Source organism: Diceros bicornis, chromosome 22 (genome assembly GCF_020826845.1).
Source record: "Diceros bicornis minor isolate mBicDic1 chromosome 22, mDicBic1.mat.cur, whole genome shotgun sequence".
In the NCBI taxonomy this organism is placed as follows: Eukaryota; Metazoa; Chordata; class Mammalia; order Perissodactyla; family Rhinocerotidae; genus Diceros; species Diceros bicornis.
Genome location: NC_080761.1, coordinates 10,434,056 through 10,578,234, shown reverse-complemented (window position 1 = coordinate 10,578,234; position 144,179 = coordinate 10,434,056). Strand labels below are relative to the sequence as shown.

Sequence of the window (144,179 nt, the reverse complement as noted above, 5' to 3'; positions counted from 1 at the left end):
ATCCTGTAGTTTTGGACAAATCATTGCTGTTGTTATTTAATTTCTCATCCTGTGTGGTCTTCGTAAAGTAACTAAAAATGAAATTGCATTTATATCTTAAAATAGGTCAGCTCCTTCTGAGGATAATGTTCAAGTTTCGTATATCCTCCACCAAAGCAGTCAGTCTTTTAAATATGTTTTATCTTTCTTTTTTAGAAACATAACAGTTTGTTGCCAGCTTAACCTGCATCCATTCCCCCCCCACCCCCCCACCCCCCCCACCCCCCCCCCCCCCCGCCTCTTAGCATGTGCTGCTCTCCCTCCATTCCTTTTCGCTACTTCATATATAAAAATCCCTTGTGGCTGCTCCACTGCTCCCTACTGAATTTCCAGCCTCCTTTCTCTGCCTGGCCCCAACTGTGCCTAAATAACCTTTTCAAGCCTTTCCTTATCATTCTGATAAAGCAAGTTCCAGTGGACCCTGCCCCAGCTAAATCAACTTCTGACTTCTGTCAGCAAGCTTTTCAATATTTATCTGTGTTATTCTATTTTTCTTATTCCCAGCTTGAACCCATCTGTTACTGTTTTGCTGCTTCTAGCTCTTTCTCCTTCTTTCTCAACATTCACCAGTGTCCTGTTTTCTGTCTACTAAATTATCTCCCACTATTTCAGGAAATCTCACTTTAAGACATTAACATTTTTCACTGTTAACTTTTAATACAAATATTTTACAACTCTTAACTCCCTACTCCAACTTACTTAGTTTTTATGATTATTATCTCCTTTATTACATAGTTATTATCTTACTTATTCATTTGCATCCAGTGACTATGTTCTTTTTTAATGTGTATTATCAGGTTGAGTCCATAAACCAACAATTCCCCAAACAGTATTTTGCTACAATAAAAATAGGAACACCAATTAATACAACAGACTAGAGAGTACCAACATAAGGCAATTACATGTATGCAAAACTGTGTATGTGTATGTTTAAAGAGGTTAAGGAAGGATTGTTTAATATAAGGTATTATAGAAACAGAATAACATTTCAGTAAAATAATTAAGGTGACTTCCTGCTTTTATCATGTTCCACAAGCAGTCCATATGGAATAAAGACTGAAATATAAAAATCTATCAAATTGTAATAAAAATTGACAAAAATTAGAACATTTATTCAACATACAGAAGAAAGATAATTTCATTTTTGAAGAAATGAAACAAATTGTAAAGGGATGATTGATAACTTCAAGATTATGCATATTTAAAATTGCTATACCATTAAAAAATCCCAAAGGGGCTGATATGTACAATAGTTTCAAAAATTCATACTTATAGAGAAGGCATCCAAATTTTAGAGGGTAAATGAAGGAGAGGACATGAATGCATTTCACTGACTGTAAGCTCTGTGAGGACGGGGATGTTCCCTTATATTTCACACATTACAGGGATGTAATAAATATTGAATGAATAAATGATTAAGGGGGAACAAATAGAAAGAAAACATCTAAAACCTCATCATTGCAAACATAAATATGTGAAATAAACAACTCTGGACAGCTAAAATAGTTTTTAAAATTATGTCATAAGTATCTGCAATATTGTCATAGAACTGTACATATTCCTCATAAAGCCTCTATAAATTGGTTATGTTTTAGAGGGAAATATGATAATTTGTAATAAGAGCTTATCATCCCCCATGCAGAAATTTTATCTTAACGAAGTAGCCAAGGTTAAATACTTCATAAGTGCATATTAAGTAGATATAAATATTTAATATAGCCATATTCATATATATATTTCCAAATTGAAGGTGTTCAATCTAACTTTACCATAATTAATATTAGGGGAATGGTTATATGCATTTTCACTTCGCACAAGGGTATGTTATGAAACCATGCAAATAATATTAATTCTAAAGATGCAGGGAGACTAAGTAAAAACAGAATGCGTATTATTATTATATTATGATTGCACTATAAAAATTATATAAGCACATAGAAGACAGTATGCATGCCTGCAGAAATAAAAGCAATTTATGAGAGTGGTGGACTTATGGTCTTACTATTATTATTTTTATATATTTTTCATAATATAGCTCTAATTAAAATATATAAAGTGGTCTCTACTTTTATGTTATATTTATTACCTATAATTATATATAATATGTATATTTACAATATATAATTTTATATATAATAATATTAAATTATATATTATTTTATATATAAGTTATATGTATGTATAATTTACATTCTCATGGGCCTAGTAAAGCTGTTAGTAGCCCAGGGAAACTGTAATAATTACTTATTGACCGATGGACTCTCCACTGACATTGACATGCTCACTAATGAGCAGAGTGCAGGATATCCAGTTTCATAAGGGTTGAGGGAAGGCTTGGAAGAAATGTTCTTGAAGCACTGTCTACCTTAACATGCCTGTGAAGACAAAGCAGGTGATGTTTCCTGGATGCAGAGAACAAGGCTTGGAGGCATTCAGGGTGTGTTTGCATGGACAACAGATGGACCATTTTTGAGTTGATTGACAGGTGGCTATTCATTACGAGATAATTTGCAACATTGAAATATTAATTGTACTTTTTTTGTGTCTTGGACTTATAGGTGGCTTTTAAAGGAATAACTGGTTTGTTGAGATATGATTTACAAACCACAAAATTCCCACTTTTAAAGTGTACAATTTAGTGGGTTTTAGTATATTCAATAAGTTGTACAACCATCACCACTATCTAATTTTAGAACACTTTCATTACTACAAAAAGACATCCTGTACCCATTAGCAGTCAATCCCATTTCCACCCCCGCCCCAGACTCTAGCAATCGCTAATCTACTTTCTGTCTACATGGATTTCTCTATACAGGACGTTTCATGTCATACAATATGTGTCTTTTGTGTCTGGCTTCTTTCAGTTAGTATAATATTTTCAGGGTTCATCCGTGTCATAGCATGTATCAGTACTTCATTCTTATTTTATGACTGAATAATTTCATTGTATGTATATACCACATTTTGTTTATCCATTCATCAGTTGATACATATTTGGGTTGTTTCCACTTTTTTACTGTTATGAACAATGCTGCTATGTACAAGTTTTTGTGTGGATATATGTTGTTTTCAGTTCTCTTGGCTGTATACCCAGGAGTGGAATTGCTGGGTCATATGGTAACTCTGTATTGAACATTTTGAGGAACTGCCAGACTGTTTTCCAAAGCAGCTACACCATTTTACAATCTCATTGCAGGTGGATTTTATTTTCTTCTTTCATTTACTTATTCTTCTATAATGGATGTATATTACTTTAATAATTAGGAAAAAAAAGGAGTAATTTAAAAAAAAATCTGTGTGTAATCTGTTGGCCCGGACATTTTGCAAGGGGCTTTTAATACATTTGGGTCCCATCTTTGTCCTTAAACTGAACAGAGGCCCTGTCTCATATGCCATGTATAAAAGCTGTTGTGATCAAAGAGGAACAAAGTCTTTGTTGGAGGAAAGAATCTACTCCCAATTAGTCTGGTCAAAATGATAGACCTGTTGGGAAGAGGTGCAAACTATGTGTTCTTCATAGGATTTCTCTGTGTAAGTTGAGCTCCTATCCTGTGTGTTCTCTGTTACGCTTACCTGTGAAGGTCCAGTAAAACCACCTCTGCTGATCGGGTGACCGAGAATAGGGAGGGGGAAAAGAGGGATGAGAAAGCCTGTGTGTGATGGAAGAACCCCATTTCAGTACATTCTGGATATAAGCTGTATCTAAGCATACATCTATATCTATATGTCTATCTCTATACCCATATCTATATCTATATCTGTTAAAGTTGGCTATCAGAATTTTGACTAGTACAGAGTCCTGAAGTAATTTGCTTAAGTCAGTTATAGGATCTATATATAAAATAATGTTTTTCAGTTGCATGAGAGAACCTAAAACAAGGTAAGCATTGATTTCTTGTCTGTCACAATTATCATGTGTGATGAAATGATGGAGCTCAATTTATCCGACTTTTAGGGCTCAGTAACAGTGCCACACTGAACCATACTGGAGCTTGAGGTAAAAGGAAAAGCAGTAATATTGATCCTGTTTTTATTGAAAGTTTTGACATTTTGTTCATCATAGATTTTGTTTGCATTAATTTCGATTTTTAAAAACTATTGCACTGAATATTATATATCTGGATAACTGAGATTTTGGACACCTCCTTAAATGTTATGCCCAAGGGGGGAGCCTCACTGGCCTCACCTTAGTCCCAGCTCTGACTTTGTATTTAAAGTTCCTTAGTTAAAATGGCTGGAAAAACAAGTGATGATTTATTCGTGGAGAAACTGAGTCATGGATCAGATCACTTGATGTCGTGCGTTGATAGTCATGTAGTGACTAACTGGGACTCAGAAGAACAACTCCGCACTCCTGTTCTTTTATCACATCAGAGTGATACTCCCCTGTTCTATATTTACTGAGGTTTGATCCCTTTGCCTTAATTCCCATTTCACACATTTGATTAGAAAAATGAGCTATTTCTCACTTTTTCAATGTTGTTCTCTAATTTTTTAACAGTTACAAAGTGGGGAAAAATTTCCCGAGAATCACTAGCAGCTTAATCCTCATTCCTGGCCCTTCAGAATTTTCTGGACAGGAGAAGCACTCTGTTTTAAAGCTTTGTAGGGAAGTGATATTACAATGGAGTGGAATTTTCTGTATAAATCCTACATTCATCATAGAGATTAGGGACAAAAATCTAAGTGAGATGGTCAGAAGAGCCAGAGGGTTATGCAAATTTCAGTGCATCGAAATGTTTGTCATACCCATTGGAAGAACAGCACATCCTGGAGCTATTATTGGCACAGCAAATAGTGAGTGACATTCAGAGTTTATGCTGTTTGCTCTCTGATAGTGCTGGCATGAGTTTACGTCACACACGGGAGTTACCAAGAGCTGACTCTTTCTGAGCTGGCCAATAACCATTTGTTTGTTCTTCAATTTATTATCACAGTAAAGTAAAATCTTCATTTTCTGTAGTTCAGATCACCAGGGAAAAGGGAAACCTACACATGAAAAGACAGTATCATTTTATCCCAGCGTTTCCTCAAGTTATCCCTCGAAAGTAGCTATGACAATGGTTTCTTGGGGAAATAAATTGGGAAATACTGTATTCTAAATGTGTTTCTTAGAGATACACATGCTCATTAGCATATGAAGTCTCTGAGAAATACTAAAGGGGAAAACAAAAACATACAGAGTTTGGTTTAACCCCAGTTTTGCCCAAATTTTGGTATGGAACCTCTTCAACTTGTGAAACAAGTTGCCCCAAAACTTAGGCACTTAAAACAACAATAATTTTTATTATCTCATGGTTTTTGTGGATCAGAAATTTGGGGAGGACTCACCTGGGTGGTTCTGGTTTGGGGTCTTGCATGCAGCATAGTCAGGTGGTGGCTGGTGCTGGAACAGCAGGTGGCAGGAGCAGCTGGAGACTGGCTGGACATCTCTCTTCATGTCACCTTAGGGCTTCTTGTGGTCTCTCCATGTAGGCTAGATTGGGCTTCCTCATAGTATGGCTACCACAGGGCAGTAGGACTTATACATGGTAGGTCAGATGAAGGTATTTCAACTCACAAGGTGACAAATGCAGTGACTTTTATGACATAACCTTGGAAATCATGCAGCATGACTTTCACCGCATTCTGTTACTTACAAGTGAGTACAAGATCACGAGATCAGGGGAATTCAATCCCACATCTTGAGGAAATCGCAAAGTTCCATAAGACCATGTAGACAGGAGATATTTTGCTACCATCTTTGGAAAATACATTCTACTACAGAACGCTCTTTTCTCCATGGAATCTGTTCAATGTTGGTTCCACAAAACATACTTCATGAATGTTGCTTTAGGCAATTATCACCAGAGCTGCTTCTAAGTAAAAAGACAGACTGGTCAAAAAAGATCTGTCTAATAGGGCACATGTGTATAGTGATGGATGGCAATTAGTCTTTGGGTGGTGAACATGATGTAATATATACAGAAATCAAAATACAATGATGTACACCTGAAATTTATATAACGTTACAAACCAATATTACCTCAATTTAAAAAAAAAGATCTGTCTTCACAAATTCTGGGGAGGTCCAGATATGCAATTCACAAAGAGATTATTTGGCATGACTATACTAAAAGGTACTGTTATTTTAAATCCTATAGCCCAGGGTGTACCCACTTAGATGTTTAGTTTTTAAGGCTCAGGGAGGGTTAGTGCTCTAACCTTCTACATCAGTGCCAATGATTGAATCAGGTTGTGTGGAATCTCTTGGCATTTATGTGTCTAGACTGGAGTGGGTTCAGAAGTGATCCACTGCAATCCAGAATGACCCTGGAAAGTCTTCTCTGTGTTAAATGGGTCCTTATCAAACTGAATGGCATCCTGGCAGTGTAGCGAAGTTTTGAGGGACATATCAATAAGCTACTGGTGTTTCCTAAACCTCCCAATACTCGAATTCTTGTCCCAGGGTCTACTTCTGGGGTAACCCAAACTAAGACATCCCATTGTGAGGAATAAAAAAGTACTTGCATACATGAAATACTGTATATAGCATGCCATGAATGCTAATAGTGTGGAGAAAATGAGCTTATTTTTGCATACATGGTTGGGGGCGGGAAAGATTGTGAGATGGGCTGTTAGCGAAAAGGAAGGGCCTTGTTGGACTGATAGGCAATAATTTACCCAAAAGATCTACCTTGAGGACAGTGTCACCCAGCAAGAGGTGACTCCCAAAACACTGTGTACTAGATTTTCAACATTTGAAAGCTGAGGGATTAAATGAAAGCTAACTCATCACACAGAAACCATGACCTCAGGAATGGAGAGCTTGTTGATAAGTCTCTCAAAACTTGGCTACACTGCCTCCTAGGTATTTTTTCCTACCCCATGTGTTCTCCATATACGCTTATTTCCAGGCTAAGCCTGCCTAGGGAGGAGCCACACATTCTGAAAGTAATGAACAAGCTTCGGTTTAATATTTCACTCTTGTGTGAATTATGGGCTTAAACAAGAAGAGGACACTCTTCTCTTAGAAATAAATACTCTAGGATAGTAACAAAATATCTGAATTTAAAACAATAGCTGTTAAATTTTAATTGACTTTAAATCAAGGCACGTAAAATTTATTCCCACACTAGCGATGAATTTTTACTGATTTTTTCACAAAGCCATCTTCTCCAAACACACTACATATTTGAAAGTCATCCAATAGAAGTTAAGAGTATATAGACTGTGACATGGAGCATAACTGGATTTTTCTCTTTGTTTTTGTTTAAAGGTAACTGACCTACACAGGGATAAAACTCATTGATCTGAACTCTTTTCTCTGAATATCCATGTATATGCAACACACTCTTTGCTGAAATAGTGATTAAGAAATTAGTAGGGTATGGGTTTAAAAGAACAAAATAATATGGAATAAAAACTATTACAATGAAGCTCTCCTTATTTTTAAAGAGTTTCAGAATTGCTAAGATGCTTCCTAATGAAACATTATGTCTTTATGTAAATTACAGAGTAGGAGAAGTGGAGATGTTGGCTATAATTCCATTAATTTTTGCAAAAAATCTCCTTTGTGGTAGTAGGCACTCCATTCCTTGAGTTTCAGATCAATGAATAGGAGCAAATATCAACTCATCTAAGAAATATCATGAGAAATATTGTCCACAACCAAACCACAAACAGCTTTGGTTCCTGTTGACATGCACAAAAAGTTAGGGAAATATCTCTAAATTAGCTTTGTGAGTCAGCAGCTACTGCAGGCTGCGGGGCATGCAATGGTAGACTTGCCAGGTTTCCCACATCCTTGCTGTAGTATCCTGTTTCAGGGCTGCTCGCAGACAAAGGGTTGCCTGTGAAAGTGGCCCCACACCCGGATCAGGACACCACTGGGACTAACCCCCACTTTGGTGCCTCAGAACTGAAGCTCTCTTTCTCTATCCAGTCTCTCCTTTCATTTTTGTTCCCGTTCTTTCTTCCTCCCCTCTCACTGCCAGCACATACACACGCTTTGGTTCACGCTGCTGAACTGTTCTACGCTGGGTCTCAATCTCTCAACCTCTATTCTTTTTCTTTCTCTCTCAGCCTTTTTCTTTTTTTTCTCTTTTTTCCCCATTTTGCTTTCCCAGCTTGTCCTAACAGAAGGATAGATAAACTCTCAGCGAGGGGCTCTCAACCTGGGGCCCCTGGATAAAATTCAAGGGGTTTGTGACCTTGGGAAAAAAATCATCTGTTTATTTTCACTTCTTCCCTGCAGAAATTTAGCATCTCCTTCTACTATGACTATTGGCAACTAACCTTCTAGTGTGAGCAATACCTGTGACTTGGTCACCAATAGAAAGCAGACTTATTTTCATTTCACATTAAAGTTGTTGCAGAATCTCAAAATGTAGTTTATGTCTATGTCTTCAAAACTAGAGTAGTTACTGGATGAGGAGCTAGATCATAATATAATAGATCATATTATAAACTGTATTAATAAAGAAGCAAATATGTTACTATAGCACAAAAATTTTTAAATTTTGATGTTTACTTCAATATAATTGGTTTCCTTTGCAATCCTACATATTGTATTTTATTCATTTATAAACATTATTCTGACATGAGTCCATAGTCTTCACAAGTCTGCCAAAGGAGTCCAGGGCACAAATAGGGCTAAAAGTCTTCTATACACAAATAGGCAGGGCTGGGGATCCATGGCCTGCGTCTGTGGTGGCCCAGACTAGCCCCAGTTATCATTAAGGGAAGAAAAAGCATGATATATAAAAAAATTAATTTTGATAATCTTTAATTCGAATAATGTTGCACATTGTACTTTTGGTGCTGATGGTGAACAGGGAATGTCTGACAGTGTTGGTCATTTGAGTTCCAGAAGGCTGAGGGCTGCCGTCCAGGGCAGTAGGCAGCAGTCAGGAGTCCTCCTGGGGAAAGAGCGAAGCTGAAGGTGTAATGCCCCAACTTGAGCCTCTCGTGCTGTTGTAGCAGAAATGGGAGTGGGAAATCAGAAGCATCTGAGGCGTGGGAAGCTACTTCAAGGTCATTATGATTTCAGATAATTCAGCTTTAATTTAGGCTCTCAAAATTTTCAGGTTCTACTGGTAGAAAATTCCTGCTGTCTAGGATAATAAACTTCTAGCTTAGAAGGATTGACGTCTGTTCTTTTTTATATCAAGTGGGAGTAGCTCCTGTTATGTATGTGAGGGGTCAATAAAAGCAAATGTGGACTGGGGTCTCAGGAAGGCCTCCATTATGGAGAATGACGTCCAAAACTGCCTAGATTCTAAGGGTTCCATGAATCCAGTTCAGCTCAGTAAAAAATAATAGAGTGACATATCCAATGGGTAATATCCTCTGGCTATTTATTTCAAATGAATAACCTTTTAATAAAAAAGAGCACTTATATCCAAATATCTGTTTTAGAATTCTTAGTTTTCAAAAATTGGTTTTGCCGAAGGTGAACAAACCAGCATTTCCCACTGCAGCCACTCTCTGTTGGCAATGCTGTCCTAAAGTGCTCTCGGCTACGGTGTGAAGCTCCCATGTGGACTGAGGGCCAGACCAGACCTAGGTCTTGGCTGGATTTTCCTATGATTTTTTAATGAAAAGTTTAAAACATACTTAAAAATTGAAAGAATTGTACAGTTAACGGCTATACTTACCACCTTGCTTTATGATTAGGTGACACTATATTCACTTTATCACAAATCTATTGATGGTGCTCAGGGCAAGCTACCCCAGGAAGCACCACTCTGGTATGTGGATTATTTCGAGCTGAAGACAATAAGGACTCAGAGAACTCAGGAAGAACATTTGAGTTTCCCCTCCCAAACTGCCTAAAGAATTTAAAACAAAAGATCTGTTTCAGGAAGGAGTTATTATCATGACGGCTATAAAGATAATGTAGGATAGAGGTTACAATAGAAAAGGCATCAACAAGCCCATCTTATCGGAAGTTCTGTCTCTCTGGTCACATGCTCTGGATGGCCCTCCGAGGAGTTACCAGACAATCATTTACAAGGGAAGTCTCCATTTGTAAAGGTATCTCCCTCTCTGTATTGGGAAGAGGGGGGATGACCTCATTTCTAGAGACTTATCAATGTGGAAGGTGAGGCCTTAAAACTGCATAATAAACCTTACTCTTGTTTACAGTGCTTTAGTGATGATCTCCTGTAACTGACACCCCCACCCCCAACATCCTCCTTGTCTTTGGTTGGACATGGTATTTAAGACGAGAATTTCTGCTATTGTGTTGAGAAACGCAGTGTCCCTGCTTTCTCCCATGTATACATGTTAGTAAACTTGGTATTATTTTCTCCTGCTAACCTATCTTGTTAATTATTTGGCCAGCCATAAGAACCTTAAGGAAAAGGGCAGAGGGAGATTCTCCCTCTTCCCCTGACACTATCCATTCCTCTACCTGTCCATCAACACATCCTTTTTTTTTTTTTTAATTAATTTCAAAGTGAGTTATAGACATCTGGTATATTTCACATCTGAACACTTCAGCATGCATATCATTACAGTCCCTTTTTTTCCTTTTTGAGGTAAAATTTAAATATAATAAAGTGCACGTATTATAAGTGTACACTTTATGGAGTTTTGCCAAATGTGTACAACCTGGATAACCCACTCCTATCCAGGTATAGAACGATATCACCACCCCAGAAAGTTGCCTCATGCCCCTTCCCACTCAATCCGCACACTGCCATCCCCCAGAGCTAATCACTGTTCTGAGTTTTTCCGCTATAAATTAGTTTTGCCTTGCTGGCAAATAACATTTTTTAGTCTACAAAATTAATACATATTTATTAAAGAACATTTTAGAACAGCAAAAAGGAACATAATAGAGATTATAAAATACATAAAACATTTTGTAGTCATCATTTTCACTTAAGTGTTTTCTCAATTAATTAAAAGCTCTTCATAAAAATAACTTTGAATGTCTACACAATCGTTGGCTGTGTGGATGATGAGTTACTTCTCTCCCCGGGGGTAATCCCCAGCCGTCAGAGGAAGGTGTGGTGGATTCAGTAAACAGGCCTGAAGGAAGATGGGCTGGCAGAAACAGAAACATACTAGTTGTAATTGCTCTAGACAAGTTCTTCTTCCTCCTTTGCGGAGCTGTTTACACTTCAACTGTTGTTGGCTACTAGGTTGATTGATCTCACTCCCTAACCCTCTCTCTTAGCTACTAAAATCTCCTTCTGATCATGCCCTCTTCTCAAGGGATTCTGAAGCATTTCGAATGAATGCTTTGTTCATCACCCAGCAGCTGAATGTGACAAGTTGCAGTGGTCCTGGGCTCACAGGAGACAAGGTCCTGCTCCTTGCAGGGGCCCTTTGCAACAGACTGACAGCAGTGGACATAAGTTGGTCTGGCGCCACAGATGTGGGCGTGGTGGCTCTCATACCAGGAGCTTCAAGGTAACGCACCAAAAATTACCCTGCCATTCCCCCAATTAATTCATTGATAATAAAATTTTTTAAATAACACTTCTTGTTCTTATAAACCACTGTTCTAAGTGTTATAGCTGTGTTGTTTTAATCCCCAGAACATCTCTGAGAGGTAAGTATTCTTATTATTTTGCTGAAGAGAGAACTTAGGCACAGTGAGCTAGGTCACTTGCCTAACTTCACACATCTAGTAAGTAGTAGAGTCCGTACTGGAACCTAGACAGTGGGGTTGCAGAGTCTGAGTGGCCTCTGCCTTTTATCTGTTTCCTGCAGAAAAAGAACAATGAGGATGTTTTTTCGGGATTTAATGTTTGGCTCTAATTATGTGATTTCTGAAGCGTCAGCCCTGTTAGTCTCAGTTGAGAACCGGGAGAGCCAGGTCTCTAGATGGAGCAGAGTCCAGAGCAGGGATCGGAACACTTTATCTCTCAAGTGCCTGGTAGTTCATATTGTAGACTTCACAGTCTGTCATAGCGGCTCAACTCTGCCTTGGTAGCAGCCAGAGACGATATGTAAATAGATGGTCATAGTCATGTTCCAGTAAAACTTTGTTCACAAAATCAGGTGGCAGGCCACATTTGACCCATGAGCCGTAGTTTTCTGACCCCTACTCTGGAGAAGTGCTTAAAATGTTATGGGTAATAATTTCTTTGAGAATCAGATGAAAGTGATGGATTCCCTACCCGTAATGAGCCACGTAAACACATGGAAAAAGCTTTTGCATATATTGATATGTATATCATTATATATAAATATGTATGTATATTATGCATATCAACTGATATACATATGTGTGTGCTAATTGATATGATATACTTACATATATTGATATATTGCCTTGAAAATTTATTTTCTTCAGAAAAATTAGAACATAATATTTACAAATTTATCTCATAAATATTTTTCATGCAAAAATTAATTTCATTCCCAAGAAATGGAAATAATTCCAAATTGTTTGATTAAAGTATAGAGCAAAAATTAAATCTGTCCCAAAGCAACTCTAATATAAAGGCGGCTCCTGAATATAAATATCATCTTTAACATCCTAATGGTTGTGACTTTTTGTTCTGATGGTAGCAGAAACTGAGAGCTGAGAGCCGTGACTTACAGAGGTGCGTAAATGGAATCAGAATTCTAGTAGGTCTCTTTATCAGACATATATAAAGGAATTCTGGATTTCTCAGAAGCTCTTAAATTGAATTGATATTGTTTCACTTCCTTTGTTCCTAAAGCAATGAGGTCACCCTGGCAAGGTTTTCATCACTGGTACTGTTTATGACAGCAAAAAATGGCTTATAGATTAACATTTCAATATTAAGTGTTGCCTGAGTTGAAGAAACTTATAAATGAGTTCTGCAATGTTTCTGATTATCTGCAGAGCTCTGCTTACAGAAGCACTTCCTCTAGTGATAGAAAGTTGGCATAGTCCTTGTATCAGTCAGAAAAAACTAGATTATGTTGTTGTAACAACCTCCAAATCTCAGTCAGTAGATTGGAACAATAAAGGTTTATTACTTGCTCATGTCTGTCTGGGGTGGGTTGGAGGCTGAACTCTAGCTTCATCGTGCTCACTCCAAGGCCAAGTTAATATAGAAGGCACAGTCTGGAACACTGGCAACTGTCACGGAAGGAGGGAAGAGCATGTGGAGAAGCCTGCGCTGGATCGTAAAGCAGCTGATTACCTTTCATGGTCAGAGCTACAAGCTCCATTGAATGGGGAATTCAACCCTATCACACTTTTGGAAGGAAAGAGAAAACCAGACATTTGTGAACAGCCATCCTGATATCACAGTGACCTTCTCTAATCTCTTTTTCCTAGAGTAGAATTGTGGCCAAAGTAGTTTCAGTTTTCCACCAGCCTCTCTAACCACCCAGTTCCTAGCTCTGATGAAGTTTATGATAACTCTGCCAGCAGTAGGCAAGACTTTCAGATTTTTTAATAGAATCTTTGATGTCAATTTATGTCGGATATAGAAGGCAATGAGTCATTACAGCTTTCCCATCCAAAGCAGCAAAAGCATGTGTGTGGTCAAGCATCCCAAATGTACTTTCTGCATGTGGGGTCCATAGGAACTGTTTGGGAAATACATTTAATATCATTTTGAAGATATCAGTGTCTTTACCTGGTAAGGAAGGTGAAAGTGAAACAGGGATCCATCATTGAGGGTGTCTATGCGTATATAACAGATGAAAACCAGGAAGTGGCTGCGCTGAGAGATAGCAATAATTTCATCCAGTTGCCTGTGTAAGGAAGATGGCGCAACTGCCCACTCCTCCAGGCCTGCTTCAGAATGGCAGGTGGCGTGACTGATAGGGAGGGAAGTCTTCATTGTCAGGGCTGTTGCTTCAGTTTTCTTCCCTTGTTCTGAGCCATAATGCAGGATAACCATTTCTATGACATGTGACTTTGTCAAGGGTCCTCCACTCATGCTTCTCAATGTGAAAAGTTTCCTTATGGGATGATTTGAGATAAGGACTTTATATTACATCAAGTAAAGTTCCAGCCTTTTAAAACTGAGCCTTGTTTTCACAAAGAATCCATACTGCTGATATAATTTGGTGTCAGGTAAGATGTTCTCTCAGCTTTTCTGATTTTGTGCATCCAATGGGAGGGAATGTGTCATATAGAAAGCACAGTCGCTTTTATGTCCCACTATATTTGGTGATAAATCTAATGGTAAATTCGATAAAATTCGATAAAATCGAATGCTATGTAAGACTCACTATATTTCATTTCTGGGTCAATTTCTAGCTGAAGCTTGGCCTGGTCATGAGCATAGAGAATCTCTATAATGACCATGATGTCATTGTATGTTTTCCTTTATCTCTGTAGGAACCTGTTCTTGGCTTAATAACATGGTGGTGATGAAGGAAACTATACTTTAAATGACCATACCCAGGAGCATTCCATATCCCTTACACAACCATATTCCTTGGAGACAACAAAGCCTCGATAAAATAATTTGAAATGGGGGCTGACCTGGGGGCGTGGTGGTGAAGTTCGTGCAACCGCTTCAGCGGCCCAGGTTTTGCAGGTTCGGATCCCTAGTGCAGACCTATGCACCGCTTATCAAGCCATGCTCTGGCGGGCATCCCACATGTAAAGTAGAGGATGATGGGCACAGATGTTAGCCCAGGGCCAGTCTTCCTCAGCAAAAAGAGGAGGATTGGCAACAGATGTTAGCTCAAGGCTAGTCTTCCTCACTAAAAAAAAAAATTAATAATAAAAATAATTTGAAATGAAAATACATTTGCTACAAAGACAAAATCAAAGCAACAGAAAAGAAATCCGAGAAATAAAGATATATATTTGTGCCTGATTCATTGAGCCCCCCCCAAAGTTCATAAATCAAAATTAAAGTACATCATTTACCAAAACAAAATTCCTCTTTAAATATTTTCGAGGCTATTTGAATGACTAACAACTGCAAGCTTTTGGTACAAAATCCTTCTTTTTAAGTAAAGACGTTATTGTGATGTAATTGTTTTGTTTTTTTCTCGTAAACTTTCATCCTTCAAGGACTCTCCATTAATGCATGTCAGATTACAGACAAAGCCATTAAAGCTTTAGTTAAAAAGCATGGAAACAGGTAATAATGATAAATTTCTCATTTGTGTGTACCTTACATTTATGTATCACCTGTCAGCTTGCAGAGTGCAATCTGTTGTCTTATTTGTATTACATTATTTGGTGTTTTCATCAAGTACTCATTGAGGTAGGCGTTATCCACATTTGTCCATTGAGTGAACAGAGGCCCAGAGACACTAAGTGATCTGCTAACTGGCACACAGTAAGTACAGAAGCTAGATGTACAGTTTCAAGTGTGGAGTCCTTTGTGTTATAGCACAACTCAAGGAAATGTCTTGAAGATGTTTTCCCTCTCTCCTCCTGTTCAGAACCTCAGAGCTAATCACCAATAACTAGAGACTTTCCCATCATGATTTGATTTCCACTGTCTTGGGCTGAAAGAGTTAGTACCATGTATTTACCCCAGCATTCTGGAAAGATCATCAAATGACCATATTTTCAGTAGCTACCATTCTCCCACACTTTGGGGAAGGAATTACCCACCCATCTAGGAAGATGAACAGTAGCAGGTGGCACCTGCACAGAGGTGCTCCAGAATTATAGGATTCCAAAGGGACTGATGAGGTGTGACTTCTGTAACCAGAGGGCTCACCAAGCCTAGGGTGTGAGGAGTCCTCTGATGAGGTGGCATTAGAGACCTGTGTCTGGTCTCTCAGGGCAGCAGCTACACTCCCACACCCTGCAGAAGACATTGAAAAGAGTCTTCCTGGACAGCAGTGTGGGCCTCTTCCATATTTCTGAGGTGAAGTGATTCAGAGGGTGACAGGTTTTTATTCCTCTAATTTGAGTCTGCTTCTGATTTGTGCACATTCCAAAGGAGTCTGGTGAGTCTTACCCCGTGTGGAAACCAAGCTGCATTAGGTTCTATGCATAAACCACTCCTGGACAAGAAGAACTTTTATCTCGGTCACTCCCTGTAGAGAGAGGCTGCTGCTTTCTCTCCAACTTTTTGTTTGTTTTTTAAATAAAATTACCCAATGTTACCTGCCTGGGAAAGTCTAAATGAATAGTACATCAGGTGTGATCATATGTTAAAAACATGGCAGATGATGGCTCCAATGTGAATTGGGAGTTTGATATATTCTCAAGAATCTTTTTGAGACATGCTCACTCTGATCAATTCTCTTCCTTATAATTTTATAAATCATGAAGCATAGGAATCAGTTTGTATTGTGTTTTTGGAAAGAGTAACTGAGAGACTAGATATTTGCTGAAGATTGTGGTTGTTTCTGGTGCCTTAGACTTTCTACTTTATAAGGAGAAAAATATTCCAATAAACTGATCCAGATAATTGGTCAACTTGTTATGAGGAGGAAGTATTATTAGAGGGATGTTAATTTGTTTACAGAATATCTATCCTTTTACCTTTTGGCGTATTACTCAATTTTTTCTCAAACCTTTACTTCTCTTTGAAACCTTCTTTGAATAGTAGAAAAAAAAAAACATGGGAATCTTATATATCTGTTCGTTAGTTATGAGACTTTGGGAAAGTTATATACTTTCTGAGCCCCAGTTACGTTATTTATAAAGTGTGAGTCATAATGATTATCAGGAATAGTGGTTGTGAAAGTTAAGAGATAATGTATATAAAACTTTTAGTGACTAGGATTTAGTATATGCTCAATAAATGCTACCTTAATTGTTTTATTGATTATCCTCCTCTCTGAATGCCTGTAGCATATACTCTTTATTGCCCAGTGTTTCTGTAACGATAACCATGTCTCCTTACACAACTTTTTTTTTTTTTTTGCTGAGGAAGATTGGCCCTGAGCTAACGTCTGTGCCCATCTTCCTCTATTTTATGTGGGATGCCTGCCACAGCATGGCTTGATGAGCAGTGCGTAGGTCCACACCTGGGATCCGAACCTGCGAACCCCAGGCCACCCAACCAGAGCACGTGAATTTAACCACTACGCCACTGGGCTGGCCCCTCCTTAGACAACTTTTAAAGCAAGAATACCTTTGCATTTGCAGGATCTGGCACAATGCAGAAAATAATTTGGGGAAACACCATGATTCCTCCCAAGGTCAACAGCCTGTAAATTGTGTAATAGTTTGTTTGGTAGAAAAACACCAAGGAGCGTGGACCCTGTGATAAAAAAAAGGCTGTAGCTGGCCAATAAAAACCTCATCAAATTGAATTCTGCTTGGCAAAGTATACAAGTAAATTAAGAAAGCCAACATTTCTTAAATAAATTGGCAGCAGCCTGTGGTTTCTCTGAATTATTTCAAGTCTTTTGAATCCTAGTCCTTGGACAATTTTGACATAAGTCAGCAATAAATGGAAAGATAAAACTAGAAATGAAATCTTGGCAGGGAATTCCAAAATGGTCCCTGTTGCCACAGTTTCAAGTCTCACCTTCACTTCCTTCAGAATATTGATATCAATCCTTTGGTTTAGAAAAGGTCCAGTACATTTTTCTTGTTTCTTTGTTAAAACCGTTACTACTTGGGTATACTTTCTGCTAATTGCTTTTAATGCATAGGTTTGGTATTTTTTTAATAGTTGTAGCTTTTTTGTCTTCAACATTTTAGCAAAGATTTTCCTATGTTATTGAAAACTTGCCATTAGTATCATTTTAACATTTGCAGAACTTATTAGCCATCTCAAATTTTGAACAGTTAGAAGATTTCCAATATTTTAAAGTAAATGCTGCCCCAGTGATACATCCTTTTGCATGTAGATTCCTGCCTTTAACAGCTATGTATTTAGGCTAGACTCTCCAAAGTGGGATTTCTGGGTCTAACCACATGAAAACACCTTAAAATCTTGATTCACATTTCCAGATGTTCTCAAGGATTGAACTAATTTATACTCCATCAGCAGTGGAAGAGAATGCCTGTTCCTCATTGCCCTGCCAGTCACTGTTCTTTGGTGGTAGGGTAGGGAGTTGAGGGGTGGGCAGAAAGTGAACTTCACTGATTTGATAGGGAAAAAAAGATGTTATGCTGTTGCACAATTGCTTTAATCCTCTTCTCTTTGATTACTTGGTTCCATCTTTATCCATACGTTAGCTATTTGTATTTCTTCAATTGTAAGGTTTCTGTTAAAGCTGTGTTGAGGACATAGTGGTTTTTGTAAGAAATCTCATTTAGTACTTTTTTTTTTTGCTGGGGAAGATTCGATCTGAGCTAACATCTGTTGCCAATCTTCCTCTTTTTGTATGTGAGCCACCGCCACAGCGTGGCCACTGACAGACGAGTGGTGTAAGTCTGCACCTGGGAACTGAACCCGGGCCACCAAAGTGGAGCACACCAAACTTGAACCACTAGGCCATTGGGGCTGGCCCCATTTGTTACTTTTAAGATAACACAGTTGTTTTCTATCTAGATATCGGATTATTTATCTATATTTTATTTTACTTCTTAAATATTTGTTGAAAATTGACTCTAAATCTATAAGGATTTTTTTTGTGTGTGTGGGGAAGATCATCCCTGAGCTAACATCCGTGCTAATTCTCCTCTTTTTGCTGAGGAAGACCAGCTCTGAACTAACATCTATTGCCAATCCTCCTCCTTTTTTTTTTTTTTTCCCCAAATCCCCAGTAGATAGTTGTATGTCATAGTTGCCCATCTTCCTAGCTGATGTATGTGGGACGCAGCCTCAGCACGGCTGGAGAAATGGTGCCTCGGTGTGCACCTGGGATCCGAACCCAGGCCGCCAGTAGCAGAGTGCGCGCACTTAACCGCCAAGCCACGGGGCCGGTCCCTATAAGGATTTTTAAAGACAGTGCTTATTTTAAAATATAAAAACAGTGTATTTAAAAAAAATTAGAACATACATAATTAGATAAAGAAGAAAATGTAAATTGCCCTTAATTCTACTACCCAGTGATGAGCATGTTTACATCGTATGTATTTCCTATCAGTCTTTTTTCTGTGTGGAAAAATTTTTTTAAAACAAAACCTTGATCACAAGAATAGAGTTTTCTAGCATTTATTTTCCTTAACTACACTGAAAGGATATTCTCAATTCCTTAAATATCCTCTGAAAGCATAACTTTTAATGGTTCCATAAAACAAATGTATAAATTTACTAACAGATGTTTGGATAGTTTTTAAATGTTTGTTATTATGTATAATATGATGCAAAATCTTAGGACAGAGTCTTAGAAGTGGAATTACTGGATCAAAGGGCATGAATGTAAATACTGCAAAATAGCTTTCAGGAAAGTGGTAGCCGTATGCATTACAGCAGAATGTAAAAGTGTAATCTAACCTTGTTTTGCTAGCATTGAGCATTATTATAATTTTAAATAAAATATTTGCTGCTTTGATAGATTTGAGTTACACATGATTTTGTTTTTCTGCTCTGATAGCAAAGTTGAACATTTGTTAGAACATTTATTTATCGTAAGTTTATCGATTATTTGCCTCTATTCTTCTGTGGAATATATGTTCGTACTTTTTCCACACAAATATTTCAGAGGTTTTATTTCTTTTAAGAGCTCTCAATATAAAGGATATTAACCTTCTATCACAGCTATTGCAAGTATTTTTCCAGTTTGCCATTTACAGTTAAAAAGCTTTATCTTCAGAATTATAAAAACTTCAGAATTATAAAAACTAAATAGTTTTAATCTCCTTCATATTTTCTTGCATTGTTTTTAGTTTAAAAAGTCTTTCAAAATTTCAAAAATTCTCTTTGAAATTTTCTTATTAAATTTTTTTTTTAAACTTTAAGTTATTTTGGAAGAATTGATACCTTGTCAGCATTTGTAAACATTTGCGTTTTGCATATCGTCTTCAGATCTTTTTCTCCTTCATTAACTCTTCCATGGCATGTGATTTGCCATTTAATCCATCAAGTTTTAAATTTTAATTATTACATTCTCATTCTTAGAGGTTTTCTTTTTTTTTCAAATCTGCCTCATCAAGTTTGATAGTTTCTTGTTATTTACGAACACTTTCAATACTCCATGTTATTTCTTTAGTGATATTATGTATTATTATTTTGTATTCTGCATCCAGAAATTCTAATACCTGCAGGCTTTGTGCATCTGACTTTGCTACTTGTTTCTAGCAGTTCTTGTTCATGTTTCCTCTTGTGATTTGTCATTCTTAAATGTCAGCTCATGTTCAAGTTCCCTTGGGAACACCTGGGGTGAACGTACTTTTCTCCGGTAAGGATTTGCTTTTTCTCTTTCCTGGTTTCTGGAACACTGCTAACCCAGAATCATTTAAAAGAAATGATTCTGAACTTAGGGCTTTTCAGACCAAACAGGTGGTATAAATTTAGGCCACAAAGCAGTGTGAGGGCCAATTTATGATTATAAATACTCAGGGGAGATGAGCAATTTCTGTGGTCAGAGCACATTTTATTGTTTCACTGAAGGTGGAGATGTTTAGGTCCTGGCTCTATGGGCACATTTCTCTTCTGACTCCCCCCTTCTACACACCCTAGGCTTTATATCCTGTCTTCTGTGATGTCTTTAAAATATAAGGCTTGAGACAAATACCCCCACCTTCATTCTAAATCAAGGTGCTAGACTACCCATATAGGACATATTGAGAGAGTGTAATATTAGTTTGGCAGGATTGGCAAACACCTACCCTCAGCCTTTATGAGAAGTGGAGGTTGAACAGTAGGGAGAAGGGATTTTTTTGGAATAAGTTATTGGTATACTCTGATGGGGGAGGGAAGTGCCCCTTGACCTCAAGTCAAGTGGGAAGGGGTGGTGAGAACCACCATGTCCCCTGTGGTTTAGGAGCCATAGGGGCTAATGTCTGCTTTGTATTCTTTTGAGTCCATTGCGGCTCCTAAATATGGTTGTTCTAATAGTCATCATCTGTCCACATTGAGATGGCCACTTTGCATGGGCTGATGTATGTCAATTGCTCTGAGGCCTTAATAGTGCTAACGACTAGAAATGAATGCAACATTTAATTTTCTTTAAAAATGTAATTGTGTGAGCAATAAAATGCTTTTCTGATAAACTTATAAGAATTCAATGCCAGCATGGATTTGTGGATTCTTATCAAATTGATATAAAGAATAGCAAATATGGACAGAAATATGTTCCTTCCACTTTGGAAGTTGATTCATTGGAATTAGAGAGATTTAGCCTCTTGATGAACCCATAAAACCTTTTTACTGTTGGGAAAAAAGCATTCAATCTCCTTGAGACGAGAAAGTAAAACACTGCATGTGGGAAGAAAGTTAAGGTGGGCTAAAGCTTGCACAGTGGTAGAAATGAGAATTTTTGATTAACAAATTGTCAGCATGGGGTACATTCCTTTAATTTTTGGCAATTTGAAGTCCTAGCATTAATCAGCATTTGTAGAATGCCGCCCACTGTTCATACAGAAGCGAGGAAGGCAGTAATGAAAAATTGTAGAACTAGCATTAGATCAGAGATGATGCTGACTGGCGTGTCTTTATTTCGTGTGAAGACTTTTTCTTATTATTCAGGAATTGGTCAAAACATGCCATGTCTCCATAAAATGACTCCTGTGAGTTCTTTCTTTCAGGACAATAAATGGTGCTAAGAAGCTGGCAAGCCTCCCACAACTAGACCTTTGATAGATGTTGTGTGAGCGCATTAATATGAAATCAGAATTACAGAAACAGAGGGAGTATTCCCCACTCATAATTGTCTTTTTCTGCAATGCAAAATAAATCAAACTATCACGTTGCTCCCAGGAAGCCTAAACCGTTTATAAAATAATGACTTTTGTGTTTATAAATTGGTTTAATTTATTCATTTCTTTATTGCTTATTGGGTTCCTACAATGTGCAAGGTGCTGTAGGGACTAAGTAGATGCACAGGTGAGGCCCTGCTGTAAATTGCTCACAGTATCCACACACGCTCCACTGTCTGGTCCACGTGTTTTTACTTCCTCTACATTCTTGGTCTATATTCTTCCTCTATATTCTTGGTCTCCCGAAAAAATGTGCCAATATTCTTCTTATGTGATTGTGACACTGCTCACCCCTCTGTCTGTAAGCTATTGCTTTGTGCTTTTTTCTAGTACTGAGGCTAGGGACTGCCTGTTCATCACTTCTGGTGTTCTTGGTCTATCTCGGTACCAAACTATATACATTTTCAGAAAGACTTCTCAAGACTTCTCAAGTAGTATATAGACTGTCACCTAGAGGGAAAACAAAATTAATTGATGCAGGACTGAATATTGTAATCTGGGCAACTTTGTTATTGGCTATAACCATGAGTAGTTCCATGGAGCAAACAAGAATGTGAAATGGAAGTTCAATTATTTGTGGTTCAAAGAAAAGAGAGCCAACCTGTGGATTGTTCTTAGTAGAGTGGTTTAATAATTTCTGATGAAAACTTCAAACAGGGGGTCTTAAGTTAGAATTGATGACTGTGCTTCAGAGGACATATGAACTTCCTGAAATTATAAATAACATTTTATATTTAAGAAGTTGTGTGTTTTCTTAAGGAGATAATCAATAGCTTTCACTGGATTCTCTAAAACAATCATGAATCCCGAAAAAATTATGAACTGTTGGTCTAGGTCAGGATTTGGCTAATTTTTTCTAAAAAGTGCCAGATAGTAAATATTTTAGGCTTTGAAGAATATACAGTCTCTGTAAACAAAGGGATGTGACTGTGTTCCAATACAACTTTATTTACAAAAACAAGATGGCCCATGGGCCATAGTTTTCTGGCCTCTGGCTTAGGCTATGATTTGGTAACTCAGAGCTTTCAAAATACTGTGCTGAAGTACATCCAATTTTTCCCTTTTATAAAAACCATGTTTAATATATGATTTTCATTTACTGAATTTTGTTTCTTCTTTCTTATTGAAGTATAATCTACATGGGGTAAAATGAACAAATCTTAAGTGTACAACTCAATGAATTTTGGCATATGTATATACCCACATAACCACTACCCACATCTAGATATAGAATATTTCTCTCACTCCAGAAAATTCCCTCATATTTCTCTGTAGTCATAATCTTCTCCCTCTCCCTGGAAGTAACCACTCTTCTCTCCTCTATCTCCATAGTTTAGTTTTACCTTTTCTTGAACTTTATTTAAATGAGAGTATAGTGCTGTGTGTATTTTTTTGTGTGTTTGGCTTCTTTCACTCAACATAATGTTTTTGAGATTCATCTGTGTTTTTTAACATACACAGATTTTTGACATAGATATCCTGGTTCATTTACATTACTATTCCTGAAGACTCTACTTGCTTGAATAACAAGAATTTGTTGATCCTTTTGGTGTTTGTAATGTTAGACTAGGGGCCACAAGAAGATGCAGGAGAATTTGTGTTTCCACCCTCCTACCCCTTAGAATGAAACCACAAACACAGAAATTGCAATTCAGGAACGCTTAGACACAAATAATGTCAACAAATTGAAGCATGAGCTCGCAGTACTCTTTCTCATTGGAGAATTTAAAGGTTTAAATGTATTCTTGACAAGTGAGGGCTCCTGTTTCTCTTTACCTTCATATCAGTAGAAACTAATTTGGTTCTATGCTACCATTGGCCCATAGAATTGTGAGGAAGTTTCTGATGTCCTTTGGTCCAGTGCTTCTCAGACTTTTATGTATATATGAATCACCCAGGGGTCTTGTTAAAATGCAGATTATGATTTAGTTGGTCTGGGAGTGGCCTGAGAATCTGCACATCTGGCAAGTTCCCACATAGTGCTGATGTTACCCTCATGTTTCACAAGATTTGAGTAGCAGGGCTCGTGTCTAGTAATCATTATTGATGTGGTGCAGACCAGAGACGATGCTATCCAAGGGCAGTGACGGTGAAAACTCAGAGAGAAGTTAGATATTTATGAATTAAAATGGGTAGAAGTTGCTGAGAAACTGGAATAGAACATGAGGGACAGAAGATACCAGATGATTCCTAGGGGTCTGCCTTAAGAAATTAGATAAATCCGAATTGCTACCCAGCTCTGGATTGCTTCTAGCTCTGAGTCTTTTGCAGCCATGAGAACTTAAGAATTTTGGTTTCTGCTGGAGTAACATATGTTTTCCAGCATATCTATGTCTAAACTTTAAAGTTCTGAACACTCTTTGTTTTCCTCTGTTGGCTTTATTGTGGATTTTTTCTCTTTCTTTTTTTGTTTTCATGAGGAAGATTGGCCCTGAGCTAACATCTATTGCCAATCTTCCTCTTTTTTTTTTTTTTTTGCTTGAGGAAGATTGTCCCTGAGCTAATATCTGTGCAATCTTCCTCTATTTTGTATATGGGACGCTGCCACAACATGGCTTGATGAGTGGTATGTAGGTCCACGCCTGGGATCTGAACCTGTGAACTCCAGGTCACCAAAGCAGAGCGTGCAAACTTAACCACTAGGTCACCGGGCCAGCCCAATTGTGGATTTTTTCTCAAGAAAGGCCTGCACTCTCTGTATCACAATATTTACCTAGTTTGTTCTCGTGATGCTACCTAACCACCTCTGCTTTTATGTAATAAATATTGACATAACATATGCTTTTAGATTGTTAACACATTATGATCTTCACATGGACTCACATCCATCACATCTTCCACTGCTGTCTTTGTTAAGTAAGTATTACTTCATCACGGGCACATTTTTAGACCCTCCTACAACCGGAAGATATTTTTACAAAAACATCTGATTTTGATTTCAGTCTCTTGCTTCAGCTTACCTACAATCATCTCTAGGAACTATTGTTCACCACAGCTCATGTTCATGCATGTGTTATGTCTCCACTGAGCCCCAGACGTACACATGTTATTACGTAGGGACTTTAAACATTTACACAGTGATTCTGCTTACTCATCCTATATCTTATAACAAGCACAGCCTAAAGGAAGAGTAGCCAGCTCTTTTGCCTCTGAAACCCTTCCTCCCCTATCTCCATAATTCCAAAGCCCTCTTTTCAGATGCTTACATAAAAAACATTTCCATTACAAAGTCTTTCTTAGTTTTATCTTTTAAAAAATTGTGTGTATTTGAAAAATCTCGTGCATAGAGAATGATATTTGTAACATACAGACAATTTGAAAGATAATTGTAAAGCATAAAGACTAATTGGAAATCCCTAGTGTATGTACCACCTATCTTAAGAGACAGAATATCGTCTGTTGCATATGAACCCTCTGCACACATCACCCTGCCGCTAGAATAGACCATCAATGGCCTGACCTTTGTGAGAACCTTTCTCCTACTTTTATTTAGAGTTTTTTCCACGTATGTATGCATCCTTAAAAATTAGCTTAATTTTGCTTCTCTTAAAATTTTATATAACCGGAATCATTCTGTATATATTATTTTGTGATCTGCTTCTTTTGTTTAACATTGTTTATGAGATGCACTGATGTTAAAGCACATAGTTATGGTGCATTCATTTTAATCAATATATAGTATCCTATCGCATCGATCTATCACACTTTTTGTATTTATCAAGTCTATTATCGATGGGCATTTAGGTTGGCCAATTTTGGCTTATTACAAATAATGCTTCTATGAACAGATAGAAAAAACTTGGAAGTGAACGTTATTTGGGGAGGCAAGATTTGAGCATTTACTTTGCTATACTGAGTTAGAAGTGCTTTGGGATATATAAGTGGAAATGTTGAGTAGGTATTAGGATATAGGATTCTGGAGCTCAGAGCAGGATCTGCCTAGAGATGTAAGTCTGACAAGCTATGGCCATGGTTGACATCCAGAGAGAGATTATAGTGTAAAGGGAGAACCCTTAGCCTTGAGAAACTCCAATAGTCAATGATCAGATAGAGGAAGCTGAGTTTGCAAAAGAGACTGAGAAGGAATAACCAAAGAGATAAGTGGAAAACCAGAAAAAGAATGTGCGTTGTTTTTTTTTTTAAGAAATAAAAAGAATAGAATGTTTTAAAAAATAAGCAGTGGTTAACAGTGTCCAGTTCTGTTTAAAGTACACAAAATGACGATTGAAATATGTCTGTTGGATTTATCTACTAGCAATCATTAGTGACCTGCATGAGAGTTGTTTTGGGGGAGTGACAGAGTGAAAAACCACATTGGCATGAAATGATGAGTGAATGGGAAATAAGAAAATAGAGATAGAAAGTAGAGATTTTGTTTAGAAGGGCAAGAAAGAGAGATAAAGTGATGACTGGAAAGGAATATGAAGTTAAAAGAACCTTTTGGTTTTCCTTGATGAGACTTGAACATGTTCAATTTCAGTGGGAAAGATCCATTTGAGACAGAATGATTGGATATATAGGATGGCAAAAGTATAGGTGATGGTTTATGGTTCTGGAATAGGCTGGAGTTGACGGGATCCAAAGATTAGGAATTGGCTTTTGAAAGGATGAGAGATGCTCAACCAATGTAAGAAGAGTGGAGAAAGATGAAAAAAATATGTGGAAGGATATGGTAGTGGAGTGTTGAGCATGAAGTAGGTCATTGGCTTTGAGGAATGGGGAAGCTGGAGCTATAAGGACATGTCTAAAGAAGAGTGACATAGATTTGAAATAGTAGTTTTAGAGAGTGTCATGCGTTGGCCAGACAAATGTATCAGGATGCTGATCATTTGTTTAAAATGTAAGTATATTGTATGACTTGCTGCAGTGCAAGGCCAGAGAACATAGAGAGTGTTTATGTGGATTTCTGATTATGACAGAAAAGTGAGACAAGGCTTTGGAATACTGGCTAGATTATCAATGAAATGGTGGATCATGGAATTTAAGCAAGAAGAGAATAAAGTGAATCTTTTGTGTTTATACAGATACTTTCATGACATACTGTCTGTAGTCAACATTCAGTTGCTCAAAACTTCTTACTGCTGTCAGGTGTTATGCACTACATCCAACATAACTGTATTAACCACATTTCATATGTAAATAAATGTGGGACATTTGGCCCTTGGGAGAAAAAAAAGAGAATAAAGTGGAGAAATTAGAAAGCTGATGGTAGGAGTAAAAGTAAAGAAGACAGTTATTTGGAGTCCCTGATGAGGCGGAAGAATGGTCACAGCGGGAGCAGTTAGAAAAGTTATAAGCTGGAAGGAAAAGAAATTGGAGTCTAAATGAGGGATGCCCTAGTTAGTAATTTCAGGGTATGACAAAGTCCAAGGCCATGCTAATGGAGTGGGTGGCTGATGGGGTGCAGAGGAAGGTCGTAAGTGATGAGGAGGTCAAGAACCTAGGTAGGTCATCCATTTGCCTACTGAAGTCACCCAGGAAATTGGCAGGACTTGTGGTGGACAGGAAGACTGTGATCACATGCTCAAGTCTTTCATAAATGGTGGTGACTGAGGGATAAGTGAAGTTGATATGTAACTACAAGGGCGGTAAATGACAGCTAAGAGGAAGGGGGGAGGCTGTCATGCATGATGTGAGGGGAAGTGATAATTGTTGGCAAGAGATGATGGGGAGCACAGAGGACAAAAACTTTCTGTTCTGATTTTGAGCTACATGGCAGTGAGAGAATGAACAGTCTCTACTTGTGAGAGATGTGAGAAAGTATTTATATTGGGGGTCTCCCTTAAGGAAAGGTAGGAGGATTAAGGAAAGAAACAAATAAATTCATAAAGGATTTAGTGAATGGAGCAATATTTCCCTAGAGCTCAGCTCAGGGGTTTAGATGGGGTAGGGAAGGGATGGGCTGGGTCAAGGGCCCAGAAGTACCAAGCAGAAGGGATGAGAGTGGAGGAGAGAATGGTCGGCCAGAGCCTCATACTTTGGGTATTGCTGGTGAAAATGCCTGGTGGGTTTTCAGTTAATCTCTTTTAGGAGAGTGGGCACTGGGCCTCACGTCCAGACAACTTCTCTTAGCTGATGATAGCCCCAGCGCTGCAATTTTGGCCTTGGTGTTCTTCTAGGCTGCAGCCCTGCAGTCAAGGCATGGGATGGATGGTGTAAAACCCTTATTGTTATTCAGCCTATAACCAAAATTCCTGGCTATGAGTATTTGCAGCTTTTATATCCTAGCATCATACTCACTTGCCATAAGTTGGCTGGGATCTATAACAATGCAATCATACACTTTCATACGTTTACAGGCTTTAGAATAGTTTACAAGGTACTTTCAAGCACATGATCCCGTTTAATACCATGCATTTTTCTTTTATAAACACAAAGCTTTTCTCTGATGGATTATTTGCAATTCTGGGAAAACTCAGGCTGAGAAAGGAGAATTTTATTTTGGGTTAATAATTTCAGTTAGGTTAATTGGCTTATGGAGTGGGGGCAAGAAGCACATGGAGGGCGATTAAGATTTGAAAAATAAGCATGGGGAGTGAGAGGCAAGGTATACCCCTTATCAATTTTCAGTGACCCTGAATGGGTGAAGTTGAAACTAATTTTAGCAGATGGGTCTTCATGTTGTTTGATGATGGCTTCCCTCCACTCTTTATTTTTTCATTTTTCACATAGTGTTCCTCCAGGCAGGCATCTATATTCTCTCATTTAGCTTTGTGACTCTTCGAAATTGGAGGGAAGTGGCAGATATTGTGAAAATGTGACTGGTACTGTAAAGCTCTGGTTGGCCTTGGAAGTAGCCAAAAGAGGTAGAAAGAGCATAAAGTCTTGAAACTTAGCCTCTTATAGATGCTCAAGCTTGAGTAAGATACATAGCAGATCCTGAAGCCCATTTTCCTCTCTGTTAACAATGAACATTATGAAACCCATTTACCTGGAACAAAATAGACATTCAGTGAATGTGAGGCTTTCATTTCTTTCTCTTAGCGGAACTGCTGTTTACACTTGGCACTAACATGAAGTTTGAAAGTGTAGGAAGGGTGTAAAGAGGTCTTTTGTCCAAGGCAAACTAGGGCAAGTGTTAAATAATGTGACATGTTTTATTTTACACTTTCTGGATATCCTGATGCTAGTTTGAGCAGTTAAATGTTTTTAGAGAGTGGGTAATATTTTCCTATAATTGTAGGCTATATTAAAGTACACAAAATTAAATGAGGGGTTTGAAAGTTGATGCAGTCTACCAAGAATTTAATCATTTGGGTAATGCAGAATTATTCGGTCAGACAACGGAAAGAACTTTTCAGGATTCATCATTGAAGTATTCTTTTTATGGGAAGAAACAGGAGATAATTTTTTGTAGTTTGAATGGACTGATACCACCGGGTATATTTGTGTAGATTCATCCTCTCTCCTTCCCTCTAGCAGACGCGTTAATTGTCAGGTGCTCTGGTGTTGTATATGGTATTTTGATTAAAGGGTCTCTTAACATGGCTCATCTTTTATTGCACAGACGGACTCAGTGCTTTTTGCAGTCTCTTTCAGCGGCTTTACAGATACCATGAAAAGAAGACTCAGAGAACTGATACTTTTTTTAATTTCCTCTGTTGATTGGCTTATAGTTACGGTTCATGGATTTTTTTTTAAAGGATTCTTATTTCTTCAAACAAAAATAATGAATTTGGGGAAAGTTTTCTCAAGCAAAAAGTTGGTCACTTAATGGAAAGTTTAAGGAAATGCTTATGTGAATCCAACACCTAGAATGTGCCTAAAGAAAAATCCATTCAGTCCAATAAGATCAATATATTTTCCTTTCTTTTTTGTTGATAAGTCTTAGAGGAATTTTCACACCAAGATTTCTGAGTGGTATTTCGAGGATTCTTTCATCAACTTGGCACAGATAGAAATGTCATCTTGACCTTGTTTCTGAAGGATGTTTTAACCTCACTAATTAAGCAACCTCCACTGCTATTCAGTCAAGCTCTCTTGAGAGTGAAGGGCCTTTGATTAGGGAAATTCCCTAATTGGATAGGACCTCTCATCATAAAACAGTCATAACATGTTGATTATAATTTTACCATTAGGAATTCCATTGCTTAACATAAATGGATTGTAATAAGAATTTGATTAACCTAAGTCAGTTTTCGCCTGGAGATATTTGGAACCATTGAAAAGATCAAGTCACCTTAGCAATCCAGGACTCGAAGGACAGAGGATGGGCTTTTGATTCATGATAGAAAAAATAAATATTGCACAGCAGAGTTTGGGTTTTTTTTAGAATAGCAATCTTCTACTGATTGCTAAAGTCTAATACTTCTTTTCTCTATGTTTCTCAACTTGCATTTAAAATTTTTATTAGGGGCCGGCCCCGCGGCATAGCAGTTAAGTGTGCGCTCTCCGCTGCTGGCGGCCTGGGTTTGGATCCTGGATGCGCACCAAGGCACAGCTTGTCAGGCCACGCTGTGGCGGCATCCCATATAAAGTGGAGGAAGATGCGCACAGAGATGTTAGCCCAGGGCCAATCTTCCTCAGCAAAAAGAGGAGGATTGGCATGGATGTTAGCTCAGGGCTGATCTTCCTCACCAAAAAAATAAATAAATAAAAATTTTTATTATGAAAATGTGCACAAATACACAAAAGAATTATATAAAGAATTCCCATGTACCCATCATCCAGCTTCAAAAATTACCAGTATTTTGTCAATCTTGTATCATCAATCCCCTCTACTTTTTGTTTGTTTGCTGGGATGATTTAAAGAAATCCAAGATATATTATTTCATCCATAAATACTGTGGTATTTGCCTCTGTTAATCTATTTTCATGTTGTTAAAATAACTATAAATGCTAAAACTTACAGAGTGCTTTATAATTTTAAAGTGCCCTACCTCATTTGGTTATCATAAAAATTTGATGTATATTATTATCACTATTGAGTACATTAAAAAAAGCCCAGAGGTTTTGAGTGGTTAAATGAACTTCTCAGGGGTTATTGAATAGTGACAATGGCTTTCAGACATTTGTCTCCTACAAATATTTAACTCAGTTTCGCACTCTGTAGCATATATGACCATATCAAGTAAAAAGCTATTCCTTAGGGATTTGACTTCAACTGCTGTGAGCAGAGGCTTCCTTCTTTTGATAGTGTCTTACCTGGGGACCAACTACAGAAAGTTGAGGCTAACCAGAGGAAAATGGCCACTCGAGATGTGTATTAAGTATATCTCTTTATTCTGATGTTTTGATATCTGGGGCCTTGCTGACCCTGGAGACACTGTCCCTCCCAAGGCTCCATTTCCTAGAAATAGTTAGGGATTTACCTGCAAGTGAGACTTTCATATGCAAACCAACCAATCCACAGCCCATACCCCTGAACTACCTCCTTTACCTAGCTCTTACACTCCAGGCCTCTCTCTACCTGTCCTTATAACTGCAGGGCTAAGTACCAGACAACAAGGGAAACCCCCATGCCCTAGAGCCCTCCAAAATTATTCAAACTGGCCAATCCTAAGCCTGCTTACTCTGCCTCACCCATTCCTTCCTTTGGAAACCACAACAAAGGCTCTTGTCTACATTTTCCCCTCACTCCCTCTGCCTCTTGACTGACACTAGTGCTTCCCCCAGTGGCCCCTTGTGGTGTGGTGTGCCCTTTCTCTTGGGAACTGTGAGTGTAACAAACTCTTTTCAATGGTAGTCATCTCCTAATCTGTTGGCCTCACCATTCCTGGATAATAATAAAACCTACATTTTAAAACAAGGTGGTAAAAGCTGAGTAAAATCTCTTGGGACTAATATCAAGGCCTTGCTGCTGGAAGATCTGACAAACTTAGTAGGAAGCAGGTGAAGGTCCAAGGTCAGATAATCAGGTTGGAGATCAAACTCTGTAAAAGAATAGGAATAGGGGACAGGCAGTGAGGTCGACAGCACATGAAAGACATCATAACTGAATGGCAGTAGGCAATCATTCAGTTATCTTGCTGGCTTCCTGAGGTGGGCTGAATTCCAGGGGGAATTATACTTTTTCTTAGGTATGAATAGCATCTCAAATACATTCCCCCAGGACTATAGGAAGGCAGCATTCCTTTGCACCCTGATGTTGATGCCTCTGCAGTATTTCTTCCCTTAGGTCCATCATTCCTGCTGGTCCTGCATGACCCATCCAATCTTGCAGTAGTCAACAGTGAAAGAACACAGTTAGGTGCCACATAATGAAGTTTTGGTCAACAACAGACTGCATATATGGCAGTGGTCCCATAAGATTAGTACTGTATAGCCTAGCTGTGTAGTAGGCTATACCATCAAGGTTGTGATGTTTCATAACAATGAAATTGCCCAATGACGCATTTCTCAGAACATATCCCTGTCATGAAGCAACGCATGACTGTATATCTGAGGCTCTCAGTACTTGACTCTATCTCAAGTGTTTCCTCTTCTCTGACTCTCGCGTGCTCAGGCTAACTCTTGCATTTCCAGCTCAGTTTCCACCTCCGGTAGAATTTTAGATCAGACACCACAGAGCTGTCCAAGTCCAATATCCTCACTTTACAGATGAGGAAACTGAGCTTCAGAGAGGTAAAAGACTGGTGCTAAGAACATAGGCTGCAAAAAGGTGATGGCCTTTTGACACTAAAGTACAGATTCCCTTACTTCGCTGATAATTTTCAGTAAAATCTGACTTCTAGTCAATATAGATCATATCTCACAATAACAAGTTCCAGTGGACTATGAATTACTTGGCTGTAGCACAATTAATATAGTAAACATTTATTTAGATAACTGGGAAATTAATTATTTCCTTATGAAAAAATGTTCTTATGATGGTTTATATCATATTTCATTATAATTTGAACATTGTAATATGCTAGATTTTTCTTTCAGACTTTTGCTAACATATGCAGAAATACACTCACAAACACACAACCACACAACATAAACACACCTCACACCCAAATACTCACTCTCCTATTGCCTTTAAAAAAAAAATTCTTGAGCCAGCCCTGATGGCCTAGTGGTTAAAGTTTGGCGCTCTCACCACTTCGGTGGCCCAGGTTCGTTTCCCGGTCACGGAACCACACTACCAGTCTGTCAGTTGCCATGCTGTGGCAGTAGCTCACGTAGAAGAACTAGAAGGACTTACAGGGCTGGCCCCATGGCTTAGCGGTTAAGTGCGTGCGCTCCGCTGCTGGTGGCCCGGGTTCGGATCCCAGGTGCGCACCGACGCACCGCTTCTCCAGCCATGCTGAGGCCGCGTCCCACATACAGCAACTAGAAGAATGTGCAGCTATGACATATAACTATCTACTGGGGCTTTGGGGGGAAAACAAATAAATAAATAAAATCTTTAAAAAAAAAAAAGGACTTACAACTAGGATATACAACCATGCACTGGGGCTTTGGGGAGGAAAAGAAAAAAAGAGGAAGATTGGCAACAGATGTTAGCTCAGGGAGAATCTTTCCCTGAAAAAAAGAAAAATTCTGTAGCTCAAATTAACCTATATAAATGGATGGGGCAATAAATTAATAGGCTATATGTTAAAACACTTCACAATAACTCATTAATTTTAATATGAATTGATTTTAAATAATGTCCTAAAAGTATACTATCAGTTTAAAGAGGTATTTTATTATTTTGTACTGGTTCTGAGAAATATATGATTAAAGCTTCATTATTTAGTAATGAACTCAATTATCCAAGATGTAATCATGGACCCAGGACTCACATGCCTCTGTTAACTACTAAAGTGACCTGGACATGATTAGGAAGATTCCTGAGGTCAGTGATTCTCAAACTAGAGCCATGAGAATCACCTGGAGGGCTTGTTAAACCGGATTGTTGGCCCCACCCACAGAGGCTCTGATAAATTAGGTCTGGGGTGGGCCCCACGGATTTGTATTTCTAACAAGTGTCTGCTGATTCAGGAACCTCATTTGGAGAGCTGCTGCCTTAGTTAATCGTTTACCTGAAAGTCATACGAAAAAACGAGCTGGGGGGAGTTTCCTGATTCCTTCAAAGCCAACTCATGGGCTTGCAACCTTATACCAAGAAGACAATGTTATGACCTACTCTCTTCCCTCTGCCCTTACTGTGACTGAAATTTTGCAAGTGGAGGCTTCTAAAACCCATGCAAGCAGTAACCCAAATCAGACAAATAGGTGAAAAATACACCAATAGCACCAGCTACTAGAATAGATACACTAATTCCTGTAAGCCTTAATGCTTTAAAGCAATCAGACTGATTTTATATGTCCTGTAATTTGAGAATGAGGGACGGTTCCACATTCTTGTGCACTATCAATTTGTAAGAAATGTGAACATATTTTTGATAAATCTCCACGAGCTCTGAGCATTGCTATCCTGTAATTTGGGTGTCACTAGCACAAACTAAGGTACTGCTGCTTCTGCTGTAAGCTGCCTTTATCCATATATGCTATTGCTATTTTAGTGTATTGGTATTGTCGATCTTCATTATTTATGGATTCCATATTTGTAAATTAGCCTACTTACTAAAATTTATTTGTAACCCCAAAATCAATACTTGTGGTGATTTCCTGGTCACTGGTGGACATATGCAGAGTGGTGACAAATTTGAGTAGCCCAAGGTGCGTGTTCTCAGCTGAGATCCTACAGGAAGTGGCTCTGCCTTCGTGTTTCAGCTCTCATGCTGTAAAGCAGTGTCCTTTTCACAGTCTATTTAGTGCCATGTTTTTCACATTTTTGTGCTTTTTGTTAGTGATTTTGCTGTAAATGGGCCCCAAGCATAGTACTGAAGTGCTGTCTAGTGTTCCTAAGGGCAAGAAGGCTGAGAAATGCTTCAGGGAGAAAATCTGTGTGTCAGACTAACTTTGTTTAGGCATGAGTTACAGTGCTGTTGGCCATGAGTTCAATGTTAATGAATCAATAATATATATTAAATAAGGTGCTTTTAAACAGAAACAGATAAAACAAGGTTATGTATTGTTCAGTCAATAAAAATATTATAACCAGAGGCCCCCAGGAACCTAACCCTGCATTTCCCCTGGGAGCAATGATTGAGTACTTGCTAATCCAGTTTTTTCAGCAGCTTTATAGAACATAACTATCATGAATAAGGAGAATCAACATGGCTTGGATTTGCTGAGGATACCATGCTTTGTGAATTTTATTCATCCGTTGATTAAATTTACCAACTCATTTCATGTTATCAGCACTATATAGTCACTTCTCAAATATGACATTAAAATACAGACTTTCCACATAAATAAGTAAAAATGTGACTCAGGTGACTTTAGGGATCTGCTCATGTGCAATGGATCAGGGAGCACAGTATAATATTTTACTGATTTTTTTACCTTCCCTTGTCTCCACAAAATGGAAGTATTTGGCTGCTTCGCTCTTACCACCAGGAGCGTAGGTTCCCTGGGCCTGCAATGTCCACACCCACGGATCCTGAACATCGGGAGAGTCCCCAAGCTTTCCAAGGCCTGCCTGGTCAGAAGCCTGGAGAACTTAGGAGTGGTAATTGCGCTTAATGTTGCTGGCCTCAATATGGTGAGACTTCCTGGGCTCAGACTGACTGTCATTGGTGTCTATATTCCTACATTTTCAGAACATAAAACTAATAATGCTTCCCTGGCTTTCTTACTTCATCATAAGTAATGCTGTGAAATGTGTGTTTAAGGGGAGAAAGAATCCCATATTTGCTGTGTGATATAAAGAGTTTGAACATTGGATTATGACTACTCAAAAGAAGAAATATTTGAAACTGGAGGAGCAAATATGATTTCCCTAAGGAAACATTGCTATTTTGTTATGGAGTAGGTAATAGTCTAAAAGTTGACCCGTGACTGGATCTTTTGCCACTTTTGTAACTGAACTAGTACTTAACAGTAATTCAATCAAACTATTGAACAAATAAGAGATAATGAAAATAGCTATCATTTATTGAGCCCCTCCCGTGGTCCAGAAACCGTAGAAGACACTTGTTACACACACTATTTCATTAGCTTCCCATCTTTCCTGTGTGAGAAGTGGCAGTATCCCGATTTTACAGGTAGAGTCATTGAGGTTTCAGGAGTTGAAAGAGATATGGTACAGGTCACAAAGCTGTAAGCCTGGATCCAGGTTTGCTGATTTCCCCCCACTGTATCCCACTGGCTCCCATCTATGTGGAAGGAGAAGGGAGTCTGACTTCTCCCTCCAGATATGACTAGCCAAAGGTGATGTGACAATGGGTCATAGGCTGATTTTCACACACTGAGTGTTGATTTCAATTCTGTGAACTTGGGGTGGACAGTACTTCTGGCTGAGAATGGATTGTCATCATGCCTTTTGATACTGGTTGATTGGAAGCCAGTGAAAGGATGTTCTGATGTGAGCAGTTGAATTAAAATTTTTATGTGCTCAGTTTTCTCTTTTGCCAGCTTCATCTTGGGCTCTGAAGTGTTCTTGCCTTGAACACTGCCCTGAATAAAGTAATGAGAGAAAAACAATACTACATTTCTTTTTTTCTTTTTCTAATCAAAATGTCGTGTCCTTGAAAGGAATTCTCCATTAAAAGTTGACAGTCTGCTCTCAGCTTGCTTAATGATGTATTTATATATGTTTGGGGAAGTCTTTCACAAACTCAAAATTTTGGGAAGAAATAAGCTCTCATTCTTAGTCTCTTATTACGGAAAACACCAAGCTCACATAGCAACAATAGCTTAATCTTACTCAATTTCTAGTCATTCACATCTAATTAATGAAGAGCTCCTAATTTAGCCTTATGTATGCCATGTTAGATTCCTTGATATCCTAAATAAGATGATGGATGGTATACAAGGGCAGAGCCTATTGCTCAAATTATGTGAATCTGGTTTAATAAATGCTGTGTCACTATAATATTTGAGGTTCTTTAGTTAGTCTAAGGACAATATGGGATAAGCACTTCCATGCCTCTCTGATTTATATATTCCAATGGGTATTCTGTAGATTCTGGCACTAAAACAGACACGCAAGATCACAGACTTGGAGCTCAGCCCCAAAAGGTCTTTGGGGCTCTAGCTATTGATCATGAAGCAAAGCACAGCTCCTGGCACGTGGTCAGTGCTCTGTAAATTTGAGTTAACTTAATGCCTGGGGTGAGACCAGGCTATATCACAGTACATGATGTGTCAGTTGAAATTTTGTGAATCAAATCTCATTTTGCATGCATAGTGAGGGTTTGTTATATTTAGGAACTTTGCCTGGAATTATTTGTATAATGAGTAGCTACTTCCTAATTTGCCTACTCTCTAAGTTTGACTTTCTCTTACATAGGGTTTCCTTGAAGTGTGGATCACCTGTGTGTATGAGGAAATAACTTAGCAAAACATGGTATCCTGGACAGGATGTTTCCTGTGATTTTCCATGTTTTTGTGTCCTGGAATGTCAAAGATCCTTTATGATCTCTGAATGTCATGCTTTGCAGTAAGTTCTTAAGAGAGTCACCATGGAAGAAGGGCATTCTCTCTTTGCTCTTGAGACTAGCATTGTGGCCCAGATGGAGTCCAAGGTTTGCAAACTGGGCTTTTGTACTCATTGCTTATATAAGGAGCATAATTGTATATGGGCACTTAAATCAGACTATAATGAGTCAAGGGAGTAGATATTACAGCATAACTATAATATATCATAGATGGTTAGACAGACAGATGATAGAACACAGACAGATAATATAGATATTAGTAAAGACATAGAGATGGATAGTAGGGGTGGGTGAAGGATGTACAGGACTTGATTTGCCCTTCTTTGTGGGTGTGAATATCCACGTGTATATGAAAGGCTAGGGCTTCTAAGATCTTGCTCTAACATAAATAGTGAGGGGGAAAATCTGAGTCTGTGTTGAGTGCTTAGCACCATCCTAGTTGTAATTAGGTGCTTATTAGTGATTTTTTATAATGATGATATTAGGGAGATAAATAAAATCTTCCTATTAATAGAGTACTACATAGTCATTAACATGATGGTTAAGAATAAACACACAATGAGCAGTGGTTAAAATAAGCAGAAAAATCACATAAAATCTTGGGGTTAATCATATATTTGATTTGATTTTCCTAAGTTTATTAGGCTCCAGCTTGGTACATTTTGATCCTCTATAACACTTCAATTTCTCAGAGTTTCATAATTCATTTTATTCTAATAATAATTTAAAACTGAACCTACTTGGTCTAAACTTGTTCATTTTCGAATCTTATAACTAATTCCATTTTATATCATCAGTTTATCAAGGTCTCTCTTACTTGCTGATTTTATTAATCAGATGACTGACTCTCATCAGTCAGTTCTCAACGGAAAGTGCATTAGAAATAATATGGGCATTGGAACCATTAGCCCTAGATTTAACTGTTAACTTTGCCAGTTACTTAGGAACAGTCTCAACAAGACATTTAACTTTCGGACCCACAATTTCCTTATTTGTAAAGTGGGGATATTAACATCTATTTTGTAGGATTACTGCAAAGATTAGAGCTAGTGCATATAAAGTGCCTAGCTCAGAATCTGACACACTTTAGGCACTCCTCAAATGAGAACTATTAATATGATGCTGATGCTGATGGTTATAATGCATCTGAACAAATGCACACTTATATTTCTAACACACTTGATGTATTGTCCTGTTTTCTCTGTGCAGAGAGACCCGTGCTTGAAAATAAATTCTTGTTTGTTTCCTCCTGTAGGTGAGGGATCGGATCGTCCACCTCATTGTGACGCAGTGTCTTAAACTGGACAGTCTGGTCCTCAGCCCCTGCTCTCACATAACAGACCTGAGCTTCGTGGAAATCAGCACCTATCTGCGAACCCTCAGGTACTTCCTGCTCTGTTAGCATCCTAAGCAGATCCGAGCAAAGTGGTCACATTGTTCTTTAGGACTGTGGCTTTGGTCTTTAGATTTTTCTTTATTTAAGTCACCAGAATGACCAATATACTCTTGTCAATGGATTAGTTAGAAGCCAGGATTCTGCCTGATACACTTTTGTGACTTGGCAAAGCAGCCAGCATCCTTCCATGGAGTGACCTCACCCGTCAACACTGACTGGAATGGAATGAAACAGAAAGGAATGGATACACAGTTTGGGGATGTATGAGATTTTGTTTACCAAAGGTTTTTTTGAAGGACAAATTTAGGATATGATTTCAACAGCGCTGTGACCATTCTAGATTCCTAAAGGGCCTGTCTCACAATATCATTAAATGGTTCTACTGCTTCTTCCTTTCACCATCCAGTCTAGGCAAGAGCTGGTATGATGGGAAGAGGGAAGGCAAGGCAGAGCAGTCATAAAGGAGATGCCTTCCACAACAGAAGCCCACTTACCCAGGAGTATTCACCAGTGAAATGCGTGGCACTACAGGGGATGTTCTAAGGTCTGAGCCACAGCACTATTTGCTTAATTTAGTCCCATCTCATGACCTTTTTCCTCACTTTCTTTTAACCCAGAATTACAGAGTTGCAAAAAACCTCCTATGTTTATATAATATGGCATTATTAGTCTCTGTTCCAGTTACTGTTGCTGCATAATAAACTACCTTGGAATTTAGTGGTGTAAAAACTATTTTACAAGACTCACAGATTCTGTGGTTTGTGAATTTAGACAGGACACAGGAAGGACAGCTTGTCTCTGTTTCACCATGTCTGGGGCCTGTGATATTGTGATTTATAATAAGAAATATATATTTGGGCTTTGACCCAGTTCCTGACACAGAACTCCTAAAACCCTTGGAATTTCCTGTGATAAGAGTGATTAAGGTGTCTTTTGTTATGTTAATGAGGCAACTAGTGGAAAGCCCTTCAGCAACCTAAGGATGGGGCTGGTTGCCAGAGGAACAAAGCAGGAGTTTAGAGGGTTGGAACTTTCAGTCCTGCTCCCCACCTCAAGGGAGGTGAGAGGGGCTGGAGGTTGAGTCAATGGCCAGTGGCCAAAGATTTAGTCAATCATGACTATGTAATGAAGCCTCCATAAAACCCCAAAAGGACAGAATTGAGAGAGCTTCCGGATTGGTGAAGGCGAGGAGAGTTGGGGAGAGAGGTGCACCTGGAGAGGGCATAGAGGCTCCGTGCCCTTGCCCTTGTAGGGGAGGAAGACAATTCCTCTACCCGCTCTGGGTCCTTCTGGCTGGGCTATGAATTAAATTGACATGAGACAGAATAACAGGAGAAAATCAAACAAAGCTTTATAACATGTATACATGGGAGAGACCCAGGAAAACTGAGTAACTCCACCATCTGGCCGAGATTGCCATCTTAAATAGCATCTGCAGCTCAAGACAAAGGAGGGTGTTGGGGGTAGTGGTTTGGGACTTCAAAGCAGAAGAAGGCAATTCACACGGAAATGGAAAAGCAAATGTTTGGTGTACAGAACTTTGGTAAGGATGGGCTTAGCAAGGACCCTTACAGTCTACCAATGCCCAGAGTTATCTATGGTGATGGCCCGTCTTGGGGACAGGCTTTTTTATTTTTTTTTTTGAAGAGACATAAGTGTAGCTGCTTCTTTTTATTTATTTATTTATTTGTGAAGAAGATCAGCCCTGAGCTAACATCCACGCTACTCCTCCTCTTTTTGCTGAGGAAGACCGGCTCTGAGCTAACATCTATTGCCAATCCTCCTCCTTTTTGTCCCCCCAAAGCCCCAGTAGATAGTTGTATGTCGTAGTTGCACATCCTTCTAGTTGCTGTATGTGGGACGCGGCCTCAGCATGGCCGGAGAAGCGGTGCCTCGGTGCGCGCCCGGGATCTGAACCCGGGCTACCGGTAGCGGAGCGCGCGCACTTAACCACTAAGCCACGGGGCCGGCCCCAGACTTTTTATCTTAAATTATTTTAGGCAGTTAGGGGGAAGACCAACATTTCTTTGAGAGTCTTTTGTTTTTAAAAATAATCAAGCCAAGGCAAAGAGACACATTTTGGGGTGGCCAATTCTGATCCCCCACACCCTATACCGATTGTTCCATCTGACTGTTTCTGAGTTATATCCTTTTATCATAAACTAGTGATCTAGTAAATAAAATTTTCCTATGAGTTCTGTGAGCCACTCTAGTAAATTAATTGAATCAAAGGAGGACATCGTGGGAACCTCTGATTTATAGGCAGTTGGTCCGAAGTACAGGTAACAAGCTGAAGTTGTGATTGTCATCCTGAGTGGGAGGGGGTTTTTGGAACCTCCAGTTTGTAGCCAATTGGTCAGGTCAGAAGCACAGGTGACAACCTAGGCTTGTGACTGATGTCTGAAGTGTGGTGCTGGTGGGGGGCAGTCTTGTAGGACTGGACGCTTAATCTGTGGGACCTGATGCTATCTCCAACTAGATAGTGTCAGAATTGAGTTGAACTGTAGGACTCCCAGCTGGTCTCCTGCAGAATTGCTTGTTGGTGTGGGGAACTCCCCCCAACTCTGGAATTGGTACCAGAACCTATTTAGGCCTCAAGAGGGAAGACTCAAAGGCTGGGGTGACTTAATGGCTGGGTCTAGAATCTGGAGGCACCTTCACTCACATGTCATGGCATCTGGACAGGGATGACTTGAACTCTGGATTCAGCTGATACTGTCAACTGGGGAACCTACACATGGCGTTTCCTTATAGTTTGGGCCTCATCACAGCGTGGCAGCCTCAGGATAGAGATACTTCTTACATGGCAGCTCAGGCTGTAGCATGACTATCCCAGGAAACAAGGAGGAAGCTGCATCATCCTGTATGAACTAGCCTCGGAATTCATGTAGGGTCATTTCCTCTGCAGTCTATTGATTGAAGTAGTGACAAGCATGCCCAGTTTTATAGAGGAGGGCACATAGATCTCACCTCTCAATGGAAGGAATATCAAAAAATTTTGCAGCCACTAAAAATAAATAGCCACTGCTGATTCTATAGTTGAGGTACCTAAGAGTCAAAAAGGATCAATAACTTATATAACTTCAAAACTAACGAGAGACTTAGAATTTTTGAACTGAAGAAAACCTTAAAGATCCTCTAGTCCAAACACTTGTTTAAAAAATGAGGATATTATCGATACCCAGAGAGGTGCAATGACTTGCCCAAGCTCACACAACTAGGCAATGGCAGGGCTGGAATTAGATCCCCAGTCATCTGACTAACAAATGCTCTCTCCACCACACTCAATAAGTATTAGCAACTGAGCAATGTTCACGCCAAACTCTCTCTCGTGGAAGAGAACTTTGGGACCGCAAATGACACCAGCAGGGGCATCAAGGACTGCACAAAATAGTCACTCCTGCTGCTACTGAAAACCTGGGAGACAGAGTAACAGCTGGGAAATCCATCAATCTGCCACCTCTCTAATAAGATTGCTTTCTATTGATTAGCACTCCCACAGACACACGTATAATCATCATAGCAACTCTAAATGATAAGCAGTTATTCTCTTTTTTTTTTTCCAAGGGAAACCAGAGCTCAAAGGAATTAAGTAACTTGCCCAAATTCACCTAATTAGTAAATGACAATGTCGGCCTCCACATCAAGTCATCTGGCTGTACATCCTATGCTATTTTTTCCTAAAAGAGAAAACTGTTTTAATCTTTAATATACAGTATAAATAGATAAAGGTACCCTGGTTCTATGAAAGTTTGCTTTCTAAGAGGGAAGGGAAGGAATGTCATGGAATACATCATAGAACAAGTGCATGAAGCCAATACTTTTGACTCCATCATCTGAACCCATCTAGTGAACTTTCCAATTCCCAAGAATGTCCTCTTTCCTTTAGAAGAAGGCAAAGGGAGTAAAAGGCAAGCAATGCCATTCCTGCTGCCAGCAGCGCACCCCTCATTACAGGCTCTAACCCATGGCTCCCATCCAAGCCAAGCAGAGGCTTTCAGAAATGGCCATTTGCTTCCTTGGAGAAGCAAGGCAGGTAACGTGTGGTGGTTTCGGGAAATAAGACCCTAGAAGAGAAGACTCTGGAGGTGATTTTTATCTTATAAACTTGAAGAGTTGTAAACTTACTTCACAAGTGAACTTAGAGATGGAAGAGGAAAACAGATTAATAATATAAAATATAAATAATATAAACAATAAAAAAGTAAAATAGTTATTATTATATCTGTATAGATGTTTGTACATAAGCTCTTCCCTATTATGAAAGTTGAAGCTAGTTTTGCTCCTGTAAAAATTCAACAATGATTTCTCAAATAGTTTTATTGAGAAAAGTCTTGATTCACTTTCTTGATTTTGATACTTAAAATACTTGAACTGAAGGAAGTAAAAATTATATTAAAAATTAAAAAGTTAATACCTTAGATACGGGCACCTCCACACCCTAAGGATTCCTGGTATAAGGGGGAACGTTTATCGATCCTGACTGACTCTATTCATAGAAGACTCGCCCTAAACTGTTCGGGGAAAAATTGAGAACAAGAGAGTGCTCCAGAGAGATAAGTTTGGGAGGGTCGGGGTGGAGGGGGTCCAGATGGGGACGCGTGTGTGTAACCTGATAATCGCTTCGCGCCATAGCAATTCGCGCCATAAAATGTAACTGTTTAAATGTTTTAAATTAGCCAATCATGTAAGACTGCGCCAACCTTTTCCCGCTTTGTGCTCCCAAACCCTATATAAGAATTTGCCCTTTAAGGTCCAGGGTCGACTCCTCTGTCTCCTGGGAGAGATACGTGTCGACCCGGAGCTCCGCCTAATAAACCTCTTGCGTTTGCATCAAGCTCGGTCTTCTGTGTCTGTGGGTCCGCGCCTTCCCGAGACTGGAGTTGGGATTTCCCTTTTTTGGGATCCTACAGAACAAAAGCAGCAAAAACATTTGAGCTTTATTTGAACTCTGCTCATGGACATCTTGTTTATATTGTCTTTAACAGCTTTTTAAAATAACTCATGATCAGAACATTCTGTGAAAATCTAGGTAAGGCTAAACTTGTTTGGATACTTAGAGCTCATGTTACTTCAGCAAGTAGATGTGAGGAGAATAGAAGACAGAGCTTTTTGTTAGGAAAATGAGACTTGGGCAATGCTCAACGTGATTTGAGTTACATTGGTGTGTGTCTTCTTTATAACATCAAAGTCCACTGAAGTGTCCTCTCAGCTAGTTAGTTAAATATGAAGCTAATGTTTCTTCACATAGAATCCCACCAACTCTTGTCCTGTTAGCTAGGACAGGGGAAGCTGAGTGTGCCAATTTGTGAAAAGTCCCTACTAAATCCTTTTACCTAAATTCTACAGGTATCTTGATGTGAGTGCATGCCAACAGTAACTAATGCAGGAGTCCATGCATTGGCAAGAAGCTGCCACCAGCTCAAGTATCTGGACCTAAGCTCTACAGGGATAAGCAAAAGAGGGTAGGACATTTACAAATAATCTTGTTTTTTTATCCAGTTGCTTTAAGAAAATGTATTATTATGAAATGTTAATGTTGTTAATGTTAATTATACATTTCAGTTTATCATTTTATGGGCACCTTGTGAATCTATAACATAGACTATGATGTTATAGGCCAAAATGAATCTCTATAGATTCTAGAAGGAGAAAATACATGATAAATGAAAATATGAATGGAGGAAATTTATCCGATCAACTGAGGGGAGAGTTATTTGCCAAGAGGGATATATACAAATGGTGTATTGTGTATAGTCTGATATGAACTCCCCCACAAACTTGGAATTAAAATATGGTCCATATCACTTTACTTTTCTAGTGAATTGCTTACACAAGGCAGGAATTGCCTCATTTATAGGAAATCCATTTTCTTCCTAGTTGGTGTACCTTCTTGTTAAATTATCCCGGAACCCTGGAGCCTTACATAGTCTAAAGAGGAGGGAAGGTCTGTCCAGTTTCACCCAGGTGAAGAGACTGGAAGCTCATGAGTCCACTACTGCTGTTGCTTCCTGCTTCCACAAGGGGTGATGCTGAAGACTCATCTTTCTCAATTCAGTAGATTCCAGGGTCTCCTGCGGCAGTGATGCTTATGTATCCAGATCTCTGCTGAAGCCCACTGGGTTCTTTAAGGGAGAATGGTCTCAATACGTCAATTCTGAGCAGTGTGCCCCAAGACTGGGATCTCAAGATAGTTCCTATTGGTGTTTAGTTTGTTCAGTTTCCTTACACGGCTACCTCCCAGGGTATTAGTTGACTGGTTCTGACACCTCTCAACTCATGCTTTCTTAACCACCATCTTTCTTTCCTCCTCAGTCAGCATTTCCTTTTTACACTCTCAAATCATAATTGCCCTTCCCCAGGATATTGGAACTATTAGACCACTCTTCCAATGGAGGCCACTCCAGTCATTCCAAAGGGCCCTACATTTACCCACCTGAGGAGAATTCTCCCTTATGCTTGGGTGCAGGGCTACCTTCACTAATGTTAAGTAAAGTCAAATGCACAATGTAAGAAACAAGTAATCGTAAGTATCATTGTCAGGGTACATGCCATTCCTGTAAGTAATGTTAATTAGCCAGAATCCTTGTTCAAACAGCAATACATATCAGGTATAATTGATACATTTAATATTTAGAAGTGCCAGCCCCAGAACAGGAGGTATACACTAGCCAGACTCTCCTTTTTGAATATCTTCATTTTTTTTGGTCACATTTATTATTATCAGGATTCTTTAGAAAGAAAACTCAGTATTAAGGAAATATAATGACTTTCTCTGTCTCTTTTGTACCGTACATACACTATTTTAAGAGCTAAAGATACATAAACCTGTAACTTCCCAGAGTTGATAAACAAGATACAGAGTTTATGACCTGGTTTCAAATAACGATAAGATATTTCCAGGAAAGGTCTAGAGAGGTGTTTTCCAACAGAAATACAAATCAATCCATATGTATAATTTTAACTTTCCTAGTGGCCATATTAAAATAGTAAAAAGAAATAGATGAGGGCCAGCCCGGTGGTGTAGCGTCTAAGTGCACGCGCTCTGCTGCGGTGGCCCGGGGTTTGCAGGTTTGGATCCCAGGCACGCACCGATGCACTGCTTGTCAAACCATGCTGTGGTGACATCCCAGATAAAGTGGAGGAAGATGGGCACAGATGTTAGCCCAGGGCCAATCTTTCTCAGCAAAAAGAGGAGGATTGGCATCGGATGTTAGCTCAGGGCTGATCTTCCTCACAAAAAAAAAAAAAAATAGGTCAAAATAATTTTAATAATCATATATTTTATTTAAAGTAAATATATTCAAAATATTATTATTTCAATATGTAATCAATTAAAAAAATATTTTTTTCTGTTCTAAGTCTTCAAAATCCAGTATTTTATACTTACAGCATATCTCAATTCAGACTAGCTGCATTTCCAGTGATCAAGAGCCATATGTGGCTAGTGGCTATGATATTAGACAGTGCAAATCCAGACTACAGAACCTTAGAGGACAGGAATGACATCTCAGACAGTGTGTTTCACTTAGTCTTTGGAACACCAGTCCCACAAAGCACCTGCAGAAAAAATAGTTTAATTTTTTGGTAAATTTAAAAAATGTGGCATATTATCTTCTGCATAGAGATTTATGATAGATGACTTGTATATCAGAATCACTGAGAAGTCCTGCAATAAGGAAGTCTGTTAAACATTGTTCAACCCAATGTTATGCAACTTACTTGATTATGAGACTTTTTTTGGTAAAACATCAGTTAACATTCATGGAGCTATCATTCCATATATATACTTTCAAAATGCTGTCTCATTCTAGAACATCTTATTATCTGCCATTTGGAGAGAAATGGTTTGCTCCTCATTTGAAGATTTTCATGATAACTGAAGATTTCCAAGCTGGATCTGTAAAAATAGCATAGTAAAGACCTTCAAAAATGGGCCCCTCCATCAAAGCAATGAAAAAACTGGCAAAAATTGCCAATCAACTTCTTTAGAACTCTGACTTGAAGCAACCCTGGGTGAATTTATGCAAAACAAAACAGCCGAATCTTTGTAAGAACAGTGAGCTTTGTAGTGTTTTAACTTACCTTAGTCCCATCCCCCTTCCCCAGCTCAGTGGTCACCTTAAAAATAACAGCCTACATTCCTGGTACTGGGAGGAACAGACAGGACCTCATTCCCAAAGAACTGTCATTTTTTTGCCTGACTATTGGTTCCCTGGAAAACCCCACTCAAATGGTTTGTCTTTATTTGACCTCAATCAAACTTAGTGGTGCTAAGTGCTTCTCCTTAGGGAGCAATTGGTGAGAATTTTAATAGCACAGCTGCTTACAGCAATGGAGAACAGCTGACACAAACAATATACTAACCAAACAACTCAAAAGGAAAGGCTGAGAAATGATGTGTGCATTATGCTTTTAAAAGTTCCAACATATTCCTGGGAATATAGAAAGCCATGTGCATAAGTAAGCCTGTATGCAAGCTCTGAAAATACCTGAGATGGCCCAAAATACTTGTCACTGGCTGCCCTTGAGGCTCTGTGCAAATAGGAAGTGGAAGCCAAGACAGAGTTGGAAACATTCATGCCTGGATGAATGCTGAAGGCATTCCCCAATAAACACAGAAAGTAGCTCGGTAAAGATTGGGGGAAGTAATGGTTCCAGATATTTAGGGAATATTCTGTCTAATCACTGGCTGACTACTAAGCTAACTGAGCAGAGACATCAGCCACCACACATGATAAAGAATACAGACTTTAAAGAATTACTTCAGAAAAATCACTAAACAACAAACACCAACAAAAACTAAAAACAGAAACAACAGACTCTGGGGAGGAGGAGAATCTGATTTCCAGAGTAATAAAAATTTTCTGATTGCTATATTATATTATTTCAAATGTCAAGTTGTTAACCAAAATTACAAGACATGCAAAGAAACAAGAAAATAAGGCTCATACACTGGGGAAAAAAGCAATTAATTGGGCCAGCCCAGTGGTGCAGTGGTTAAGTTCGCGCACTCTGCTTTGGTTGTCCGGAGTTTGTAGGTTAGAATCCCAGGTGCAGACCGATGCACTGCTCATCAAGCCATGCTCTGGAGGCATCCCACAAACAAAATGGAGAAAGGTGGCCATAGATATTAGCTTAGAGCCAATCTTCCTCAGCAAAAAAAAGAGGAGGATTGGCATCAGATGTTAGCTCAGGGCTAATCTTCCTCACAAAAAAATTAATTAATTAATTAATACTATCCGGGAATAATTTCAGACATTGGGCTTACTAGACAGCTTATTAGAGAAAGATACACAAAAATAACTTCATCACTTACAGTTGTGGCAAGTACTATGCAGGAAAAATACTGGTGGCTATGAGGTTTTATAATAGGAAGACCTAATAGCGACTTTGCAGGGTTAGAAAACACTTAATGTTAACTTCAAGGGAGGATTACCTAAAAATCCAAAAGGAAGGTAGGAGTCAGCCTGGAGAAGAGGGTTGATAGGGGTAGGGGATAATCTAGGTAATGGGAACAGCAGGTGCAAAGGTCCTGAGGTGCACAAAAGCAGCGTGGACAGTACTCACGTGGATGGGCGGGGCTGCCTTTACTCACAGAAAAAGGCTGCTGGCTGGATTTGGCCTATAGTTTGCTGATCCTTGATTTAGACTCTATTAGACAAACTAGCACTGAGATGAGCATCTCTCAGAGGAAGAGGTAAAAAAAAAAAAAATGGGTGGATCAGTCTTTGGTTAGTGTGGCCACTTGAATAATCAGAACCTTATTCCTTGGTGGTGATTTTTCTAATTTATTAAAACTTCAAATAAGATCTATGGCATCTTTTGTGAATATGTGAAGAAATAAAGCAGTTACATTTAATAATACAATGTCTTTACTCATTTTAAAATATTTCTAATACAACATTTGCCATAGTCATCATTCATTAAATGAGGAACAATTGCCAAATGTGAAAATGATGTTGTAGAAATCCACAGGGCAGAGTGGAGAAAGCACTAGAGGGAAATAAGAAAAGTCTCATACAACCTGGGCAGTGCAAATGTGTCCGTGTCATGCATAGAGTTCTTAATTTTCAAATCATCATGGAATATTCTGGAAAACCACCCTCACTCCATAACCTCAACAAAGGCTCTCTTTCTCATTCATGTTCCCTCTAGTAACTAGAAATTTATTGAGCAGTAGGGCAAATAAAGAAGTCTGGAAAATTTGATGGAAAACCAGAAAGCACTACTTTAATATTAGGTACACTGATGTTCTAACGAAATCCTGGCCTTACAAAAAGAACTTGATGCTGGCCCTGATATCAGTTCCCCTGTGTTGAATCCAGCATATATGGAGTTAAAAACTAAAAAGCCCTTATTCCCCTTCCCTGCTTCTCTAAGGTCCATTCACATGTAGATATTGATTGCTTTAGCCTTTGAATCCCTGAATTCCACAAGGCAAATGGAGGTAATAAATCATTATGCACTGAAGTTCTGGGTAATTACCAGTTTGAGTAATTGAGGTTTGTTACAGGGAAACTGATATCCAAAAGTTATCAAGAAGCTGAAGCCCCCCAACTCCTTGGCTCCCTGGTGCCAATTCTACCATTCATCACACGGAGACAAACAAACGGAGGACACCCGTAGCTTCCTTTATCTTGGCCAAAGGCAGGCTAATGCGAAAACACTGAACTGCAAAGCCACAGCTCCCCCTCCTCCATCTAAAACCTACCGGTTAAGTGCGCACCCTCCGCTGCTGGCGGCCCGGGTTCGGATGCCGGGTGTGCACCGACACACTGCTTCTCTGGCCATGCTGAGGCCGCGTCCCACATACAGCAACTAGAGGGATGTGCAGCTATGACATACAACTATCTACTGGGGCTTTGGGGGAAATAAATAAATAAAATTATAAAAATAAATAAATAAAACCTTGTAAACTTTGTAATCATTAATTGGCGGCAGTTTCCTTCCTCTCTCTAGGGCCCAATTTTGCATGGCATGGGAAGATTGATCTATGGGGCCCTAAATCTCCTGCTATAGATAGAGATAACAGCTGGCCTGGTGCCAGAAGGTCTGGGACCCATACAATACTCCTACTCAGCAAATAATCACAGTCACGAAAAGTACATTCTTTCCCACAGACTTTCCTTTAAAAATCCCAACTCCTAATGCCTCAGGAGGACTGTGGGTCTTGGGGCACGAGCCCACCGCAGCCCCATTTTGCTGGCAAAATTAAACCATTTTTCTTTTCCTCGATCCCAGGTCACTGTGTTCATTGATTCGGCTACAGTGACAGGGTCCCAGGTTTTTCCAGCTACAGACTTGTTTCTGAAAAGTTGATTTGAGAGGTCTATTAAAACACAAAGGCTTTGGGTAGATAGTGCCACTGTCTCAGCTTGTATGACAGAGCAACATATCTCTCAAAGTCCACTGCACCAAGCCTCATGATATCATTAAACTTCACAGTGTCCTAGAGGTTAGGGAGAAAAGTACTAAGTTTTATTGTGAAACCAAATTCCAGACAGATTCAGCTACAGTCAGCAGCACAACCATTGCCATCATACTCAAAATTCAGTTCTAGAGGCGACAACATAAGCAAAACGGAGGACCTGGCCATCTGGCAGTTCACTTCCACATCACCGATGCCCCTACTTGAAACCGGCAAACAGTTAGCCCTTGATGATTAAGCAGCTAGTAACTATGGGGGATCAGAATTTGCCACCTCAAAATATGTCTCTGCCTGAAAGACAGTTTGGCCCCCACCCCCACTAACTGACCAAAAGAATTTGGGATGGGAGGCCTGCCCCCAGAACAGGCCATCACCATACACATCCCCAGGTACTTGGAGGGTCCTTGCTAAGCCCATTCTTAGTTCTGTTACCATTTTAAGAGACATTTACATTTGGAAAGGAAATCTCCATTTGTAAAGGTACATTCTTCCCTGTACCAGGAAGAAGCGGGGGACGGCCTTACCTAGAAACTTATCAAAAGGGAAAGCGAGGACTTAAATCTGCATGATAAACTTACCCAATGTTAACTGTACTGTTTAGGCAATATGCTATCTGACTCCCACTAGGTTCCTATAGGTAACATCTCCCTGGAACCTGAGTCACCATGGTAATGGGTGTTTGAGCTATTTTTTTCAGGAATTGAACTCCTTGTCCACTTCAGACTGGATTGAGACCACCAATTCATCAATTGGACCCAAGCAGACATGTGTCCAATAAGCGATCTTTTGACGGCAAGAGGTTAAAACTCCACCCTCAGGGCATGATAATGCCACCATTCTGTGAACACGCATCCTACGAAGAGGCATGAAGACTGACTACGCTTGAGCAGATCATCAATTACCTCATCTCTCCTCACCCAGTCATTTCAGACCACCTTTACCCCACCCCATAAATATCCCTGAGTCCCTATTTTCGGGAAAGCTGATTTGGGATTTATTCTCCCATTTCCACACTCGGCTGCCTTGTGATTAATAAACCCTCTCTCTCTCTCTGCAATCTCATCATCTCTGTGATTGGCTTTCTGGGCGGTGCGCAAAAATGGACCTAGTGCCATAAGAGACTCTATCCCCAATACAATCATGTGCCTCATAATAAAATTTTGGTCAACAACAGATCACATGTATGATGGTAGTCCCATAAGACTAGTACCATAGAGCCTAGGTATGTAGGAGGCTATAGCATCTAGGTTTGCATAAGTACACTCTATGATATTCGCACAACGACGAAATTGCCTAAGGACTCATTTCTCAAAACGTATCCCCATCATTAAGTGACGCACACCTGTATGGATTTTAGTCTTGTGAATGCTGAATAAAGAATTATTCATTTTAATTATTTGTCAGCCTCTCTGAATGAAGATGGTAAAGGCTGACTGAAGCAAAAAACTAAAATTCGCTATTGAATATTCACAAAACTGAGTAAGTGTAGCAGAACTTTAAATTCTATATCTGGGTTCATGTAAGGCAAAAACATTCCATAGGAAAGATGGATTTGAGGATGTATACGATCCTGAGTGTAAATGTCTGGGGACAGGCAGAAATTCCAGGCAGCGTTTCAGACTTTCAAGGCAACAGAATTGGTGAGACCCAAGTCAGGTTCTCCAAACAGTAGGAAGAACTCAGGTACTATCTGGAGTACAGACGGAACAAGCAGAAAATTTAAGGTACATATATGATATGGTGAAAGGGTGGAGTTGGAAAACAGGATGGCAGGCAGGGCAGAGGGACCTAGAGGGCCCAGGAGGGGTGGAGAGATCTGCCAGGCTGGTGGACGGGGGAGGGGCTGTGGGCACACCTCTTCATGCTGTCCCCTCCCCCACCCTCTGAAACCCTTTGTGACTCTTCAATGCTCTGTGATGCAGGCCTGGGACTAGAGTCAGGCACCTGCACTCTCAGAGCTCAGTTGCCTTAGGCAGTCTTGCGATTCAGACAATGGAGTTCAGTCAATGGAACGTTCTCTCATTTCTGAATAGCCCTATTGAGTCCTGTCTGAGCTTTGGCTCAACATTCTTGGATACTGACTCCAACCTCACCTTCCTGTGTGGGTTGGGGTTGCTCATTCTGTTTCTGTGCTGCCTGGTGGGGATTCCAACTTTACCAAACTTCTGGAAAACCAAAGACAGCAAAAAGGTAAGGAACCCTGAGCAAGCCCCCAACAGGGACTCTTTATTGTTGTTTGCATGTCTACTGCCACATTTTAAAATGAGTTTGGTTGGCTCAGAGAGACACCCAAGATGGAAAGTCTGAGTAGAGGGTAGAAATCATCCTTCCAGGGGAATGAGCCAGGCAGGGCTGGGGATTCAGCTGGGACTGTTTCACTTTGAAGCTCACAGACCACCTGGGTGTGGTGGAGGATTCTGGGATAAAATCCCAGACTCAGTGATTCTGTAGTCCTGGATTGGGTTATTTAGAGAGTTTGGGATCTCTGCAGGAGAAGACAGTTCCCAGCACTTGATCATGAGTGACATTCCCACGTCAGGCATCACTTGACCAAAACTTCCTTCATGTTGGGCAGATCAGGAGAGCAGGGCTGAGCCTCTGAGCAGAGGCTGGAGCCCAAGCTCTGTCACAGGATACAGGGTCCTATCTGAGGGGGCACAGATGGGACTGCTGATCTCAGATGCTACACCCTCCTTGAGCATAGGACTTCTGACTGAGAATATCAAGTGTGGACCTCATAGACAAAAATGCTTCTTTGAGTTTTCCAACAAAAGAAAAACTGAAAATATTTTATCACCTTTAAAAATTAATTAAAGGAGGGAACACAAAGTTCTATTAATTAAAATAGAGAGTAATATTATTCTTGGATACCTCTAGGAGTTTCCTAGAGTTCAGAGAAGGGAGAGAAATGAGCCCCAGCCCCTCATTCTTTTCTTTTTGTTCTCAGCGTCAGGGCAGAGCCAAGAGGAGAAGGAAAGGCGGAACATCGAGAGGTAAAGTTCTGCCTGTTCCACCTGAGCTCTCCAAGGGTGACCCTTCCTGTCCTTTCCATGAGATCCCAGGTCCATGATCTCTGAAGATGTCAGTTGCTAGATACCATCCCTCTCAGAAAACAGGGCCCTCAGAGGAGAGGTTCATGGGAAGGCAGTCAGAACCCTGAGACACTTCTCAGATTCCTGTTCTGCTCGCCTCTGGGCATGAAGCAGTGATGGGCCTGGGCAATGGGAGTTGCCTAATAGGTGGCCATGTGAGACGTCGAGAGTCAGAACTTCTGTCTCCTGACCTTGTGAAAGTACTTTGACTTCCTGGATGATCAGATTCCTCTTTGAGGTAACCATTGACCTGAGTTCCTCACATGGTGTTTTTGAGCATCACATGAAATAATGTATGTGAAAGTACTTTACAAATGAAGCAACATACACATATGAACCTTGTTAATATCATCACCGATGATTTGACCTCATCTATTGATTCTCTGGGCTTTCAGAGTCTAATATCCCAAGGGTCTCCTATAAAGGGACTCCTGTCTAACAACCATGCTTCTCCCTACTCCCTCCAAAACCCACTGTTCTGGTTTCCCAGGTTGGAGATATTACGAGAGGGAAACAGAGGAGGAAAGGAAGAAGATTGCTATTCTGAAAAGGTAACTAGTCTTTCTCTCTCTTTCCTGATCCCTCTTTAGCATATTCTATGCAATTCCAGGGATTCAGTGCAGCCTGCCCTAGTCATGGGAGGGGGTAACCATAGGAACAGGTATGTGAATGAAGGCCTTGGGGTGAGGGTTCTTGAGTGTATTGTGAAGTCATGGATGTGGGACAATGTGAAGGGGCAGCAGGCTTCAAGTGGCCCCTTCCCTGCCAGACCAGTAGATCCTCCTTTCCTTCTTCTGGTCCTGGCTGCAGCTTTGTACCTTCTGTCTCTCACAGCCCCCTGGGCCAGCATCATAATACCACCCACATTCGTCAACTGTTATGTCCAGACTCCTCCTGTGAGGTGTGTAACAGCACAACTGCAGAGGTCAATCGGCTGCTATTCCTGGAGGACCTAGAAGACGATACTCTCTCTGTGTCTTCTTTGACTTCCACAGCTTCTGTGACTGAGTCATTGTTCACTGTGTCCTCTGCCTTCTCAGAAGTCCCTCCAGGAAACCTAATACCAGCCACTCTGCCTGAGCCTTCCTCACCGCCCCCCTCCATTCTCTCACCTAATCCAATGACACCCTCAGCTGATTTTCTTTCACTCTCACCACCAGGTCACTCTCTGCCACCAGAGCCTTTTCTTCCGTTGGAGTCCAAATTCCTAGTGGACCATTCCCCACCCCAACCCCTTGCCTCTCCCCCTCTCCTACCACATGACACTCAGACAGCAGATCCTGTTCTCCAACCAGAGGCCACTTTGTCTCTGCATACCATCTTCTCTCTTGACCCCACTCTTTGCCAAGATATCAATTCTTTACCAGATTTGTCCCAGACAATGAATCCCACTGATTCACTGGCTTGTTATCACACACCACTAACCCTGTCTGTTTCACCACCGCCAGACCGCCCTTTAACTACCACTAAATCTAAATCAATTTCCGCCTTATTGAAGCCTGTCCCGGAGAACTCATCTCCAGATAGCCCTGGTGAGTTGTCCACCTGTGTCCCAATAATCAGAGGCACTGACAATTCAAGCCTGTCAGTTTCAGAATTCTCCTCACGGCAAGCTCATGGCAAAGACTTGTTCCCTTCCACCTTGGCACAATGTGATTTTGATCAAGAGTTTCTTGCCCCCCATTCCTCAGAGGCCTCTTTTGGGGGAGACCCTGCCACCAACCTTGGAGAGCCTGGTAACCTCTCATTTCTCAGCCCCGATATCCTGGCACTCCTAGAGAGACAAGTCCAAAAGAGGAGTGATTTCCTGATACGGGAGGAAAAGGAAAAGAAAAGGGGTTCTTTTCCAAAAGAACTTAGGCCAGACTACCAACTAAATTCCTCAGAGAAAATGTTGGAGTCAATTGCTCATAAACATGACCCGGCAGTCTCTCTTCCTTTTTGGAGCAGCAAAGGCAAACCAAAAGAGCTGCACGTGCACCAGCAGCCCCTGTATCCTAAGACCCCAGAGGACCATTTACAGCAAAAACGTGTCCAGCTCTTCTGGGGTCTCCCATCTCTGCACAGCGAGTCCTTGTCCACTGCTGACCATGTCTCGGGTGACTGTTCCTCAATCATCATTTTCAATAGAATCTCGAATGCCCCCATGGACCAAGAACCACCAGTACTTCCCCATCCTCTACCTTTGTCCTTGCCTCAGATCCAGCCTCAATCCTTGCCTCAAACCCTGCCCCAATCCCAACCCCTACCTCTCACTCCGGTCCAGCCCCAGGCCCATTTTCAATCCTCACCCCGAATCGTACCATCTGGTCCTCTAGCCCAGACTGAGACCTATGGAGTGAGTTTCCATAGACCCCATAATGAATCAGAGTCTCTCACCTCATCTGAAATTCAACACCTGGAATGGAACGTATTGCAGAAGCAACAGGAAAGTTTGTGGGGTTTACCCTCTGTGGTCCACAGATCTCAGGAAGACTTTTGTCCTTCAGCTCCCAACTCTCCTTATCACCAGGGCTCCCAAGCCCATGTTTCAATATCCATCCTTCCTGGAGAGTTTCCTCTCAGTGAGGAGCTTCGAGGGAAACTAGATGATCACCTTCGAAAGCGGCTCATCCAACATCAGTGGGGCCTGCCCTGCAGGATCTGTGACTCTCTGTCACTGATGATACCTCCGAGCAATTTTTCAGAGATACCTGAGTCAGAGAGTGATCGTGGACTCTCACGGGTCTCTGTGAACAAAAATCTAAATGTCAGATTGAGCCAACCCGAAAGCTTCCATGAAAGGAGCTCAGAACTGCTTCAGCTAGAGAAGGATGGGGGGAAGGATCAGCAACACAGCCCAGAGAATGGCCCAAAAGCTCATCTGCTGAGTGACTCAGAGAGGTCTTCAGATAAGGATCTGGGGTATGACTCTGAGAAAGACCTAGGTAGTCACATGGCGAGTCTGTCAGGGAAAAATTCAAGGGCCTCGGGGGGCAGTCTAGTTCAGAAACAACTTGAAAATGTCCTGAAAGTATATTTGAGTAAGAAGTTTGAGGAAATCAATGAGGGTCGGGTTCCTGGGACTGTGCATAGTTCACAGCATGCTATCAAGCAGACACTGCTGCTTTCTGAAAAATCCCACACCCCAAAAAAACAGAGAAATTTGAAACCATCAGTGGGTGGGAACTACACCCTGGATACTTTCCAGGAGCTTTCCTTCATTGATTCCAGTGCACGGCAGATGCTGGAAGCCCATATTAAAAAGTTTCATATGAGAATGCTGTGGGGCCTTCCCTGCAGGGTCCTTGAATCCATACGGATCTCTAAATTGGAAGACGCATCCCAGTCCTTATCCTGTTCCCACTTTCCCTCTTCAACCAACCTGATTTCTGAGCTGGACTCCAAATCTGGGGGCTTCAAGCCCCTTAGAGGAAGCTCTAAATCTGTTCATGGAGACAAAGTGGGAACAACAAATTCAGCCCCTGTCCGGGATCGTCCTGGCCCTGCCACCTCATCTGTGGGCAAGAAAGGACAGGGGTCCTCGAGACAATCACCCTCTGGCATCAACCAAGAGCTTGCAGAGGATGTTCAGAGAAGTAAGGGTGCCAAACAGACCCTTCTGCCTGTCACACACAGCATCACAGGCAAAGCAAGTCAGAGACAGACTCAACTAGGCAACAGATGCCCCCCAAGGCTGCCTGCAAGGCAAGCTGGGGCCGGACATGAACCAAAGGAAAAGAATGTGATTTCCAGGGATGGAGTAGAAACACGACAGGCCAAAAAGATGGAGAAGAAGTCAGAACCTCTCTCCATGCTCAACGTGTCTAGGGAGATATTCAGGGCCAAGGAGCTCAATGCTCTTCAATCAAAAACTGGTGACATCTTGACAACCAGCAAGCCAGGAAGCTCCCAAATGATAAATGTGAATGAGAGTAAAGTAGAAACTACTGGGACCACTGAAAGCCCCCCACCAAGAAGACCAGTTCCCAAATCATCAGACCTTAAAGAACAGCTGTTGAGTGAATTAAAGTTTAAACTGGAGAAGAGGGAGCAGAGGCAGGTGAGAGGCCAACCCACTGACAGGTCCCTTGCCTCAGAGAGCTTGACTGACAAGGCCTCACTGACTCATGCCCAGGGTGTCTCTAGCGGGGACGCAGGAGCTTCCCAGGTGCTGCATGTCCATTTGGAGAACAGAGGAATCGGTGTGGAGCAGCGGCAGGAGCCCTGGGTCCCTAAGCATGTCTTAAGGAGGTGCCAGGATAAGAATTTCCCACCAGCTGCAGAGAGAGTGAGCACTCCAGGCCCCAAAGCAGAAGAGTGTGGTGGAGGGGACACAGGGTTGGGGACATCCCAACCTAGAAGGAAGCGTTTCCCTACTCAGGACATGGCATTAGAGGAGATGCTTGGGAGCAAGTCTTCCCAGACCCCATCACAGAAGGGACAGCCTCCTCCTAAAACCTTCAGAAAAAAAATGAATGACCTTTTGCAATGGTTTAATCCTGGGATAAAATGCAAAAAGCAAGAAAATTCCCAGGAAAAGGGCAGCCCCATATCACCCGCGCAGAGCAGAGGCCTAGTTACAAGGAGAGCTGCCATGACTGAGACGACCACAGCTCAGAAGATCATGACAGACGCTGGGAAGTCCCCAGAGGAGAAACTGGGGCGTTGGCATGTGATAGATACCACCTGTCCTCGAGAGCCCCTTCCTGCCCTGAGGAAGTTTGGGAAAACTCAGCAGAAGGCAGAAGTGCAGGCCCGGGCAGAGCCCATCCAGGGCCATCCTTCCAGCTACAGGGCTCCCTCCTGTAAAGTGACAAACACCAAGTCCTGCCGCCAGGAAGCTCTCTCTGCCGGCCAGAGTTATCCAAGAGTTAGACGGAGCAGAGACGAGGACAGACACCTCCAGAAAGTTGTGGCCTTTAAGGACCAGCTATTGGATCAAAAGCATCCCTCATCCGTGCCCCGCAGGGAGCCTGTGCCCCATCCAGGCCCCACCTGTAGGCGTCAAGCCAACCAGGGACCTCCAGTTGTTCCCACCACTGCTGAAGGCACTGTGTTCAGAGATCTGTCTCTGCTGATTCAACAGAAAATGCTTCTCCAGAATTTCCAGAGAGGAAAATTTCCCACCCCAAAATAATTCCTTCCTTGTGGACAATATTGATTCTTCCCAATAAATGATTCTCTAATAATAGTGGTATCTTTCCATGTGCTGTGTTGGGGGCATGGGTTTCAGGTAACTCAGAGTTTGTGCTTCAGGAAAGGAAGGAGTCAGTTCAGCTCTTACTAATTGCTTCCTTTGGCTTCTAAAAGGTCACCAGTCCCCTGGAGCTCTTGATGAGAGACAGGTATCACATGCCCCACAAAGCCCATTTCCTCCCTGGTGAGTTTGAGATGGACTCCGTCTCCTGCCTCTTAGCTTAGCCTTAATGAAAATGTAGAGCAGTCCACAGCTTCCCCTCACTGAATGCTTCTGCTCCCTTCAGAGCAGTAGGGAAGACAAGTCTTCTACATCTGAAGAGGGTCAAGGACAGGTATATTTCTCAGAAAATAACAGTGAGGAAGAAACAGTGGCTTCATCATGATTTAGAAGTCACTGACCAGAGGATCCCACAGGTGGATGAACCCTGAATGGGAGTGTTTGGGGGGGTACTGCTACAGTGGATCCTGGGCTGGTGGGGAGGAACTAGGAACAGCATAGATGCTACTTAAGAATCTGTCACGTGAGTCATGGTAATGTGTTGGGGAAGCATACTTTAGACTTGACACTGAGGTTTCCCTACTGGAAAGGCAGCTGGGAGAAGTGGTTCCCCTCCCTGAGTATTTCTTCAGACTGCCAACAGATGACATTTTGTTACAGAACAAAAGCATCACTGAGCTATCAGTGGTAGGAATGCTGCCCAGGCAGCCATCTACCTCCCAGGGGAAAATGAAGCTGAGAACAAGGAAAAGATGCTTTAGAGGGAGTGGGGAGGGAAGGAAAAATGAAGAGGGGAAAGAATGGCCTTGCTGGTGGAACAAAGCATTATGCCTCATCCCCATATTGTGACCCTGTCCTGCTCCCCCTCTTCTTCAAACTGATCCAGGCACTACCTCCATGAAGCTGATTTGAGCACTGCATAGCACACTGATGCCTTATACCAAAAAGGTACCAGGCTGTTCTTTGAGTACTAAACAATATCTGCAGGGATGTTGTCAGGCATGGCATCACCCTCTTAATGGAGGGTGATCTTGATGCCTTCCTTCTATCCGTGCTTGAAGGAAATACACAGGATCTTGCCCTTAGTGTGTAAGGTTCCCCTATCAGCATGGTGGTGCCATCTTTGATATCCACGGCCTTGGTGGAGCCATGGTAGGTCTCTCTCAGAACACCTGCAGCTCAGGAACCAGAGGTGAGTCTTAGACTATGCAGCAGGTTGCAGATATTTGGGGGGCTCACCACAGACTGCACACTTACCCACCCTTACAGTAGGGGTCTGGAGGGAAGGCAACTGCACTTATACAGACTGGGACTCAAACATGGGGTGAGTGTCCTAGAGGGCACTTGAGGTAGTTGTTCCAGAAAGACTTGTGAATGCTGAGTGCTAAAAAACAAAACAAAACCGATATCTACCATAGCCCTTTCTCACTCGCACATTTATATTTTCTTGTCCAGAGTTACGCCATTAACCCTAAAATGTCTGAAGCTTAGGGTCAAAGAATGCAGATTCGGTTGAGGCCCTGGGAGGGACAAAAGATGGGAAGGGGCCCAGGGCAGAGAACCTGAAGAGGTGAGGAGGCCATGGAGCTCTCTAACATCCATATGGATGGACCAGCCAATAGCCCAGTTTCTACATCGTCTTATCTTTTACTTCCATTCCAGTGCAGTTACTGCCGCACACTCCAGAGCTTATTACCAGGAACGCTTCTGCCATCTGGATTAACACAATCTGAGATTCCACCCTCTGGCCTCATCCATGATTCTTCCGGTTTATATGACCCTTGTTAATTTTTCAACTCCAGGCCATTCATTTTTCCACTTACTCCTCGTCTATCCACCAAGCTCTAGTCTTCATTTCCCTCCTCTCCAAGGTAGACTTGATGGTCAACCAGGTAACCAACATTTAAAAAGCTCCACTACAAACGGGCCCCATCCAATCCTCTTTAATCCTTCCTGTCTGGAAAAATTCCATCTCTCTGCCTTTTCCAGGAACGGCTTCCTATAAGTAACTGATCACTATTGAAGTAATTCTCACAATCAAGTCCACTGGTGCCATGATAACTTTAGCCCCAGCACTACCTGGAAATCATTCATTCATTCTACAAATAATTATCCCATGCTTACTAACACGTGAACAAAGCAAACGGAACTTAGGTCACTGGTTCCTTAGTTTATTCTCTCTGATGCTACCCAAAGTTATTTCAAATCTCCTTCACTTTCCTCAAACTCAGGCCATCTCCACTTGCTCAGCAGGTGTGCTGGACCACCGTTCATAGAGGAGCTAGAAGCCATGAGATGGGAAACTTCCATCAAAACTTTCATGAAAACACTTTCCCATTCCTCCTTTCCTTCTTTCCTGTTATATGAAAAGAGGTTTCTTCCTAACCTCAAAGGAATTGCACTTCCTGAAATGTCCTTATTGAGAGACCTAAACCCTCATCTTGATGGACTGAGCCCCCCTTGCCAGGCATCCTCTCATCCCCTCCCTCTCCTTATGAAGCACCCAACTTCTTTTATTTTTTTAAGCTGTCTATCACAGAAATGTTTAAACACGCACAAGAGCAGTGTGACTTCCCACATACCCCTCACTCAGCTTTCACAGATGTCATCTGGCACGTGTGATACGGCCCATCTCCCACACTGTGGTTAAAGGGCAAAAGCCCATTGGATCATCCTGCCATCCATCTCCCAGACGTATGCTTTGTGCCCCTGTCACAGCTCTCACACTTCTTTGATATTTACCACCTGTGGAGCACACTGATCCACAGCAGATGGACACAGCATCGGTGACGAAAAGCATTGAGCTTTAGAGGCTTCGGCCATCAGTTCTGCTCTGCCCTGTAGTCAAGCCTGAGGAGTCATCTGAGTGGATTCCTCCCTCAACCCCACACAGAAAGTAATCTTACTGAGCAAATGCAGTGCGGTGTTGCAGTCCCTTAATCACACAGTAACTACAGCAAGCAAAGAGTATAGAAGTAGAAGACCGTACATGTTGATAAGGACTTGTCATCACTATGTGAGAGTTTTCAAATATTTAGAAGAAAATCTTTTCTTGTCATACGTTTACAGTGAGCTATTGTGTTTTGAGTTAAACACAGTAGATCAAACACACTTGTTTATCTCCTCTCCTTCGCAAAATGCCACTAAAAGTAAAAGATTAGATGAAAAGATGCTCAACATCATTAGGCACCAGGGAAATGCAAATCAAAACCACTAGGAGATAGCACTTCACACACATAAGGATGGCTAGAATCAAAAAGTCAGATAATAACAAGTGTTGGTGAGAATGTGGAGAAATTGGAACCTTCATACACTGCTGGTGGGAATGAAAAATGGTGCAGCTATTTTGGAAAATGGTCTGGCAGTTGCTCAAAAGCTAAACATGGAGTTACCATATGACCTAGAAACTCTGCTTCTAAGTATATATATGTTCAAGAAAAATGAAAACATATGTCTACACAAAAACTTGTACACAAATGTCCATAGCAGTATTATTTATTTTAGTCAAAAGGTGGAAACAATCTAAACGGCCATGAACTGATGATTGGGTAAATAAAATAAGGTCTATCCACACAACATAATATTTTTTTTGCAATAAAAAGTACTGATACATGCTACAACATGGATGAATCTTGAAAACATTATGCTAAGTTAAAGAAGCTAGTCACAACCACATAAGATTGCATTCATATGAAATGTCCAGAATAGGGAAATCTAGAGAGATATAAAGGTAGATTAGTAGTTGCTTAGGGCTAGGGGGATGAGAGGAGGGAGGGATGATAGCTAAAGGTTATGACGTTTCCTTTTTTTTTGGTGAGGAAGATTAGCCCTGAGCTGACATCTATTACCAGTCTTTCTCTATTTTGTATGTGGGTCGCCACCACAGCATGGCTTGACAAGTGGTATAGGTCCGAACCTGTGAATCCCGGGCTGCCTAAGTGGGGCACACCAAACGTAAGCACTAAGCCATGGGGCCAGCCCCACGAGGTTTCTTTTTGAAATCATGAAAATGTTTTGAAATTTACTGTTGTGATGGTTACACATATCTGTGAATATACTAAAAATCACTGAATTATACACTTTGGGTGAATTGTATGGTATGTGAACTATATTTCAACAAAGCTGTTAAAACAAGTAAAGGATTTAAAAAGAATAAGCGCTTGAGGATGACAAGAAGGGGAGAAGATATGACAAAAGATGTCAACACATTTTTGGAAGATAGAAATCCACTGGAGGAGTTGTAACTGACTAGCAGGGCAGACAAAGTGCTGGCAAACCAATTCACAACTTAAAACTCCAGAAGATGAATGACCTGCTGGCACGAGATAAGAAAGAAATTAAGGGTTCCATGCTATAAACATGTTGAATTTTTTTATTCTTTTTTCGTTTTATATTGTGTATAATTTTTAAAAACCTCTTCCTTTTTTTTTTCTTGCTGGGAGAGATTTGCCCTGAGCTAACACTTGTTGCCAATCTTCCTCTCACTTTTCTTTTTTTTCTTTCCTCCCCAAAGCCCTAGTACATAGTTCTATATTCTAGTTTTAAATCCTTCTAGTTTTTCTATGTGAGCCTCTACCACAGCATGGCTACTGACAGACAAGTGCTATGGTTCTGTGCCCAGGAACCAAACCCAGGCCGCCAAAGTGGAGTGTGCCAAACTTTAACCACTAGGTCATCAGGGCTGTCTCTAAAAATCTTTTTTTTGGAGGGGGAGTGCTCTTTTCCAGTATTTTGTAAAACCCTGTTGAAATGTTAGCATCTTCAAATGCGCAAAGAGGATTCTGGGTTTCTTGCCTGGGACAGAACCTGAGACAACTGTTTTAAATTTGGCATTGCACACTTCCGAGGTCTAGGTATGGTGGTGGTGGCAGCTGCGGGAGTCAAAGCCAGAAATCTTAAAGGTTAGGTAACATTCAGGACAAAGAGTCAATGATCCATTTTTGAAATGTACTTATTTGGAAATAAGTAAACTTGTAGAAAAGTTGCATGGATGATAAACAACCATATACCCTTTTTTTATCTAAATTTACTTGTTAATATGTTGATCCATTTGCGATCTCTCTCCTCTGTTTCTGTCTCCTTTCCTCCCTCCCTTCCTTTTCTCTATATGAACACACACACATACACATATATGAAAAATATGTATACACTACTGAATATTTGAGAATACGTTTCATACATCACGCACTTGCTCCTTGAATATTTCATTAGATGATTCTTAAGAAAAAAATATTCTCTTACATACAACAGGTTATCCTCTTCAGTAAATTTAACATTGACGTAAAACTTTTTTTTTTTTTTTGTGAGGAAGATGGTCCCTGAGCTAACATCTGCCAATCCTCCTCTTTTTGCTGAGGAAGACTGGCCCTGGGCTAACATCCATGCCCATCTTCCTCCACTTTATATGGGTTGCCGCCACAGCATGGCTTGCCGCCACAGCGAGCGGTGCGGTTGATGCGCGCCCGGGATCCGAACCGGTGAACCCCGGGCCGCTGCCGCAGCGGAGCACACGCACTTAACTGCCTGTGCCTCCAGGCCAGCCTCGACATAAAACTTTTAACTAATCTCCCATTCATATTCCATGTTTTTCAATTTATTGAGTAATGTCCTTTGTGGCTCTTTTTTAAGCCTCCTTTACAGGATTCAGTCTAGAATCACACACTGCATTTAGTTGTCGCGTGTCTCCAGTCTCCTTTAATCTGGATCAGTTTCTCAGCTTTTCTTTTTTGTGACAAGGCCACTTTTGAAGAATATGTTCAATGTGCCATTCTCATAACCCCTCCTCACCTGGAAATTTTTTTGGTGGAGTTTATCTTGCTCAGACTTTAAAGGACGTTTTCATAATTGTGTCATAGGGACCTTAGGGGCAGTCAGGACCAGACTAAGTATTAAAAAAACAACGCCAGAGATTCAAAGATATGTAGAGGGATTTTTTCTGAGCAGAGACACCTCCTGCAGTTGAGGGAGGGCACGTGAGAGGGGTGGGCTTGAAATGTCCCTTCCTTTTGGGTAGAGACGATGGTGAAACTGTGGATGCAGGAGAAGACAGGGAAAGAAAGGAGCTGCCGTTATTGGTAAACGCTCTCATGTGGGAGGGAAAGGTTGGGCGTCTCTGGCCCAGACTGACTCATCAGAATCAGTGAGGGAATGCAGGCAGGCAAAGGGAGTTTCAAAATGACACAGGGCTTCATTGCAGCAGTTAAGCACTAAATAATGAAGCTGTAAGGGTTACAACTATTAAATGACTAGCTAGCATGGGGAGATGAAATAAATGCATATACACCATCAACAAAAATGACATTCTTGTTTAAAAAGGTATGGAGATGTTAATAGGAATTTTGGTGAAAAGATAGAAAGTAGAAGGGAAAAAAATCATAAAACCTTTAATGGAAGAAGTAACCAAAGGTGTGATTAAAACAACAACAACAAATAGTAACACTAAAAATAATTACAATTGTGCTCATTAGAAGTTATGCTAAAGAGAAGCCCACTCCCTAAACCAAGATGAGTTTGGTCCCGTGAGCTATGGTCCAGCACAACTGCTCTGTAAAACTAAGGAGAAATTTAAAATGTTGTGGGGAGAGAGGGGATTTGGCAGAGAGAAGAAAGAGGGAGCAGCAGGGTAAGACACTGTATGGGTGGAGGGGCCTAGGTTTGAAAACCTTAGGGGCTGAACAGCCTAAGGGAGATTTTGGGGAAAAAAAGAACTACTAAAGATTTTTAAGTTGTTTGCCATGGGTCCATGGGTGTGCCATGCCCTTGTCTCCCTCTTTCTCATGCTTTCTGTTTGTGGTTACAGGCTACTCTGCTCTCTCATCCTTTTTGGTGAAAGTGGATTCTTTTGAGGAGATATGGGGGTTGGGGCTGCTGCTGAGTATATTTCTGGTTTCATACAGGTAAAAACACATTATGTATGAGGGGAAGCTGTAGTTGAGGGCAGAGTAGATCTTGGGGGTGTAAATCCCTGGGCATAGCAGACTTTCAAGGATGATGTGGGGTCCAAAGGGAGGTCACCAAGCAGTAAAAGGGTCTCAGGTAATATCTGGGTAAGAGGTGGAATGAACAGAAAATTTCACCAATTGAATTGACATGAGTAAAGCCACAATGGCCACTCCGTGACCCTCAGAAACCATTTGCACTGAAGGAATACAAAGCAGTTGCTTGTGATGGGAACTGGCCCTTCTCCCACAATACAAACTGCAATTGTTTATGTCTCAAGACTCGAGGAACGTCGGGAACAGGCACAGACTGGCCATCTGTGTTGGCTCCGGATGATTACCCGGAGTCACAGTGCATGGACACACTAGATAACACTTAACATCTAAAGAAAAGAAACACCAGATGTTCCCATATGTGCCGTTGATGAAATCCTAAATAAAAACCCTTGCTTAGCTTTGCCTGGGCAGGAGTCTCACCCGTGGAGGGGACGCCTTGCCCAGGATCCTTTCTCTCAACCGGCACTCCTCGCCTGGCTGTGCTGTTGGGACTTCCCCTGCTAAAGGCATGGTTGTTGTGAGTACCAGGTTTCATGTTACTTTCATTTTCCCATTCTTGTATTCTCATATATTACTGATTTTCTTTCGCTGTAGCTGTTTCAGCCTAATTTTGTATATCTCTATTAATAAACAATCATTGCTTACTTATTAGATATTTGCTCTGAGTGGTCCTTTGGGCAGGAAAGATGCTATTCTTTGACCGATCTGACCCCTTTTCCCTGTTTAAAACATAATTAGCGCTGTGAGCAGAATTCGGTGAAGAAATGGCTTTCCTGTTCAAATGTCCAATGTGACAACAACGCCTGTTGAGATACCCGATGGGAAGAGCCCCCTCTTTGTGTTTTGGCTGCTGAATAGGCTCGTAGATCGGGTCTATGTGAGTCTTGGGATGTCCGGCTTCACCGGTATGAACGTTTGGATGTGGCTAAGGCACTACAATCAGTAGAAAGAAAAGGGAAAGACAATGTTTCTTTCCTGGCACGACGGGGATGGTGTCTGTTGACTGCCTACCGGCGAGCCATGGAGGACAGAGATAAGGTCCAGAAAGAAAAGGCGCTTTTGGAGAAAGAGATTGCTGATCTGCAGTTGCGCCTATCGCTGATTCAATGCCAAAATTATGTGCTAGGAGACCAAGCTCATAACTACCAACAGATAGCTGATAAGGCAGCTGTGAGAGTGGCCAAATATAAATATAAGAAAAGGAAAGGAAAGGTGAATGTGAGAAAGGTTCATATGGCTATAGCCTCTGCAGGTCCCGAATGGGATCCTGATACCTGGGACGGTGATATGTGGGATGATGACATGGAGGGTACTGATTTTGACGACGAAACAGAGATCCAGCCCAAACCTTCATAAGTCCGCCCTTTATGGCGTAGACGAATGGAATCAAATGGTGAGTATCTGGTTAGAAGGGATGTCGCAGAGGATTTCACACAACAAGAAATCTCTGACATCTTGGCACGAGCCACCCAGAAGCCAGGCAAATCCATTTTAACCTGGCTAGTCTGTTTATATGACATGGGAGCCGTTGGCATTAACCTAGACGCTGGAGATGCACTCAAATTTGTGACTCTTTCTAATGATCTAGTTATACAGGAGCATTTCGAGATTGGAGCATGAATGCCCACTCCATGAATGATCATGGCCAACAAAATGATGGCACTACTTTATTGGCATTGGCAGTCAAAGGGGCTCAAGATAAATATCCTATGGATGATATGTGGCCAGATACGGAAAGACCCTGGTATACTCTGAGGGACTGTGTACAGAAGTTAAGGGAGGAGACCATAAAATGAGCAGTTTTGGGGGGACAGGTGAAGCCCTAAATGAGATGGGCTTAAGCATCCAAGCTTGCAACAAATTGATTAAAACTGCTCCTCCCACATATAAACAAGTGATAATGACATTGCTCATGAACGAAACCAAAAACCCTATTGCAGGGATAACAGACAAAATTATGCAGCTAGGAGATCTAGGGGATTGGGAAGCTAATAAGCCCCATCCTCCTAAGTCAGATGCAAAGAAAGATCAAGTATCTAGAAAGGATATGTTCATGGCATTGTTACATGCAGGAGTCCCCAAAGATCAAATAGATGGGGTGGATACTAAAGATTTATGGAAGCTATATAAAGAAAAGGGATTAAGCATAAAAAAGGTAAACAAGAAAGGACATAACCCCCGAGACTACTCCCTCTGAGGAGCCCAAAATACCCAGCGCCCCTTTGATGACAGATCCCCTTTTGGCTGGATTATGGGACTGAAGGATAGGTCAAGCTCGCGTGTCTGTAGAAAGTGCAGCTACGATTCGATGGGACGCTCGTCTCCATGTACCAATTAAAATATTTTGGAAGAATGGATCTATCACAACGGTACGAGCTTTAGTAGATACGGGAGCGAAGGCCACATTGATTAGTGGGAATCCTGCCAAATTTAAGGGCACCTCTAACACCATTACTGGATTGGGAGGAAAAGAAATTCAAGCCACCGCTGCCAATATAGTTATGCAAATAGGACAACTGCCAAAACGCACTTATTTGGTTATGATAGTCCCCATACCTGAACATATAATAGGGATTGACATATTAAAGGGGCTCACTTTAGAATTATCTGATGGGAGATATCAATTTGCAATTTGAGCCCTGATTTTTAAAATACATTCAGTAATTGTAGGAAAATTGTCTGACCCAGTACCCATACCTATTGTCACACAAGTTATTAACAGGAAACAATACCGAATACCTGGTGGGCAACAAGAGATTACTGATACCATTAATGAGTATTTAGCGGTGGGCATGCTGAGGCACATCACCACTGCATGGAATAACCCAATATGGCCTGTCAGGAAAAGTGATGGAACATGGAGGATGACAGTAGATTATTGAGAGCTAAATAAAGTCATGCCACCAGTACAGGTGGCTGTTCCTGTTTTGGTATCTCTCATAGAATCCATACAGCATCATCCTGGTACATGGTATGTGATGGTAGACTTGGCCAATGTATTTTTTACCATACCTATCTCGGAAGAGGCACAAGAGCAATTTGCTTTCACATGGATGGGATATCAATATACATTTATTCCATTACCTCAAGGATATATTCATAGCCCTACAATATGCCACAGACAAGTAGCTAAAACCTTAGAAAAGATGGATTTATCTCCAGAAGTCCAATTGACTCATTACATAGATGATATCTTATTACAAGGATTAGTGGAAGAAAATATACAAAAACAATTGGTCAAAACAATAGAGACATTAAACCTTAATGGATGGGAAACTAACCCTTCTAAAATACAAGGACCAGCAACTACAGTGAAGTTTTTAGGTATATTATAGAATGCAGGATGACAGGAAATTTTACCTCAAGTCCGCCAAAAAATATTGGATTTGGCAGCCCCCTGTAATAAAAAAGAGGCACAAAAATTTATTGGATTGTTTGGATTTTGGAGAGCACACATACCCCATCTGGGCCATTTACTGGCACCCCTATATAAAATAACCAGGAAAAAATATGATTTTATATGGGGTTTAATGCAACAAGAGGCCTTTGAAGCTGCCAAACAGGCCACACAAACAACATTAGATTTATGGCCTATAAAAGAAGGGCCAATAGAAATACAAGTAGATGTTACCAACTCTTATGCTAATTGGAGCCTTTGGCAAAAACAAGGATCTAAACGTTTTCCTTTAGGATTTTGGAGCCCAAAACTTCCAGAAGCTAGTGAGCATTATACCCCTCTTGAAAAGCAATTATTAGCATGCTATTGGGCCCTCACAGATTCTGAAGGCCTAACTTTGAATCTTGAAGTACTGCTAAGACTCCAAATTCCGATTATGTCATGGATACAAAGTAACCCCATCACCCATAAAATCGGCCATGCTCAGGAAGCCAATATCATAAAATGAAAATGGTATATACAAGATAGGGCAAAACCTGGGCCTAAAGGAATTTCGTTATTACATAAACAGGTCTCTGTACATAATACAGAACCCTCCCCTCCACTAGTCTCTCCCCAGACGAAATCTCCCATTAAATGGGGAGGACCTTATGATTCATTACCTGATGAACAAAAAAAGCATGCTTGGTTTACAGATGGATCAGCTAAAATGTGAGGAGGACAACAAAAATGAAAGGCGACAGCATATAACCCAAATACCCAACAAACAATCATAACTACAGGGAACAACATGAGTAGCCAACATGCTGAATTATATGTGGATATCAAGCAATACAACAAGAACAAGGGTGACAATGCCATATATATACAAATTCATGGGCAGTAGCTCAGAGAATGGCCACCTGGACGCCTCAATGGAGGCATCAACAATGGAAGATAGGGGACAAACAAATATGGGGGCAACCTTTATGGGAGGATATATGGACTTGGAGTCAAACTACTGTAATAACTGTTTTCCACGTTGATGTTCATAGCCCCTTGATCTCAACAGAAAAAAAATGTAACGCTCAAGTGGATCAGCTGGTACAAATATGCTCCACAGCCACCAATCCAGGATTGGTGAGATGGGTCCACAAAAAAAGTGGACATTTGGGGGAACAAACGTCATACAGGTGGGCAATACAGAGGGGAATCCTTGTCACACATGATGATATCACTTCTGCCATAAAAATTGTACTATCTGTCAACAGCTTAACAGAAGAGAAATTCCACATCCATATCGCGGGCAAATCAAACGGGGAAACTTCCCTGCTCAAATTTGGCAAATAGATTATATTGGACCTCTTTCGAGATCACGAGGCTGTACATATATTTGTACTTCTGTTGATACCTTTTCTGGATATTTAATAGCCATCCCATTCCATGCAGCTACTCAACAAAATACTATAAAACTCTTAAATTTGATTCGTCAATATTACAGTACCCCCCAACAAATACAAAGTGACAATGGTTCCCACTTTACAGGTAAGTTGGTAAAAACATATGCAAAAAAAAATTATATTGATTGGATATATCATACACCCTATTACCCTCAAGCTGCTGGTCTTATTGAACGAATGAACAGGCTCCTAAGACAACAACTACATAAATTGGGCAATGGGTCCCTCTGAGATTGGCATACTCATCTTATTACAGCCTTAAATATATTAAATAATAGGCCTATAGGGCCAAATGACACTCCCCTGTTACGATTATTATCCTGCCCCCCCCCGCCCCCCGCACAAATAAAAGCCAGTTCACAAGGAGTTGTTACCTTAAAATATTGGCCCTTTTTGGATAGGGCCATAGCCCCATCCAGGGCCATGGCCAGGGCTGCAGGATTAGATTTAACAACTATTGCTATGATTCATATACCACCAGGGGGACAAAAACTTATCTCCACTGAAATAGGGATAGAATTCCGGCCCAACACGTTTGGGCTATTGCAAGGAAGATTAAGGCTTGGCTACCAAGGGGATAGATGTTCTGGGAGGAGTAACAGATCCTAATTATCAAGGAGAATTAAAATTTATCTTGTTAAATACCAGCACTACTGATATTGTCCTAAATCAAGGGGACAGAATTGGACAATTACTAGTACTCCCTTTATGAAATCCAAAAATAGAAATGGGGAATCCCCCTACAATATTAACAAAAAGAGGATTACAGAGATTTGGATCTACAGATGAATAGAAACCTGGAGCCAAAGTTTGGGTGACATATCCCCCGAATACGTCTCCCAAAGTTGCTGAAATAACGGCACAGGGACCTATTGCCACAGTAATAATAATGTATCCACAAGATACCAAGCTATATCATGTTCCTAAACATGCTATCTCTTTACATGAATACATGATGTTGCTGATGCACTGTCTAATCTCCACGATGCCTATAGTCACCTCCTGCTTCCCGAGGATGCAAGCTCCAACGAACGTCACCGTGGGGGACCCTCTACATCTGCAGTGTTGGACCAACTGTTCCACACCAATTGGACCAATAACCTGGACCCTGAATGGACAAACTATTTGGTCACATAAATTGATGTTTACTTCCCTTTATCGTAACATTTCAGATCAATCTCATCGTCTCAATACTAATTATTCTATCGTGTTGCCTACTGCTACTCTACGTAGTGGAGGTACATATGCCTGTATTAAATGGAAGAAAGGAAAGCCAGGTACCCCTTATTTGAATCAATCTCAATTTGTTAGCATGTTACCAAATGCCACAAGTGCCTTAGGAAATTCCAATATATGGATGCATTTGGCTAAAAATGTGCTAAATGTTACCTCCTTTTGCTTATGTAATAATGATGACCCCAATAGTCTTCTCCACGCCAATTTATTAGGAATAAGCTTATCTGGCTTATACGTCCCAACCCTCTCCTAATACAACTACTATCTTTCCTATATCTTCTATTCCTATTTCTGGGACCACGTCCACCACCTGTTATTGTCTCAATTGTACTTATATCCCAAATTTTTGTAATACTACTATAACACCCTGCCCGGGGCAATTAACTCTGTCCGCAGAAATATTCTGGTTATGCAGAGATAAAGCTTTCTCCCATATTCCTCCTGAAAACTCTATGGCTTATGGAATGGGAGTTATTATTCCTTTGCTAGCACATTATCCCCTTGACACACATCGACAGACTCGTGCACTGGCCACAGATTATAATCCACATGTAAATTTATTACCAATATCTACTGTTGCTACTCTAGCCGCTTTGCTATTACCTGACCCTAAATTAACTATAAATAATTATTGACGTAGAACATTTATCCTGTTCATTAACACATGTGATGAATGATACTATTAAAGCTCTATTCGCCATTTCAAAAGAATTACAAGAGTTAAGAAGCCCCGATTCAACGGGCTGCTTTAGATTATCTGTTCCTATTGCACAAATTATCCTGTACCCAAATACCCGGGATGTGTTGTTTTAATGTTTCTGATGAAATCCCAGCTATAAAATGTGTGATTAAGGATCTACAAAATCAAATAGATACTATTTCTTATTCTAAGGGTTTATTTAACTGGTTACCCTAAAATGTAGGATCATTGTTTTGAGATGGTTTACTACTTGTAGTACTTCTGGGTATACTCTTTATGGGATTTATGCTCTTAATTGTGTACGAAGTTCACTGGCTGTGCGGCTGGTTTCCTATGGGTAATGGAGAGGCCACGGCCAAACATGAATTGACATGAGTGAAGCCATGATGGCCACTCTGTGACCCTCAGAAACCATCTGCACTAAAGAAATACAAAGCAGTTGCTTGTGATGGGAACTGGCCCTTCTCCCACAATACAAACTGCAATTGTTTATGTCTCAAGACTCAAGGAAAGTCGGGAACAGGCACAGACTGGCCATCTGTGTTGGCTCCGGACGATTACCGTGAGTCACAGTGCATGCACACGCTGGATAACACCTAACATCTAAAGAAAAGAAACACCAGATGGTCCCATATGTGCCGTTGATGAAATCCTAAATAAAAACCCTTGCTTAGCTTTGCCTGGGCGGGAGTCTCACCCGTGGAGGGGACGCCTTGCCCAGGATCCTTTCTCTCAACCGGCACTCCTCGCCTGGCCGTGCTCTTGGGACTTCCCTGGCTAAAGGCGGAGTTGTTGTGAGTACCCGGCTTGATGTTACTTTCATTTTCCCATTCTTGTATTCTCGTATTTTACTGATTTTCTTTCGCTGTAGCTGTTTTAGCCTAATTTTGTATATCTCTATTAATAAACAATCATTGCTTACTTATTAGATATTTGCTCTGAGTGGTCCTTTGGGCAGGAAAGATGCTATTCTTTGACCGATCCGACCCCTTTTACCTGGTTAAAACACCAATATATAGTAAATATATGGTATGGTGAATGGCTGGAGTTGGAAGGTAGGTTGGAGGTATCTAAATGGCCCTGGAGGGACAGACAGATCTGTGGGGCTGGATGGTGGGGGAAGGGTTGTGGGTTCATCTCTCCTGTGTTGTCCCCTCCCCTGCCTTCAAGAACTTTTGGTGTCTGTGTTAAAGATCTCTGATGTGGGCCTGGAACTCAAGTCTAGAATGTACTCTTAATGCCCAGCTGCCTGAGGCAGCAATGCACTTCTGATGATGTGGACCATCTTCTTTATCTGAGGAGCCTTACTGCACCATGGCTGAGCTCCAGCTCACCTTCCTAGGTATTCCCATCCTTGCCTTCCTGGGTGGGATGGTGCTCCTTCTCCTGTTGCTATGCTACCTAAAGAGGAATCCATGTTTACCAATATTTTGGAAACACAGACACATCAATCAGGTAAGTAAACCAGAGTCCCTCAGAGGTATTAAATTTTTCTTTACAAACAGGTGTGTTCAATGTTATCAATTCCCCCCAAGTACTGTTTTTGCTGCATCTCACTAATTTTGATAAGTTGTATTTTAATTTTCATTTGGTTTAAAATATTTTTTTTCTCGAGTCTTCTTCCTTAACCTATAGTAATGTGTTGTTTAATCTCCAAACATTTTGGGATTTCCAGCTATCTTTCTTTAATCAATTTGTAGTTTAATTCCATTATGCTCTGAAAACATAGTTTGTATGATTTCTATTTTATATTTGTTAAAGTGTGTTTTGTGGCCCAGAATGTGGTCTATCTTGGTGAATGTTCCATGTGAGTTTGAGAAGAATGTGTATTCTGTTTTTGGATGAAGTATTCTACAAATGTGAACTAGATCAACTTGATTGATGGTGCTGTTCACGTCAACTATATCCATACTGATTTTCTGCCTGCTGAACCTGTCCATTTCTGATAGAGGGGTGTTGAAGTCTCCAACAATAACAGTGGATTCATCTATTTCTCCTTGCAGTTCTACCTGTTTTTGCCTCACATATTTCGACACTCTGTTCTTAGATGTATATATGTTAAGGATTGTGTGTCTTCTCGGAGCGTTGACCTCTTTGTTGTTATGTAATGTTCCTCTTTATCCCTGATGATTTTCCTTGTTATGAAGTCTGCTGTGTCTGAAATTAATATAGTTACTCCTTTTTTCTTTGGTTAGTGTTAGCATGGTACATTTTTCTGTGCCTTTTAATCTATCTGTATTTTTATATTTAAAGTGGGTGTTTTGTAGACAACATATAACTGAATCCTGTTTTTTTAATCTACTCTGATAATCTTTTAATTACTGAATTTAGACCATTTATGTTTAGTGATTTTTTTAACATACTTGGATTAATATCTACAATGTCTGTAACTGTTTACGATTCATTTTACCTATTCTTTTTCCTTCCCCTCTTTTTCTGCCTTTTCTGGTTTTAAATAAGCATTTTATATGATTCCATTTTCTCTCTTCTCTTAGCATATTGATTCTTCTACTTTAAAAAAATATTTTAGTGGTTGCCCTAGAGTTTGTAACATACATTTACAACTATTCTAAGTCCTTGTAACATTGTTTTCATTCATTTCACTTATCCTTCTACTATAATCACCTAACACATTATTGTTATTATTAGTAGTAGTAGATCAATGGAGAAGAAAAAGAAAGGTTTTATTTTAGCTTCATTTAGTCCTTCTCTTCCTTTCCTTTATGTAGATCCAAGTTATAATTTTCCTTCTCCCTGAAGAATTTTTTTTAACATTTATTGCTGGGCAGGTCTACTGCTGATGAATTCCCTCAGTTTTTGTCTGAGAAATTTTTTATTTCTCCTTCACTTTTGAGGGATAATTTCAATAGAAGTAAAATCCTAGGGGGGTGGAGTTCTTTGTTTTTTCTTTTACTAAATATTTCACTACAATCTCTTCTTGTTTGTGTGATTTATGATGAGAAGTCCACAATTCTTATCCTTCTTCCTCTAGATGTAGAGTGTTTATTTTTCTTTGGATTCTTTCAAGATTTTATCTTTTGGTTTCCTACAGTTTGAATATGATGTGTCCAGGTATAGAGTTTTTTAGTATTTACCTTGCTTATTTTTTCCTGAGCTTCCATAATCTATGGTTAAGCTGTCACTAATTTTGGAAAATCCTTGGCCATTATTACTTCAAATATTTCTTCCGCTCTGTTCTCTCCTTTTGCTCCTTCTGGTATTCCAATTACATGTATGTTATACATTTTGAAACTGTCTCACAGTTCTTGGATATTGTGGGTTTTAAAATATTTTAACAATTCTTTTCCTCTTTGCATTTCAGTTTGCAAGGTTTCTATTGACATATATTCAAACTCATGTATGCTTTCCTTGGCCATATGCAATCTACACATGAGCCAATCAAAGGCATTCTTAATTTCTCTTACAGTGTTTTTAGTTTCTAACATTTCCTTTTGATTCATTCTTAAGAGTTTCCCTCTCTCTGCTTACATTCCTCATCTGTTCTTGTGTGTTGTCTACTTTTTCCATTACACCCCTTAACATATTAAGCACAGTTATTTTAGATTCAATGAATGATAATTCCAAAATCTCTGTCACATCTAAATGTAGATCTGGTGCTTACTCTGTCTCTTCAGCTTTTTCTTGCCTTTTTGCATGCATTGTAATTTCCTGTTCAAAGCAGACATGATGTTTTGGTTAACAGGAACTGAAGTAAATAGACCTTTAGTGTGAAGTTTTATGTTAATCTGGCTAGGTGCTGGGCTGTGCTTAATATTTACTATAGCTATACATGTCAGAGGTTTCAATTTTCTCTAGCGTCCTTGATTTCAGCTGCCCTCGTGTCTTTAGGTTTCCCTAAATCGCCTCCTCAAATAGAGCCTATGCCTTGCAGCTCCTTCAGCTATGATCCCATGACTATACTGGACTCCTGTGAATGTGGTGGTAAGCTGTTGGGGGAGAGAACATGATTAAATCTCAGTCTTTTAGGAGGCCTGTGTCCCTGGGTTGTGATGTTCACAAGTGTTTCTTTTTTTCTTTTCACTCTTTAGGTGAGACAGGAAGGCTGGAAGGGGCTGTAGTTGGGTAATTTCCCTTCACCCATGTGAGATAAGGCTTGGCAGTCTTTTCCCCTGCTAAGCAGGCTTCTGTTATGGAGAATACTCAGGGAATATTTCAATATGTTTTCAAAAGTGGTTACCTTTCTTACCACCCCTATCCTCCCCCACCAGAAACATCAAAGTTTCTTTATGGCTTTTCACTGTGAGAACCTGGTGGGGTTCCTGGAGGTAAAATTCATGAATAAGTTGGGGGCCCCACCAAGATAGTGACCCCAGGAGTTTCTCACTCTCATGCTACCCCACATGCATCCCTCAGGATTTGTCAAAGTGTCCTTTGAAGTGTTTCTACCCGTTTATGACTCCAGTGGCTTCTGCTCCAGGTAAGCTGATCTTTATTGATTCTCTGCACTCACCTTCTCTGAACATTTCAAGTAGTGGTTTGCCCTGTGACCTCAATTCTATGACAGCTCCAAGAAAAGTCATTGATTTTCAGCTCTTTCAGCTTTTTGCTCCTTCTAAAGACTGGAGTGACAACTCCAAAGCTCTTTAAGTTGAAGCTGGAACCAGAAGTCACCCCTCAAAGAATGATTATTTACTTTCCCGTTCCTCTTCTCACATTTCCAAATGAATTTGGTTGGGTTAGAGAGACATCTAAAATAGGAAGTCTGAGAAGAAGATAGAACAATCTTCTAGGGGAAGAGAACGGGCAGAACTACGGGTTCAGAGGGGACTAAAGTTTCCAACTGAAGCTCACAGATCATCTGAGTGTGGTGGAAGATTCTGGACTAAACCTCAGACAGTGATTTCATGGCCTTGGATTGGGTTATTTACAGAATTTGGGATCTGTGCAGGAGAACAGAGTTCCCAGCACTTGATCATGAGTCACATTCCCATGTCAGGCATCACTCATCCAAGCCTCCCTTCATGTTGGGCAGATCAGGAGAGCAGGGCTGAGCCACTGAGCAGAGGCTGGAGCCTGAGCTCTGTCCCAGGATATAGGGTCCTATCTGAGGGAGCATAGACATGCCTGTTGGTCTGATTCTACACCCTCCTTGAGCAGAGAACTTCTGAGAATATCAAGTGTGGACCTCATAGACAAAAATCCTTCTTTGAGTTTTTCTAAGAAGGAAAAATTGAAAATATTTTATCACCTTTAAAAATTAATTAAAGGAAGGAACACACAGTTCTATTAATTAAAATAGACAGTCATATTATTCTTGGATAATGGATATCTGAGTTTCCTAGAGAATGGAGAGAAATGGGCCCCAGTCTCTCATTCTTTTCTTTTTGTTCTCAGCGTCAGGGCAGAGTCAAGAGAAGGAAAGGTGGAACATGGAGAGGTTAGGGTTCTACCTATTCCACCTGAGCTCTCCAAGGGTGACCCTTCCTGTCCTTTCCCTGAGATCCCAGGTCCATGATCTCTGAGAATGTCAGTTGCTAGATACTGTCCCTCTCAGAAAACAGAGCCCTCAGAGGAGAGGCTGATGGGAAGGCAGTCAGAACCCGAGACACTTCTCAGATTCCTGCTCTGCCCCTCCCTGGGCATGAAGCAGTGATGGATCTGGGCAATGGGTGTCACCCAATAGGTGGCCATGTGAGATGTCAAGAGTCAGAACTTCTGTCTCCTGACCTTGTGAAAGTACTTTGACTTCCTGGATGATCAGACTCCCCTTTGAAGTAACCATTGACTCATGTTCCTCACAGGAAAGTCCATTGTGAATGATAAAACAACATACATTATGTGAGCTTTGTTATTATTATCATTAACCACGTGATCTTGAATCCTAATTCTTGGGACTCTCCAAGTCCAATCTACCAAGCATACCATAAAGGACATTCTACTCAGCCTCCTAAAAGATCTCTTCCTTCTATCTTCATCACTCTCCTGGTTTCCCAGGTTGGGCAGCTTGTCAGAGCAAAGCAGAGGAGGCAAGGAAGGTGCTTTCTCTTCTGCAAAGGTGACTAAACACTACTCTTCTTTCCTGTATCCCTCTTTTAGTAGAGTCTATGAATTTCTAAGGACTCAGTGAAGCCTGGGACTGACATGGGAGGGAAAATCCTCAGAGTCAGAATGTGAAAGCCTTGGAGAGAGGGAAATAAGGTATATTGTGAGATCAAGGAAGTGGGGAAACGTGTAAGGACAGTATGCATTGGCTGCCCCTTCCTTTCCCAGACCTGCCAGGGTCCACTACGTTTGTTCTGGTTCTGGCTGCAGCTTTGTACCTCCTGTCTCCTGCAGCCCCCTGGACCCGCATCATGATACCATCTGCTTTCATTAACTGTTATGTTCAGACTCCTTCCATGAGGTATGTAATAGTGCAACTTCTGAGGTCAATTGGCTGATGTCCCTGGAAACCCTGGAATATACTACTCCCTCGATCTCCCCTTTGGTTTCCAAAGCTTCTGTGACTGAGTCATGGTTCACCCAGTCCTCTGCCTTCTCAGTAGACCCTTTAGGAGACCTAATACCAGCCCCTCTGTCAGAGCCTTCCTTACCTGCCCCCTCTATTCTCTTGCCTAATCTAATGACACCCATAGATGACATTCTTTCACCCTCACCAACAGGTCACTCTCTGCCACCAGAGCCTTTTCCTCCCTTGGATTCCAAACTCCCAGCAGACCATATCTCACCCCAACCCCTTGTCCTTCCCTCTACCACCACATGACACTCAGACAGTGGATTCTGTTCTCCAACCAGAGGCCACTTTGTCTCTACATACCATCTTCTCTGTTTACCCTACCCTTTCCCAAGATATCAACCGTTTACCAGATTTGTCCCAATGAATTCCACTGATTCATTGGCTTGTCATCACATACCACCAACCCTGTCTGTTTCACCACCACCAGACTGCCTGTTAACTGTGACTCAATCTAACTTGATTTCCACCCTACTGAAGTCTGTTCCGGAGAACTCACCTCCAGATAGCCTTGGTGGGTTGTTCACTGGTGTGCCAACAATCAAAGGCACTGACCATTCTAGCCTTGCTGAAATTCAGAATTTCAGTATTCTCTTGCCAGCAGGCTCATGTCAAGTATATGTTCTTTGCCACATTATCACACTGAATATCCCTCACCAAAAATATCGGTTCCCCAAGATTCTAAACTATCAGACATTATAAAACAGCTCCTTAGTTAAAGTTTCAACTGGAGAGTGAGGAGCATAGCCAGGCTCAAGACATGTTCCTTATTTCAGAGAGCTTGCCTTCCAAGTCCTCCCTCAGTCCCAGAGCATCTCCAGTGGGGACAAGGAGCTTCCCAGGTGCTGCATGTCCACTTGGAGGACACCCGGATCAGCACGGAGCAGGAGCAGGAGCCCTGGGTCTCTGAACGAGTCTCATGGAAATGCAAGGATAAGAATTTCCCACCAGCTGCAAAGACAGTGAGGCCTCTGGGCTCCAAAACAGGAGAATGTGGAAGTGAGGATTCAGGAGCTGGGACACCTAAAGCCAGAAAGAAGAGCCACTCTACTGAGGACAGAGAATTAGAGGGCACTTCCCTGTCTCTGTCACAGAATGAACAGTTTCCTCCTGAAAGTTAATTCAGAAAAAAGATGAGGCAATTTTTTTCAGTGGATCAATTCCAAGAGAAAAATCACAGGGCAGTAAAGTCCCCAGCAAAACCCAAGTTCATGTCAACCTTTGAGCAGCACCAAGACCCCGCTGCAAGTGCAGCTCTCCTTCTGAGCTGTGGGCCTCCTGAAGCTCATGAGCTCACGACAGCCACTGGGAAGATCCTAGAGGAAAAACTGGCATGTAGGTACGTGCCTGAGGCCATGGAGTTAAGTCAGCAGGAGCAGGAACTGCAGGCCCAGGTACAGCCTGACAAGGGGCATCCCTCCAACTATGGGGCTCTCTCTGACCCACAGCAAGGGGAATGGGCAAGTACCAAGTCCCGCAGCCAAGATGCTGTCTCTGCTCACCAGAGTTGTCTTACAAGTGTTAGAACTGAGACGGGATCAGACATCTCCAGAGAGTTGTGGCCTTCAAGGACCAGCATTTATGCCAGAGTCAACCGGCTTCCCAGCCCTCCAGGGAGCCTGAGCCCCATCCAAGCCCCACCTGCATGCATCAGGTATGCCAGGTCCCTCTGGCCACCCACACCTGTGATGAAGGCACTGTGTTCAGAGATTTGACTCTTCTATTCAAACAGAAAACGCTTCTCCAAGAATCCCAGAGAAAAATGTCCCCAAAGAAATTATTTAGTCCTTGTTGAGAAAGGCTCGCAGTTTTCATGATAAAACATCTTCCGATGGAGGACCTTTCTTTAGCACAACAGAGGATACTGATCCTCCTCAGTAAATGTTTCTGCTAACAGAGAGTGGTGTTCTCTGGGTGGTGCGCTGGGGGCGTCTGTTTGGGGTATCCCGGGGCTTGTGCTCAGGGAAAGGAAGGAAGGAGGTCAGCTCTGACTGATTTCCTCTTTTGGTTTCTACAAGATGACCAGTCCCTTGTAAGGGGCCTGACAGTGGTCTTCTCAGTTCTATCCTGGGTCCTTTATTTGAGCCTGTTTAGATGTCCTCTATTCAAAACACCTTATTTTTTCATAAAAAGTACAAGAAGTTCACTCTAAAAACTTTCAGGCCTTTTCAAAGACAGAAAAACCCTTCAAGTCCAGAACTTGGCTCAACCTATCTTTTCATCTGCTCCCTCACTGTCCCGAACTATACACAGCTGCAGGGTGGGACCAGTTCCTCTGGAAAAATACAGCCAGAATTCCCCTTTGTTGCCTCAGAAAGTTTTGGAATTGCAAGTGTGGGAGTGTTTAGGCCCTGATATGGGGGGTTGGGAGAAATCTTCCTCATGGATCTCTTGGTGAGGAATAAATGTCACCTGCTCCTAAGAGCCCTTCTCTCCCTCATGAAGTCTGGGGTGATGAGTCATGTCCCCACCCCTCACTCGACCCTAATGAAAATGGGTAGCAGTTCATCCTCTCCCTTCCTCTAGCATTCCTGGAGCAGTAGGGAGGATAGAACGTGCAGATCTGAAAAAGTCCAGGGATACAAATATTTCCCTGAAAACAGTGGCTTATTTTCATTTAGAGAAAGTTGCCAATTCCACAGTATCTCACAGGTGGGCGGTCAATGGGGGGTGTGTATGGATGGGTTTTGTGATTGTGGACACCAGAGTGGCCAGGGCAGGGTCTGGAAACTGGGTGGGTCCAGCTAAAGAATCTGCTATATGTGGGGTGCTAATCTGTCTGGAAGGCATATTTCGAGCTTGACAATGTTGTCTCCCGGCTTGTGAGGGCACCTTGAGGAACAGGAACAGCCGCTCCTCAGGGAAACCTCCTCAGGATACCTAGCTTGACAGCATTATTGCAAGACCAACAGATCACCTGGCCATCATCTGTATGAATGGTCATCGGGCAGCCACCCAGAATTTGGGGGAAAAGGAGACAGACAGTAAGGAAAATGTAATGGTGGAGTGAGTAGGAAAGGAATCAAAAAATGAGGAGGGGAAGAATGACCTAATCATCACTCTTCACCACCCCATCCTGGCCATGCACTCCACCCAACACTACCTAGACCTCACCTCCTGGAGACTGATCAGGGCTTGGTAGAGCAGAATGATACCACTGCAGCTAAGAGAACATGGCATAGTCTTTGAGCATGAAGACAGAATCTCCAGGAATGTTGTCAGGAGGGTGTCCTCCTATTTGGTGTCTGCCTTCCCAGCCATGCCACATCTCACACTAAGGTTACAGTAATTTAGGGGTGTGTTAGTTATCTATTGCTGTGTAATGGATACCCCAAAATTTCATTGCTTAAAAAAACACATATTTATTAACTCAGTTTTTGTGGGTCAGGAATCCAGGCAAGGCCTACCTGGGTTCTCTGCTCCAGGGTCTCTCGCAAGGCTGCAATTCAGGTGTCAGCTGGGGCTGGGGTCTCATCTGAAGGCTCGACTGGGCAGGACCCAGTTCCGTGCTCACTTATGTAGTTGTTGGCAAGATGCAGTTCCTCAAGGTCTGTTGGACTGAGATCCTCAATTCCTGGCTGGCTATGGGCTGGAGTTGGCTGGAGGCCACCTCAGTTCCTTGTCATGTGGGCCTCTCCAACATGGGAGCTTGCTTCATCAAAGCCAGGAGAGAGTCTGCTAGCAATACAGAAGTTACAATCTTTTGTAAACTAATAATGGGAAGGACATCCCATCACATCACCTTTCCCCTATTCTGTGAGTCAGAAGCAGATCACTAAGTCCAGCCTACACTCAAGGGGAGGGTTTTACACAAGGGTGTGAATATCAGGAGGTGGGGATCACTGGAACCTTCTTAGAAGTCTTCCTAACACCAGGGTTTCTGCTTGGACACCTTACTCAGTTCACAGAAACAAAAGTGGCCAAATGTGCCAAGTGGATCCTTGTCCTCATCCATCTCCATGTCATCAAGGTCAAAGCTGTTTAACAGCTAAGTGGAGCGGAGGCTGGTAAAACATCAAAGAGGGTGGAGCGTCCAAAGGAGGGAAAGGTGGCATGGAGGTAAAGGTAGTGTGGGGTTCTCATGAATGGGAGAGTGAAAGGAGCCCGTAGAACCACCTGACTCACCACTGCCAGTATTCAGACTTAGAGGGGAGGAAAAATTAGGTGGAATATGGCTCACCCTGGCTCCACCACAGTCTCTGCACTCTGCTCTAGATCCTAGACCATAAGTCTAAAGAAGCAGCCTTTAGCTCCTACAGAGATAGACAGGATTATAGACAGGAAGCAAATCCTACAGGTTGTAAGGTTTAATTTCTGCTTTTATTAATATATTTAATATAGGACATCCATCATTTCACATGTGATTCTCACAACTTGAACATCAGAGAGAAAGAGTCATACAATTGATGGCAAAGCCAGTACTAGGGAACTCAGAGCATGTCACTCCCATTCTGGCATGTTTTCCATGTACCCAGGGCCCGAGGACTTCTAACCAGGAGAGGTGGTGGCTTAAAGGGGCTCAGTTACTGGCTAGGGTCACATAACAAGTCACACCTGGTGCCAAGCTATTTGCTTCCATTTAGAGGAACACTAGATGAGGCAATGAGACAGAATTTGCACACACAGCACATTTAGGAAGTGGCCTGTCCAAATGAGGTGGCAGCACCATCCAGGAGTGATCTCGCACTCTTCTTCTAGTTCTAGGACAGTTTTCCTTTTTCCCAGACTCCAGTTCCTATGGGAAAGCAGGACTGCCATCAAAAGAAGGAAAGTGTATTAGCTGAACAATGATTACAGAGATGACGATCAATTTCTCTAGAAAAAGATTTCATGTGCTTTGTGCCCACACCCAGGGATGACAGTGTTGTGCAATTTCAGGGGGGTCTCTTTTACATGATATTTTCTAGTGCCTGAAGAACTGTCACTGACATAGAAGGTAATGGGAATGGGCTACCGGAATTTTTACAACCTCAAGCCCACACTCAAAACCTAATGTCAGGGCAAACAAAATGCATGAATTGACTGGCACCTTAATGTGGTTTGGGCACAGGAACCCCAGATCCCAGCTTCAGGCATTGTGAATTTCTCTGGTGCCAGGTGCCAGGGAATCAGCTTCCCTGAGGCAGCCTTCATGGGGATTAAAACTGAGAAGTGTGCCCCAATCTGCAGTCACAGTGAAGGGGTCCAGGCTATGAAAAGGGGCTCTTCTCTTGAGGCTGTTCTTCTAGAACTTCCATAGGCCCTGGATCAGAGGCTACATTTGGCTGTTATTTTCCTGGAGTCACATGGACAGGTTTGGTCTTCATTAGGGAGGCCAGTGGCAGCTCAGAGACTTGTGGAGTCTGTCTCCTTATCTCTCCCAGGAGACTCAGGATCTGTTCCTTCCTTCTCGGGGGCCAGTGGGTAGGAAAGGAATGGATTATGATGCAAGTTTAGCAATGCTTCACTGTGGGAGGGGGTTGGGCTGACAAAGACAAGACTGGGTAATTCTCCTCTGCAGGGATTCTTGCCCAGCTTGAGACAACTTTCATTTGAAGCAGGATAATTTACCAATGCCAGAGGGGACTCCAGAAGGAATAAAAGTTAACTTTCCCCTTTTGTCTTACAGAAAGTTCTGGGCTTCTGGTCTCAGGTGTTCTTAATGGCTTTCATGTTTCCTGGCCCCAAACAGAAGTTGTGAGGCACCTGTTGTACAGTCCTGTTCAGACCCTCACGTGGGAGGAAAATTTAGCTGGGTGTCCCCAGGAGAGAGGAGACAGAGGTTGACACAGGTGCTGGGTTCAAAGAAAGAGAGTTGTCTAAAGGTAGCAGTGGCTCCAATGCCTAGAGAACGAGGATGTAGAGACGAGTCCCTTAAGTAGATACATTCTGTGTGGAAGTCCTCTAGGAGACAGCACAATGTTTTATAGGATGAAGTGATGTCGCTGAGATGACTAATCAACAAGTCCCCTCATCTTGAGAGCCGCAGCAGACACTGCATGGCTCACACTTGGCACAGAGGCTGTGCGGCCACTCACTGGCCTTTTAACAGGCCGGATGGGCTTGGACAATGAACATCGCAGGGGCAACCAAGATGGACTCAAGATCACAGGCTCTTTCCTACATATTTGTTTGACAGTGAACACTAAACTAAACAGGCAAAAGGCCCCCAGTAATGACTAACGTTGGATATCTTCCCGCCCTTTAAAATGGGCGCTTTGAGCCAGATTTAATTTAATTTAGAAAAATTAAGTACTGCTTGTTGTACTTCAGTGTTCTGGAACAAACTTATGCTTTTATGCACATTATCCTGTTTAATCTTTACAACCCTTTGGAGTAGGTTTTTATCCTCCTTTACAGAAGGGCACAAGCTGAAGGACAGAGGAGGTAATACATATCCAGTGTGCTAGCTCAGCACAGGGAGCCAGGGGTGGAGAGCCTCCTTATAGTGGGAGGGATTCTTTGGATGTAAATGACAGCAAATACAAAGAGGATCTGTTGACTCAGGCACCTGAAAAAGTCTGGGAGTAAGGCTGCCCTCAGGCAGGAGGGCGCTGCTGGGGCTCGGTTGATGCCATTAAGATTCAGTTTCTATCCATTTCTTGCCTCTATACTCTGGACTGGCTTCATTGTAACAGTTCCTGTCTGGCAAGTTCGTAGCTACATCTTCCAAGCTTCAAGTGCAGCTAAAATGGGTTGTCTCTCCCACTAGTCCCTTCAAACGTCCCACTGTGCCTTACTGTCTCCAGCTGGGTCACATGCCCATCCCTGACCAATCACTGTAGCCAAAAAGCATGGACCGATCTTTTTGGCCAAGCCTGAGTTACATACCCATCGTGATAGTAAGAGTGTCAGGACAGACAACTCCACTTGCTCTTGGACTGATACTGAGAATGCCCTCGCTCCCCAGAGGGCAATAGAAGGACTATTTCCAGAAGGTAAGTGAATGCCGGGTGTCAAAACAAAATCAAAACAAAAAAGAAAATGGATGTCTACTACAGTCCTCTCTCTCAACACCCCATTTCTGCCTTCTTGTCCAGAGTCATATCATGGACTGAAGCTTAGAGTTGCAGGAAATGCCAATTCTGTGGAGACCTTGGGACAGGAAAGAGGCCCAGGACAGGAACTCAAAGTGGGAGGAATCAGTCAGAAGCCCCAACATCCAGCCAATAATCTGGCCTCTCACTGAATACCCCTCCTCATCTTAGAGCCCTTTACCTCCATTCCAGGTCAGTTATGGCCATATCCTAAGAACGTATCACCAGGAAATGCTTGTGCATTCTGAAAAAAGACTGACATTCCACCCTTTATCCTCTCAGCTTCTGCCCTCAGCATGCCAATTCCTCAACCTATTCAGGAACTACAAGCCACTTCACACTTCTCCCTGTCCATCTGACAACCTTCTGTCTTCATTTCCTCCCTCTCCAAGGAAAACTTCATGGTCCATCATTAACCCCAAACCTACATAGCTGTACACTAAACAGTTTACCCCATTCTCCTTTCACCTGACCCACCTGGCAGAATCCAACTCGGCCTTTTTCAGACCTGCCTTGTCTAAGAGGCTGATTCCTCTTGGATAAAATCACACAATTAAGAATGTTGGCGTCTCCATAAATTTCTGTTCTACAGCTACTGCTCAGCTCCACCAGTGCCTGAGAATCCTGTCCTTCCTCCCGTGTTACCATGTACCAGGCGCTCTTCTAAGCACTCGGGACACCCAGTGAAGGCAGCAAACAGAGCCCCTGCCTCGACAGAGCTTCTGTGATTGTTTTCTCAGTCAACTCTCTTGCCTAAGCTCTCAGAACGATTCCACGTTCCTACAACTTCTCCACATTCCACACTCGTTGAGCACATGTGCTGGACCACCACAGGGGAATCAGAAGCCATCAGATGGGAACTGTTCATCACAAAAACTTCAAAACAACAACAAAACGAAAATGTGACCCCCCCATCCCTTCCTTCCCCTTCCCTTCCCATTATACTGAAAGGTTTCCCTCGACGCTTTCCTTGATCCTCCCAAGCTGGGATCTGTCCTTGTTTTCCAATGCTCAACACTTTTCACATGTGGAATATTTGGATTAATTATCTACCTTCCCAGAGGACCAAGACCATGGCTGCCTCATCACAGCCAGGCACATCCAGCTGAGCTCAGAATCCTCTGGAGGAACAGCCAAGCAATGGGAGGGATTTCTAAGAGGAGGCCCTGCCCAGTGTGCCCTGGGGGCTGGGCCACAACCAGGGGCAGGGCCTGAGAGGCTGTCTGAGAGGTCTGTTTGGCTTAACGGTGTCAGCACAGGCCAGTTGGCCAGATGTCTCACTTCAGGCTTCTGGATCCTGTTTCCATTGCTTCTGGAAGACAAGAGTTGAGATTTAACTCAAAGACAGGTTCTCATGAAGGTTTCTGGATGCCCAAGTGACTTTCCCCCTGTCCTGCCTGAAGGATCCTTCCCTCCACCTGCCTTTCCATCCTGGCCTGCCAGGCGTCCTGTCCTGTCCTGTCCCAACCCCTACTCGAGGCCCAGCCAAAAGATGCTCAGAGGTCTGGAGGCAGGGCTGCACCTGCCAGACACTGCCCCTTTCCCGAGGTCACTTGAGGGAACTCCACCGAGGTGATCACAGCGACAATACTGATGACTGTTAAGGCTTCACCTTGCACTGGCTGCCTGGCCTTGCTCAAGTAACCCAAGTCTCACACTTCATCTATTATGTACAGTGATACTAATATGTGCTAATAGGCTTGGCTCTGAGAACTGGAATGAAGGAGTAAAGAGCTTTGAACAGTTGGAACAGTTAAACTTCTAACAGAAGTGGAACATGTGTTACCTATTATTATCATTCACTTAAAATCATAGACTTCTTCTTTATTATTTTAGAAGTATCAATTTGCCACTCATACATCCTTCCTTCTTTCCTTTTTTTCCTTCCTTCCTAATGAATGTATTTATTTAGTATCCAATATGTGCCAGACACTGCGCTGGTCTCTGGAATACACTGAAAAGCAAAAAAAAAGATAGAGTCCCTGCCTTCATGGATCTTACAGCCTAACGGGGAGACCAGGCAGAAATTAAACAGTGATCCGAGATCATGTAAATATCCTGTGTTACATTCTAGGAAGGGTTCATGAGCTGGTTGACAGTGCCAAGGGTGTTTAAAACATGGGGATTTGGCCTCACCAGGGAAGAGGGTGTCTTCCTCAAGCGTCCCTCAGGAACTGATATGGGTTGAGAGGTAAAAGGTGAGTAGGAGACTATTTGGCAAAGCAGGGAGGGAGAAGTGCTCCAGGCAGGGGAATCTGGGTGATGGGAGCAGAGACAGTGAGGAGGGAGAAATGTGATGCAACAAGAAGAGGGGAAAGTGAGGGAGGCACAAATTATGCAGAGCTCTCTGGGCCAAATCAACTAGTTAAGTCTTTGGAGCAACAGGGAGCCAGGGGAAAATTTTAAGTTAGGATTTATGTGTATGTGTAGGGCATTCAGATTTTAGTAGTATTATTCGAGTTTCCAAAAGATTACTGTGAATGAATTACTATGAATTAATACTGTGAATTAATGAGTTACTGTGAATTAATATGAAGAACGTTTTGGAGGGGCCTAAAGAGATATGAGGCCAGTGAGAAGGCTATTGCACTAATCTACGAGAGAGATGACATCAGGTGGACCACGCTGCTGGTGGCTAAAGCGGAGTGATGCGGATGCATGTGAGTGGCATTTAACAAAATTCCAAACATTTGGAGATGGATGAGGTTGAGGATGTGGCAGGGAGAGCTGGGTACCATGGCTGACTTCACTAATTCTAAACAAAATTCCAAACGTTTGGAGATGGATGAGGTTGAGGATGGGGCAGGGAGAGCTGGGTACCACGGCTGACTTCACTAATTCTAATGAGACAGAACATTTTTCCTTTTGTTTCCCTCCAATGCCCAAGAGGTCTATGTTGGTGCAACACGTGGGGTCTTTTATAGAGTTGGAAGAGTCAGCAGACTCAAAACATTTGACAAAGGCCGCTCGGGCTACTGATTAGCCAAAATCAAAGAGGAAGCTGACTTTCAACCCTTGTCTTTGTTTTGTTCCAGCTGCAGAAATCATTTTCGGTTGCTCTCTGTCTCAAGTAAACAACACTCCCTGTCACCTTACCCCTTTGCGGGTTGGTTCCACTTCTATATTTTCACTGGGACATGATTCTCACTGACAGTGAGAAAGTTCGGCACCCAGACCCGCAGCTGTGAAAATATTTGCTCTTCTCCAGAACTATTAGTACTTCCGGGAAATACGTCCCAGTCCCAACCACTCACTGGTCCCGAAGTGACCCTATCATCTGGGGAGGCAGTAAAGGAAATAATATTTTCAAAACCCCAAATGGCACTCTCTTTGGGCATCAAAAGGTGTAAGAGATAAAACGTCCACCAGACTTAAAGACCAGGGAGTCAACAGGCCCAGACTCTGTGTCAACAACACATATCTCAGCTCAGTGAAATAACGCAGGACCAAGTGTTCTCCTCAGAGGAATAATTAGACAACAGAGCTGGTCAATTTAGAAAAGTAACTATCTTCTTCTGTCCCTGCTTAAGAATTTTTATTACAAATAAAACCCAGGGGCCGGCCCTGTGGCATAGCGGTTAAGTGCGCACGCTCCACTGCTGGCGTTTGGATCCTGGGCACGCACCAACACACCGCTTGTCAGGCCATGCTGTGGTGGCATCCCACATAAAGGTGGAGGAAGATCGGCACGGATGTTAGCTCAGGGCCAGTCTTCCTCAGCAAAAAGAGGAGTATTGGCATGGATGTTAGCTCAGGGCTGATCTTCCTCACAAAAAAATAAAATAAAATAAAACCCAATCTTTAGGCAGATTTAAGAGCATAGGACAAAGATTGCTAGACGTTGAACTGCTGTGAGCAGATCCCATGTTTTATGCATCTTTGTATCCAAGCACATCCCTGGTGCTTGTCACGCGGCAGATTCTCAGTGAGTGTTGCTTGGGTAAAGGATTCCTCTACATTTTCATGGGGTATTTCTACGGTATGGGGAGTTAATCACATTTTGCCCAACTCGCTAGAGATGGATGCTTTCTGTACTCTGTATTTATTTTGAACACTGTTTAGCTATAAGGATGTTCTAAAATGAAATAATAAGGAAATCAGTTTTAGGAGAATTTTACATATATAGCTAGATACACTTGCTGACTACTAGTGCAGATATGGATGCTTCCTGGAAGATGCTTTTGCAACCTAAATTGCCCTAAAATGAGGTTATTGATGGGGAAGGAAGGGAAAGTAAGAAAACTCACTGCTTAATTTCTAAACAAGATTGCTATTTTAAAAATGGATTTCAGGTGCTTCTTGTGTACCTGGCCCAACAAGTGGAGATTTAACGATGATTTGTGATTTGAAATGACCCAGAACATGGTCCAACGGTCCCCTGTCTTTGGAAGCAATTGGTCTGTTTTCTTGATTGCTGTTCCGTACTTTCCCACCATCGGCTCCCCGTCAGGGCCCCACTCCTTCTGCTCTGTCCTGGTGGAACAGTCCCTTGACCTCCATTTTCACACTACTCTACTCTAGACTTCGCCTTGTTGCGCGATTACTCTACTACCAGTTCTCAAATCTCGGTTCCCAGACCAGCAGCATTAGCATTTCCTGGGAACTTGTTAGAAACGGAAATCCTTGGGCCTCACTCTGGACCTACTCAAGAAGAAACTTTGGCTGTGGGGTGGGGCCCAGCAATTTTGTTTCAACAAGCAGGTGATCTCCAAGGTGAGAACCACTGCTGTACGTAGAGCTCAATTCTCAGCCTATCACCCCTTTGCTCAACGCCCTTTATTGTCTTCCTGCCAACAAGCACGTGAGCGTGTCATTCTATCCAAGGCCTTCTGCAATTGAGCACCAGCTCATGTGTCTCTGTCCACGTAGGTGTGTTCCATACTGTCATCCTAATGAGTTACCCACTCTTTCCTCTGCTCTCCTGCCTCCTCTCTCTGTTAACGTTGGCTCCTCTGCTAGGAAAGCCTCTCCCCCCCAGTAGAAAACTTATTCATTTTTTAAAGCCCACTTAATAATCAATATTTATCTAAGAAATTCATACTTGTGCCTTTAAAATCAAATAGTACTGAAGGGTTTATAAAGAAAGACAACAGGCCCTCTCCCACTTCACAACCCCAATCCTTCCTATCCCCTCAGTTCCATTCCCCACAGAAACCACTTTAGCCATTTCTGTTGTAGTTCTTGTGTTTACCTCTATTTATATAACAAATATGCAAATACTTCTATTTAAAAGTAATTTTAAAATGTTATCTACTGACTTCTTGCCATGGTAGATAAAATTTGAATAGATAAAATTGTAGGTGCATAAAATTTGGTCAACACCCCATTCTCCTCTTCCCTCTTCTCAATCCGTCCTCAGTTAAATCTTGATTCATGCCAAGATCAAGTTCATCTTGGCATGAATGCTTTCCTGGAATGCTTTCAGATACTGCTCCTCTCCTGCCCACACAGAGCTCTATCTCTCTCTTAGTGCACTGTCCCCTGGCCCTTGTATTACAGCCACGTCTGTATGTGTGTGTCTCCCATCCCCACCAGCTTGTAAGAGCCAGGGAAGTCTCACCTGTCTTTTGCTTTCTCTGAATCCTCCCAGGGCAAAGCACAGGGCCTGTGATATAGGGCACACTGAGTAGATGTGGCCAATTTCACCATAAAGTAACATATTTGCCTGACCTTTGAAGCTTGGTGGTGCGACAGCAGTGCTAGGAAGGAGTCTTCCCTTTCCAATGTGGTTTTCCAACATTATTGTGGGGAATATTAAACTGGAGTCACGAGACTTGAGACAGACCAGCCTTCTTGGTGACTTCTTCTAAGACCCTGGGAAAGGCACTTGATGGCTTTGCTTCCATTTTTCCATCTATAAAGTGGCAAGAATAATATCTATGGACAGAGTTGTAGTGAGGACCAAATGCAATAGCACAGGTTATCAAATATAAGGTATTGCATTGATTCCTTATGTTTAAAATGAAAAGGCAACCCATTTTCTGGTTGCACATAGGGCTATGAAGAACATTAAAAACAACTTTTAAACAGAAAACTTCATTTTTAGATTACCCAGGGGGTCTTTCTTCCCAGATCAGCCTAAGATTTTTTCAGGGGAAACTGTATGCCCATCATCTGAAATTTGAAGCAAGAAAATTCAAACATTTGGGACCATTTGTCTATTCTTACTTGAACTTTATTCTTACCTCAAGCTTTTTTTTAAATAATCATTTTATTGAGGTCATATCGGTTTATAACATTGTGTAGTTTCAGGTGTACATGAGGCTTTGAAGGGACTTCAAGCTTTATCTTGATTTGATGGTTGAAAAATGAAATCAACCAAAGGCACGTTTTATATGCCCTTGTCTGGCCCTATCCATTGGAAAAGTGTGAGTTACTGTTCCATCAAAACTAATGAAACCTTAAATGTACAACCAACTCTCAATCACCAAGGTTAATGGGACTACATGCATACATAATTATATCTTACGTTTATACAGTGCTTTTAACTTCTTCAAAGCATTTTTCACTGTATTGCAGTATAAAACAGATGGATTTTTTTTTTTTTTTTTGAAATCCACAAACAAGGAAAAAATGAAATCTTAGAATCAATAATTTCAACTTTGTACTGTTCCAAAGCTATTAGAACTAGTAAAATTTTCTAATAGGATTTTCATTGCCCTACTCTCTTCTTGACCCCACTCAACCAAGGCCAGAAATGACTGAAAGATCTGGAGAAATCTCCAGAGGAGAGGAAGCCAAGGACCTGGGCCATCCACAAACTAGATCATTCGCTCCAGGGTAACTGAGAATAATTGACCGTATGTGTGACTATGGCCAGAAAGTCCAGAAAGAGATGAAAAGGCATAGGAAATGATGTGTGAGTAACAGTATTTACATGGCTCTTGTCACTGTCGTTCTCTCAACAAGCATTATTAAGCACCTACTGTACATGCCAGATACTTTCAACAATGAGGATGGATACAGCAATGAACCACCTAGGCAAGACTGCTACTGTCACGGAGATGACCTTCCTGAACGTGCAGAGAGACAACAAACAGGAACATAAACACACAAACAAGATACCTTCAGATAGCATAAGCTCTGTGAAGTCCATAAACAAAGGAATGTGATAGTCAGAGCCTTAGGGAGGGGATGTTATTGTAGATAAGGTGGCAAGGGAAGGCAACTCAGGGTATTTGAGCTGCAGCCTGTGACAGGAGCCCACCCTGTGTATGTCTGCTAATCAGAAGATGGAATGAGTGAACTCGCCAAGTATGCTAGAGGAAGCGGGGTCCAGACCAGTCATAGGGGTGTGCAGGACAGTCACAGTTCTATAGTTATTCACTTTGTATCCTTTTGGGGATATTTCTAAAACCTCTCCAGGACCCCTGACTTATTGCCTCTACAATGGAGTTGCTAATGCTGATCATCTTGACAGCTGCCCTGAGGAATAATGGCTTGTTGTGAGGAGCTACATAAATGCTGAACAATGATCACAGTACGTACCTTTCATTCATGTCAGCACTGTGATCAGCAGCTCACACTTGGATGCCTCAGCAAACGTGGAAATCAACACGGCTGCTCCCTGCGCACACCAGCACCATCCTTTAAAACAGAAAAAATAAATGAGCCGCTGGTCCTGATATCCAAAGTGGTTAGCGATCCACTAACTGTCTGGAGAGAAAGCTGGTGTATGAAGCGTAAAATGGGAGAAGCAAGATAACGGCACATCACAGCCCAGCGCAAAGCAGAAGGTAACTGGTGAACCAACTGGATGCTTGCTGGTGCACACGGCACCCGCCAGAGGGTGGTAAGTCTAACCCCATCAGGATGCAGCGCTGCCACCACCAAAAGCCCGGGCAGACGTCAAGTGGGGTGACAAGGAGCCGAATCAGCAGCATCTCTACCAGTAGCCCCCTCTGACCCTCTTGGCCTTGGCAAGCCTCCCCTGGGCAAGGACTGAGCAGGCAGCACCAAGGGGCCCTACTTTGGAAGTGCACCAAGGAAGTGGGGAGGGAGAGAGGGGGAATGAGCACTGCATTTTCTAGAATAAAATATCCCAATGCCGGGAGATACTTCAGTTGTCTTCACGGCTTAGCCTCCCACACAGAGATACGAATCCACCCCCTAGCAGCTCCTCTTCCATCCTCCCAAACCCTCCCCTAAATATACCATTAACACCACAAAAAATGAATTCTTTCTTATGGGTCCTACCATCTCTTTGATATAAATATGCACGTGCCTAAACATTCTTTCCTGTCTCCCACCCCGCATGGGCAATCACATTGTGTCACACACACACACACACACACACACAAGCACACACACCTACCACATACCCCAACTCCTTTGTTAAGCCGTGGCTCAGCTATTCTAGAATGTCTGTGGAGTGTAGGTCACATAGCAGAAAAGTTCAAACCATTGTTGCTTTTTTTCTGAAAAGCAGAAAGGAAGAAAAGACAATAAAAAAGAAAACCCGTATTTTAAGGCTGATAGTAAACACTTTGCTCCACGTTGCTGAGCAGGTCACTTTCCCACTGTGGGACGGGGAGAATCGAGATGATCTCTGAGGTGCTAAGAACCCGCAGTGCAGACTTCATGTTTTGAGGCTTGACTAGGAATGAGGGGGGTTAAAAAGAATATGGCAAGATAATCCTACTCTTCAGGAAATTATGGTTTAAATTGGGTGGGGGAGGATCAAGATCCTCCAAAAAATCTAACTGATTTTAACCAAATGGAGTAACTTTAAAATGTGAAATACACCAGGATATTCTATTTAAAGTACATTGGGGGAGCATGCTGCACCACACGTGGTAAGTGCTCAGCGAATTTCCTCCTGGTAAGTGAGGCATTTCCATCTGCCAGTGTCTCAGCCTGCTCCAACCTGAAGCATTATTTAAGTAGACCATTGGTTCAAGTGTTTTGTTTCCAAAAATAGTCAATGGCGGAATCTACAGAGAACTGTCCTCAGAAGACGTGGTCATCATCATGGCCAAATGAGTCTGGACTAAGTTGGTTTACTGGCAGGACTGCCTAAAGGGCTTTTGGATCATTTGTTAAGTGCTTTTAATGCCTTGGCAAGAGTGTCAATCAGGTGGGAGATAAAATTATACGAAGGGAAGGTACCCGCTCAGAGCCTGTGCTTTTAAATTAAGCTAACCCATACTCAATAAAATCCAGTATCAAACCCCAAAGAATATTCCCAATTATTGACTTGGACCCTTCATTTCACTTTGCCTTGTTTTTTTTTTTCAAGTGTCTGTTTCTGTTTTTACCTGGCATTGACTTTCTTGACTCCCCTTCTCCTCCCAGCTTCTGGCTCTGTGCTCCCCCTTTGGACTTGAGTAATACTGGCTTTCCAGCTTTTCACCTGTGGCACTCCTTTGAAAACAGGTTAGGTTTCTCCTCCAGCTCTTTCTACTTCTGGCTGCTGCTAAGTTTTCACCCTACTCAGCCAACTTTTGATCCCCTAGCTTTGACCCGACTCAGTGGCATCTGTGCTGGGCTTGACTCCTCCAGGTGGGAGCATGGGCAAGAGGAAGGAGCAAGCAAAGAGCAAGCAAGGAAACAGGGAGAATCTCTTGCTCAACTTAAACTGTGCAGAGTCTTGAGGCCTTGCTGGTTGTACAATTTCTGCCTCCTTCCTCTGCTATTTTTATTCCCTCCTATCTCTGACTCTTTTCATTTTTAAGTCTCCACCTTCTAACTGGTCGATACTTTTCTAGTATCCCTTTGTAAGACTTAAATAGGAATGAGAGTAAGTGATATCCATTAGCCAAAATAAACCTGATAGCTAGGAGAAATGGCTGAATCTTTAGTGTCTTTACAGCACTTATCAAACGCCATTTAACCATATTAGTTGGCAAACTGCTCTGGCTTCCCAGGGATTCAGCTGGTAGGTAAGTCAATAAATATTTGTCAAATGAATGAGTGAATGCACGCTAGTTGTGCAGCACTGTGTCAGGTACTTTAAATAATACAAAGTGTAAGACTTCATCCTTGGCTGAAGAAGGACATCTTCTCATGTCCATTCACAAAAGGACTGTTTTGAAATATCACCGAGGGCCACAACAGGTTCACTATTTCTTCTAGAAAACAAGAATTCATTTTTTTCTTCAGTAATTTTGAGATCATAATGGTTTACAACATTGCGTAATTTCGGTGTGCGTTATCGTTTATCAATTTCTGAATAGACTTCATCATGCTCACCACCTGTAGTCTAAATTTATGTCCGTCACCATACACATGTGCCCCTTTACCCACCCCCCAGCCGCCTTCCCCTCTGTTAACCACTAATCTGTTCTCTTTATCCATGTATTTGTTTATCTTCCACATATGAGTGAAATCATGCAGTGTTTGTCTTTCTCTGTCTGGCTTATTTCACTTTGCATCATACCCTCAAGGTCCATCCATATTGTTGCAAATCCGACGCTTTTGTCTTTTTTTATGGCTGAGTAGTTTTCCATTGTATATCTATACCACATCTGCTTTATCTGTTCATCCATAGAAGGGCACTTCGGTTGCTTCCACATCTTGGTTTGTGAATAAGGCTGCAATGAACATAGGGGTGCATAAATCTCTTTGGATCGATTTCAAGTTCTTTAGATAAATGCCCAGTAGTGGGATAGCTGGATCGCATGGTATTTCTATTTTTATTATTTTGAGAAATCTCCATACTGTTTTCCATAGTGGCTGCACCAGTTTGCATTCCCACCAGCAGTAAATGAGTGTTCCCTTTTCTCCACATCCTCTCCAACATTTGTTGTTTTCTATCTTGGTAATTATATCCATTCTAACTGGTGTAAGGTGATATCTCATTGTAGTTTTGATCTGCACTTCTCTAATAATTAGTGATGTTGTATATCATTTCATGTGTCTGTTGGCCATCTGTATATCTTCTTTGGAAAAATGTCTGTTCATATCCTTTGCCCATTTTTTGATCAGGTTGTTTTTTTGTTGTTGAGCTGTATGAGTTCTTTATATATTTTGGAGATCTACCTCCTGTCAGATAAGTGATTTGCAAATATTTTCTCCCAGTTGGTGGGTTGTCTTTTCATTTTGTTCATGGTTTCCTTTGCTTTGCAGAAGCTTTTTAGTTTGATGTATTCCCATTTGCTTACATTTTCTTTTCTTTCCCTTGCCCAAGTAGATATGGTATTCAAAAAGATGCTAGTAAGACCAATGTCAAATAGTGTACTGCCTATATTTTCTTCTAGGATTTTTATGGTTTCAAGTCTTACATTCAAGTCTTTAAACTATTTTGAGTTAATTTTTGTGTATGGTGCAAGATAATGGTCTGCTTTCATTCTTTTGCATGTGCCTGTCCAGTTTTCCCAACACCATTTATAGAAGAGACTTTCCTTTCTCCTTTGTATGTCCATAGATGTGTGGTTTTATTTCTGGGATCTCAGTTCTGTTCTATTGATTTGTGTGTCTGTTTTTGTGCCAGCACCATGCTGTTTTGATTACTATAGCTTTGTAGTATATTTTGAAGTCAGGGATTGTGATACCTCCAGCTTTGTTCTTTTTTCTCAGGATTCCTTTGGCTATTCGGGGTCTTTTGTTGTTCCATATAAATTTTAGGATTCTTTGTTCTATTTCTATGAAGAATGTCATTGGGATTCTGATTGGGATTGCACTGAATCTGTAGATTGCTTTAGGTAGTAAGGATATTTTAACTATGTTGATTCTTCCAACCCAGGTTCATGTGGGCAAAATGGAACATGCACAAAGCCCTGCTTATCGCATAACAGACACACAAAGGCTAATGAACTATCCAAGGTGAACACTGCATTACTACCAGTGGATATTCTACATAACTTCTTTATAAACAGCAAAATGCATAAAACATAAATGAAGAGAATAAACTGAGCACCCACAGAACCACCACCCATGTTATGTCATAAAACATTGACATGGCCCCAGAAGCCTCCACTCACCTGTCTGATAATCTTTACTAAATTTTCTTTTTAATTTGACCACCTCCATAAACTCCTCTAAAAAGTTTAGTTTTACCCAGTTTTGAAATCAAAATAAATTAAAAAAGAAAAACAACTGCATGCACATTCAATACGGAATGTGAAAAAGAAAACTAGTTTTTGGGGCTGGCCCAGTGGCACAGGTGGTTGGGTGTGCGCGCTCTGCTGCAACGGCCCGGGGTTCGCTGGTTTGGATCCTGGGCGTGCACCAACTCAATGCTTGGTGGGTTGTGCTGTGGCGGCATCCCATATAAATTGGAGGAAGATGGGCATGGATGTTAGCTCAGGGCCAGTCTTCCTCAGCAAAACAAAAAAAAACAAAGAGGAGGATTGGCAGATGTCAGCACAGGGCTGATCTCACAAAAAAAAAAAGAAAACTAGTTTTTTTAAATAAGATATTTTAAAGCGTACAATTTCTATTGGTGATCGAGACATTCACTCTTTAGGCCACTTTTATGTTTGCTGACTGCCAGTCACTCTACTCCTAAATACTTCAAAGGCATTCTTCCCAAAGCTGCCTTTGGCCTTATACTAATGCTTTCCTTGACTCAATGGAACTTTGAAGGAGACTGGGTTCATCATGATGAAATGGATGTTGACATTCCACAATCATCACTGTAATTATTCCTAATTTGTACTTTGCTTCAAAAACTCTCTTCTGCTGCCCCCTAAGTCTGTACTCTCAGACTTTACAGCTTTATCTACAGCTTTAATTATACCTGACAATAAACTTCTCTCACCACAAAACATGTTTGATCACAGACTACATCCATCATTATCTTCAAATATCCTATTTTTTTAAATCCCACTTATATCAGGCTCCCAAAGAGTTATCTTAGCAATGGTGTTTTTAACTATTTCTCTAATTACTGTTTGTAATTATTGCAAATCAAAGTTGTACAAATGATTGGATGCTGGTTGAATCATCTATCAAACTGGGGTGAAATGGTCCTTTAAACTACTGTACTGAACAAATCTACGAGTGAAAACTGAAATGGAACTTGGGCAACTTGGTCTCCATAGAGAAGCCAATCAGATGCTGTAAGGTTAACAAGGTACTTTGTTAATCCTGCTAATCCATTTCTTACAAATTAATTATCTATTGTCAGTTTCCATGAAGAGGACTTCTTGTGGGTCCTAGTGAGATAGGATTTGGGAAGGCAGAGAGCAGCAGGGAAAGCTCCTGGTGATAGGATCCATTGGAGCAAAGGACAGAAGACAAAAAGGAGAAGGCTGTATTCATGAGAAGTGATCTGGACCATAAGTGCTATAATTAGAAGTTTACAACATTGCCACACTGCTTTGTGAAACATAATATTTTTGTTGATTAATTATTTTCCTTGATTCAGGTTTCATATTTGTCATGATGTAATAAACAGTGAGATCTAGTCTCATTTTTCTGTGTATTTGGATACAGTGAGTAGAATGCCCTGGCTGAGTCAATAGTTTCATATAGGGGAGACTTGAGAAACAAGATTGGCAAGGAAGGTTAGGTCAGATTAGGAAAATCCTTAAAATGCTTATATTGGACTTTATCCTTCAGCAGTCATTTAATGTCTCTCTCTTTTTTTTAAACAGGGAGCACCATGAGGAAAACAGAGTTTTTGATGGTTTCTAAGAGGATAAAGGCCATACACAGGGAGATTAGGTAAAATGATATAGCAATAACTCAGACATTAAGAAAAAAGGTTAGACTAGGGTGGTGATGGTGGCAATGGATTGGAAAGGAAGGAAGGATGGTTGCAGCATTATACGGGGAGAATTTGGATTCTTTCCCTTTGTCTTTTCAGCTACTTGGGTTTAATACTATTCAGTCTTCCTGATTCATTTCCATCCCATTTATATTTTCCTTCTTCCCTTGATAATCTACTTTTTCTTTCCCATTTTTCCCTCTCTTTCCTTTCACTGCATTAAAAAAAAATTCTCTTATTATACTCCTATATAGGATGGTGACTGAATGAGTCAGGCAGATATCAAATGGGAGATGTGGTTGGAAAATAACCATAAGATTTACTAACTAATTAGAATATGTTGTTCCTTTAAAAAAATTTTTTTAAACTTTTATCTTCAGTTAGAAAGAAGGAAAGAAAAGAGAAGAAAGGTGATGAGGGAAAAAAAGAGTGGAATAGGAAAGGGAGAGACAGAGACTTTCATTCATTCACTCATTCAAGAAGTGCTGTGTTTCCAGAGAAAGAGACAGAGCCAAAGAGACAGAGAAAATGCCACACAATAATTTGTGTTATTGTAATTTTATTATATTTTTCCCCTTCTAACACAGTTGGGTAAGGTATAGATGCCAGGCTGGCAGGCTAAAGACTAAGATGAGATGGGCAGTCTCCTTCCCTCCCTTATTGTCATGTTGTTTCTCATATCAAAAGGTGGAGTCTATACCCCTCCCCCTAGGTGTAACTGGCTCAACCAATAGGATGCTGTGGAAGTAACTTTCTGGGACTTCTGAGGCTAGGCTGTAAGAATCCTGGGTCTTTTGGAACATTTCCTCTTAGGATGCTTTCTTTTGTAACCCAGCCACCACTTTGAGAGAAGCCCAAGTCACATGGAGAGGCCACATGTAGGCCCTCCAGTTGGCAGCCCCAAGTAAGATAATAGCCAGCATCCCCTGCCATCCTAGGAGTGAACCATCTTGACGTCCACCCCAATTGGGCCTATAGATGATTGCAGTCCCAGCTGACATCTGACTGCACTTTCTAGGAGACCCCAAGCAAGAACTGCCCAGCCAACCACAGCCAATCCACAGAACAGTAACAGACAAGAATAAATTACTGTCTTACAGTACTATACTTTTGTGTGGCTTGTTATGTAACAACAGATAACTTCTTTCATCCTTACATGAGACGTAAAGAATAGTTTATCAAATGCTTGAGAGATTCATATGCCACTCAGAATGCATGTATATTTTTCACATACTTTTTTTCTTTTAAAGATCACTTTATTACTCATAAGCCTTGAAACTGCAATCTGAATTGACCTTGATCAGAAATCCTAGGAAATGTTCAAGCAAATATTTTAAGCACTATCATATTTTGAGTACTGGTTCAGGATAAAATGATATCAATGTGAAAAAAATAATTGATGTGTAATCAGAAGATGGCGTTTAAATCCTAGTTCTGTCATTTGTCACTGTGTGACCTAGGGCAAATTATTTAACATCTCTGATTCCTAGTTTCCAATGCTATAATGTATTTGAAAGTATTTAGTGATGCTGACAAAACATATTCAATAAACTTCCATTTCTTTCTTTCCTATGAAAATCCTGTGCTCATAAGTGCAACCATGTTGAAGCTTATCTTACTGCTTCCTAAAACTGAATATTTTTATTATTTATCAAATATTTCCCTTGATAAATATTTCATAAGCTTTCCTAGCGTTGGCTTTACTAGTGTGATCTACCTCACTTTTCCTGTGGAATAGCTTAAAAGATTTTGGGGACTCATTCTGTTGCTAGATTTTCACAAAGGCACTTTTGTGACAACTTTCTTTGCTTTTCACGGACATGACCGTGTTTCATATCTTGAATGTGGTTCCCTACTCTAGTGCAAATTTTAATAAGTGCATAACAAATAAGAATTTTAAATCAGCCCATACATTTATGTATTTAAAGAGTCATACTGATATAATTCATAATATTACCCATTTGCTTTGATTTGAGATGCCAAGTGATTGAAAAATTTTAAATTGAAATAAATAGAAGCAAATTACCTTGCTTATTTGAATTTACCATTTTGCATAATTAGGGTGAACTAATTTAATCTGAAGTTATCCCTTTAAATAACTGATGTCTGCTGAGATACTCAAGGCCACATGATTAGTGGAGTCATCCTGAACATCACTCTGTCTCATAGGGTTGGAAAGTACAAGTGCAGCTTATGAAGCTTGGAGATAGATGTTGCAAGCTTGATCTTTTCTCCATTAGTATTGTTTTTCTGTTTTGTTCCCCTCACCTCACTCTAGGCTGCTTTATGTTTTCCAGAGGGACACACATTGCATTTGGAGATGGTCCTCCTTTTGCAACTCTGTTCTGATTGTATGTTACGTTTACTCAGTCTTGAGCTCACACCTCAGTTCTGCAAAGGAAAGGCTGGTTATTCATCTGGTGACTTATGGTTGGAATCCCCAAGACAATGCTCTTTATGGGGACTCAGGTTCCTTCAGCAAATACCGCTTTTTGATGATGCATTTTAATGAGCCTTTTAAAAATTTGGACACGAGACTACCAGCTACAGTATCTGGAACCCATAATTTTAAAACAGTGTTTTTCAAGCTGCAGGTCCTGACCCGTGAGTAGATTATGAAATAATTCTAGGTGTTGTGACAAGAACTTAAAAAAAAATGAAACAAAACAGAATAGATAATATTAGTGTGCTTTACAAGTAATAAGGGGAAGAAAAGTTTCATAAAACTTTTGTATTAGTTTTGTGCATGTGTTTGTATACTGGTTTACGGGGAAGAAAAGTTTCATAAAACTTTTGTATTAGTTTTGTGCATGTGTTTGTATACTGGTTTACATAAAAATTATTTCATCTATTTTTTGAGTTGCTGTCAAGAGTTTGAAAGCCATGGACTTGGATTTAAAGCTATCTGAAACAGTTTTATAATATAGCAGTTTGAAATGAAGTCCCAACAATATATTTAAAATATAAAAGTATAGATACCTTTTAGTTACATATTTTAAGGAGAGTGGAAAGTTACTTTTCCAGAGAAGCCTAGCCCTGGGATGACTGGGCATTTTCCAAAGGGCCAGGAACCAGTTATCCCAATAAATGGTAGGAGCCTAAATGCTCTTTCCCTGGGAGGCTCCGAGGTAACAGGTTCCTCATCTCATCTGTGATCTTGTTGCCCTGCTGCAGTGGCTGTTGGAAGTACTGCGTCTTCCCTAACCACATCCGAAGGACCCAGTTTTCCCAAGGTCTCAGGCTGCCAGAAAGATGACACCGCACTTCTCCCCCATTCCTGGGACCTGCACCTGGCTTGGAGAGATGGAAAACTCCGGCCTTTAAATCCCCTTTTTACTAGAGAACCACCCTTTTCCTTCCCACTGGGTCCTGGGAAGATGAGAGGCAGCAGTAAAGGTTACTTCTGTTTTATCTACACCAGGGGAGTCTGTATTTCTGTGTGAAGGTCTACTCATGTAGAAAGTACCATCCCTGAAATTAGAAAATTAATCCTAATAAGAGTAATGGAGGGTCCTCCTTTCAATATGATAATGAGACTTGGAGAGAGATGGCACATCTTTCTGCAGCTGATGGATGCCCCTTTTAGAGGACCTATAACATCCTCCCCAGGTCTTCACTCAGCTGGGCTAACACAATTCAGAACCAAAAGAATCCTCAGGGCAGGAAGGGACCACTTACGTTTCTGACTCTTGTCCACTTTACGTTTCCCAACTTCTCACTTTGCAAGCTACTCTCTCTCCATTAAAGTGGCTGCCTACTAAACTCATTAGTGGAATCTGCCATATTGTGTCACTTAACTTTTTCCATCTGCTTATGGATTTTAATTTTTTTTTCCATAGAAAGCCCTGACCTAAATCCTTTACTCTTCTTTTATAATGCTTTTGACATTGCTACTGCTGAAAATCAATCATACTCCTTCATCATTGCCCCTCCCTCTAATCTCCATCAACATTTTCCTGTTATCCAGGTTTTTTAATAAACACTCAAGAGGTAGTCAAAAAGATGGACCAAATCTTTACATGGAACTTTTTTGTTTCCCATGAGACATGTTCAATATGAGCTTTCAGATGAATTAACAAAACAACGTAGATAAATTTGTTACCAGCATTAGAATCTCATTTAAAAATACTTTCTACAGCTCAAACCATGGCATAAGGCAGATTCCTATTTAAGAGAAAGGGGATCATTACACGTTGTCTTGAAGACCCTGAGATTTCCCTTAACAGCAGTGCTATGGGATGATATGAGGCACAATCTCGGTCACCCCCAAGAGTTAATTTAAACGGAGAAAGTGAGATGGTCTCACAAAGCACTGGAATTGATTTTGCCCTGAGCCTCTCCTGGGTTTTAAATTCTGATAATCACGGAATATAGAGAAGGAAGAAACTTGGTGTTCATTCTCACTGCCTCATTTTACAAACCACGAAATTGAGGCTCAGAGGCACAAAGTCATTAAGATAATTCAGTTATTTAGTTGATTACTTGGACTAGGGTGGTTTCAAAAAGGATGCAGAAAAGTAGAAGTATTTGAGATGTAATAATCAGCACTGACTGACTGGTTGGTGGTGGGATGAGAGATTGGGTACCGAGCGAGAGGGAAGATTCAAAGATGTTGTTTGAGTCTTTAGCTTTAACATCCAGGCAAATGAGAGGCATTCATTTTGAAGGAGGACATACGAGGAAAAGTATCTGCAGAGAAAGATTGTGAGTTCAGTCTGGGAGTGTTGAATTTTGGGCGCCTTGTAAAATCCAAGACAATGTGCTACAATTGAATGTACAGAGGACGAAAACCACGAGATTACTGAATTATCAAAGTTTAGTAAAGAGAGTATTTCCAAGAGGAAGTTGTCATCATCCACAGCCACTGTGAGGCCAAGCGATACAAAGATGAAAAGCTGTCCATTAAGCTTAGCTGTAAGGAAATCATCGTTGACCTTGGCAACTCCTAAAAGAAAACATAGGGAAAGAGCTCCATGACAACAGTCTTGGCAATGGTTTTTTGGATATGACACCAAAAGCACAGGCAACAAAAGCAAAAATAAACAATTGAGATTGCATCAAACTAAAACACTTCTGGACAGCAAAGGTAACAAGCAACAGAGTGAAAAGGCAACTTATGGAATGGGAGAAAATATTTGCAAATTATAATAATAATATAAGGGGTAAATATCCAAAATATATAAGGAAGTCATACAACTCAATAGCAAAAGAGTAAATAACCAGATTAAAAAAATGGGCAGAGGGGGGCCGGCCCAGTGGCGTAGTGGTTAAGTTCACGTGCTCTGCTTCTGCAGCCCAGGGTTCACAGGTTCAGAACCCAGCACAGACCGACACACCGCTTGTCAATAGCGGTATCCTATATAAAGCAGAGGAAGATGGGCACAGATGTTAGCCCAGGGCCAATCTTCCTCAGCAAAAAGAGGAGGATTGGCAACAGATGTTAGCTCAGGGCTAACCTTCCTCACCAAAAAAAAAAATGAGCGAAGGACCTGAGTTGACATTTCTCAAAAGATACTATACAAATGGTCAACAAGTTTATGAAAATGTGCTCAACATCACTAATCCTCAGAGAAACGCAAATCAAAACCACAATGAGGTATCCCTTCACACCTGTTAGAGAAGGGTGATTATCAAAAAAGACCAAAGACAACAAGCGTTGGCGAGGATGTGGAGAAAACAGAACCCTTCTACACTGTTGACGGGAACGTAAATTAGCAGAGCCATCTGGAAGACCCTATGAAGGTTCTTCAAAAAACTAAAAACACAACTACCTCATTATCCAGCAATTCCACTTCTAGGTATATATCCAAAGGAAATGAAATAAGGATCTCAAAGAGATGTCTGCACTCTCATGTTCATTGCAGCATTATTCACAATAGCCAAGATATATAAACACTCTACGTGTCCGCTGACGGATGAATGATTAGAGAAGATGTGGTATATATACATACAATGGAATATTATTCAGCCAAAAAAAAAAGACGGAAATCCTGACATCTGCCCCAAATTGGATAAACCTTGAGGGCATTACGCTAAGTGAAATAAGCCAGAAGCAGAATGACATATACTGTGGGATCTCAGCGGAATATAAAACAGTCAAATTCATAGAAACAGAGAGTAGAATGCTGATTTCCAGGGACTGGAGAGATGGAAAATGGGGAGATGTTGGTCAAGGGATACAAAGTTCAATTACGCAAGATGAATAAGTTATGGAGATCTAATGTACAGCAATGTGACTATAGTTAACAATACTGTATTGTATTCTTGAAATTTGCCAAGAGGATAGATCTTAAGTGTTCTCACCACAAAGAAAAAAAGGTAACTACATTACGTGATAAATATGTTAATTAGCTTGATTGTGGAAATTAATTCACAATATATACATATAGCAAAACATCAAGTTGTATACCTTAAATATATACAATTTTTGTCATTATATATCAAGAAAGAAGGAGAAAATGCACAAAAGCCGTGAACAGACACCTTACTAAGGATATATAGATGGCATATGAACAAATGAAAAGATATTTAACATCACTAGCCATTAAGGAAATGCAAATTAAGACCATGAGAGATATCACTATACATCCATTACAACCACAAATACAAAAAATAGTGACAATACCAAGTACTAGGAAGGACGGGAAGTAACTGGATTTCTCATACACTGCTGGTGGAAATGCAAAATGGTACTGCCACTCTGGAAAATAGTTTGGCAGTTTCTTAAAGAACAAAACATATACTTACCATACAACCCCAGTAACACTCCTGGGCATTTATCCCAGAGAAATAATAATTTATGTTCACACAAAAACCTGAACATGAACGTTCACAGCAGCTTTATTTATAATAGCCCAAGACAAGAACAACCAAGAAGTCCTTCAACAGATGAATGGCTAAACAACCTATGATACATTCACACAGTGGAACACTCTATAGTAATAAAATAAATAAATGATTGATACACACTACAACTTGGATTGATCTCAATCTCACATCAAATATTCTATGATTCCATTTGTATAATGTTCCCAAAATGGCAAGATTATAGAGATGAAGAGCAGATTAGTAGTGGGCAGGATTAGGGAAGGTGTGGGAGAGGGACGGGTATGATTATAAAGAGGCAGCACAAGAGAAACCTTTGTGGTGATAGAATAGTTCTGTATCTTGATTGTGATGGTGCTTACACGAATCTCTACATGTGATAAAATGGCACACAGCTATTCACACATGTGGTACCAGTGTCTGTTTACTGGTGTTGAGACTATATTATGGTTATGTAAGACATACTCATTGGGGGAAATTTTTGAAGAATACAATTGTGCTAATTCCTGTGAATCTATAATTCTGTCATATAAAAAGTTTTTTATAAAAGTATATGTAAAAGCCAAAAACAATCTGAAAACATTTCTTTCTTAAAAAGGCAAGCCAGAAATGGAGAAAACAAGTTTGCAAAACATGTATTTGATACAGGTCTGAACTTCAACTCAACAATAAGACCAAAAAAACAAACTAAACTCAACAAAAAATGGGCTAAAGACTTGATCAGACACTTCATTGAAGGAGATTATAAATGGTTAAAAAAAAAGCATATGAAAAGAAGTTCGAGACTGTTAGTCACCAGGGAAATGTAAATTAAAACTCCATAAGATAGAAGATACCAACTAAAATGGTTAAAAATAGGTAAGAGTTACCAAAGCATCTGTTGGTAACCAAAGAGCAATGAGAATTCTCAGGCATTGCTCATGGGCATGAAAAACAGTAGAGGCAGCTTGGACACATTTGGCAGCTTCTCATACAATTACATATAAACTTACCAGAAGACCCAGCAAACCCTCTCCTAGGTATTGACACAAGAGAAATGAAAACATGTCGACACAAAGACTTGTATGTGAATGTTCTCAGCTGCTTTATTCATGACCACCCGAACCGGAACAAACCCATGTGTCCATCAACTGAAAGATAACACACTGTGGTTTATGCACACGAAGGAACACTACTCAGGACAGAAGGAATAAAGTAGTGATACAGACACATGCACTAGTCTCAAAAGCATTCTGCTGAGTGAAAGAAGCCAGACAAAAGAGAGAATATACATTATGATCCCATTGACATGCAAGTCAAGAAAAGGCAAAACTACTGCAATGGAAAGCAGACCAGTGATTGCTCTGAGGAGTCTGAGAGGTAGGGATGGAGGGAGGAGACTCACTGCAAAGGACAGAAGGATCTTTCTGGGATGATGGAAATATTCCAAATCATGATTTTGATGATGGTCATCTACTTTTCATTCTTGAAAACTCACTCATTTATACACCGAAAAGTGCTGAGTTTTATTTTCTGTTAAATACACCTCAACAAAAGTGATTAACAGTTAAAAAAGAAAAAACAGAATTTGCAGTCTAAAGGGAGTCACATGGTAAGGTCTGCTCACCACGGAGACGAGGTGGCTGTAGCTCTCCAGCATCGTCACATCTCTGTACAGGGTCCTCTGTGCAGAGTCCACCTGCCGCCACTCCTCCCGGTGAACTCCACAGTCACGTCTGTGAACGACACTGACACCCGTAACAGCACATTTCTAATCAACTTGAGGGTCCAGAGTCAGTGACATGGAGAATACCTATGGAAACTATGTCTTACTATGTTTACTGTTCAGAATTTAAAACAAAATGCTATAAAGGATGACTATCACGGGGCCCTAATTCTGTCTTATGCTTTGAGGAGACGTACATCATTAGTAAAAAAAAAAATTATTCTCATGCCGATTTATTTATTTCTATTTTATACACATATATTGTTACTTAATATAAGGAGGAACGTTAATGCCTTATTTTTTTAGGTAAAGTTATTATAAATAGGATTCCTGCATACATTTCTCATACACCAGCAGATTATGCTGAGCGCTCTGCAGATTATACACACCCCAGCCTGGAAATCTGTGCTGGGGTAATAGGGAACCAATAAGAGATACATGTAAGCCCGGGAAGGTATTACACACCACCAGATTTATATTTCAGGAGCAATGCTCTAGAACAGGGTTTTTTTCAACATGGCACTACTGACACTGTGGACCAGATGATGCTATTTTTGTGGAAGACTGTCCTGTGTATTTTAGGATCTTTATCAGTATCCCTGTCTTCTACTGATTAGATGCCAGTAGCATCCCCAGTTGTGACAGTCAAAAATATCTCCCAACACTGCCAAATGTCTCCTGGGGAGCAAAATCGACCCTAGTTAGGAACCATTGCTCTATATGATTAGTGGACAATACCTTAAGCAGCAAAACAGAAGACCTAATTTAAGGAATTACTATATTAAGGCAAAACAACAAAGATAAAGAATGGGAAACTAATCCTTATAGGAAACAAAATCTGGTCATTCTTTTCTTGTGCAGCTATACACAGAGATGCTGCACAAGCAACGAGGTGGATGCTGAGGCCATACACAGAGGCTGGAACAACAAATAAGAGTCAGAGGTTGGGTCACAGTGAGGCAGATGTTTTTCATTTGCACCCACCCAAAATGCCTGTGGAACCTACAGAAGGAATTATTTGTTTCACTGTTGTTGCATGATTTTGGAACAGAGACAGAGGTCTAAGATGAAAATTAGAATTTAGGAGACATTATTCATTAAGATGATAACTGAAGTCATCAGAGAAAAATGGCTGGTTCAGAAAGGACATAGAAACTGAGGAGAGAAAAGGAGTAAGTACAGAATTCAAGTGAATAGCAAAATTTAAGCGGCAGGTAGAAAAAGAATATGATATGAAGGCCAAGAAAAAATTTCTAAATGGTGGAAAAAGAAAGCAAAAAGATTAGAGTACTGGAAATTAAGAGAAGAGAGAATTAGAAGCATTAATGATTCCTCTAGTTCAAAAGAACACACTGAGCACACATATCTACAGTTCCTGCCTCCAAAAAAAAAACTCAGGTAAAATACAAAACCTAATATAAAAGTATGACGAAAACAGAATATAGAGAAACGTCCCAGCAGAAGGCCAGAAAATTTGAACAAATTCTGGAAGACAGAGGGTAAGATCCTATTAAATAAGAAAGACAGGACAATGTGGCCCACAATCTATTGCAAAAAGAGAAGTGGGCAGAAAGAGCAGGGCACTGATGAGAGCCCAGAAAGACATCCAAGCTTCAAGTGAACAAGACCTGAAACAAAGTGTGTAGTGGGAAGAACGATGAACAGAGTAAACTTCCTATTTGACTATGGGTGACACTGAAACCTGCAAACAGTTAGCCATTGATGATTAAGCAGCTAGTAACTATGGGGGATAGGAATTGGCCACCTCAAAATATGTCTCTGCCTGAAAGACACTTTGACCCCCACCTCCACCAACTGACCAAAAGGGTTTGGAATGGGAGGCCGGCCCCTAGAACAGGCCATCATCATAGACATCTCTGGGTATCCGGGAGGGTCCCTGCTAAGCCCATTCTTAGTTCTGGTTACCCTTTTTTAGAGACATTTACGTTTGGAAAGGAAATCTCCATTTGTAAAGGTATCTTCTTCTCTGTACCAGGAAGAAGGAGAGGATGGCCTTATCTAGAAACGTATGAGAACAGAGGGCAGCGAGGACTTAAATCTGTATGGTAAACTTAGCCATTGTTAACTGTGCTGTTTAGGCAATATGCTGACTCCCACTAGGTTCCCATAGACAACTTATCCCTGGAGGCTGGGTCACCATGGTAATGGGTGTTCGAGCTATTTTCTTCAGGAGTTGGAACCCCTTGTCCACTTCAGGCTGGTTGAGACCACCAACCCAGCAACCGGGCCCACGCAGATGTATGTCCGATAAGCAACATTTTGACGTCAAGAGGTTAAAACTCCACCCTCAGGTCATGATAATGCAGTCATTCTGTGAACATGTGTCCTACAAAGAGGCATGAAGGCTGACTACGCTTGAGCAGATCATTAATTACCTCATCTCTCCTCACCCAGTCATTTCAGACCACCTTGCCCCTTACCCCATAAATATCCCTGAGTCCCTATTTTCAGGGAAGCGGATTTGAGATTCATTCTCCCGTTTCCTTACTTGGCTGCCTCATGATTAATAAACACACTCTCTCTCTGCAATCTCATCATCTCGGTGTTTGGCTTTCTGGTCTGTGGGCAAAAACGGACCTGGTGCAGTAACAACATCATTCAAATGAGTAAGGAAAGGCTAGACACTAATGTCACAGGGAAAGCTAGAGGTTACCTGGGAAAAGATAGTTATATCTCTCTCTCTCACACCACGGAGCAAGATAAAATTAAAAAGCATTCAAGATCTAAATGCAAGTAATAAAATCACATTCTAGAAGACTACACAGAACAACGATTGTACAACGTTACAGTGGGAAATGCACAACTATGATTGAAAATCCAGGAATCAAAAAAGAAAAAACTGCTAAATTTGACAACAATAAAATGCCTTTATGGCGAAAACAAAAGTCACGAGTAAGACAAAAATACAAAAACCCGTAGGAAAATGGTGCAACTTACATCACAGAAAAAGGGCTATAAGGGTATACCGGATACAGTCATTAAAATCAGCACATCAATAGGAGAATGAGTAAGGAATAAAGAGTTCAACAACAAAGAAATACAGTGAATTAAACTGAGATCATTTTTAAGCCACACTGGTAAAAATCCAAAGCTTGATGCACACTCTATTTGCAAGGTAGTGGAAAGGAAACACGCGCTCTCAGACTGTTGGCTCTACCTTCAATTACACCCACAACCTGACCACTTCAAAGTAACGAACACCCTTATGATCATCATTTCTTGCTAGGATTACAGAAATGGGCTCCCATATTGTACTGCTTCCACCACTGCCCCACTAGAGTCTATCCTCAAACAGTAGACAGAGTTATTCTTTTAAATTCTAACTCAAAACTATCCTTTTGACTCAGAAAGATAAAAACCCAAACCCTCCATATTATCTAACCAAAAAGAGAGAGATACTGTGTTCATGAACTGGAAGACTCATTATGATCAAGATGTAAATTCTCCCCAAATTGATCTACACTATAAATTCTATAGGTTCTAGGCAATTGAAACCAAAATCTCAGCAGGCTCTTCGGTGCTGGGCAAGCTGATTTTCAAAACTTTCTATAAAGTAAAGGACCTAGAATACCCAAAACAATTTTTAAAAAGAAGCAAGTTGCAAGATTTGCATTACCTGATTTCAAGACTTACTGTAAACAGACACTCATCAGGACAGTGTGGTATCAGCAAAAGGATTAACACAGATCATCAGAAGTAAACAGAGTCCAAAACAGACCCATACATACACTGCTGGTTGATTTCTCACAGAGGTGCCAAGATAATTCAAGGGAGAAAGGACAGTCCTGTCAGCAAACGGTGCTGACAGGTGGCTGTGCAAAGCTGGGGAGCACAAGCATGGCAAGGACATGTTCCTCTACTCCCAATATCTAGAGTCCGCTGCCAGCACAAAATATGAAGACCCTCTGACCCTAAACTGCTGGTTTCAGATTGGGCCAACCAGAACATATTCTGTCCTTTTCTGATTAGCAGGCTTTATACTAAAATAAAATTTAAAAGCTGATCAAAACAGGAAATTATTGATATAACAGATAAAAGACTGAAATCCTAAGGGAATACTATCAATCAATTCATGAAAATACATTGAAAAATATAAATAAAAATGAACAGTTTTCTATGAAAATGTAATGACCCAAGTCATACCAAGAAAAAAATACAAATCCAATATAGGCTTATGACTAACAAATTAATTCAGTAATCAAAATCTTCAAGCAAAAAAGTCTTCATAAGGCCCAAATTTACAGGTGAGTTTCACAAAGCTTCACCTAACACAATTTTCTTATCTAAACTATTAGAAAAGAAAAGGAGCAGGACCATTTTTTAATAAGACTATGACCTTGATACCATAATTGGACAGAGAAACAAGAAAGTATAGTCTAATCCAGCTGTGGATACAGAAATAAAAATACTAAATATAGTATTAGCAAAAAGCCCTAGGAAAATATGTAAGAAACAACTTATCACACTTAGCAACTAGGGTCTATACAAGAATTCAAGTTCACATTAGAAAATCCATTATATCATTTTACAGTATTTACAGATTAAAGGAAGTAAGCTACAGCTTTATTTCAATAGATGCACAAAAAGGAATATAATACATTGCACATTCAGGACTAATATGAAATCTTAGCAAACTGGAGAGACTCTACTGTCTTAACATGAGTACAGCCATGTTTGGCCACTCCACTGACCTATAGCCACCAGCACACAAAGAAATATAAAGCTGCTTTCTGTGTGGTGGGAACTGGCCTTTTCCCAGGAACTGGCCTTTCTCCCACGGAGAGAGTTGCAAATTGTAACATTTCAAGGCTCTTGGAGTCGCGTAGCAGGGGATGGACTGACCATCTGTGCCGGGGTAGGACGATAACCAGAGAGAACAATGCACGTACACAATTACTGGGCTGGGACGTTAGCCAGGGGGCTCAATGCACATACGCCACTGATAACCATTTGTACATGGAAACACTAAATGCTTCCTCTGCAAACTCTGTAATTGCTTACTCCGAAAATTATTGATGGCATAAAAACTGCTGGAAACTGAGACCTAGTGAGAGTTCCACCTATGGAAGCGACGCGTTGCCCAGGAAGTGTGATCCTTGCCCAGCCTCATCGATTGACAGGACTCTCCCGGCAGTGGGGCGTGAATATTGTGAATAATTGATTTGATGTGAAGTAATTGATTTGATATGAAGTAATTGATCTGATGTGTTCTCTTTTCAGTCAACCTGGTGTTTCTCTTTCCGGTTGATTTGTGTCATTTCTCTTCAGCCGATGTGGATGTTTTCCCTTTCCAGTCGAGCTGATGTTTTTTCCCTCTTAATATTTGACCTATGCGGATCTGTTTGCAGACTATCACCTTTACTATCCTCTACATAATAAAATATACCTTCAGTTCATTTGTTTGGAGTGGAGAGTGTCTTTTACGTCTCCGATCGAATCCCCTAACCTCTCATAACACCTACTTACCCTGACAAGGTTACCTACCCAACGCTGACAGCAAACACCATAGTTAACAGTAAAACAGGGTATATTTTCCCTCAAAATTGACTTAATCTATTTCTATTTCTCCTTTTCCATCTCATGCATGGATCCTTCCAAACCTTAAATCTATTACAACACAAAGTGGGAAATAAAGAAAGAGCTCCCCTGAGGGATGTTCATTTTCTGTGGGTCCTGGGAGAGTGTAGAGAACTGTGGCTCAGCTGAGGGGACAGAAAGAAGATGGAGGTCCTGAGATTCCACCTCGCCAAATCTCAGCACCCCAGTTAAGGATCATCTACCCCAAAGACATAGGACCCTCTGGGCCTTAAAAAGGCATGAGAAGGATCACGGGCAGGCAGCACCACTGTCTTTGTGTGACTGAAATGATCATCTGCAGTTTTTTACTGAGTGAACATGAAGTTTCCTTGATTGATTTAACAATAACACCTGTCCTTCTGACTAACACAAAGAAATAAAAACAACAGATTAGTTGAAATAAGTACACCAAAGGATAAGACAGCATTCTTTCATTAAAATTAACTTAGAAGAAAAACACTCACTATGCATCATTTATCTATTTTTCTCATAGGATTATTTACCCCCTGGTATAGACAATCCACGGTAAGCCTAGTAAAAGAGATAGGATGGGCCGGCCCCGTGGCTTAGCGGTTAAGTGCGCGCGCTCCGCTACCGGCGGCCCGGGTTTGGATCCCGGGCGCGCACTGACGCACTGCTTCTCTGGCCATGCTGAGGCCGCATCCCACATACAGCAACTAGAAGGATGTGCAACTATGACATACAACTATCTCCTGGGACTTTGGGGAAAAAAAAGGAGGAGGATTGGCAATAGATGTTAGCTCAGAGCCGGTCTTCCTCAGCAAAAAGAGGAGGATTAGCACGGATGTTAGCTCAGGGCTGATCTTCCTCACAAAAAAAAAAAAAAAGAGAGAGAGACACAGGATGCTGGAAGGCAAGAACTTTTAATTGTTTGTTTCAGCTGTGAGGTACTTCCCAAAAGGCCCTTTTGATGAGATGCTTTTGCTGACTTACCTGTGAGAAAGTGAACTGTACTGTTTTCCTTCTGACTCTGTCACAAACAAACTGGGTTTCCCTGAACAAGTCACTGAACCTTTAAAGACATTGGGTCTGAAAGGTTTCGAGAGTTGGAAGTAAACGACTTTGGAAAATCCTTCAAGTATCATCATCCTGGGATCCTGTGAGATCAGGATAATGGTATTAATGTCACACGTGGTGATGGACACCTGTGACAGCAACGCAGCATCTGTAACGAGCGGGGTGCCTTTAAGGGGACTGGAGACAGAACTTCCTCCCTCTGCCTGGTGATCCCTTACCCCCGGACCTCGCCCTCACAAGCTCTTCAACAAAGCAGCCTTCCCTGAGCAGCCTGCCCCTGGGGCACCCCAGCTCTCCCTGCTCTTCTCAAGGACGGCTCAAACTCCCCACTCACAGTGTGGTGGCTCCTGAAGGTGGCATCATCATTAAGTCTGGCTCATTCCGGGCAAGCGGATCAGATCTGCTCCTTCCTGGGCTCTTCTGTCTCTGCTCTGAAGCTCTAGACAAGGATCTAAGGTCAGAGAGGTGCTCTCTTCCAGGTAAGACTGCTTGACAGAGGCCCCTGCTTCCTACCTCACAAAGGTTACTTCATTTCAAGGCAACTGGGGTGTGGCTCCGAGAAACAAATTCATTTTAGGGGCAAACACTTGATTCTTGAAATTCATTATAATATCAGACTTAAAAGGCCGCCTGTCAACGCAGAAGGGGCCAGGAACCTCTGTCTGACCTTTGTACCTGAAGAGACACTAGAAATCCCAGAATAGTGGCACATTGTAGGGTTCCATCTGCCTTCACTTTCCCTTACACCCCTGGGGATGCGGGGACAGGCCACTTTCCTAAGTGCTGTGACGGCTGCGATGCCAGTCTTAGGCAGGCGTGATATTAGACGAAGCCCGAGACTGAAGTAAGAACACCTGCCCCTGAATCCAAACTCCCTCACTGCTAGCTCCTGACTTGAGCACATCGTTCCACCCCGCTGAGCCTCGGTTTCTGTTCAGGTGGTTGTGAGGGTACGGTAAGCCTCCAGCGAAAAAAGACAAAGCGTCTTCTAACTATGACAGCAGTTGTCACTTACTCAGGGCTTACTACCTGCCACTTGTCTAAATACTTTACAACGCATGACAGACCTAAGTTCCAAAACGACGCCGTGAGACAGTCATTATTAATATTTTCAGATGAGAACCCTGACCCAGGTTCCCTCTGTCGCCCCTGCTTACAGGTGACAGAGCTGGGACTTACCGGGCCTTTCAGGCTCCAGAGCTCGGGCTCCACCGCAGACCCGGGGTCACCGTCCGCGTTATAAACGCACTCCCACCTCCCCGCCCCCCGCCGCCGACTTGTGCTTTTCTCGGGTCGGGCTGCAGCGGGGCCAGGCACACGGTCCCCGCAGACCCCGGGCCGCCCGGGGCGCCTGCTCCTGACGGGCTCAGCGGCACCTGCGCCCCGGGAGCCCGAGGGGCCGGGTCCCCCACCGGCCTGCCCCCCGCCGAGGGCCCGCCCGGGCGCACACAGCGGGGCTGGGGGCGACGGGGTCCCAGAGACTTCCCGCTCCCATCGCGAGGCATAGGCTCCTGCCCCGCAGCGGTCCCCAGGAGTGTCACCCCGCGACCGCACCCCTTACTTTCTGAGGAGACTCTCAGGTACCCTAAAGGCTTCCTCCGAGTCCAGGGAAGACGAATGAGGAGGCGGGGCTACGGCTGCACATGCGCAGAAGGAGCCTAGACTCCCCTTCCCACAGTGCCGCGCGGTGAACCGGTAGGATTCGAGACTACGTTTCCCGTAGGCCTCAGCCTCCGCGTTTGAGGTCGCTCTTTTAGCGTCTCCGCGTGTCAGAGAGCTGGAGAATGATGGTGTTAAAAGTCTCCTGCGCAAGTTCTCTCCGAGCCTGAAGAGGTTAAGGGTTAAACCTGAACTCTGCCGCCAAATGCAAAGAGTGGTCCTCTATTGGCTCAAGATTGAAATAGCATGTTTTTCGTAAGTCATTTGCAGACGAATTGGGGAAACTTGTATATGGATGGGATATTGAAAATATTAAAATTATTTAGATGAAGTGTGAAAGAATTTTGAGTTATGTAGGCAAATTAATTTTGGAACAAAAAGGCATGACGACTGCGGCATGTAGGACTGAAATTATATAGCTGAAATTATAATTTTATAATTATAAAATTATAATTTTAATTTTTCAATCTGGGACCTCCACCCCTTTACAGCCACCGGACCCACCAACCCCTGAGCCCCTTCTCCCACCCCTGGAGTCTAGTGTGGAGGTTTTCCTGGGGAGGTGGAGACAGGGAATCCGGGTGTAGATGCTTATAGGAAAGCTGTTGGTTTTGATACAGGAACATTCTTTCTTGCAGAATTCTCTTATTGTTGCAACAAATTTTTATGTTAATTATCTTGGATTTCCGTGCACGACTTTTGCTTGCTTTTTGCTGGCATTTGTAATTCTTTGCCATTCTTTAACGAATTATGAATAAAAGCAGAAAATTGCTGTCAAACTATGTTAAATCAATCATAATAGATTTTAATATAAAGCTCACTAATGGAGAGAAAATGTTCATTTGTTCATATGTTCGTTTAACAAACATTTATTGAAAATCTGCTGTGCAATAGAAATTATTCTAGATGCTGGGATAGCAACATCAAATAAAAGAGATTAAATTCCCTAACCCCATGGAGTTGATGATCAGGGTTGTTGTGTGGACCTATTAGTCAAGGTCCCCTCAAGAAACAGGTGTCAATTGTCAAGAAACAGTGGGACACGAGGAAAGTCTAATAAACAAGGCTCTAAAAACATGGGTAGGATAGGTAAAGCATCTTGAAACTAGCGATGGTAAGGAGTCATTATCACACCAGGCCTAGAATGAGGGTAGATAATATTACTAGAACCTGGCAGAAAAGGCCACTCTTATGAGAGCTGTGGCCTTAGGAAGAGAAACCTTGTAATGGCCATTACATGGCTCAGCACAGAGAGCCAAAGGAATAAAGACGCAAACCTCACTTGTTCTCCCTCTAATATCCTAGCTTCTCTTAAGCATTTGTAAACCCTATTCGGTAACTATTCCTAGAATTATGCACAGGCATCTCCTCCAGACCTTTTTGTCACCAATTTTCCATTCTTATTCTTGTCTAACCCCCTACTACTAGTCAACTCATTGAACTATTGGACATGACTCAGGATAAATCTAAACTCAGGACATGTCTCTTCTTCACAAAGTCAACAACTAAATATACCTCCTTAAACTCTGGCCCCCTGGGAAGATTACTTTTCACCACACATTTCAGAACCACCCCTAACTGAGACTGTAATTGCAGCAGCCATAACTTGCAATGATGCCACCATACAGTTTGAAGGAGATTCAACTGCTATGTGGCCTCAGATCTCCCTTGGGGACTTCTGGGGAATGATTAATTGTATATACTTGTGACTAAGTTATGAGGAATTTTGTCAAAGGGACACAGCCTCCCTGTCATTGAAGCCTCCTGTCTATAAAGTAGGATATATCAAGGACTGGGAAAGAGGATCTGAATCCCTGTTTTGATGACTTGTGTTAGTTTTCTGCCTATGAGACCCAGAATTTCATATGTATATATAGATATATATCTTAAGAAGTATCTTAGTAGGGTGCCCATCTATTTCATTTCAATAGACTTCATGATCAAAGAGCCACCACCAAAGATCTCTTCAGGTCACCACAAAAGATGGCTGCATGTCAGAAATATGGAGAGTTTTAAGAAATATTTGTCAGGATCCTATTAAAGAAATATATATTTCATTGGTACAAAATGCAGCATGGGCTGCTCCTGAGTCCACAGGGAGTATACTCGCATTGATAAATTTGGCCCTATCCAAACCTGGTAATTCATCCTTCCTGGTCTAGTTTGCTAAGGACCCATCCTCATATATGCTACCTATTTCTGTTTGTACTATTGAGCAAGATCTTGAGTTCCTTTTGTGTTTTGTGTTTTTATTTCTGGGTTAGACCTTGCAATTTTCCTCCGAGAATAGCTGGTTTTTTATTCCCATTATGGGCCTGGAGTCAGTAAGGGAGGTTGTACAGGCAGGCACTAAGGAGAGTGTGCATCCCCTTTCAGGGGTGAGTTATATTAGGGTCACCCCTTAGGATTTGGAGAGAAAAGTGAGAGAGCCACTGTCAGAAGTCAGTTAATCTTCACTTCTTTTCCTCAGCTCCTCACAAGCCATGACTTTTAGTAAAGCTTAAAGGCCTTAGAATTGCAGAGAGTGTGTCAGGTACAATGAACTTGAACTGCCTAGTAAGCCTCAAAGGCCTAATTTGCCAGGCAAGTTGTACAGAACAGAGAAGATCTGTTTTGACCAACCAGTAGTGATGTTTGACCATATCCTTCTCCTCTGATAATAACTTTGGGCTTCCTGGATGCTTGGTAAACCCACCTAAGTGAAGGAATACAATTTCTTCACCTTGATCTTGAACTCACACTGAGTCCGTCCTAGCAGGGATTGGGGGAAAAGGTGTACTTACCTAGCATCTGTCCTCATATGGTTAGTGATCATTTTTAGAAGATGCAGGAACATAATATCCCTCTTGAAGATATTCCTGTATTCAGATCTTATCTGAATGAGTACTTGAGGTAATCTCCATCTATTGAGAGCCCAAATATATTGGATTGCTTTTTAAACTGTTCGGACACCTCCATCTGGGAACTGTTCCTCTCCATTTCTGTCGCTATAGATTAGTTTTGTCTTTTCTAGAGTTTCATGCAAAAGGAATCATACAGTTTATTCTCTTTTGTGTGTGACTTCTCATTCAGGATAATGGTTTTGAGATTCATCCTGTAGTTGAGTACCAGCAATGCAGGAACAGACTCACACAGAAAGAAACAACTTATGAGATCAAGTGGAACTCATTGTGACAAATGAGTTCAGGCTATATCTGAATCCAAAGACATGTAATTGTTCCAATTTCCAAGTTCCCAGATTTTCCCGATAAAATTTCCAAATTTTCATCTAATATACCTCCTCAAATTGTCAATCCAATAGTTACTGTAATTTTTTAAAGAAATAATGGCCCCAAAATTCCCAAATTTGATGAAAAAATATTAATTTACATGTCCAAGAAATTTAATGAACCCTAAGTAGGATAAATATAAAGAAATTTATACCTAGACACATCATAGTCAAACTGTTGAAAGCCACACACAAAGAGAAAATCTTCAAAGAAGCAAGAGAAAAACAGCGTAATGTGTACGGGAGAGCATCAATATAAATAATATCTTAACTTCTCATCAGAGAAAATGGACCATAGAAGACAGTGGAATGACACATTCAAAATATGGAAAGACAAAACTGGTAATGAAAACTTTTATTCAGCAAAACTATCCACAAAGTATAAAGGTAAAAAAAAGGACATTCCTAAATTTAAAAAGACTGGAAGAATTGCTTGATATCAGAACTGATTTATGAGAAATACTAAAGGAAATATTTTGAGGTGGAAGAAAATGATACCAGACAGTAGCTCAAATCAACTGGAAGAAATGAAGAGTTACAGAGTAATAAATATCTGGATTAAAATAAAAGAATCTATAAATATATTTTCTGATTTCTTCTGTTAAATTCTTTAAAAGATGTAAAATTGTATAAAGAAATAATTATAACACTGTATTGTTAGCTTTATAAGGCATATAGATGTAATATGTATGAAAATAATAGCAAAGGAGGGAGAAGGAATAGAGTTATATTCGAGAAAACAGTCTATATTTCATGGAAATTAAGTTAATGTTAATTTGAAGTAAGTTAAATAACTGTACTAAGTTACTTAACTGTAATAAGTTAAGAGGCATATTGGAATTTCTAGAGCACACACTAGGAAAATAGCTCAAAAATATAAAAAATAATCAATAGAGGAATTAAAATGATATGCTAAAAGATTTATTTAACACAAAAGAAGTTAGTAAAGGAAGAAAAGAGGAACAAAGAAGACTGGAGTCATAGAAAACAAATAATAAAATGGCAAATGTAACTCTGATCCTATCAATAACTGCACTAAATGTGAATGATTTAAACAGCCCAGATAGAAGACAGAGATTGGCAAAATCGATAATAAAACAAGATCCAACTATATGCAATCTACAAAAGACACACCTTAGGTTCCAAGACACATATAGGTTGAAACTAGAAGGATGGAAAAGATATATCACGCAAATAGTAACCAGAAGACTGCTGGAGGGATTGTTTTAACACTGGACAGTGTACATTTTAAAGTAAGAAATATTACTAGAGGCAAAGAGAGCCATATCCAAATGATAAAATATCAACACATCAGAAAGACATAAAAATTATAAATACATACAAACATAATAACAGAGCTTCAAAATACGTGAAACAAGAATCTGACAGAAATGAAAGGAAAAATAGCGATTCAACAATAATAGTTGGAAATTTCAGTTCCATATTGTCCATAACTGATAGAAAAACAGAAAGAAAGTCAGCAAGGTAATAGAAGACTTGAACAACACTATCAACTAACTCAACGTAAGTGATATATATAGAACATCTAGTCAATGACTACAAAATACACATTCTTTTCAATAGCACATGGAACATTCTCCAGGATAGACCATGTCCTAAGCCATAAAATAAATATCAATAAATTTAAAAAGAATTAAATAATGTCAAATATGTTCTCCAACCACAAGGGAATGTGAAATATCAAGAACAGAATATATCTGGGATATGTACAAATATTTGGAAATTAAATGACACACATCCAAATAACACATGAGTCAAAGAATAAGTTGGGAGTAAAATTAGAAAGTAGTTTGAAGTGAATGAAAATTTAAAAAATAGTATATCAAAATTTATGAGATGTGCCTAAAGCAGTGTTTAGAAAGAAATTTATAGAAAGAAAGAAATTTAAACACCTATAGTGGAAGAGAAGAAAAGTCTCAAATCAGTAACGTAAGTTTTCACCCTAAGAAACTAAAAAAGAAGAAGAAACCAAACTGAAAACAAACGAAAGGAAATAATAAAGGTTAGAACACATGTCAATGAAATACAAAACATAAAAATCAATAAAATCAGAAACTTGACCTTTAAAAGATCAACAAAATTGACAGTCTTCTAGCTAGCATCTAGAAGAGAGAGAGAGTACAATTTACCAAAATCAGAAAGAAAAAAGGGCCATCCATACAGAAACTAAGGGATTATAAGAGAATATTATGAATGACTTTATGGCACAAATTAGACAATTTGTAAGATATAGACAAATTCTTAGATCCAAATTTCCACCACTAACTCAAAGTAAATAGAAAATCTCAATAGATCTATAGTAAATAAGAAAATTAAATTAGTAATTAAATGCTTTTCAGGAAAGGCCCAGATTCAGATGACTCAAATGGTGAATTCCATTGTGTATTAAAGGAAGAAATAATCCCATCCCTCATCATCTATTTCAGAAAATATAGAAAGAGAGAACATATCTCACATCATTCTGTTAGGCCAGATTTTATCTTGATAGCAATAGCAAGTAAAGATATCACATGCAAAGAAAAGACCAGTATCCCTAATGAACGCAGATGAAAAAATCCTTAACAATATATAAGTAAGTGATGTCACCAAGATGGCAGAGTAGGAGACCTCAGCCTCCCTTCCCCCACAAAAATCAACAGTTAGACTACTATCCACAAACAAAAAGAGCTCTGGGAGAGCTCTAGAGTCCACCTAAGAAACTTCAGCAACACAGCGTAACCAAAAACTGGAGAATAGCCACACAAAGAGGGAAAGAAGATCAGCTTCATTTGGCCAGCATCACCACATCCTCCAATCAGACATTGCTCAGCACTAAGAGGGAATTCCTCAGCCAGAAAAATTCTCCTTTCAGGGAAAGGGAGAGTGAAGTGAGTGACCAGCTTCCCAGCCTTTCAGGGTACACACGAAGCACCTACTTAGTTTTCACCCCACCCAGAGACTGGCAAAGCTGAGAAGTATAGAGATGGCTAGGAACAAGGAAGAAGAGCAGAGTTTACCAATATCAGCCACACAGAGGGAGCAACCACAGTTCCATAACCTGCTTTGTAGATGACTCCAGCAGCTTTCACCACTGAAGAAACCAATGGCCAGCATAACCACTGCAAACCTCCTGTAGATTTCATTGGTTATCACCTTATAGGTACATTTTCCCATTAACTGATGCTGGCCACCTGAGTCCCTCACTGATCCCCAATCCCAATCACACTGGAGCCTGGGACCCATGCTGGCAGCCATCCCAGGCCTCTGCAGCTGCACGGTCTAAATCCCTGTGGCTGACCTCCACCACAGTGCATGCACTCAGGGCTAACCCCTCAATCTGTACACTTGCACACCACTAGCCTCCATTGCCATATGTGCACCCATAGGAAGATCTTATAGCTGAGGAAGTACAAGGCCCCTACAGCTTCTTGTGGGCCTGAATTTGGCCCTATCACCCATCACTGGCCTCCACCTGAAACTAGCTCCCGCAGCTGCCCACCTGCATGCCCCCAGCCCAACTCTCATCACCAGCCTCCACTGCCATGTACACACCTGTGGAGAGACCATGCAGCCACAGGAGTGCACACCAACTTCCAGGGTGTCTGCATCTGCTTGTGGGCCTGCATCCAGCCCTGTCTCCTGTCACTGGCCTGCACCACTGGGCTCACCTACAGCTAGGCCCTCCAGCTGTACACCTGTATGCCCCTGTTCTAACACTAAACACTGGCCTCCACTGCCGTGGACCTTTGGCAACAACCAGCAGTCATCGTAGTACATGCCAACAACCAGAGCTCCCATAGTTGCTAGGGTGCCCATATTTGGCCTCAGCCCTTGCTCCTTACCCCGGCCTCCAACACTATGTGTGCGTTTGCAACTGGGTCTTGCACTATACAGTCACCCATAATTACCCCTGAAGCTGAGTGCATACATACTACTGGCTCCAGCTACCATTGCTGCTTGCCCTAGCCCTTAGATGCTGAGGTGAGGCTCTGAGAACCTCAACAGCCCTTGGACCCTCTATAAACTCCCTGCAATGTTTACCAACAACCACACAGTTGTCGACCACAACAAGGACTCAGTGGCCTGAGCCAATGAGTCAGCATCCCCTCCCAAAACTGGAGCCACCGTACAACCTCATACTTGGTGTGCTGCACCACTAGACCTGGGGTCACACTGCAGCATGTCCCCATTCACAGGTGAAGTTCTATCCAAAGTAAGTCCATAAAGTCTGGAAGAGGTGACTGTTTCTTCAAATGCACAGAGACCTATGCAAGGCTATAGGGATCACAAAGAATGAGGGAAACATGACTCCACCAAAGAAACACAGTAAACTTCCAATAACTGACCCCAAAGAAATGGAAATACAAGAATTGCCTGGAAAAGAATTCAAAATAATTGTTCTAAAGATGTTCAGAGAGCTATAAGAGAACACAGATAAACAATTTAATAAAATCATGAAAATATTAGAAGAACAGAAAGAAGTTCAGCAAAGAGATAGAAAACATAAAAAAGAACCAAACAGAAATTTTGGAGCTGAAGAAAACAATGACTGAACTGGAGAATTCAATAGAGACCTTCAATAATAGACTGGACCAAACAGAAGAAAGAATTCATGAGCTTGAAGACAGATCATTTCAAATTACCCAGTCAGAGGAGCAAAAAGAAAAACAAATATAAAGGACTGAAGAAAGCCTACAAGACTTATGGGACACAATTAAAAGAAGCAATCTGCACATCATTGGAATCCAAGAAGGAAAAGAGAGGTAGAAAGGGGTAGAAATCTTTTTATTTATTTATTTGCTAAGGAAGATTCACCCTGAGCTAACATCTGTTGCCAATCTTCCTCTTGTTACTGAGGATGATTCACCCTGAGCTAACTTCCCTTGCCAATCTTCCTCTATTTTGTATGTGAGTCACCACACCAGCATGGCCACAAGTGGTGTAGGTCCATGCCCAGGAACCAGCCCTAGTTAGCTAAAGCAGAGCATGCCAAACTTAACCACTACACCACTAGGGCTGGCCCTGGTAGAAATCTTTAAAAAAAAAAATAATGACTGAGAACTTCCCAAACCATGGGGAGATATTTGGACATCCAAGTTCATGAAGCTAAAAGATCACTGTAAGATTTCAATCCAAAATGATCTTCTCGAAGGCATATTATAATCAAACTGTCTAAAATCAAAGACAAAGAGAGAATTTTAAAAGCAGCAAAACAATTTCTGTCATACAAGGTAACCCCCCAAAGGCTATCAGCAAATTTCTCAGCAGATGTCTTGCAGACCAGGAGAGAGTGGGATGATATATTCAAAGTGCTGAACGAAAAAAATGCTAACCAAGAATACTTTACCTAACAAAGCTGTGCTTCCAAAATGAAGGAGATGAAGACTTTGCCTAATAAATAAAAACTGAGGGAGTTCATCACCACTAGACCTGCCTTACAAGAAATGCTGAAAGGAGTTCTTCAAACTGAAATGAAAGGAAGTTAACTAGTAACATGAAAACATATAAAAATATATAATATACTGGTAAGTGTATGTATATAGTCATATTCAAAATACTCTAACGCCGTAATGTGGTGTGTTAACCACTTAACACTAGTAAAAAGATTAAAGAACAAAAGTATTAAAAATAGCTATAGCTACAACAATTTGTTAATGGATGCACAATATGAAAGGATATAAATTGTGAAATTAAAAACATAAAATGTTGGGGGGGTAAAAGAGTAGAATTTTTGTATGTGATCAAAGCTAAGTTGTTAACAGATTAAAATAGACTGTTATAGCTATAAAGTGTTTCAAGTAAGCCACAGAGTAACCACCAAGCAAAAATCTATAGAAGATATACACAAGATAAAGAGAAGGGAATCAAATATACCACTATCAAATATCATTAGTTCACAAAAGAAGAGAGCAAGAGAGGAAGAAAGGAACAAAGGAACTACAGAACAGCCAGAAAATAATGAACAAGATGTCAAGAGTAAGTTTTTACCAATCACTAATTACCTTAAATGTAGATGGACTAAATTCTCAAATATAAAGGCACAGAGTGACTGAAGGATAAAAAAAATAGACCCAATTATATGCCTCCTACAAGAGACTGACTTCAACTTCAAGGACACACTTAGACTCAAGTGAAGACATGGGAAATGAGTCCGTGTAAATGCAAACTAAAAGAGAGCAAAGTAACCATTCTTATATCAGACAAAAGAGATTTTAAGTCTAAAACTGTTACAAGAGATAAAGAAGGTCATTATATAATTTTAAAGGGGTCAATTCATCAAGAGGATATAACAATTGTAAACATATATGCACACATAATTGGAGCATCTAAACATATTAAGCAAATACTAACAGATAAGAAGGGAGTAATAGACAACAATACAACAACAGTAGGGGACTTCACTACCCCACTTTCAATAATGGATAGATCACTGAGACAGAAAATCAATAAGGAAACATTGGACTTGAACTATACCCTAGACCAAATGGACCTAACAGACATTTACAGAACATTTCATCCAGTAACAACAGAATACACACTCTTCTCAAGCACACATGGAACATTCTCCAGAAGAGATTATATTTTAGGTCTTGAAACAAATCTCAGAAAATTTATAAACATTTAAATCATACCAGGTATCTTTTCTGACCACAATGGTACAAAACTAGAAATCAATAACAGGAGGAAAACTGTAAATTTCACAAATACATGGAAATTAAACAACACACTCCTGAACAACCAATACATCTAAGATGAAATCAAAAGGGAAACAGAAAAATATCTTGAAACAAATGAAAATGGAAATAAACATGCCAAAACTTATGGGATGAAGCAAAAGCAATTTTAAGAGGGAATTTTATAGTAACAAATGACTACATTAAAAAAAAGAAAGATCTCAAATAAGCAACCTAACTACACCTCAAGCAACTAGAAAAAAAAACAACAACCCAAACCCAACTTAGCAGATGGAAGAAGATAACAAAGATCAGAGAAGAAATAAATGAAATAGAGAATAGGAAAAAAAATAGAAAAGATCAATGAAACTGAGTTGGTTTTTTGAAAAGATAAACAAAATTGGCAAAACGTCAACCTTTTTTAGAAGAAAGAGAGAAGACACAAATAAATCAGAAATGAAAGAGGAGACATCACAACGAATACCACAGAAATACAAAGGATCATAAGAGAGTACTATGAACAATGATATGTCAACAAGTTGGACAACCTACAAGAAATGGATACACTCCTAGAAATATATAACCTACCAAATCTGCATCATGAAGAAATAGAAAATCTGAACAGACTAACATCAAGTAAGGAGATTGAATCAGTAACCAAAAAACTCCCAACAAAGAAAAGCCAAAGATCAGACGGCTTCACTGTTGAATTCCACCAAACATTTAAAGAAGAATTAATGCCAATGCTTCACAAACTCTTCCAGAAAATTAAAGAGGAGGGAAAAATCCCAAACTCATTTTACAAAGCCAGCATTACCCTGATACCAAAGCCAGATATGGATACGGCAAGAAAAGAAAACTGCAGGTCAATATCCTTGGTGAATATTGATGCAAGAATTCTCAACAAAATACTGGCAAACTGAATTCAACAGCACATTAAAAGGATCATACACCATGATCAAGTGGCGTTTATTTCTGGGATGCAAGGATAGTTCAACATAAGCAATTCAATAAATGTGATATATCACAGTAATAGAATGAACAGATTGAAAGACAAAAATCATATGATCATCTCAATAAATGCAGAAAATGTATTTGAAAAAATTTAACATTCTTTCATGATAAACACTCAACAAATTGGGTAGAGAAGCAACAAACCTCAACATAATAAAGGCCATATATGACAAGCCCACAGCTAACATCATACTCAATAGTGAAAGGTTAAAAGCTTTCTTTCTAAGATCAGGAAGAAGTCAAGGGTGCCCACTACCAGAGCTACTATTCAACATAGTACTGGAAGTCCTCACCAGAGCAATTAGGCAAAAAGATAATAATAATAATAATAAAAATAAAAGGCATCCAAATCCCTTTGTCTGGCATATCCACAGGCTACCTGCTCATTATTCACTTAAGAGCTGTCTTGGTTATCAGATCTAATGTCGTGGTATCGCAGTGCTTGTGTACAAGTAACCCTTATTTTACTTAACAATAGCCCCAATGCCCAAAGATAGTGATGCTGGCAATTGGGATACACCAAAGAGAGCCATAAAGTGCTTCCTTTAAGTGAAAAGATGAAAGTTCTGGAAAATAAGGAAAGAAAAAAATTTATATGCTGAGGTTGCTAAAATCTATGATATGAATGAATCTTCTTGGAAATTGTGAAGAAGGAAAAACAAATTCGTGCTAGTTTTGCTGTCACACCTCAAATATGTATGTATAGGAAAAAAACATAGTATAGATATAGGGTTCGGTTCCATCTGTAGTTTCAGGCATCAACTGGGGTTCTTGGAATGTATCCCCATGGATCAGGGGGGACTACTGTAAGAGAAAGGCAGAGGAAGGGCAGATTCCTTCTCTCTGCTTGAGCTCTTCTCTTGCCCTTGGACTTTGGTGCTTCTGGTTCTCAGGCCTACAGGCTTGGACTGGAACTACACCACTGGCTTTCCTGGGCCTCCAGCTTGCAGGACTGCAGGTCAAGGGACTTCTCAGCCTCCATAATCATGTGAGCCAATTCCTCATAATAAATCTCCTTCTACATATCTATACATATCCCATTGGTTCTGTTTCTCAGGAGAACCCTGACTAATACAGATACAAAGGTGTTTATTTTGTTTTTTCACTTTAAACTGTACAAATATATTTTATATACTTCTATATGTAGGATACATCATGCACACACACAATTGGGATCTTTCCTGCCTAATTTACAAGTCAGAGCAGCAGTGAGAGACTCAGCAAAGTGAGCAGGCAAAGCAGGAATGAGGAATATCTGATATGCTAAGAATCTGAATCGATCTTGACTTTCATCTCCTCCAGCTTCATTTACTCCTTAACTGGCTGCTAGTGTTTCTGCTGACATTGCATCTGAGGGTAACTGTCTCTGACACCAATGACGTTGCACAATACGCCTTCATTGGCGTTAGTTTGTGAATACTTGCCACTGAATAAGAATTACATTTTAGTTGAAAAAGTTAATTCCACTTTAAAATAAAACAAAACAAAAATACATTTTTGCTTGTCTTTTAGCGTGTCTCTATCTCTTCTATCTCCTCTACCAATGGTCAGTTGATTCAGGCAACACTTTAAATGACAACATGCATTACCTATTTTATTTTATTTTGTTATTTTTGTTTAAATGCACTCTGGGTACATTTTCTCTTACCTTTTGATCAATACAATAATAATGATAGTTTTTACAAGTAGAAATTCTCCAGATAACTAAGCTTCTCCTCCAAATTCTCTTTGAATGGAAGATACAATTATACTGCAAAACTCTTACAAAAATAGTCTCTTCTTTAACCTCTTGAGGAAAAGTTAGTTGACTGTGCTTGGGCTAATTCGAAGAATGCCAGCCTTTCAAAATTTTACTCATGTGATACACTTTTTCTAAATTTTCTTTAAGAGTTAATACATCTAATTGAATAAAAATTGCTGAATTGCTCCTTATTTGGCTCCCATTTTACTCTTTCTCAGTTCTTCTTTGTAATAAACTCTTCGTAACTCTGAAGAGTAGGGGGATATGGGTTTCAGCTTAATCAAACTTCCTTATGGAGTGAGGGTCACAAACGATGTCATCCAGGGAATTTGAGTATAGTGAGCCCTCAACAGTATCAGGAGGCTGTCTGGCTGTCTGCAACTTCTTATTGAAGATTCAGAAAATGTGTCAGGATATTTCAGTACCCTGGGTCATCATTACAAACATCAATGGTCATCATATAGGGTATTAGTTATTATTGCTGGATTAAAAATTACCTCAAAAACTTTGCAGCTTAAAGCAACAAACATGTATTATCTTACAATTTATGAGGGCCAGGAATCTGGGACTGCCCATCGAGCTGTCAGCAGGGCTGCTGTCTCATCTGAAAGCTTGATTGGGGGATGACCTGCTTCCAAGCTCACTCACATGGTTGTTGACAGGCTTCAGGTCTTTGCCTGCTCTTGGCTTGAAACCACAGTTTTTTGCCACGTCTGCCTCTCCATAGGCTGCCTGAGTGTTTTTACAACATAATAGCTGGCTTCCTCCAGAGTGAGTTTGGGGGGGTGGGACAAAGATGAGAGCTTCAGACTTTTATAACCAAATCTTAGAAGTGACACACCATCACTTCTGGAACAATGTGGGAGAAGACTACACACAGGTGTGACTATCAGGAGATAGGGATTGATGGGGGCCATCTTGGAGGCTGGCTACCACAGACAGAATCTATAATGGAGTAATTTCTCTGTATCTTTTTAAAATTTTATTTGTAGTAAAAAACACATAACATAAAATTTACCATAATAACCTTTTTTAACTGTGCAATTCCAAATACAGCTTTTATGTGTGTGTGAGTGAGGAAGATCAGCCCTGAGCTAACATCCATGCCAATCCTCCTCTTTTTGCTGAGGAAGACCGGCCTTGAGATAACATCTATTTCCAATCCTCCTCCTTTTTTTTCCCTTTTTCTCCCCAAAGCCCCAGTAGATAGTTTTATGTCATAGTTGCACATCCTTCTAGTTTCTGTATGTGGGATGCCACCTCAGCATGGCCGGACAAGTGGTGCGTAGGTGCGTGTCCGGGATCTGAACCCAGGCTGCCAGCAGTGGAGCAAGCACACTTAACCGCTAAATCATGGGGCTGACCCCTAACTGTGCAGTTCCACAGCGTTAAATATACTCATATTGTTGTGCAGCAGATCTCCAGAACTTTTTCATCTTGCAAAATGGAATAATTTTTTATAGCCGTATTTCTTATTGAACAAATGCTAGTGGATGGCAGCATTGCACTGTTTTGTGTACTAGGAATTTTGGAATTCCCAAATCCTTTCGGTTTTAACCATAACATCACATGAGCCAACATGATTAATGCTATGACCTTAGTTTCAATAGCATCCTATTGCACATTTCACATGGAAAAATCTAAGCCCACTTGTTTGTACAGTATATAACTTATTTTTAAAAATATGATTAAATGCATTTGAAGAGAGATATATTTATGTACATGCAAAATTTTGATGTTAATAAAGATTTTACATTTAACACAAAGACCCAAAGTTATGGAGGTGATGAATATGCTGAGCTCTTCAGGAGAAGCATGTTTCTGCAGTGTGCCATTCATTAGTTACACAGCATGGCATTTCAATGTGTCATGCATATAGAATAGCTACAGTCCAAACTCCTGCTCGTGTGGGTTATTTCTCTGGGTGGGGTGCGGTGGTCCTCAACAATAAACATTGACTAGGATCTGAGATTCAGTTAAGAAATTAAGACCCCAACGAGCAACAAAAGTGAAAATCAATAAATGGGACTACATCAAACTAAAATGCTTCTGCACAACAAAAGAAATTATCAAAATGAAAAACGCTTTGGAATAAGAGGAAATATTTGCAAATCATATATCAGTTAACAGATTAATATTCAAAATATATGAAGAACTCATACAACTCCAAAAGAAACAAACAAAAAACAGTCTGATTAAAAAGTGGGCAGAGAGGCTGAATACACATTTTTCCAAAGAAGGCATACAGGCACATGAAGAGATGCTCAACATCACTAACCATCAGGAAAATGCAAATCAAAACCACAATGAGATATCACCTCACACCTGCTAGTATGGATATCATCAAGATGACAACAAATAGCAGGTGTTGGTGAGGGTATGGAGGAAAGGGAAGCCTTGTGCACTGTTGGGGGGAATGTAAATTGGTACAGCTAGTATGGAAAACACTATGGAGGTTCCTCAAAAAATCAAAAATAGAACTACCATATGATGCAGCAATTCCACTTCTGGTTATATATCCAAAGAAAATGAAAATACTAACTTGCAAAGATATTTGTACCCCCATGTTCATTGCAGCCTTATTTACAATAGCCAAGATATGGAAAAAACCTAAGTATACATCAATGCATGAATGGATAAAGAAAATGTGGTATATACAAATATATACAGTGGAATATTATTCAGAAATAAGAAAGGAATCCTACCATTTGTGACAACATGCATGGATCTTGAGGACATTATGCTAAGTGAGGTAAGTCAGACAGAGAAAGACAAATACTTTACGATATCACTTGTACGTGGAATCTAAAAAAGCCAAACTCATAGAAACAGAGAGTAGAATGGTCATTACCAGGGGCTGGACGTATGGGGGAATTGAGGAGATTTATTAAAGGGTACAGACTTGCAACTAGAAGATGAATAAGTTCTGGAGATCTAATGCATGGCAGAGATTATAGCCAACGATATTGCAGTACATTCTTCAAAATTGCTAAGAGACTAGATCTTATATATTTTCACCACAAAAAAGAAATGATAATTATGTGATATGAAAGAGGTGTGAGGTAACACTATGGGGGTAATCATATTGCTATATATAAATGCTTCAAATCAACACCTTGCACACCTTAAACTTACACAATGTCATATCAATTACATCTCAATAAGAAGAAATCAGGGCGTTGGCCCGGTGGTGTAGTGCTTATTTTCACATGCTCCGCCTCAGGGGCCCGGGGTTCATGGGTTCGGATCCTGGGTGCGGACCTACACACCGCTCAGCAAGCCATGCTGTGGTGGCATCCCACATATGAAAAATAGAGGAAGATGGGCAGAGATGTTAGCTCAGGGCTAGTCTTCCTCAGCAAAAAGAGGAAGAGTGGCAATGGATATTAGCTCAGGGCCAATGCTCTTCACCAAAAAAAAAAAAAAAAGAAGAAATCAGGACTCGAGTTAGAGAGGTTTGCTTCAGCGTGGGTTGAGCTGACAGGTGAGGTGGGAGGTCAGGGTGGGGGAACACCTTTCCTTCCCATCCCTCTACAAGATAAAGCATTCTGCACACCAGGGATTCAGGTGCCCCTGCCATTCATTCGGTGTTACCAGAAGGACTTATATTTTCCCTTTCTTGTGCAGTTTTTCTCATTATCTTCAACCCTGTACTTTTTATCGCATTTTGATCACTTTCTGTCCATGATGATTGACATTAAAGAACAGCTGGCCTGTTCTGAATTTTGTTCAGAACATATATTCTTTCTCTCCATATATACTTTACATCTATCTCTTTTCATATACTTAGGGAAATTCCAACCATGCACAGACTATTGAATTGTTATGGGAAAGGAGAATCATAGACATTTGTGCTAGAAGGGCCTTGTGAATCATCTCGTCAAAATCCTCGTTTACGAATTAAGAAACTGAGTCTCAGCTCCGTGAAGTGACTTGAGTTGACGGCAGAGCTGAGACCTGAGCCCTGTCTCCTGCTGCCATGTCCAGAGCTTTTCCTACAATAGCAGGTTCTTCCCCGATGCAAATTTAAGGCATCCAGGAAAGTCAGAACAGGCTCATTGGGCCAGAGGTTGAAGGAATCAGGTTACATCCCGAGAAAGGCGACTCCAGATAATTGAGAACATTGAAAAGGTGATATGTTTGGTCTGGTTCATTAAATTAACAGATATGTATTGAGCACAAACTGTGTGCTAGTCTTGATTTTTGATGCTTGGCAGGTAGAGCGGGGAACAAAACAAATGTGGTCCTTGCCCTCAAGGATCTTACAGACAGGTGGAGAAGGCAGGTCTGTGCAGATCATAACACATACACCGTAAGCATTTTCCTTCACACGAAGGAAGACAATGGGGTGCCGTAACAGAGGGACCTAGTTTGGATTGGGGTGGAGTAAGAAAGGCCTCCCTGAAAAAGGGACATTTTTAGCAAGATCTTAGGGGTTAAAGGAGTTATCCAGGCAAAGAGTAGGAGGAAGAGGATCCTAGAGGGAGGGAGGAGCAAGTTCAAAGGCCCTAGGGGCACGTGCAGAGTCCCACTGCTAACGCCTTGACTGTGGTCACTCTGACCTGAATATGCTACAAGCTACTTTAGCAGTGGACCCAGGAGTGGTGGTGCAGAAGCCAAGCAGCAAGGTTTTTGCTATGTGACCCTGTCCCCAGACCATAGCCAATTGGTCCAGGGGTGGACCTGTGATCCACACTGAGCCAACCACATTTTCTCTCCTGGGAATTTGGAATCTGGAACTGAACCTGGAAGATGCCCAGGCCAGTTGGGTGAGTGGCAGTGCCCTAGAGCAGAAGGCCTCCTGTTGAGGATGCTTGAGCTGTCCTGGTGCAGGCCTATCTCAAAGCGTGAAGCTTCGCCTCTTACATGGATTCTATGACTTATCCCAGCGTCTTCCCCTGTTGGTTTAGATTAGGTTCAGCTGCTTGTAGCAGAGACCGGGAACAAGAGTGGCTTATATAAGGCCAAGGTGTCTATCTCCTCGTGTGGAAGACATTTGGAAGTAGCGAGTGCAGGCTGGTGTGGAAGTTCCCATGGTCATCGGGTGCTGAGGCTCCACCGTAGGGGTCATGTAATAATAAATGTGACAACACATGTAAAGTTCAGCCCAGAGTTTGGCACATGGCAAGTGCTCAATAGTTGTTGGAGACTATGGTCATTCATACCAACTTCACCCAATGACAGCCTGACCCTTGTCTCTAAATGTTGGGTCTCCTCAGCACTCCGTGCTGGGTCATGTTCTCCTCTCTTTCTGCCCCTCCTCCAGTGCCATGCCTTTGTATGCGTACAGAGACACACTTCCCTAGTGTCCCCACCTTGCCTATCTTCATGCCAGCCCTCTAGTCCAAGGTGCCTGGTCTCTCCCTGAATTGCTGCAATTGCCTCCTATTGCTCATCCGGCTTCCACTCCTGAGGCACCCTGCACCTCCCCACCCCCAACATCCATGGCACACCTGGCACTCAGTGGATCTTTTAGAATTAGACCATCCCTCTTGTGCTCAAGACCCTGTAATGGGGAATCATCACGCTTAGAATGAAATTTAAGCACCTTAACATTACCGACAAAGTCCCATGTCATCCCACCCTTGCCCAACTCTCATCTTGGGCTATACCATTTCTTTGTCACTCTGCACTGGCCTTAGTTAAATCCCTGTAACTGATCAAGTTCATTCCCTCCTGGGCCTTTGCATGTGCTGCTCTCTCTGACTGGAACGTTCCCATTGCACCCCATCCCCCCTCGATCCTCTTAGCTCTGCTCAGGTCCCAGCTCACACGGGCTTCCTTCCACTTCCTCAGAGAGGATTTCCCTGACTGCCCCTCACCCAATCTCTGCTGATCTTAGAACCCACTCTCTTCCCTCATAGCACTCATCACAATTTATACGCAGACATTTATTTTAAATGTCTGTCTAATGTCTGTCCCCTACTCGACTGTCAGCTCCATGAGGGTCCTGATCACGTCTTACAATTGTGTCCCCATCATTAGCGCAGTGCCTGGCACGTGGCAGGTACTGTGTAAATAACTGTTACGAGAATGAATGACTCATCACCACAGTGGAATGACTGCCTGACACATGAGGATTACTTTTCCCCTCTGGGTTCTAATAAGGAACTAAGAAGAGAAGATTCTGGGAGCAGAAAGAGGTCTGAGAGGCACGCCAAGGAGAAGAAGTCATAGTACAGTCAGGGAGAATGTTCCTTGACCATGGAGGTCCGGGTTAAGCCAAAATTAAGTTCAGAGTCTGGCTGTATCTGCTGAACTACTGGATGGTGAGGCCCCTCTCAAGACCACCATTTGCCTGAGTTGATATAAATGTGAAGGGAGAGGCTCTGTGAGGAGAGGGGGTCTTCGTGGTGCCTCAGGTAATGGAGAAAGAAGGCAGTGAGCAGCACAGAGTCTGACCATGCTGGGTCTCTGGGACGGGGCCTGAACCCCCGGGACACAGGTGAACTGAGCCATGTGAGACTGGGCATGGGTGGGGGACACTCAGCCAGCCTTTGCTTGATCTCAGCATGGCTCTAGGACACTGAGGACGGCATGAGGCCCAGCAGCTTTGGGTAATCTGGAAACAGCTCTCCGCGCAAGAAAGCCCCTGCTCACATGGCCACTGGCATCAGAAAGGATGTCCAAGAGGAAACACCTAAGAGGAGCCCCGAGAGCACCATCGCATTATATTCCCAGTGCCCTCTGGTTTTCCATAGTAACCATCTCAAACTTTCTCACCTGTTCTCAAATCTCAGGTTACCATCTACCCACAGCCCCCTCCCCTCTCCACAGATGACTTACTTCAGTTCCCCATCGGCAGGGTCAAAAGAAACCTCAGCTTCCACCCATCAGTCTTTTAAGATGGTAGTTCTAAAAGTTTTTGGTCTTTGGACTCTTGAAATTTATGCAGGAATCCAAAGAGCTTTTGTATAAGGATTATATCTATTGATATTTACTGTATTAAAAATTACCACTGAGAAATGTTAAAATATTTATTAATTTGTTTAAAAATAAAAATAATAAACCCTTTACCTGCTAGCACAAATAACATATTTTAGCAAAAATGTCTATATTTTCTAAAACAAAAGTTATTAATGAGAAGAGTGACATTATTTTACATTTTTGCAAACCTCTTTCATGTCTGGCTTAATAGAAGACTGGAGAATTGCTATATCTGCTTCTGCATTCAGTCAATATGTTATTCTTCTTTGAAGTATATGAAGAAAATGTGGCCTCACATGGACATGTGCAGGAAATGGGGATGTGTGGGGCTATTTTAGCAGACTTTTAAGAGAGTTCTCTATATTCTACTTTGATGTATCAAAACTGGAGAAGTGGTAATTTCTTAAAATGTAATCTGAAACCATACAAATGAACTTTATGTACTGTTACATTAAAATCCGCTTATCTATCTTGTACTTTGAATGGATATTTTACTCATGCAATGATTTTGTAACATCATGTATTGATCACTTGGTAAACATTGGTTCACTGATGCAAATTTATCTAGATGTTGATGCATTTCATCATGCAATATATCAAAAAATCACATTGGTAACATCAACACTGATCTCATCAGAGAAGTCTTTAAGTCTTGGGAAGCTGTCGAGCTCCCAAGGGACCTCAGTGTTCTGTGGACCTCACTTTGAGAACTGCTGTTTTAAGAGTTGTTCATTAACTTCTGGCTAAGGCTGTTAGCTTCTGTTCTAATTAACTTTTCGAACCAAGGTTGTGTAACAAAATGAAGGCATATTGTTGTCTATAAATTTCTGTTACAAAGTGTTAGTTTCTTTTTTCTTATTGAGATATAATCGACATATAACACTGTGTAAATTTTAGGCATATATATATAGAGAGAGAGAGCAATATGATTACCGCCATAGTGTTAGCTAACACTTCTATCATGTCACGTATTTATAATTTCTTTTTTCTGGTGGGCACAGGACGTAGTCTCTGAGCAACTGTGAATTTTATAATACAGTATTGTTTTCTATAATCACTGTGCTGTACCTTAGATCTCCAGGACTTATTTATCTACTAGTTGCAAGTTTGTACCCTTAACATCTCCCAATTCCCTCATGCGTTAGTTTCTTTTCATGAGACTGTTGTATAGGCCCCAGAGCTTCTTTATGCAGTTGTGATTTACAATTCAACTCATCCCATTCATGTTCCAAAACCTTGAGAAAACAAATGATTAATCAGAAGATTGCTTGCAGGGCATGGATTCAGAGTGAAAAAGTATTGAATGAGCTCAGTGGATGTGCACCACAAGCAGAGAAGAGTCTAGGGAGCCACCGTCCTTACTCTGCTGGTTCACGGTTTCCTGTCCCAGGAATCAGCGCAGACCTGCAGGAGACCAGTGAATTGTAGCTCCTCTTCTGAGTAAGGCCAATTCATGTCCCTTCTCCATTTTCTATTGGTTGTCTCTCTTTTTCTTACTGTGTTGTAAAAGCCTCTTTGTGTATTTGTTTGTAATATAATTTTTCCAATTTGTCTTTTATTACTTTATTTGTAGTATTTTCTTTTTGCCCTGGAGAAGTTTAAGATTTTTATCTAACATAATTTCTGAAATAATTTTTTTCAAGGCAAGCTAGAAGTCACGGCACTTTTTATATAATACACTGAAATATTTTCATATTTATTTCTGTCATGTCAACTAGGAATCATTTTACCAGCAGAAAAAAGTTTTATACATATCAGAAAAAAATACATAGTGAAAAGATTCAGTAAACATTTTTTTGTTATCAGTTTATCGTTTTAATCATTTACTGGTGATGCTCATATATAGACAAGATTAGCATGCATCAAAAAACGTAAGAAAATGTATGGCAGAAAAACATAATCGAGAAAATTCTGAATTCTGTCCATAAACTTACTTTAATTCTGTGGATTGGTAAAATGCGAATTGCCGTTGTATGATTTTAGTTGGTCCATCTCATGGAAAAATGAATGTTCCTTGTGAACATAGTTTGCAAACCCCTGTGTCATAATTCTGAAGTTTTTCTCTCTGTAGGGCCTCTAATGGGTATTGGGTCCACAAGAAACATGTGGACCCAAAATTTTCAGTTAATTTAAAAATGTATTTGTCACAAATTTTTAAATAATACAAATAAGCATGAATCTTAAAAATTAATGATAAAAATGATTATGTTTTCATATTGATGAGAGGGATGACATTCTTTGATATCTCTCATGAGGCATCTATATAAGACTTGATGAAAAGCTTAAGTTATAGGTGAAGTTCAACAGCTTGTTGGTTCTTTTCCTTAGACTTTACCTCTATGAATGTAGAGTACAAATTCACAGTGATAAGTCATCAGGATGACGGCATGTGCTGGGGGCTCCGTCAGATGGTGTTGGATGGTGTGAAAATGAGGGACAGAGCTCCTGGGTGACTGCATTCAGGTGCTGACCCAACAGCACGTCACACATGTGTTGTCGTGAAGGAGGATTCCTACTCCAGTCTGGCTTCATTCAGCCCTGAAAAGTCTTTCTTCATGTTCTGTTACAAGTATTTGCATATGGTGTCAATACATACCCAACAACATGCCTTTGATTTTATTCTTGAACAAATGAAGAACCATCAACTGTTGGGAAAGAGCCCAACTCCACAGTCAGTTGTTTGCACAATTGTCCGTTATTCTTAAGATATCCTGATATCCTTTTTTTTTCTGCATTAAAACTTGAGAAATTTTTGCCCTGAAGGAATAGGAAAGACAACTCACTTGAGAACTATTAAGCAAGCCAATTGAAATAATAAAACCCATCCTTCCTTTGCATTATTGGTATCATAAAGTAATCCTTTTTTTTTTTTTGAAAGTATTATGCCTAAGATAGTCCACAAACAGTATAATGAAACAAAAAATTATTTTTTGATGGCAGTTCAAATGGAAATAGTCCCTCATCCTCAGTACAAAGTAATCTGAAAGAAAAACAAAACCAAATTCTCTAAATCATGTATCTTTGTGAAAAGAATGGTCATTTCTCTGTTCTCTTGCTTTAAATTTCAAATTTTTGTGGAGCTACATTAATGGATCATAAGCTATCTCAACCTTGAGCACACCACTTAAATTTGGGGGGCTTAGTTTCTTCTAAATAAGGAGAGAATACTTGTTCTATCTACCTCATAGAGTTGTTGAAATGAAGCTGAAAGCATTCATAAACTGCAAAATGCTTTAGAAATCCTGGTGGCGTATGTTAGTTGATACCAATTTAGAAGAAAATTGTTTAATTGTTAAGTCTGTTCCTATCTTAGCTACCATATTAGATGATATGATATTACATCAAGAGTAACATGTTTGTGAGGCAAAAGTACTCCAAGATTAATTAAATAGCAGAATCTTTGAAATGTTATGTACTATTTTAAAAAATACATAATGACTATTAAGAACGTAATCGGATGTCTGTGAAAATTGTGATTTAATATTACGTTTCAAATTTCTGAAATCCATGTAAACAAAATTATTTGATTACGTTTTCCTCTGAAATGGCCAAACTATCAAAAGACCACTTGATAGATCTTTGGGGATCACCTATGTTTGTGGACGATATTTGGAGGAACACAGCTCCAGATCCATGGACTGGGATCTGTCCCCACCATGGACATTTACTGGGAAGGCCTCTTGACTGTCATCATTGTCGACTGGGTAACAAGGCTCTTCCCAGCCTGCTGGTCTATCACATAGCAACTTCAGTGCTTCTGGTAACCCCTGGTTCATCTTCTCTCCTTTAAGCAGGATTGGATGTCTTGAGTCAGAAAAGTATATTATTAATGATCATTTTATGGGTGGAAAAAATGAGATGAAAGTCAAAGGTTTTCCTAAGGTCACAGAGGAGGTGTGATTACCGTCTAAATTTAACTTGGTTTTTATACTTGGGTGTGGGGTGGTGTGTGTCGAGGGAATGAGCAGTTTTTCACTTTTAATTCCACAGAAAATTCACTTTATTTTATACATTCTTACTGGTCTTGTTTCTTAATTTAACTCTGGCTTTTATCATATGGCTTTGAAACCAGACATCTCAACTCAACTTATCATGTTTTAACCTCATCCAAAACTTCAAAAACCCATGGAATGGGAACCTCCCAGTAGGCCTTAGGTTGAGAATGAAAAGAAGAGTGAAGCGACCGTGACTGAACAAGAGTGAGTGAACGTGAATCATCTGACAGAGGGCTCGGCCTCAGGGGAGCTAGACAAGTGCTGACTCACTGGCCTTGTCTTCTGTGCTGGCACCATTAGCCTGCTGTAGTTACACGATATGTTAAATAACCTGGATCCTTAATAGAAAACACTTCATTTAAAATTTCACTTCTTTAGTTGTGTGTGGGAGGTACGTTATCATGAGTACATAAGAACAAGGGGGTAGATGTTGAGAGAGAAGTTTCTAGAAGTTGAAATATGCTTCTGATTCAAGAACCGTTATAATTGTGTGGCAGTCTTACTCAGGAAAAAGGAAATCTGAGAAGGATTATCATGCCAAGTGAAAGGCTTCTTTGTTCAAAATCCTGAATATTTGTCAACATCCGAGCCAGGTGGCTGAATTTCTTCTTACCTTCGCTGGTTGGATGTAAACCCTCTTCCCTCTCCTGAATGGCAGGGATGGGATGCAACAGATCCAAACGAAACCACCAGCTTCTTTCTCCTCGAGATCAGGAAACACACTGAGCAAAACGGAAAAGATAAGCTTGTCTTCCTTGTCTTTACTTTTTAAAAAACTGTGGTAAAATACGCATAACATAAAATTTACCATCTTAACCATTTCTAAGTGTGCAGTTCAGTAATATTAGGTACATTCACATTGTTGTGCAACTAATGTCCAGAACTTTTCATCTTGCAAAACTGAAACTCTGTACCGTTCAACAACAACTCCTCATTCTCCCCCTCCCTTCAGCCCCTGGTAACCTCCATTCTCTCTGTTAGAACTTTCTGTTTCCATGAATTTAACTACTTTAGATACCTCATATAAGTGGAATCATACAGTATTTGCCCTTGTGTGACTGGTTTATTTGCCTGAGCATAATGTCCCCAAGATTCACCCATGTTGTAGCATGTGAACAATTTCCTTCCTTTTTTAGGCTGAATAACATACTGTTGTCTGTATATACCACATTTTGCTTATTCATTCATCTGTCGATGGATATTTGGGTTGCCTCCATCTTTTGGCTAGTGTGACTAAAGCTGCTATGAACATGGGTTCGTATCTTTTCAAAACCCGACTTTCAATTCTTTGCCCTATTTCACAATCTCACCAACAGTGCACAAGTGTTCCCTTGTCTCCACATCCTCACCAATTGTTTTCCTTTTTCTTTCTTCCTTTCTTCCGTTCTGTCCTTCCTTCCTTCTTTCTTTTTCTTTCCTTCTTTCTTTCTCTTTCTTTCTTTCTCTTCTCTTTCTTTCTTTCTTTCTCTTCTCTTTCTTTCTTCCTTCCTTCCTTTCTTCCTTCCTTCCTTCCTTCCTTTCCTTCCCTCCCTCCCTCCCTCCTTCCTACCTTCCTTCCCTGTCTCCTCTCTGTCTCTTTCTTTCTTTTCTTTCTTTCTTTCTCTCTTTCTTTCTCTCTCTCTTTCTCTTTCTTTTTCTTTCTTGCTCTTGCTTCCTTCCTTCCTTCCTTCCTTCCTTCCTTTCTTCCTTTCTCTCTGTTTCTTTCTTTCCCTCTCTCTCTCTTCCTCCCTCCCTCCCTCCTTCTTTCCTTTCCTTCCTTCCTCCCTCCTTCACTTCCTATCTCTCTCTCTCTCTTCCTTCTCTTATTTCTCTCTCTCTCTCTCTCTTCCTTTCTTCTTTCTTTCTTAATGGTAGCCATCTAAATGGGTACCATTAAGTGGTTTTGATTGGTATTTCCCAAATTATCAGTGATGTTGAGGATCTTTATATTTGCTTGTTGGCTGTTGTATATCATTCTTGCAGTAATGTCTATTCAGCCTTTACTTTTTGCACTCTTTCTCCATCTTAGTGGACTGCTTCCATCATCCACGTCCTGTCTTATTTATTTATGCCCCATCTGTATCCTAAAAGAGGAGTTGTGGCAGCCTGTAAGGATATGCATAAGAAGACAAAATAAAATAGTTGAGAAAGTAGGGTAAAGGGAAGTACAACGAGGAAAATAAGGGGAAGCTGGGAGTAGGGTGAGGGCACAAGGTGCATTTCAAAGGCCCTCTCTAGTTGCTGCGGCTGCAAGCTCCTTAGCAGCCAGGAGAAAGTAGGGAAAATAATCATAAAGTAAACCCAAGCTTCTCAGAAGAGCACAGCCTCTCTTGTCTCTTCAGCCTGAGAGAGGTTTCCTTATATAGGGGACACTGAGAGATGTTGAGGACGACATCTGCTATTCCTTCATCACAGACCATTCAATAGCAGTTTTCACATGGCTCTTTCCTAAACATCCCTCCATAGCAGGCAGTGGCAGGAGGCCCACGGGGACTTCACTAAAAACAGTCCACACGGGGCCAAGACAACGTGTCCCCTGATCCAGCACTCTCAGTGGTCTGGTTTGACCAGGAAGTCAAGTTGCATGCGGAGGAATGGACAGACTGCAAGACCTCCATGAAGACAGCATCTTACATCACGTGCTGATGAGAGTCCATCCTCAGCTTTCAGAGTTATGTCCTCAAGCAAACACCTTTACTGAGAGGTTAAGAGCAGACACGAAGGTGAGAGTAAGTCCAATATCTTCTTACAGAAAATTAGAAAGTTTTGCAGGCCCTCTCTGTCCTGGCCAAGGCTCTTGGGTTCCTGTAAGAGCAGAGCCTGAGGCCTGAACTTGAGTGTGAGCAGTCGATTTAGGGGTGTTCCCTGGAGCAGGAGTGAAGGGCGGGGGTGAGACAGGGAAGGAGTGAGCACCAATGCAAGATGCCTTATCAAGTCAGTCACCACCACTGGCTGAGGCCAATGGAAGGTGTCCCAGAACTGTCCCCAGGGGACACATGCTCGGCATTAACTCCTGTCCCACATGAGTCAAGGGCTGTCTGCAAGGTGTCAACTCTTCCACACTTCAGGGTTGCACGTGTGAGACCCCAGTGGGGCCTGGTGGAAGCTCCATCCTGTAGCATCAGCAGAAAAGCCCTGGGGTGGGGAGTGAGAGGCTCCTGGTGCTGGGGAGCTGAGGGGACCTCAGGGACACCTGCGTGAAGCTGGTCAGAATGTGCCCAGTCAGAGGTGATTCTGAGAGGATGTGGAGTTTCCTGAGAAGAATCCGCATACATATGTGCCAGCACAACACCTACCAGGAGGCCACACACACGAAGCACAGCTCAACGCAGGTTATAAGGTGTCTGCCAGCACCAGCAAAGTCAAATCAAGCATCATAATTCCCCAAATGGCTGTAATTCCCCAACTTCCCTGTGGCTTCTCTGCCTCTGTTTAGAAAGTGTCACTCTCTTAGGTATTTAGTGCCCAGAAACGACCCTTATTCCTTCTTCCCTTTGAGCCCCGTGTCTTCCTCGGGCCTCTCTCTCACTCACCCCTCCCCCCATTTCCATGCCAGCTGCTGCTTCCTTCTCCTGGGACTCATCTCCCCATCCCTGCGTCCCAGAGACAAACCTGGATGGCCTCCTGTATTAGTCAGGGTTCTCTAGAGAATCATAACTAATAAGATGTATATCCACACACACATATACATGTATGTGTGTGTGTGTGTATATATATATATGTTTCATATATGTGTATATATTTCTGTTTCATATGTGTGTGTTTATATATATACATATATATATGTGTATATATATATATAATGAGATATAAGGAATTGGCTCATGCAATTATGGTTGCTGAGAAGTCCCATGGTCTGCCATTTGCATGCTGGAGACCCAGATAAGCCAGTGGTGTTAATTCTAGTTTGAGTCTGAAGGCCTGACAACCAGGAGAGCTGATGGTGTAAGTTTTAGTCCAAGGGCAGGAGAAGATCGATGTCTCAGCTCAGCCAGTCAGGCAGAGAGAGAATTCAGCCTTTCTCTGCATTTTTGTTCTATTCTGACCCTCAGTGGGTTGGATGATGCCCACCCACATTGGGGAGGACCATCTGCTTTACTGAGTCCACTGATTCCCATGATAGTCTCTTCTGGAAACACCCTCACAGACACACTCAGAAATAACATGTAAGCACATATCTAGGCATGCTGTCACCCAGTCAAGCTGACACATAAAGTTGGCCATTACACCTCTCTTAGCCTAGTCCTTCCCCAGTCCAATCCCAGCATACTCCATCTCTCATCCTACTACCCCCAGGCTCTGCCCAAATAACCTAGCTGGCTTCTTCTTACCTGGAGCAGGTGTTTCAAGCCTTTTCAGGTCAAGACACATAGAGATAATGAAACATTTTTATTGCACCCAAGTGTTAACTGGAGGGAATTGGGGGTGCATGCATGGTGCTTGGTGAAAAAAAAATTGCTTTTTCTTTAAATAATTATAACAAGAAAATAAAATGCTAGGTATTTGGAAAGATATGCATTTATTAATTTGTATAAAAATTCCAAATAATGCCTCTTCAATTTATTTTATTTATTGATGTATAACATATACAATAAAATGTACAGATAGATGTGATGAATGTTGCATGTAC

The 144,179-nt window shown here is 41.0% G+C and overlaps 1 protein-coding gene and 1 long non-coding RNA gene across 14 annotated transcripts; one reads left to right on the top strand and one right to left on the bottom strand.

Annotated features, from left to right (window-relative positions):
* Positions 1–45,820: 45,820 nt before the first annotated feature.
* LOC131419955 (uncharacterized) lies at positions 45,821–115,905 on the bottom strand. Of its 13 annotated transcripts, none has more exons than XR_009223394.1 (8): positions 114,627–114,949; positions 114,209–114,372; positions 92,964–93,062; positions 91,146–91,329; positions 86,529–86,787; positions 83,014–83,210; positions 81,867–82,134; positions 45,821–46,415 (listed from the first exon to the last, which is right to left on the bottom strand). It is a non-coding gene; the product is annotated as an uncharacterized LOC131419955 (long non-coding RNA). The 13 variants fall into 13 exon arrangements; XR_009223396.1 differs by having other exon boundaries at positions 83,014–83,194; XR_009223395.1 differs by lacking the exon at positions 83,014–83,210 and adding an exon at positions 115,854–115,905 and having other exon boundaries at positions 45,823–46,415; positions 114,627–114,731.
* LOC131419953 (spermatogenesis-associated protein 31D4-like) lies at positions 51,902–58,234 on the top strand. The gene is made up of 4 exons (XM_058565580.1): positions 51,902–52,136; positions 52,894–52,939; positions 53,529–53,589; positions 53,873–58,234. Exons 1-4 carry the CDS (start codon positions 51,939–51,941, stop codon positions 58,155–58,157), a joined length of 4,590 nt encoding a protein of 1,529 aa, XP_058421563.1. The 5' UTR covers positions 51,902–51,938; the 3' UTR covers positions 58,158–58,234.
* Positions 115,906–144,179: the final 28,274 nt, after the last annotated feature.

Coding starts and splice junctions, on each gene's coding strand:
- LOC131419953 (XM_058565580.1), top strand. CDS start 51,939: ATGGAGTTCAGTCAATGGAACGTTCTCTCATTTCTGAATAGCCCTATT. Junction 52,137..52,893: donor AAACCAAAGACAGCAAAAAG/GTAAGGAACCCT, acceptor TTTTGTTCTCAG/CGTCAGGGCAGAGCCAAGAG. Junction 53,590..53,872: donor AAGATTGCTATTCTGAAAAG/GTAACTAGTCTT, acceptor TGTCTCTCACAG/CCCCCTGGGCCAGCATCATA.